The 144,179-nt window shown below is 28.8% G+C and overlaps 4 protein-coding genes across 4 annotated transcripts; 1 reads left to right on the forward strand and 3 right to left on the reverse strand.

Moving 5' to 3' along the window:
- Window positions 1-1,283: 1,283 nt before the first annotated feature.
- On the reverse strand, window positions 1,284-8,606 carry LOC132935387 (transcriptional regulator ATRX homolog). Its single transcript, XM_061001930.1, is given in 3 exon segments — window positions 1,284-1,665; window positions 1,668-5,055; window positions 8,268-8,606. Coding segments are annotated over 2 exon segments (3,462 nt in total). The 5' UTR covers window positions 5,041-5,055; window positions 8,268-8,606; the 3' UTR covers window positions 1,284-1,576.
- A 1,731-nt stretch (window positions 8,607-10,337) lies between these two features.
- Window positions 10,338-19,263, forward strand: LOC132935729 (uncharacterized). Its single transcript, XM_061002344.1, has 12 exons — window positions 10,338-10,772; window positions 13,090-13,180; window positions 13,319-13,452; window positions 13,516-13,769; window positions 13,839-14,050; window positions 14,138-14,401; window positions 14,463-14,800; window positions 14,860-15,485; window positions 15,542-15,807; window positions 15,941-16,174; window positions 16,291-16,522; window positions 18,757-19,263. Exons 1-12 carry the CDS (start codon window positions 10,705-10,707, stop codon window positions 19,137-19,139), a joined length of 3,102 nt encoding a protein of 1,033 aa, XP_060858327.1. The 5' UTR covers window positions 10,338-10,704; the 3' UTR covers window positions 19,140-19,263.
- A 7,293-nt stretch (window positions 19,264-26,556) lies between these two features.
- Window positions 26,557-35,063, reverse strand: LOC132953624 (cilia- and flagella-associated protein 44-like). Its single transcript, XM_061026000.1, is given in 11 exon segments — window positions 26,557-26,718; window positions 27,092-27,229; window positions 27,307-27,720; window positions 29,408-29,718; window positions 29,812-30,001; window positions 30,079-30,474; window positions 32,383-32,565; window positions 32,630-32,993; window positions 33,089-33,123; window positions 34,433-34,538; window positions 34,615-35,063. Coding segments are annotated over 11 exon segments (2,748 nt in total).
- A 4,554-nt stretch (window positions 35,064-39,617) lies between these two features.
- Window positions 39,618-78,112, reverse strand: LOC132932508 (uncharacterized). The gene is made up of 8 exons (XM_060998897.1): window positions 77,950-78,112; window positions 69,632-69,752; window positions 62,238-62,345; window positions 54,192-54,767; window positions 51,551-51,662; window positions 48,961-49,121; window positions 43,572-43,772; window positions 39,618-42,743 (listed from the first exon to the last, which is right to left on the reverse strand). The coding sequence occupies exons 2-8, from the start codon at window positions 69,737-69,739 to the stop codon at window positions 42,678-42,680; spliced, it is 1,332 nt and encodes a 443-aa protein (XP_060854880.1). The 5' UTR covers window positions 69,740-69,752; window positions 77,950-78,112; the 3' UTR covers window positions 39,618-42,677.
- Between the last annotated feature and the right edge of the window lie 66,067 nt (window positions 78,113-144,179).

Raw genomic sequence — 144,179 nt, forward strand, 5'->3', positions numbered from 1 at the left:
GACACCAAAAATGAATGTAACAATTGGATACATCATATTTTTATAATAATACCACATTTGAGCACCAATACATTTAGATGCACCGTATACATTATTTTCTATTTTATTTTTTAGAGTCTATTAGCGTTACCCAGGAGACACCACGGAGAGGTTGGCTCATAACCATTTCCCCAATTTTATTTTTTTTTAGAACTAATTTAAAAATATTTTTTTGTATTACATAATATTATATTAAATCATAAGTTTATTACAAAAATACTAAATCTACTAAATTCAAAAATTGTATTTGATTTTATTTACTGATATCTTATTATTTATTATAAAATTTTATTTTTTACTGATATAACCTGGACCCCAATGTCATAAATATTTCCTAAAATTACTGTCAAGTTTAAATTCATTATTTTTTTATTTAAATATGTTCATGTTATGTTACAGTTACGTTCAATTGGTACAACAAAAAATGTTGCGCTTGTCTTTGTTTATTCTAAATTCACTACATTCATAATTACCGTTTATAATGCACTTTTAACCATGACGGGTTTCAAAAACTTCAGTAATATTCAAATTCATGATTCTTACTGTTCAGTTAGGAAAAACGAATCAAACTGAGATACTGAGTCTGAGTGATTGAATGAATAAAGAAATCTGCTAATAATGATATATTATCTAATATTGTACATTTATTATGTTTACCCAAACGTTCTCTGAGAAGACTGATTTACCAGGTAAAATTATAAAATACCTTTTATTCTATGTTCAAATGTTGTGTCTATGTGTATCCAAACGACCATCACTCAAAATAATACGGTTAATAGGGTGGTATGGTCCATTGCCCCCCCCCCCCTTCTTGCCTACGCCACTGATCGGTTCTATCTATGCATAAGCTTTGTACATGGGTAATATTCTGTTTAACAGACTCATTTTATACTCTTAAAATTGAATAAGTAATTTTAATAAAATATAATGATAGTTTAATTAAAAATATAACTAAGAGTTTGATGAATAACTGTATCTACAAAATTATAAGTTTTATTAGATTTGATTTGTAGGAACAACAAACTAATCTTCTTCTACAACTAATGCATTACGCATAATTTCTCTCTTTGTGTTTTTGTCTGATGATAGATCTTTTCTGAAACCAGTGTCCTTGAAAAATATTATTACTTATAAATACAATACAATTTAGAACGAAAATTCAAAACAATTAAATTCATTTATTCATTAATAATGTATTAACATATAATTTCAGTTCACATTTATGATTTATGTAGTATGTACAAACAAAAAATACATTTTAATAAAATATAATTTAGTAATTATTTATTATTTGAAATAAATAATAGAAATGTTCATACAATTATAAAGATGGTAAAACAAGTACAAATTAATAATTTAAATTTTAACTTGGGAAAACACTTCAAATCTAAAAATAATAAATACTTAATATAAAAAATGTTTCTAGTATTTGTATACAAAACTTATCATCATAAATTGTATTGGTATTACATTTTTACTACATAATTACTTTTATAGAATAATAATCTAATTAATCCAAAGAAATTATTAGACTTATTTATCTCGATATACCAGATCGGTTAAAAATATTATTTTTAGTTGAAGTTTGATTATTAGGATACCCTGTTTGGTTTATACTGTATGGATATTATTTGATTGGTTTTTGAAGTTTGGATTACGTTGATGTCTGATATTTGGTAATTTAGTTGCATAACGAGGTGATGCCAGATACCTCTTATGGTGATAAAAAGTTTTATGTTGAAAACTTCTGAACTGATTTTGTATGGGTTCAACCTGTCCAGAAAAGTCAGATTTTTCAAACAATTTTGGAATTTTAAATTGAGAGTTTGAATGTGTTGGATTGTTTACGGTATCTGTAGTAATTGTTAATGTTGAATGTTTTCTTTTAGATATGGATGTTTTTGATTGCTCGGTACTGTTGAAATGTGTATGCATTCTAGAACCATGACTTTCATCAGAATGTATTACAACTTGTGGCTCTTTGAGTTGGATGTTTTTTGTAGAACCAGAAGACTCACTTGTTTTTTTATTTGTTTTATATTTTGCTATAAGCTCATCAGTATTTAGTAACTTAATAAGTGGTTTTGGTTTAATCAAACTTTTAGTTGGCAGTTGGTTGTTCTTAAATGATAACCAAAGAGCTTCACGTTCTTCAATGGTTAATTGTTCTTCCATGGACTCAACAAGCATCGAATCATGTTCTTTAAAATCACTAATTAATTCCAAATTGTATCTGATTAGTTGGTTAAGTACAGGATCATTTGTATTAGGAAGTAGTTTATTAAAATGTTTTGTCCAATCAAATGAAAATAAGTCGTTAGCTTGATCAAATGATACTTTTCGACTCATATGTTGTGAATCCACAACACTGCTAGCCATTCCTAATTTAGAAATTTGTCGATAATATGCTTTTGGTTCTACAGTTCCTTTAGCTAACAATCTGTTAACATAAACTGTTTTTTTCTGACCAAATCGTACACATCTATAAATGGCTTGTAAATCATTACTTGGATTCCACGATGTATTGAGTAACAATACTCTATTAGCACCAACCATATTATATCCAAGAACACCAGTACCCATGGATAAAAGAAAAACTTTAGCAGTATTTTCAGGGTTATTAAAAGCTTCACACATTTTATTTCTTATAGATAATGGTGTTTTACCATCCATTCTAAGATAATCTTCTCCTAAAATCCATTTTTTCTCTTGTAAAAAATATTCTAAGGCATCCAAAGATAATGTTGATTTTAAAAAACAAAGTACCTTTTCATTTCTTTTGGAACATTCGTGAATTGTATTTATAACATATGTGATTTTTTTGCTTTGTTTAGCTTCAAAAAATCTTGGATCTTCTCCATAACTATCAATCCATGATAAGTCCTTTGATAATTTTTCATCAACTGCAGTCCCTAATTCACGCTGTTTGCTATTTCTAAAATGTTTCAGTTTGTATAATGTTAATGGATGTAATGTTATTAATGTTAACACATGTAAGCATAAAAATACATTATAACCATCTTTAGATATATTATGCTTTATGCTATGTAAGAACTTCTCATATAATTCACATTGGAACTTGGTTAAATTAACCTCTATTGTGTATTCTATTTTGTTTGTAAATAAAGGTTTTAGATTTTTATCATCAATGCGATGGACAGTATTTTGTAAGAGTTTATGTAAAATGAATGTACGTTGTTTCATTATCTTAACATCTTCATCGTGTGAGTCTATAAATTGGCCAGCATTAATTGGTTTGATAAATGTTGTAACAAAATCTGTAAAATTTCCCAGTATGTTAGGTTTGACAAACTCTACCAATGTATGATATTCTTTAAGAGAATTTTGCATAGGAGTTCCTGTTAATACTATTCTTCTTTTTGTCCTGATTTGTGTTAAACTTTTTAATAGTTTAGACTGGACGTTTTTAATATAGTGCCCTTCATCCAGAATAACAACATCTGGCCCTGGATCAACTAAAGTATGATAGAATGCTTCTCGTAAATCACTTTGTTTACAATTAACCAAACTCTTAAAGTTCTCATAACTAAGAATAAGAATACCTCCTTTAGATTTCCATGTCGCTATGTTTGTTATATTATATAGTTTCTGAGTCTTAGGCAAATCATAAACTTTGACAACTCCATCTATGTCAACATCTTTTAACCATTTATATATTTCATCCATCCAATTATAAACCAATCCAGGTGGACATATGATTAAAAATGTTTTTATATTAATTTGGGTATGGCACAATATAGTGTACATTAGTGTTATAATTTGCAATGTTTTACCAATGCCCATTTGATGGGCTAAAACACATCCTGTCCCTTCAGTGGTATTTGTTCTTTCTACAGTTTCAAAAACTGTATTCCATAAAAAATAAATACCTTCCACCTGATGTATTTTTAAGACTTTAGCTAATTCTTCAGAAATTTTTACTATTGGTATTTTTTCAACAGTATCAAATTCTAACACTATATCCTGTGGCTTTAAATGTAATTCTTTAACTATACTTGACATTTGATTATTTCGATCAATCTGTCGTTTTCTTAAATCAAAGTCAGCTTTTCTTGCTTCATCTATAGTTTCATTAGATACCTTTGGCTTAACCTTCCTAATTGTTGGTACATGTATTTTATGTTGTGATTTAGATATTGGATTAATAATATCTTGACTTTGTCTAGATGGTGAAATTACATCATGGCTAGAACTATCATAGCTAGAACTATCATGGTCAAACATACTTTCAATGTCTGATCCTATTACATAACTTACCAAGTCTTCAGTTTTGATAGGTTTACTTTTTGTTAAATTTTGTTTCTTGCAGCCATTATTGTCATTGAATTCTTCATACTCATCATCTGATGACAGTACTATAGTGTATTGTTCATCAAATATGTTTGTAATGAGTTGGTCACTTATATTTTCAGTTTTTATTTTTTGATTTAAATAATTATTAATACATGATTGTGAACTTGAAACCATAGGGTCTTCTGATACTATAGGCACACTAGCACAACTAGATACCAGACTATCTGTAACTTCTTGAATATCAGTGTCAGTTGTCAGTGGTATAAAATTGCGTGCAAAATTTAAAAATGTAGATTCATTTACATCTAATTGATTTACAACATGAGATAAATTAATTGCAGTACTTTGGATTAAACCTTTAATTTTATTATTTAGATTAATATTTTCGAAAATATTTTTATGGTCAACATCAAGTTTTTGCAATTCTTCCAACTTGGAAAGTAGCATTTTTATAATATTAAAAACATCAGTTAATGTATGTTTATACTTGTTAGAATATAAAATATATTCAAATGTTTGGTTTAGCTCAGTATATTTTGTCATCAACTCAAGTATATTATTATTTGCTTCACTATTATTACCAACTTGTTTTTTAATTAATTCTGGTTTATTCTTTGACATACTTGTACAGTTCGTTTTTGGTGTTTTTGCTTTGTCTTTGATTGTGCTTCTGCCAGTTTTTGCCATATTTGAACTCAGGATCTACATTAAAAAAAAATTCTCTTATAATAATTACTTATCAGTGAATAAATTATAGGTATATACTAATTTTATTTAAATTGTTTAAACGTGTCTTTTTACTGAAAGAACTTTATGAATTAAAATTACTAATTAATCAACTCTAAATAAATAGCTTATTTAAAAAAAATAAACAAAATACTTTTAATATTAAATTGAGCACGCTATAATACCAAATGTATGTACAGCAGTTTATATTTAGTTTCACTAATGTTAAATGTAAATACTAGTCAATTGACCTATTATACAATTCAAAGGTAACTCAATTATCTATGTTAAAGGATTTTTCAATATTTTTACATACAAATTAGTTATGTTAGCAAAATATAAGAAAAAAATAGTAAAAATAACTTATGTATAATATATTTATTTAACCTTACTTTTCTTTGTGTATGGAAAATAAATTTTATTTAACATTAGCTGTTCTCTTAGAGATGTCACTGGCCTTTGATTGGATGTATTACAAGGAAATTTTATTCAAGTTGAAAAAAAATTGTCCTCCTCCATTAAATCCGACTTAGAAAACCGTGTATTTAAGATTAGAATAATTAACTCCATTGAGATACCCTCCCTACACTTGTCTGGAATTTTTAAGGTAGTAACATTGCACTTTTTCTATATTCAATTTTTTCCCACGATATCCCTAAATCGCATTTTATATCCATTGGTACATATTATAACCAATGATACAATAATAATAGTTTATAAGACCTATAATATTTGTCTTTAAATGTATTTAAATTTAACCCTTGGAAGATATAAATTAATAGAATTAAGTCTTCATTTATTACCTTCTCTTTATGCAAAAGGGTATGTCTTAATCTAACCAGTCAAATTAAACAATAACATAATATTTACCATTTCCTATATAGAATACCCAGTGTTGATTTTTGATCAAGTCTCTAACTTGGGTTTCTCACTTTAAATCTACACAAAAATCAGCTCATTCCAGACTTTACCAACTTGAGTTGTTGTTTTATCCAATCAAAATTATCAACTACCCTCAAACTCATCTACAAAACCACAATAATACCAGTATGGTGATATGGAATTCAAGTATTGGGTTCAGCTAAACTTTCAAATCTTAGAATGCTTCAAGTGTTTAGTCTATTTTTTTCGCTCCATGGTATGTAACAAATAATTATCTCCATAAGTATCTCAAAATACAAACACTTAATCAGCTAGCAATCAGCCACTATATCTCACTATGTCAAAATCCACTAATTAAACTTTTTTCCCAAGTTGACCTAGGGATATCCAGTAGTCTTACTCAATTGACCTGTCGGGTGGCATTACTGGGTGCATACCTACCTTTTATTCAGCTATTGTAAACTCTGTCACAAATATTACTTATTGTTGATAAACTTGTATAGATTGTAATTTATTTTAAATTCAAAATAAAAAATGTAATAATGTAATAATAACTTAATATGAAATAACAATGTATTGTGTATCTCAAAATTTGATATTTTGAATTTAAAAACACCAAAAGTAAGCACCAGATAAATATAAATTAACATCATTACCAATATTAATATTTTATAGTAAAAATAGTATGTACCTAAATATTTTATAGTACAAATATGAGGTACCTAAGTATATTAAATTATTAAAGTATCATACCTAAATAAAAAAAATCATATATCAATTTTCATAAAATTATATTATGTCATATAGGTGTGTTACATTATTTTTTATAATTTATTACAAAGAGGTATAAATTGCAAATAATTAATAATAAGTAAAATTAGAAGTAATAATATCAACTTGTATTCACATAATGAACTTAATTATATTAAATATATTTAAAGATTTTAGACTGTAATATTGAATATAATACGAAACTTTTAAACCATGATTTTAGATTCTGAGCGGACCGAGGAATCTATTGGTTTTACAATGGTGTTTATTATTATTTTTTTTTTATCATGTATACAAAATTTCTACCAGAAGGCGTGCTTTGATTTCATCATATAGTATTTTATTTTTTTCGATTTTCTCAATAGTTATTTAATCCCACGGGAAAAACCATCGATAAATTACAAAAAACCGTTAAAAATGGGATTTTAATTTCTAACGCTTTGATTATTACCATAGAAACAAATAAAAATAACGATTTTGTTTATTTTGTTGTAATTTATAATATTAACTCAACATACAGGCCTATAATAAAATATCCAGACTGACAAACCATCTCCTCTTAGAATCGTTTTTTGTATACAATGATATGATATCATTGAATTCAAATTTGTATACGATTCATTTTACAGTGACTCATTTGTAACCTAATGTACAGCAGAGCGACATCCAATTACCCGCTTTTTTTAATATTAATTTCTTTCTTATCATGTTTTGGTGCTTTTAGACTACAAAAATAAATATTTTTTGCGATGGTAACAACAAACAAACTAATAACATATAAACTCCTACTGATGAAGTATATTGTCTAATACTCAAAAAAACAAACATTTTATATGAAATATAAATAATTAAAAGTACTTACACATTAATTTATATTTTATATTTTACAATATTTTATACCTAGAAATAAATATAAACTAATGTAAAATATAAAAACAAAAAAAATGTTAGAATGGTAAGCCCCATTGTCAGACATGGTTTTTAGGTAGGTAAGGTATTTTGAAGTTTGAAGATTTATAAAATTGTGACAACTTATACATTATACCACTGTGGCACTGTAAACACAACATTGTGATGTTGCTTAAATGCTTCATACTGCCTATGCATACATTTGCCAATCACCACAATCCATATATCCATGTCAAACAGAAAACAAATTGTAAAACCAATCAGCTTAGTTTAAAATCTAAAATTTATATAGGAAATAAGATAGATGAAGCTAAGCAAAAAATGATTCAATTAAAAACCAATTTTACTTTGTCATTAAATAAAATTAGGGATACAAATTATATTTTTTTAAATGGATTGCAGTTATTAAATATTGTAGCAATTATCATTATTACTATATTAGTATTTGCATCATATTTTGCTCAAAATTTAAATAAATTATACTAATAGGCATAACTTAGGTATTGTAGAATATATTACATTTCTACCTAATTTTAACATTGCATTATTTAGGTAAATCAAAATGGAAATAATAGTTTTTTCTAACATGATTTAAATATATTACTAATACCTATGATATTACATACCAATTATCCAACATAGTAATGAGCGGTGGAACCTTGGAAATATCAATGTTTGCGATACGATCAGCAAATTTAACTGAAAAGACTTCAACAAGTGACACAGTTTCCTAGCGTTTAAGTAAATCTTTGTCCAAAGTAGTACTTTTTCTTATAATACTACCAAGCCACTTGACGACTCCTTTTGTACAGTGGCACAGTTGATTTTCCGGAGCGTTGTTGATAATATTTTGGACATGATTTAATTACTACTTGTGTAATAAGCGACCATGGGCGATGGGTTACGAACCATTTTACAAATACACGCAAGACAAAATAATTTTTTACGGAATTTAATTATACGGAATTGAGGAATATTATAAATTATAATCAGTTACAAATTACAAATTACAATACAACGCGCAGCTCGGTTGTACCTAACCTAAATTCATTCCTTCATGGTGACCACTGACCAGGCGAGTATATTATGACCACTATGGTCAAAATTGAGTAAATTACCTGCCTGAACATTGAAGCGCAAGTACTGTAAAAATTACAGGTTAACCATTTACATAAAATAAAATGTGTGGCCTGGCGCGACGCTAGACAAAAGCGACTAACAGTTGTAAATATCGCAACTTAAAACGTCCGTAAACAGCTCAAAATGAGTCAAAATATCTTCAAAATGTTATGGTGTAAAGAAAATGAGAATATGAACATTCAATCAAATTTCCATGTATTTACAGTTATTCGTTTTTGAATAACAACAAAATAAGAAAATCTCTACATGAGAAATCGAGTGAATATCCAATGTTGAAAAATTTGAACTTCAAACGTTCATAACAATTTAATTTGGATTTCTGGTAGATTTTTTATTATATAAAATTAGGCAAACTTATGAGGAATCTTGTATTATATTTTTAAATCTTAGATTATAAAAGTAAAATTGTTGAGAATTTCTAACACAAAATAATTTGCACATTTTCGTGAATTTTACGTATTTTATCAATATCTAAACTTTAAATGCTTATAAAATAAAATCGTGACAGTGTATTTTTAATATTTTTCAACTAATATTGTAACAATATATCAGGAGCCTTGTATTAAAATTTCAAGTTTATTTACCCAACGAATACAATTTTATTGACATTTATAGAAAAAAAAACTAAAAAAATTGGAAACTGAAAAAGTCCATTAATAGTGCAAAACAAATCAAAATATTTTGAAAATTTGATCGTATATAGAAAATGCTAATATAAATAACCAGTACAAATTTCATGTTTCTGCGGTCATTTGTTTTAAAGTTACACCAAAAACCAAAATCGATTTTATCGAGGTTAGTATAAATTCTATTCGGGTCGATAGGACTAATGCCACACCGTCATTCATAACACAATGATCATTGAACATATTGCGCCATCGGACTTATAAACAATTTGACGCACGCCATATTTATTATTAATAATAAATATTATATTATTATTAATAAGCCTCTGTGTGAAACGCGCCATTTACGCATGACGCACGTGTGAGTATAATCGTCCCGTTGCTTACGCAGTCTACAGAGTACATTTTAGTACAGACTACGGCATTAGATTTAATATCTATATGCCAATGAATATAATAATATTCTATACCAGTCAGTGGTCTACACGACTACCACAACTACACTCTACATTTTATCACAGTATAAAGAGTAATAACTAATATTAATCTTTATACTGTGACTTTATTACTGTGTGGACTGTGACCTAAGTACGTGTCGATAGTATGTCGTACTCGCACGTCAGTACGTCACGCTTGTAACTTCTCGAATGCTCTTGATTTTGAACCGATATGCATCGACACCATCAAATTTTTACATTGAACTTTATTGTTTTGTACGTTAGCATGATATAAAACCCGGTCTAGTAATATTAAAAATAATTATCGGTTCCAGGTTTATCGGTATTCATGGACATTATAATATTAAATATACTTTAATACCTTAATAATAGGTACCTTAATACCTTTATAATTATATTATAATTACCTACATTGCAGTTCGTATCACCCGACTACCACCGCCTATGCTACACGTCGTCGTACAACTGCTGCAGCTGTGGTATCGCTCGCCGGACGACATTACTGTTTCTTATCAACCGAAACGTATTCCGAGATTTAACACGACGATAAGAACGATTTCGGTTTTCAAACGCTACATTACGTTTTATTTTTTAATTTATTCATCATCCTTTTGCGGTGGCAAACGGTGTTTTATTCCTATTGTTTCAACAGTTCGTTTCCGCAATCTGCTCTCTGTCGACAACTGCTATGCGGTTCCTGGATTCGTTCGTACAACCTTGCCAGCTGACCAGATCAAAAAATCGGGACGTCGGACGACGTCGGCGCCTGGAATTCTGCTGAAACCGTTTGTCGTTTTCGCCTGCTGTCCGGCTTCCGACATCAGAAATTACGAAACACTATGCGCTTCGACCGCGTTCGCTTCGATATTAGACGCTCATGTCTGTTAATCGTCATCAGTGTTTTAATGTGAGTCCAAATAAATACTAATAAATTGTATCGTCGTGCCACACTGAACAACACAATGTTCATCAATAACTTTTCTGTTGATGCGTGTGTCGTGAGAGTTAGATTTTATAAAGGCAGAATAGTCAAAACTCAGTAGGAAGTTGGACTAGAGACTTATTATGTATTTATATATATACGTCACACCCATTTAGCGTAAGCCGAACTTAGGTTCATGTACCTAATAGACAAAAGTTTAATCCATTTCATGAATTAGCAACCATAATTTTACATCTTGTTTAATATATTAAATCTACCTATTATCATATCGATAACTTTTTGTAAAATCTAAATAACTACATCATATTATCTTATCATACAAGTTTTTTTAAATATATTAATATTATATTATTATGGGTGCGTTCGACATGAGCGCTTATTTACTTTTAGTGCTTACGCTTATCGTATACACTTTGAACCGTTCATTTAGACATGAGCGCTCACAGGCAGGCCTCTAATATTATATTGTTGGACTATTATTATTTAAATGAATAGCATTATGGCAATGACTGTTACCTACATTAAACAGAAGCATTTTAACATGTTAAATGTTCTGATTCACATTGTTCACACTTCTCTGTCGCTGGTTTCGTAATGTTGGATTTTGACCAGCTAACATAGGTACTTAATTTGACGGTTACACTATGTCTTGTTTTGATGTGAAAATCCTTAATAATTTTACTACAGGATATTGTAATAATTATAAAATGTAGTACTAGGTACTGTAATACAATTATTATAATAGCATATCAATTATCGTGAAAAAATAAATTTGCACCACATATCTACCTAGTTCAATAAAATTATAGGTATACCTATAAAAAAAAATCTTTTATAATAAGATAAGATCATGTTATTATTTAGATTTCATGAATATTTATCCATTTGATGTAATAAATTAAAAATATTAAATAGGTAGGTTACAAGTGTAAATAAGTGGTTCCATTTCATGAAAAATACTATTTCACTGAATGCCATAGATAACCTCAGTGGTCTTATTATTCTTATTAATTACTTCATTATGATAATTGTAAAAAAATTGTAAACTATTACCTATTTTCCTACTAATGTTTTTAGCAATAATATACCCTTGTGAATAGCATATGAATAGATAATTGTCTATGAGTCTCAATTTTTTAAACTTAAATTACTAACCAAACATAATATACTTACATCAAAAGTTTGTGAAATAAATATTTTTTTAATCATACAATAATAGGTACTATCTTCAGAAAAAATTATAATTTTAAAACTCAAAGTTAAAATAGATGAAGATAATATTTATCTATACTTACTGTAATTAATACATTATTAATGTAAGTATGCAATTAAATTGCATACTTACTATAAAAAAATATTGTAAAAAAAACCTTATGTTGTAGGTATTGTATAATCATTGAAAAATGTATAACAATAAACTAATATAATAAATCATATAAACATAGTTTGCTTATTACTTGTGGGCTAAACCAGGATATATAATTTTTAACTAATGTGAAAGACAAATAATAAGTTACAAACATATTTTGTTTCAAATAAATGATTTAGAAAATAATAGGTTCCTACTATTAATTCTAATATAATTGTATGTTGTCTGCTCACACAATATCACCGTGATGAAATTATCCATGGTTACACCAAAGTCTCATCATTCGTGATTTGTGAAGATAAGAAAATAACCAAATTAAAATTAAATTGAAAAATCTCAGGAGATCCTAAAAATTGCAATCGTTTTTAAAAAAATTATACGTAAAATATAATTTTAATGTCCGATATTGATATAGTATTGTATATTATTAATTACTATAGTAACAAAAATGGAACACTCACTAAATTATACAATATCCTTATTTTTTCTTTCATTACTTTTAGAAAATTCAGGGGCATTTGGTTGCCCTAAAGTTTTAGTGGTGCGTCATAGTACCAGGTTTCATTAGTAATCCATTTCTATTTTTACAAAATGTACAGAAAATGTGAAAAAAATAATATCTTGCTGACATATTCCTATACCCTTTCCGAAATAAGAATGGTAGTCACCGGCCGACTTGTGCACAATGATGTGGCATTACTACTCAGATATTCAACTCGTTGGAGGTGATAAACGGGTGCTGTCTGGCTATACTTCCCTATAAGAACTGGTGGTACCAACTTGTTTGAGATAGGGTATTGTTATTTCTATCATGCAAATAAATAATAAATCAAAAAATATAACTACATTAATTTATGAAAAATCGACTTATTATTAAATTTTAACTAATTAAATTTTTTTAAATATTTTCAGGCCAACCATAATTGCTGAAAATGGAAATATTTCTGAAAGTGACTATAATTCATTGGGCTATGATAATACTTCAACCATATTTATACACAAAGTAAGAAATTTCAAATATGTTTAGTTTATTTATCAAAAGACTACATTTTAATTTATTGCTTTATTAGTTTAGACAAGAATTAGCTTAACCAAATTCATATTTATTAAAATAAAATAAAATATGTATATTTTTGTTTAGAATACTGACAAAAATGCTGCTCAAAAGACATTCAATTATAAGTATAGGTGGAAAAGTATTTTAAATGTTTTGGATACATGTAATAAAGATATTATATTTACTGAAATACAACCAAATCTTGACACTGATAAAAGGTGATTACATTTTTAATTATTTTTATTTTTATTTTGTTAAAACTGTTATATAATTTTTTACAGAATAGTTTCCGAAATAGAAGATAATCTAATGACAAATAATTTTAACTCAAGTTCAGAATTTATAACCAAAGATAATTTGGCCGAAGATTATATTACCATTAAAACTCATATGATAGATGATGATGAATTCAAAGAAAGTAAATTTCAGTCTGTTGATGTAAGTACATCAGTCCGCAATGCTACCATAAATGAAGATATTCCGTCTTTTAGAGAGTGGACTAAAAAACAATTAGAAGAAGCTGAAAAACAACCTGGTATGAAAAAATAAATAATTTGTATGGCATCTATCGAACTTAATCATCATTATTAATTATTATTTACAGCTACTAACGAAACTAAATATAACCACAATAAGAAAATATTAAAAAAAAATTATGCATCACCCGAATGTGGTGCCAAAGTCGTGTCTACAAATCCTGAAGCAAAATATCCACACTTATTATTAACAAAACCTTCTGATGAATATTTATTAAATTTATGTAAAAGTACTACTTGGTTTGTTGTTGAATTATGTGAAGCAATTCAAGTGAAAAAAGTATGTAAAAATGATTGTGTCCACAAATTATAATATCATTATTATCATTGTGTCTTGTATAAATTATAATATTATTTTATCTTTAAGATTGAAATAGCAAACTTTGAACTGTTTTCGTCTACGCCAAAAGAGTTTTCAGTGTATGTTGCTTCTCGACTGAATGCACGAGTGTGGACGCCAATTGCTAATTTAGTGGCAGAAGATGTGCGAATATTGCAAGGTTTTATTTTAAATACAACAGATGAAAATGAATTTAACAAATACATTAAAGTTGAGATAAATTCACACTACGGAAAAGAACATTATTGTCCAATATCAGTATTCAATGCATATGGATTATCAGAAATTGAAGTATAATAATTAGAAGTTTTTAAAAATGTAATAAATAATACATTTGTAATTTTAATTTTAGGTGTTAGAAAGATCAGATGAAAATGGATTGGAAATTAACATTGCAGAAAACGAAGATAATGATGATTTTGATGCGTTGAATGAGGAAATCCAAAATAACCGAAATAAATCAATGGATAGTAAAAATACATTGCTCGACAGTGCCCGTGTTGCAGTGATGTCAATTGTTAAAATAGCTGCAGATGTTTTAGATATTAGGCAAAAAAATACCAACCATTTTTCTAATTATACATTAAATGATAACATTGATAATATAACAGCAGAAGTTCAGTTATCAAAATGTATTACTCCGGGATACATTATGGTCTGCCACAGTTGTAATGACACATTTTATAAACAGTAAGTTTTACATTTTCAATTTTATTTATGAGAGTTTAAATCATTTTATTTTTTAATAGGATGTTTGACACTATTAGTTGCGAAGCAGATCATTTAACCGAGATGTATAAAAATAGGTACATCCACAATACAATAATGAATAGTGATGCGTGTGTAGAATATGGATTAGATTTTTTAACAATAAAAAAAAAATCTCAACGGAAAATCTCTTTGATCAGTGATCGAAGAAAAAATTTTATCCTTTCACTTTTCCCACGTGTTAGAATAGCTGCTCTGTGTAATACTTTGGCAATTGTGCACAAAAAGATTGTATTAAATAAGGCAAAACGTGTTTACATTAGTGACAACTTGATAATAAATCTACAAGCATCGATTCCAGATGAAAATGAATCAACTTCTAACAATAGTACTACAAAACCTCAGCAATCAAAAAATGATACATCCTATTCTGATACAACTGATGATAATAAATCGTCAGTGTATTTGTCTAGTTATATTGAACCTATAATTTCTCAAATATTACCAACCAAAACATTTTTAAGTTCAGATGAAGATCCAGGATCATCAAACAAATATTATGTTAAAGAATCTGCGACAGTTATTAATGAAAATGCAACATTATCTTCATCTTCAAATACAGAGTTGAATTCAACAAATGAAGTTCCTATTCCAAGTTCCACTCAATGTATATTTTATCTGCTTTTAATATAATTCTCACCTAATTATTTCATAATTTTTCAGTTGAAACTAGTTATATTGTGGAAAAACCCATAGATTCTGAACTCCAGAATAATATTGAAACAAACATTACAAATGAGGGAACAATAGTTGAACCACCCTCAGACACATTTGATAGTTTTTTCAAAGATTTTGAAGTTGAAGAACAGGATAATGACAAATGTAACCCTACAGCAGCAGAGTCATTAGTACATCATACTGTACAACCTTCAGTTCAATCACAAAACACCAAGCAATCTTTATTCATTCGCCTAGCAAATCGTATTAAAGTAATATATAATATAATCAATTTAATAAGCATTTATAGTTAATAATATAGTTAATTCATAAATAGTTTAAAAACTAAAACTAAATAAAATATTTATGAATCAAAATTATTTAAATGTTCTTTTTTGTTTATAGGATTTAGAACGAAATATGTCTCTCAGTGGTGAATATTTACAAGAGCTTAGTACTCGTTATAAGAAACAAGTTGATGATATGCAACGTACTATTTTGGAGTTAACTGAAGAAAACAGAATGAAAAGGGAACAGGATTTAAAGATTTATGGTGAAATAAAATTTCTTAGTGATCAAGTGGCTTCACTTCAAAATTCGCTCCACTGTCTAAAAACTGAAACAGAAAATTTAAATTTGGTGATTAATTATATTTATTTTAATCTCAATTTTAGTTTATTATACTATTCAATATTTGTTGTTGTATGTTTATAATTGCGACAAATTCTTATGTTAAAATGTATTTTTGTTTGCAGTTTTCAGTTATTGTTCCTGAAAGCAATCCCCTCAAAATTGGAATAATTTGTTTATTAATATCAACATATATACTTCTCAGAATAACAGGTATTATAGGAAAGAAAAATCAAGAATTAGAATGGAAGAATTCTAATACAGGATTGGGCGCACGTAGGCAGTCTACTAATGATATTTCATCAAATATTAAAGAGAAACATCGACGTCCTAGTGAAGAAGCGTTATTTTCATCTGGTAAGAACATATTTACTGTTGTGACTTAAATATTATAAATTATAATAGTATAATAATTTATAATGAACATGAGTTTCAAACCCTATTTTTTTTAATGCATTTTTAAAGAGAAAAATTATTTTAAGATTGTAAATTGGAAACTTTGTTACTTTACGTATTTTATTTAACTTATGTAGTTAGGTAAATGAAAGACGATAGTGAAGTCAGAATTTGGCAGTCAAACTTGGTTTCAAAGTTATGGCCTAATGAAGTTTGTTATTTTTAGATTTTTACGCATTCACACGTCATTCTAGTTTACCGCTTATAACCAGAGGCGGATTTACCCATAGGCCAACTAGGCACGTGCCTAGGGCGCAAAATTTTTTGGGGTGCAATTTTTTAGTTAATTCTTACTTTTTAGTTTTTCATAATTTCATAATTATATTTACCTAAATTTATATTTTATATAAATTTTTTTTTATCTACAACTTGCATGAAACTGGAGAATAGCTCACATAGTCATGTTGCAGTAACGTTTTAATTTATAAGCTATAATAACCTTGCTGTTTAAGTTTAATCTTGTGACTGGTGCGCACCGTGCCGCCACCGCCTATAACTGGGATGGCAAATAGGATTTAGTCAAAGTACCAATTTATGACACACTTAAAAAAAATTTCAGCCGTGCCACTAATTAATTTTGTTAACATTGAGATTTTTACCATATATAAATGAAAAATTAATGACAATAATGTAAAAAAAATTATTAAAAAAATCAATTTTTATTGATTGTTAGAAACATTTTACTTCATATTGCTTCAAAGACTTTTTATGTCTGGTTAATATGCCGTTGCTTGCAAGGTTTATAATTATGTATAGAAACATGGAAGTCTCTCGGGTGCCATCGAAAATTTCTCCCGTGCCACTTATTTGCCATACCTGGCCTATAACAAATATTGATTTTTACTAATGTGGATGCGACTTAAGGGGACGTTATACGGACATATTTTGTTATCTACGTCTTACAAGTGCGTAACTAACAAATTTCAAGCTCAGGAGATCACGTTTAGCTCTGTTAATTTAAAAAATTAGAATGTATTGACCTCTTATAAAACTTAAAGGTAAGATTTTTATCTAGGGCATCTCCTAGGTTTTTTATTATATTTTAATTTTACAGCAAGTTATGAGTATTTTAAGATGTACAAACAATTTACAATTTTAAAATACTTATTTTATAAGTCAATTCATTCTAATTTTTAAAAAACGGATCTAAACTTGATCTGCTGAGTGTAAAATTTGCCATTTTATGTATTTGTAAAATCGAGATAAAATATATCCGTGTACGTCCTCTTAAGATATAATACCTATTTTGCAATTGTTTTTGGATAGGCAACAGGTCTGGTCCTAAGGACCTCTCGTTGGATGGTTTTTTTTATTCAGACTTATTACACAAATATCAATAAATAAAAAAATAAATATTTTTAAAATTTTTTCAGTTTTGTTGGTACAATATAAAAGTAAGTACATAGTGGCCAAAATCTAATTCCTCCATAAAATAAAGAGTAAAAACCGTTTTATAAAAAAAAAAAAAATTATGAATGGTGTGGTAAAATTGCGTTTGTGCAAAATAACAAAATAGCAAAATTGAAAACTTCAAAACTAAGTCTGACCACCAAATTCTACCTTGATCCCCTTTTTCAGTATACTTGTCTACATAAGTTTAAAAAAAAATTTCAAATAAAGAGTGTCTGTTAAAGTAACAAAATACTGTAAAATCTCTATTTTATGTGTGTAGTTGTGTAGAGTATAATATTATTTAGTGAGTAGTAATATTTTATACATTACTTTGGTTAGAAGATTTATTTTAATATTTAGATTTACATATTTATTTTAACAGTAAACCCAAAATAAACAAAATCATTAAAATTTCAAGAAGGAAATTAGTCATTAAATATGACTTAATTCTCTGAAATTGTTATTCAATATTATCATTTATTCTTAAAAATAATTAACAATTTTCAAATTTGTAAAATTTTTATTTATTTTGTAAAATATGCCTAATCTAATTAAAAAATGTCCTTTTATGTTAAAAATTTGAAGACATTCTTATTATAGCAATTAGAATATCTCATTTTTTTTTAACGATTACTCTTAAAGAAATGTTTTTTGGTATTTTAATTTTTATATAAAAACTACATTAATTTTATTATGACAAAACAAATATTAACTAAACTGTAAATTTTTTATATTTTCATTAGGAACCACTCATCAAGATTTATTAATTCGAAACAACAACGGAGAAAATATAAAAATTGAAAAAAAACGTAAAAAAAAGAGAAAAGAGCTTATTTTGAAATCAAAGTCAAATGCAATTAACCTAGAAGCAGGTGGTATTGATAGTAACATCAAACTAAAATCTATCTCTAGCCTTTCCCAATCAAATCGAAGAGCTTCCTCATCTGATCTTACTACATGCAATGGTTCAACACATGATTTCATAAAAACGGCACTGTCAGTTAGAAATAAACGAAGTTCAGGACCGTTACAACATACCTTAAGTGTCCTTGATTCCAATATAAACAAAAATGTAACTGAAACAAAGTCTAAAAGTATTAAAACTTTTTTCAAAAAAATATTTTAAATCCTTAAATTAACCTATAATTTAAATTTTGTTGATTATATTTGTTAACTATTTTTATGTTTTGTCCTTTGGTATTGTGGAACTGATGTTATCTATTTGTCAATATATTGTACCTATATTTTTATTTTTTTTGTCTATATAATTTATGGCTTTATGCAATATATGGTTCATTACAAACACATTTTTATCAATGACTGACAAAATCACATAGTTTGATCAACTTCATGTTTATTTAATTAAAAATGTAAGGTATTTCACAATAAAAGCACAAATATAAAGTAATATAATCCATATTTATGCATATTAATTAATATTATTGTATTTTATCTATTTTTATACACTGTATTAAAATGTTATAAAGTATTACATATAGGTACTTAAGTTTATTAGGAAATTGATAATAATTATGTATTTTTATAGAATGTATGCAATAACAATGTTATGTATGAACAATCTTAGTAGCAATACACAATTTAATGTATTGAATGAGAATATTCTAATTTAGTTATAAACTAATTGAATTTCAGTCATCATAGCCATTTTAATTAATATATTCTAAATAAAATTGATTGATTTATTGTGAATTTCCTCTGTACATTATAATAATCTTGTACACATGTTTTTATGATAGATTTTAATTAAAATCGCTGAGTATAGATGTGTAAACTTGCATAATTTTATTTAAATATGGAATACTGTTTTTTTTTTATCAGTTTGAGTTATTACACAAGAAATTATTATACCAACTCAAACGGTAAATTTAAGAAAGTTGCTATACAATATTTTTACACTTGTACTAGATATGAATTATGAATGCATTGAATGGCATTTTTATAATATCAACCTTTTTAGAGGCTAGTGCCAAATTTTGTAATCTAAGTTTTACAACAATGTTACTGTAAAGTAATATAATGTTTAGGGTTACTTCTGCATTTTATCTCGGTATGATCTTGGTTTTAAAATAATATTCATTAAAATTTTTTTAACATCGGGTGTATATTTTGTTAGTTTTAAATATTATAATGTAACACTAGAGCATTAGCTTCATCCATAAATGTATCATTCTCTGCTCAAATTCATTGTGGAAAATAAACAAAATATTATATCGGGAAGTAAGCTCCTAACTTTCAACATTATATAATCAGTAACTATATTATTTAGAAATTATTTTTACTATTTTTTTTTTTTAAATGTAAATTGAAATAAAAATGTTTTGGGTTGCCGTTAAAACTACTTGAGATTTATTTTTATGGTTTTTATTCACTGACTAGTAACTTGTATAAATTCATTGATTTAGTAGGTATAAATGCATTGATTTAGTAGGTATAAGTTAATAATAAATAAAAAGAATATTAATACCTAATCAATAATATAACATATAATATCATGCACGATTTTGTTTAAAATTTGTTCCACCTACCATATTAGTTTATTACTATAATATAGTAATAAAATTATTTTTTTGGCATAAATTAGTTAAACACACCATGAGTAATTAAGAATAAAAAAAATTAAGCTAACCTAACCTACTCATGTAAGATATATTGTAAATAAAATATAAAACAATAGTAAAAATTACTTTAAATTAACAAAATAAAATTCAAAAAGCACTCAAATTTTTGTCTGAGGTTCAGTAATACACATGATCATGATCTCACTGTTTCAATATTTCCATTTCTATTTAAAATAAATCAATAATAAACAAAATTATTTTATTCCAACTAAAAAGATTTATATTTTCATTACAACTTTGATAATGCATATCTAACTGGATTTTCATCATCTTCATCTAAAATAAAACAGATATTTAATGCATACATACCTAATGTTTTTAACCATTAATACATTTTCAATTTACCACAAAAAATATGTTTTTGGCATGATTTAAAACGTTTGTTAATATTTACGTATCAATATTAAATATTTAAATAAAATTTACGACTGCAGATGTATGAGTTATATTAGATATATTAGATATATTATAAGGACTCTATGACCTAAACAGGCCTTATTTTTTTATATCAATTAGCTATATTAGCTATATTAGCTTATTAGGTCTTAATATAATATTAAGCCTATCTAATCTACCAACTAAAAATATATCTATCTACAAAATTATTTTACCAAGAAAAGTAACAGAAACGTTTGTACTATTTTAATATAATTCTATAAATGCCAATAACATTTTATTCGTTGAGTCAAAAAGCACGAAAATTTAATACAAGGTTCCTTATAATTTGTAATAATAAAAGTTGAGGAATAAAAAAGATCCATATGGAAGGTTTTTTTTTATAAGCATTTCAATTTCAAATATTGAACATTTATCAAACTAAAAATTTACAAATTATTTAGTATTGTAAAATGAGGTTACTTTGATAATTTTTTACTGTTTTATGACAATTTTACTTTTTATTTTATGGATAACTCCTGTGGTTATGTGGTATTAACGGTAAAACTCTCAAAATTAAATCTTAGTTGCAACTAGTTGTGCTCAATTTTTCTAAGTTTTAAATTTTAAATTTCTGATATTATCTTCAGAAATATCAATCTTTTTAATATGCTATCAAAGTTACACAATGTCGTGATACCTATATTTCTTAATGTGATTTCAAAGTAACCCCATTTTATGAAAAAAAAATTATATCATCATGATACTCTTGTGAATAAAAATATACCCAAGTGTATCAAAGTAGCCAGACGAAATCAAAGTAACCCAGGTTATGCCCATTCTACGGAAAGTTAAAAGTATAAATTATAATTTCCAACTTTTATTACTAGTTATTTTTTACAGACATTATGTAAGTTCAAATTAGAACAAAATTAGATATACCTAATATATACCCTATATTAAAACCAAGAATATCTATTACCTATAGTAAAGTATTTTCGTTTTCAGTGAAAAATATTATTCGAGGGTAAATGAAAATGTTAGAGTATACCTATTATTCTATTATAGGTATACATACAATTACAATTTCAAATGTAATTGTTATACTATCTACTTTTGTACTAATGCTTAAAAGTAAAATAAATTACTTTAATCACAATAATATCATCAAATACACACTCATATACAATTATTTTATATAATTTAATTCAAATTTAACACCATCCATTACAATGTTACACTGTACACTAGAGTTTCATAATTTTTGTTATTGGCATTCTCTTAAATTATATATGTAATTTAATAGTTTTACCGATTCATTTGGTTAAATTAATAAATAAAACTACCTACTTATACTATTTTATAGATAGATAGTAGCTACTACTTAGGTATAGTGAATAATAATTAAAAAACACATATATAAGCACCAAACAAAGTTTAAACCTACCTAACTGTAGGAAAATCTACATATTTAGTTTATAATTCTTAATAAAATAACTAATAAACTAATAAATTGTGTTGTAAAGATATTTTATAAATTATTATTTAACTACCTATATACTCCACTTAGGTAACTCATTCTAAAATTCATAATATTTTATTTAATCACAATATGTAGTACTGTATTGTGGTTAGGAGTCAAATAGATGCCTATTATAAAAAATTAAAATTAGTACATCTAGCAGCAATTATAACTATGCTAAATAACTAGTATTTGATTATAATAGGAAAAAATAATAAAATAGGTACATTTCAAAGTTTAAAATATTTATTTGGTTAAAATTAAAACAGTCTTATGTTTTATCACTCTTTTTAGTCTTAAGATTTTCTCAAATTTAATAGTTAACAATTAAATTATTTAAGTTTCATACTTAACAAAATTTAATAATATTAACAATATAGAACTTAATAAACTAAAAACAATTACATGATTTAATTTGCATAACAAAATTTAAAAATAATTGAGAACTCAATAAACTAAAAAAAACATAGAACCTTGTTATAACAATAAATATTAAATAAGTAGGTAGTTGGTACATGTAAAAAAATCTTAATATGTTAAATTAAAAATATAAACCACATTGGTGTGCTGGTTAAATTTTTTGGCAGGAGTTACATATAAATAAAATTGATTCCCCTGATCCAGTTGGATCACTCAATATATCATATAAACCTTCTTCTTTTAAATACTGTTTAATACCTTCAAACCATTTTTTTATATCCTGTTCACTAATACAGGCACTTGCAGCTGTCACATGTTCACTTGTCCTGACAGATATATTTGGATGACGCTTCATGAAAGATTTTTACCATTCAATATAATAGCTATAAAAAGAATAATAAATTGTTATAATAATATAAAAATGTACTTCACATAACAAAATTACCAGGATAATTATTTTCAAAAATAGTAGTTCGCTCGTTTTTGTCTAGATATTGTTTCACACTAACTAAAAGATCATCTTTTCTTTGAGGAAATCCTTTCCAACTACTTTCCAGTATCCATTTTTCTAGTGTTTTTTCTTCTTCCTCAGATAATACTGGAGCTGGTCCACATGATACTTTTTTGTCAGGATTTTTAAGTCTGTGTTGTAATGTAGATCTCGATACAGAAAACTTTTTGGCTGCGGACTTTTTTGACATGCCTTCATTGACTACTGCTTCAACAGCAGCAGTCAAATTTGACTGAGAAAATTTTTCCCTTTTTTTTGGCATTTATATTAATAACAATAATTATTATTTCAGAATAAGTAATATTTAATGACTAGTCAAGTTAAATTTTACTCAGGTTCTATACTTTTTAAAGTAAGTGCCAATAACAAAAAATTCAAATATGTACATATTAGTTATTGGCATACCAATTTTTCTCAAAAATAATAAAAATTAAATTATTGAATATTATATTGATTGATGAAAAATGTTCTTAAGAACTAAAATAAACATTATGCTAGTACTTAGAGTAGTTACAACTAAATTAAAAGCTTATTTCCTAAGTATAGTCTACTAATAATAACAGTAAATTCTTACCAAATATTCGAGATCTCTGAGACGACTGAAAACTTTGATAATAACTAAATTAATGATAAATTATTATCATCGGGAACACTTGATTACACGACATGATCAGTTTAGCCAGATATATATAAAAAAAATCATTAAGAGTCAAAATGCTCACTAATTAAAAATAAAACACTTTCATAGTGCCTATTGTTTTATGGTAGTGCCAATAACTATACCAGTGCCAATAACTGTACACTTGTCAATTTTTCAATTTTTCATTCTTTATCACTTTTTTTGATATTTTTCAAAAACTAAATTTTTTAGGATATATGTAGGTTGCATCATAACGTAAAATTGTTTAGATTTAAAATGCATTAAACGAGATTTTTTACTGCATTATATTCATAGCCATAATTATAATAATTTAAAAATCAAATAAAGTTTTTTTTTCAAAGTTAAATAATATGTACAGTGAAACATCCATATTACAAAGTCTTATGGACTCATATGAGCATTGAGCAGCAAAAAAAGGTGAGCAGTGGGCGTCTCTCTTCTGTACAGAAGGTTACAAGTGGGTCACTGTAATAGATGGAATATTTTTCGTTTAATGATATTCTATTAATAATAAATTACGTTTTGCGTTATGTTTTGTTTAATGCTATACATATAATATATTTTTTTACCTAATCGTCCTAATCGTTATATTGTTTTGTTTTGCGGTATTCAATTATTTTTGATTAGGTATCGCTTTCCGTTATAATTAGGTTTATAAATTTCAATCGTTTTTTTATCAAATTGAAACTCAAGAAGAAATATTGTTGAAAATAGCTACGATAGAACAGGGTCAAGTTACTAAGAATAATAATAATATGTCTATGCCCTATGGTTATAGTTTAAGTAGATTTGGGAGCTAATGATTTGAAAATGTTAGTATAATTACTACTGATCTATTAATATAAATAATTTGTAAAAATGATTTAATAGTATGATGAATACTATATTTAATATTACATAGGTATAGTTTATATTTTGTAAAACAATATTTAAAGATTATTATTATTCTTAGTATGAACATTTTAATAACTCAGAAACTACTTATTAGAATTTTTATTTAGGTATATCAATTATTTTAATGAGAATCACCTACTAAATATGGGGATTTTCATTTGAAAAATTGAAGTTTGTATCGCCACAAGGCACTCCTTGAGTAGTACATAATTAACAGAAATTTGAAAATAATATGGTCTTCGCAGGTATACCTACTTAAAAATTCTAAAAATCAGAATAAATGAAGGTGAGCATGTTTAAAAAATTATTCTGTATTATATTACATATTTTTTATAAGTTCTACATATTATTTTACATGTTTTATTCATATTATATATTACATATTATTATGTGCCCATATATATATATATACAGTTATAATTATTAGTTTATGACTTTTTTCAAGAATATTTGTTTTAGGTATAGGTATATTACTGAATCATTCAATAGCCAAATAAATTATATCGCAACGTTGCACGTATATTCATTCTCAATCGCATTTTCCTATGGGTTTTTTTTTGGGTCAGCCATATTATGTTCTTTGTTAATTTTAAGTGTTCTTAATCGTTCAGCCAAAAAGGCATAACGTTCTAAATCGGCGGATAGCCGAAAGACAAATCAATTTTTTATGATCGTTTGAAATTTGATTTTTTTTTTGGTATTGAATATTCACCCTTTAACTATAACGATTACCTACTCATGAGTCATGGAATGATTTTCTTATTTTGTTGTAATTCAAAAACGAATAACTGCAAACATCACAATATTCGTATAGGTACAGCATTGTATGATATAATTGATAGTTACCTATTCAAATACGAACAGCGGTCCACCGGGAATTTTCTCGGCTTCCCGGCGTCCAGTCCGCCACTGTACCTACCTACCATCAAGGCTGGGTATTAACGAATTAAAAAGTTAATTTTATTTCAAATGTTTAACTTAACTAGTTAACTAGTGTTATAAACACTAAAGTCTATAATTTAGTTTTGAAAAAAAATAAAGTACCTATGCTAGCGTTGTATAAACAAATTAACTTTATTTTAACTTCATAAAAAATTAACAAAAAGTGTGTATCTATTAACTTTTGACTTAACCGAGTTAAAAAAAATCATTAACTTCCCCAGCCTTGCCTACCATATTATTTTTTTATTTATCTACATAGTGGACGAGATCACTATTAATATAATGACATTGTTAGTTAGCGCATGTACATTTTATATATGTATAGGTACCTATTATTTTGAAGTTTCCATGTTCTAATAATATAAATATTTAAATTTGTAAATTGTATTATTCTGTAACTACCTACCTATGAGTTTTTAAGTCAAATACTTACAAAGATGTATTTAATTATTAAATACTAAATAGTTATTAAAAAAAAGCTTTTTTTCATAGTATTTAAATCAAGTTCTTCGCTTTCCTCTTGTATAGCAGGTATAGATGATCGTAAATTGTCTGACTTTGTATCGCATTTGGGCTATATTATTGCATTATAGGAGTTGTGAACGTTTTGCATTTTAATTTATGCATATCTAATTGTTCACAAAGGGATTGTTTCATCTTTAATAATCCATCATATATGCAGTTCATAGTAGCTATTTCAGAAGTAATTGTTGATTCCATTGATAAATTTTGAAAATTTTTCTATAGATTAGAAATTAAATATTTTCTATGAAATTATTATTATTATTATTTATTATTGTTGGTTCTTAAATTATGTTTTGTATATTGGTACATAATGGGATAACATTTTAGTTAATTAAAAATCTGGATACTAAATATGTGAGCTACATCGGGGTATACCTAATGTGGAGGGGGGGGGGGCTATGGAGAATTTCGTTTACCCCACCAACAGTAAATTATTTTTTAGTTACATTTTTAGAAAATATTTTGTGTACACGAAACATTATAGGCTATAGCCCGGAGTCTCCCCCCCACCCACTTAAAAATTTATCACGTTACGAGTATAGTGAGCTAAATTGATGAAGGTATTTATTAGAAACAATATTATAAATACCGTAATTCTTTCTTGGTCCATATCCAAATACCGTCGTATTTTATTAATGTTTTCAAGAACATTTGTTAATAATTTATTTCGACGAGTATTTGATTTTAATAAGTCAGTTACTGACTTTCGTTGTGAACTAATTTTGTTCTGAAACAAAACAATTTCTAAAATAGTACCTACTTAAAATGTATCTTAAACGGCTATTCCTTAATATTATATAATACTTCTAATATTTTTAACTCTCGAATAAAACGTTCCTTTGAATCTTTTGCTTCAGACTTCGATTTAATAATCATGTAATCGATGATGGTCATTTCCATTTGGTCTAAAAAACTCCAATTTATTACAGTTTTAAATTTCTTTATCATTTCATCTTTAATGGCTATTTTAATATTTCTCAAATCATTCTCCATTTTGGCTATTTCAATGCGATCCTTTTTTGCACATAACTTTTCTTTTTTTAAAATGTTTATTATCTCTTTTTCCTCTTTTTTTAATTCCGCTGCTCTATTTGATAGATCTTGTATAACATTTCCATATAATAAGATACTATTTTTCAATGATTTAGCTTTAGTAATTTGAGATTTATATAGTACAATTGTGGTATGAACATCATTTAGTTTCATTTGTTTTTTTATCTATAATTTAAATAATCATGAAAATCTATAAGTCCACCATTATAAGTAGTTAAATAAAATTATATTTTTAATAATCATCAAAAATATAATATGTATACTAACATAGGTACATAGGTACTTGAGTATACTACAAGTATACTCATGTACCTACTTACCTACAGTGTACACATCAAAGACCTGAATGCTGAAGATTTGGGAACATTGACACAACTTAACAAATAGGTACATTTTTTTAGTTATTAGTTTATTACTAGTTTAAACTGATGGGATTACTTTCTGTATATGAAAATTATTGTATAGGTATTTTTATATATTTTTTATTGAAAGTTGTATACCTAATATAATCCCAAATTGTTCTGCATAAATAAAAATAAAACCATTTTCTACGCGAGAATCAGAGTAGGTAACACTTCTCATTTCTAAGATGATTCTTGTCGGAATCTTATGTTGGACCATTAATAATATTGGAATGTACTAAAAAAAAAAATGTGTATTTATATAATTTATAATATTATATCTGATACAATAATTAATGTCAAATAGATAATGATTTGATAATTATCACAAAGAGACTCGTACAATCTTACATACCAAATGCGCAAACAGGGAGGATTTAGCCTACAACTTAACAGCCCTCCAAACCTTTTTCTTTTTTTAAGCTTATTCAAATAATAGTAGGGTTTCAGGCTTCAGCCTCCCCAAATCTCAAATAATATTTAACCTATGGTACCCAAACATAATATTTCTTAAGATTTTAAGATATATTTTTTATGTTATCCAAATATTATTTTTTCCGACAATTGTACATACATATAGTAATACAAATGCGAAATGTGCTCAAATATGCTAAAAATCACTTGAATATGCACTTTTCCTAAAATATGACGAAATTATGTAAAAATATGCAAATTATTCAAACTTTGTATTTAATTTCACCATTTTATAAAACCAATTTAGAACTTACCTAAAATAATCTACGACCACTACAAAAAAACATGCATATGCAGGAAGTCCCGAACCCTAGTGATGACCCTGAGTATGACGTATCATGTCGTGTAGTTTTTACTATAATATATAGTACATAGAAGTTGTCAAAAAACTAAACACAAAAATAGTCTCCACCTAGAAGAATAGACTCATGATTTTATTTTTGTAACATTAATGTATAAATGGCGATAGCGGCTAAAGAATAACGATGAACGGACGACGATAATGTGACAATTCTCAAATAATGTGATCTTAGAAAATTTTAATGTGCCCAATCATAAAGTGTGTGACAAAAAATTGCTTACTATTCATTATATTAGTAGCTGTATTAAAAGGAAAGCTGTTGTTCTTTTATCGTTCATAAACAGTGTATCGGTAGTGTGATGAACCTATCCTAAAAAGTATAGTTACACATTTAGGCGTCTACTCGGCCAACCTCCAAATGGTGTCTCCTGGATCAGGGCGAAAGCACTCAACTCAAAGAATTAAAGAATACTTGTTTGATTCAATTCCGACGGTCAAAAAGTTTTCATAGGACTCCATTCAGTATTAGGGACTCAATTCAATATTATCGAGTAGTTGTCACATTTACTAGGTAGGTATAGGTACCTATTCTTTCAGGTGTGAATATACAGATAATGCGTGGACTTAAAATAGCTTATATATGTGGTAATTATAATTATTAAAGTATAATTCTAACCTGACATGCTTCTAGTTCATTTTGAATTTGTTTTAATTCATCTTCAATAAAATCAAGTTCTACGTAAATTGAAGTCAGATGTGTACTACTCGCGTCCAATTTTCTTTTATTATCCTCTATGGTTTGTTCAATTTCATATTTTTTAGATCTCAACTCTAATGTTGTATTAAATAATTTTGGATCACAGCCTATCGGTAATACTTTCTCATCAAACACTGGTACTCGACTCATTGCCGTTATGGATTCTCCACTTTCGTTATTAAATTCTGGTTCAGATTCTTCACTTTCGCTAGATGAAGACGATGAAATATCTATAACAAAAGTGTATGCGCATGAAAAATCGATAACAATGGGCTAGGTATTAAAAATATAAAAATAAATAATGAATTAATGTATTATGTTACCATCATCATCATATGATTTAATTTTGGGTATTTTCAATTTCTTATTGAATATTTTTTTAAGATGTTTAGCAAAACCGCTATTCTCCAATTTTAGACACATATCAAAAGTATGTTGATTGTCTATTAGCATATTTGTTTGTTTTATGTTAATATCATTAAAATATTTGATATCTTCTTGAATTCTTTGTATCTATAAGTAGGTATTACCTTTTATATTTAATCAATACTTAATTAATAGGTAGGTAGCCATTTATTACAAAATATTACTTGTTGAGCTTTATCATTTTGTTCTCCTGTTTTAATATGTACATTGTACGAAAGATCATCTTCAAGTAAATCAAAATCGTACAAAACTAGCATTTCTTCTTCTAACGTCGTAGCCCATAAATCAAGAAATATAATCTCAAGTTTAACGTCTATTCGCATTTTATTCAATTTAAATAGATTGTCATCAAACATTTTGATTTTATTTAACATTGTTTCATGCAAATGCATATGTCTGTATTTTAGTTTATCAATTCTCATTTGTTGCATAATGATTTCTTCACGAGTAGGCTCTTCATAAAAATATGCATTTTTATACAAAGGGCTTAATTCGGGATTAAAAATCAAATCCATCGGATCACAGTGATAAATCGGTTCAAACGAATCAATTAAGCTAGGCTGAAATAAAATTATAAAAATTATAAGCAATTATATATAGATATGTACGTATTTACTATTTCCTGTAGGTATCTGAGTACCTACCTACCTATGTATGTGCTACAAATACAATATTATATAGTAATAAAGTATAGTATTATATTATTATTATTATTATTATATTGTTGTAACTTATAATTTATAACTATGTTATATTTAAGCTACTCATAGCCAGAATTTACCTCAACTAAATTAGTATACTAATTAGCTGTAAACGAGTTGTGTCCTAAACACGCCAAATTGTGTCCTTCATCTTTTTCCTAGTTACACGAGTTATGTCCAGATGAAAAAAGGTACGTTTTTGTAAATTTGTGTAAGTTGTGTATCGATAAATTCAAATTAATACATTTGTCTATAGTAATGGACATATATATTTTACTCAAGAATAAACTGACTAGACGTTTGAGAATAAACATAAGTCCGGCGTGAACACTGAACACATAATATAGTAAAACTTCGATTTAAGAACATTTTATGTTTAAAAAAATATTTTGAGAAACAAACTAAATTTATTTAATTCTTTTTTTTTGTGTGGTCTATGTCACTTTGTAATATGGAAGTTTCAGCTACGAATTTACACCCCGGAAAATCGTGAATTGTAGAACCGACACTCCTTAAAATTTACCATCTCACCGAATATTTTCCGCTGGAACTCCCGGTTTCACCGCTATATATCAGTGGTAGCATAAAAACGATTTTTTTTTATAGCTTGTTAATTTATAATTAATATCAATTAAAACTAAAAAAAATAATTTCGTAGGTATTGGCCAAAAATGTAAATGAAACTACAGTTGCTTCATCTATATAACGACACTGGTTGTTATGACATATTGGGTAAAACGTCAATAATTTCAAGGTATTAGCGAAATTCCCTATATTTTTTACATATTTACGTAACAATAATATCAGCTAATAAGTAATAATATGGCATAAAAATTAGCGCTTATAATATAGCATTTGAACAGTATATAACGACCGAATAATAATAAATATTGTTATCACATGTTTTCATCAAATATCTTATCGGTGCAATTTATTACATACAGGACCGGCTCAAGCAAAAACAGTGAACTAGGCAAAATCAAATTTTGTCGCCCCTAACAATATAATATTATCAATATTTTGAAAATGCCGCCCTCTTACTAAGGTACTGCTTAAGTGCCGCCCTAGGTGTGGGCCTATGTCACCTACCCCTTGAGCCGGGCCTGATTACATACCTATTTGCACACGTCTTTAAATTAGTATGAATATTTACATCATGGAAATATGTGGGAATATCTGTAATAATATTTTAGTATTTTCAGTGAGTATTTTTGGGTAATACTGTATTACAAAGTGACCATAACAGTTTTTACTCAAAGCGGGACACCTATACATTTTAATATGAAAACCATAGATTTGTCCGTAAAATGACAACTCTAGAAACATAGTAAATCACAGTGCGTTTTTATAGAAGAAAAAAAACATTAATTTTTTATTGGTAGAAATCTGTCGATTGACGCGATTTCGGTTGACGCGATAACGACTTTAATCAGGTACTTATTTTTGTATCATTTTTATCTATGAAGTATGGTAGTATGGCTAATGGGGGTTTACTGTATAAAATGTATATCAGTGTACAGTATCTACCTATAGACGCCTCTTTTATTATAGGACACAACTATTTGACTATGTACTGATGATAAACAGTATTAAAAACATAAATAAATGTTGATACTTAAGATGGATAGTAACTATAGAATTTATACTTTAGAAGTTTATAACCTAACCGTGGTTATAGCTAAGATGACTTTAAAAATTAAAAATTAATAATGCAAAAATTGTATAATAATAATATTTTACTACAGCTTTATGGAGTATATTTCTTACATCAATAGATTCATCCATTAGGACTTCAGGGAAATCTGATGGCGTTATTATTTCTGGATCATTTAACTCCTTTTGTATCATACTAATATCAAACTTGAATTGTTTGTATTCCTGTATTAATCTTATTTTTTGTGTTCTGAGATCAAACACTTTTTCATTAAAAGTTTTTTTCATAATGTGTATCTATAATAGAAAATATAAATTATCAAAATCTATTTATAAATATTTTAAATAATGAAAAATTAACCTTATCTTTAACTTCCATGTAATTTTCAAACGTATCTTCCATTTTAATTATTGAATTTTCAGTCACTTTAAAATGTGATCCCGATTTCAAGTTTAAAAAACCAATAGAATCCAGAGTACTTTCTAGTAATGCCTCTTCTTCGATATTATTATCTTCACCTGGCTTATTTTTATACATGTCTTGAATATTAAGAATTTGCCGATTTTCAAAATCTTTTCTTGCAGCAAACTTATCTATGGCAAACTGAATTTTCTTTGGTAAAGACGAATACTTTTCTCGTACATTTCGAAGAAATATATCTGTTTCAGAAACCCCAAGTATGAGATTGGGAGCAGGTTTGCTTAAAACTGTCATTTCACGTCTTCTACATAAACATAATAATAGGTAGTACTAATTAATTTAAATATAATTTAAATTATTTGTTATTTTTACTGACACAGTTAACTAAAAATTGTAAACCTTGCAAAGTCTGGGACTATTATTTTCTCTATAGACTTAGCTGCAGCGTATACATTTATTAGTTGGTCAAGCAAATACTATTTTGTGTTTGATTATTAAAAAGAAAATGATGATCACATATTTAAGCCAATTAAAAGTTAAATGTGTACTACGGATAAAAATATATTACAACTTCTAAATTCTTTGGAGGTCATAAAAAAAAAAATTTAAAAAAATGGCTGCATCCGAATTGCATGCCAAAAAAAATTTCCGAATTGCATGCCATTTCTTAGAGGGGTCTGTCCAAATTGCATGCCATCTCTTAGGACTTAGAGGGTCTGTCCGAATTGCCCACCGTAAACCACTTATGTTTACAACTTAAACTTTTTTTGCACTTTCCTAATTTTTTTTTAAAGATGCATGTATGAAAATTTAATGCTCTTATATGCATGGTTGTTACAAAGGATATTATTATTGTTTTTAAATTTATTATTATTATTATTATATTGTAACGTAATTTTTCATTGTAATTTAGGCCCCTGAATAATTTTAAGCTATTCCCACCTTAGTAATAACTGTTTTACAAAATGCTATTACTATTTTAGTATTCCATAAAATATGTTTCTGGTATTAGAATTACTATTATACAATATATATTTGCCATATTAACATATTTTATTATTATGAACTATTATTATATTATTATTATTTATTATATATAATATATTTTTTAAATTTTTTTTGGGGGGTTTGAGGCTTCTACAACTGAGGTCATTAGCCTGTGGAACTGTGTGGGAGAGTTACTGTAAGATTTGAACACGTGTGTGTTTGTTTTGGCAGAATTTTTAATTGGGCACCAGTAGGTATCTGTCATGCCCGGGTGAGGGATAGCGGCCTCTCTCTCTGGACACCGTGACTGCCTGCAGAAAAATGCCGACCGTGGCCGAGTTCGAACGGCGATGGTGCGCGTCGCAATCGACGTCTTAGTTCGCTCGGCCACTCCGTCTCCCATATAATATATTTTTTATTTGAAATACTATGTAAAAATGTAAAATACATTCACTTGATTACCCTAAACTACAATAGTCGTATTTCATATTTATTATTCACATTTCACAGTGTCACCTTCTACAATATTTATATATTTTATTGTAATGTAACAAAAGCCCGTTCCTTCTGTGGAATTGTATGTTATTTGGTTATTTTATTCGGACATACCCCTCTAAGATATGGCATGCAATTCGGATAGATCTATCCAAGAGACGGCATGCAATATGGACGTTACAATTTTTATTTATTTTTTTGGCATACAATTTGGATGCACCGAAAAAAAAAAATAACAATACAATATTGTTAACTACATACTTACCGTCGTTTCGGGTGTTTCTTAGATATAAACTCATTTATTAAACTAATAAATATATTATTAGGTTGTAATTCATGATATATTGTTTTGACTCCTACATCTGCCCTGTAAATATCAAATTTAAAACATAGGTATAGAAAATAATAAAATATAAAAAAATCTGTTAGCTGAAATTCCATACAAAATTGCTTTTACTTCAAAGTTATTGGTTAAAATGTTAGCGACGAAATAATTTTTGACTTTTTTAAGACCTATTAAGCTCTTTTCATAATCGAATGCTAGTGATAACTGTAATTTATCCATTTTCGATTGCTCTTCTTTAATAATTGAATTATGAATTCGTTCATCTAATTGAAAATAGTCATCAGAAAATTGCAATGGTTCTGGTAGTAACTTGTTGCTGGCTAAAACTTGTTCCAACTCTTCTCTTAACCCTCTTAATAAACATCTAGTTTTTTCTTTTTCGATATTAGCTAAGGTTAATGTTTTTCGGTTTTTCTCCCGTATCATTTTGTCTTCCAAACATGTTTTTGGGTCTTCCATTTTATCTGATGAAATACTTTGAAGTTGTAATTCATTTTCATCCATCAACCTTTCACTTTTAATTAGTTCAGGAAGGTGGTCATTCATTTTATTACGATAAGAGATTTTGGTAAATTCAAGATTTACAACTTTTATATTAAATATATCAATACGGTTATACTTAGGCCGAGAAAAGAATAGAATTCTAAATATTAACAATGCTGTTCTGTTGCTTAGCGAATAGAGTCATAGGCCGTATAAAATACGCCGAATATGTACATCGACTACTTCCGATTATTAGTTTTAATTTATAGCATTTCATACATATTTAATAGAAAAACATATGGTTACTCATTGGAACATATTTTAGCACCCATTGAAATATTAATACGTTAAAATATACCATTAATAATAATTAGGTAAAATGATTAATATTGATAATAGGTAATACAAATTGTCTTGTATAATATTATGAAATTATGATCACACGGCGTCCTAGATAGGCAATTAAGGCACACCGAAGTCGTAATGGCTCTATCTATCTGGTACGATCATAATATTATCTATATATATAAAAATAAGTGTACATTTTGAATAAATTTGATAACTCAAGATCCACCAAACCGATTTCGATAAAAATTTCAGAACATATAAAAATTGATATGTAGATGGTTTCTGTGAAGTTTGTACGCTGTGGGATAAGTGGTTCCGGAGTTATGGTCTCTTAAGTGCTCACCTGGCGACATGGCTAAAAACAACAACAACGTCTATACAATTATCTATATATTATATTAAAAAACAAAAATTTTGATTGTAACCACTTCCCTTTTTAAATTAGCCTATGACACTCACAAAGAATGTGGCTTTGTATTGGTGAAAGAATTTTCGAAATCGGTTCAGTAGTTTCAGAGTTTATCCCGAACATACAAACAAACGCTATCATTTTATATATTAGTATAGATAAAAATGAATGTTTGTGTGTAGATTAGGCTTCTGCGAAGAAGATAGGCTAATTTAAAAAGTTTTTTATTCATCGGATTTTAGTACGGTTGCGTTAGGCTTTTGTATTAATTGATTATATTAATCCTCCGTAGGGGGAATTAAGTAAAAATGACAAATTTGGTACAATTTTGATACTTTAGAGTTAAATCATACACTTACGTACAAACAGCACGGGGTCCGCGATCTACCGCAGGTAGATTGCCTACCTGATAATATACTGCTGTGAATCAGAATTTTTATTCCGGACAACAGGAAAGGTAAGATACATTTTGAACACCATACACCATACACCAAATATTAAATAACGAATTGAACAAAGTTTGAGTCATATAGAATTGGTACATTTAACGGGCAACGAAGTGCCAGCGGGATCAGCTAGTTATTAATATAATGAAATTGTGTGTATGATATAAACCGATATTTCTATTACGTTTTTATTACTAGCTGGTCCTACACGGCGTTTCTCGTGACAAATGAAATAATGCTAGTGGATTTAGTATTTACTCCGTTAAATGTAAACTACACGTCATAATATATTTAACACAGTCATTTGGGTGATATCGACTAAATATAAAATATACAGGTCAACAATTATATCCAATTATAATAAATATTTCATTTTCTGTGACCATTGACAAACTATACAGAAAATAAAATATTCAAGTTTCATGAGTTTACAAATCCATTAGAATTAAAAATTAAAAAAATTGGTTTTGAGATTCACACCCTCGGGTATTGGATAACCTAGGTATCAAATTTCAGAAACATTTTAAGTGGTTACACACTCTTATATACACGGACTCTTTGGCTCTTACAAATACAGATTACTATGTTTTGGCTCAGCAATCTAAAAGCAATTGTTTTCTTTGAGTAAATTAATTTTTAAACACATATTTTTCAGTGTATAGGCCAAGTACCCAAACCGTCACTTCCGATGTATGTATAAAATGTGGTACCTATCTATATCAGTAAATTTGAGTGTAATCATTTATCAGTTACCAGCAGCTGCTTCAAACCGTATCAATGCATTTTCTTCAAAGATTCTTGCCGTGGTGTCTATAAAAAATATTGTCAGACCAGGCTGCTTGACGCAGCAGAAAAAAACGTACCTTAACGCGTATATATATATATATAGATATATAGAATGTACCCATATATATTTTTTTTATATTAATAAAGAAATATTCAACATTATTTCACTTCACTTATTGCATGTTTGTATTATTAATGTCTAAATACAATTAATATAATTTAATTAAGCCACCAAATCATACATATAATGCCCGTTATAAGCATACTCGGGAGTCGGGACCATATTATTTTATGTACCTACCTATTCGTACATTTCTATATTCAATTTTAAACTAATCATTATCATTTTTATTATATTATCAATAATTTAAAATAAATTGTTTCTGCCATTATTATTATAGTTACCTAATGTAATTTAGGATAACACTTGTCAGGTATATTATGCATTATTGTTTACACATTATGATTTAATAACTAATAGTTTACAAATTCTGCGATTACTATAAGTTTTATATCACGTATATAACACCTTAAAAACACCGTTAATTCACCTTTCACAATATTGTCATAAGTCATAACTAATACCTATTATTATATATTTGTTATTAATAACTATATAGTTTGTTTTTGTATAAATACTTAATTTACACATTTATAGCTTACAATATTATATTGACCTATTTTTTAATATTGAATTTTCACTTCCACACAGTCATTACCTTTGAGGTGACTTTTTGATGGCTACTGTTTTAACAATTATTATTGTAATTGTACTGTAAGTCTGTAATATAAATTGTCGATAGTTGGAAATAAATAAATAATATTATTATTAATAAAAAAACGATATTTGTGTGTATGTAAGTGATCTACAGCCAAGTCTATGACACTACACTCACGGCTGTGAATTTAGGTTCATAGGAAATTCTATAGGTACCTGAGGACCAGGGGATATGTACCTTGAAAACAATTTTTAAATTTTTTATTATAAAAAGGGGCTCACGAGGATTTGTTGGCTCATGTAAATCAATTTTTTGTTTATTTGCATAGGGTTGCCACTGGTTATAGCAAATAATAAAGTTATTTTGATTGGATATAATTTCAGACCTCCTTTTTATACATGGTCAAAATCACCAAAATTATTGTATTAAAAATACTTGAAGTTAACATTTAACAGAGTCTAAAACAAGGTAACTCTGGTTTTCGGTAGATTTCCACTGGCATTGTTTAATTTTTCACTGGTAACGTCATACAGAATCAACTATATAATAATTAATAAATATTTTATTACTTACTTTTTACGTTTCAACACACAACTATTAAATATAGGTTGACTCACGAACCACAATTATTTTTTTTATTGTATATATTTGTCATAGGTTATATAAAATAAAATAGTTATTAATTATTATCATATAGGATATCATTTTATAGGTACTTATATTTTATATTTAGTCAAAACAACCTAAATAACTATTTACTGTGTTAAAAATCTTTGCAGTTTACAACTTACTGTCAACAAAATGTATTTATTGAATGTAAAAATAATACACAAGTTGTTTAATGTGTATAAGTTAAATAATATTTGTAAATAAAATATTCATAAAATAATATGGTATGTATCAAATATTCAAATGTCAAAATATACTGAATTAATTGTAATAAGTAATAATAATATAATATTGATATTACTAAAATGTATGATATACTTATTTATATAACTTCTATTATCTTAGTCTATGCTTATAAAATATACTAAAAATATATACCCTAAAGATCCGATATTTGCGTCATACATTATACATACATATCTAAGTTGGTAGTTTAAATTTCATAATTTACTTCAGGGCTTACATTATTATATGTCCAAATTAATGATTTACCTTCTTATTGATTGACACAATATAGTACCTTTATAATATTTTCATTAAATATCTGGTAGTCATTTCTAATATTATTTATTTTTAAAATATTCATAAAATCAATACCAATGATTTTTGTTTGAAATCATTTTAATCTTTTAATTATTCTTGGAAAGGGAAAATAAATCAATGGAGATACAATTAGCTATATGTAGCAGTATAAGTTCTGTTTTAAAATAAATAGTACAACAAAAAATCAAATCGTTTACTAAATTATTTACTAAACTTTAAAATCTCTATTTATACCCATTATATTTTTCAAAACTTGGCGCCTATGTGATTCGTAATGTTTCTTACACATGTTTATTTGAAAAAAATATCAACAATTGGAGACCACAACAAATAAACAAATAAATGATAATTTTACCAGTATATATTTTTAACTAGGTAATTTATAAGATTATATTATGTCATAATTAATCCATGAATACTTTTTTTTTTTGTTCAGGGGTGGAGGTTGTTAAGCCCTCTTGACCTCCCCCTACAACCACACCACTGCAGGTATAATAGATACTGGATAAATGAACTAGTATAATATAATAAACAACTGTTTTTGAATATTGTAATACAATATATTTAATTTAAAATCACTATATATTTCAATCTTGTCTACATTATCATTAACACTATACAAAAGAAATTAATATCATATCATCATTATTATTAACTTAACAACTAACGACTTTACACAATTAATACACACATAAAATAATAATAATAATAATAATAATATAATGATCATGATTTAATAACATACAGATTTATAGCTTAATTAAGTGAAATACAATAATATATCTACATAATATTATAATATCCGGAAATTTAAATACGACTGAACCAGCAGTATTATAATATTATATAATACATACGCACACAAAATGCATTATAATTGTGTCTAAGTAGGTAAGATGTCATTATGTATCCGTCTCATTATTATAATATAATATCCGAGGATCAAACGCAAATAAAAATAAGAATTTTAGGTATAATTTCATGGCACGGAGCTAAATCGATGGAAATGAACATGTTATCAACCGGGATATATTAATGACAATACATTTTAAAAATCAAAACAATATTATATTGTACTGCAGGAAATGGACATGGCAGGTGAAGACTACTTTATATGAAACTTATTTTAAACTGAATACCTGGTGATGTATGAATAATGAATATGCGTGTTAGAGCTGTGAAGATGTTTAAAAAACAAACTCAACGAGGAGCAGTAGTCTGAACCCCCTAAACCACCACCCGTGGACCATACGTCACTGGTCACCTGCACGTCCACGAAAACAAAAGTCCATCGTCCTTATACGCGGACGTCCGATAATTATTTTGATTTTAACGCAATAGACGGGTATAATAAAGTTAGTAGGTACTCGTCTTCAGTTCGTTATGTGTCTGATGTTTTAATCGATTGTCGTCTGATCGATCAACGATTGAAATAATGTTTATATTATTGTTATTGTTATTAATAATATCCCCTGCTTCAACATTTATAATATAGATTCTAGACGAACCAAGAGTCGGAGACGTGTCATTTTATATTATTGTTTTACCGGAAGATACCCGTTTCTGCCAAAAATATTTTGAAAACCATTTTTATGTAGGTCATAATATATGTCAAGTACAATACTTAAAATTCAATTTAAAATACAAGAGTCAAATGAAACTAGTATAGGTACACCTTTGGTAAAACAATTTCTTTTAATAATGTGATTTTTAAAGAAATATGATAATTTACTAGTATAATTTATATTTTTGTGAAATGTTACTATATATTGAACATTTGAATCTATCTAATATGTAAGTACTTACCTACTTTACTATAATATTTTAAGTTTTATTTTAATAATTATATGCAATCAATTTTCTACTGTTAAATTTTTGCACTTATATCTACATGGTTATTAAACAATATTAGCAGAAATGTATTTACAAAAATTGATATTTTGGCAGAAACGGGAATCGAACCTCAATCGCTTTTGGTGGAAACATCCCATAATGCGTAAATCTGGGAGCTGTTTATTTTGGTATAACCTAACATACTATTATTACTACCGATAGCTAGACAGCTGATGATAATAATAGTATGCAATATTATGTTATTGTTTTTATTATTGTTATTATTATTATTATTATTACTATTATTGATGATATTGTTATATTGTACCAATGGTTCAACAATAGGCGGATAATTTCATATACGCATGATACCTATTACCTGGTATAATATATGGTAGGTAGGTATAATAATTATTAACCGCATAGCTATGATTACGTACTGTGACATGTTTTAAGCATGGTTACGATATTTTTGAAAAAAAAAGATAATAATAAAAAAATTATGAAAATAAATAAATGAAAGAAGGAATTACCTATGTACGTTTATAAAAGAGCTTCGATGCTTTACGTTTTTCGTTCTTAGATCTGACATGAGCACGTTAGGTACTTTTTATTATTGTGACATAGGTCCTGAGTGTACTGCATTAAATATTACAGGTATTGGGCAACTAACTATACACCATGCGATTATATATAATATTAAATGTTAGGTATAAGTATAATAATGTATAGTCTACAATATGGCGCAGTAGACTTTATAATACGATATTACTTATGTAGGAGAACAACCCACGAAGACATATTTTTATGAAGAGAATCGAAGGACATAATATATTATTTAGTATACAATATTATAATATGAGTAATGAGTATATGGGTAAATTATATTAACATGGATGATATGTGTTTATAATTAAAATAAGATGATACCCTTACGTATTATTATAACATATTATGCGTTATGTAATATATTATACATAAACAAAATTGTTGAGCAATTATTTATTTTGTTTGTAACTTACAAATACAAGAAAAAAACTACCTAAACCCTATATAATATGTAAAAAAAAAATGATACCAATATTATTTTATACAGTGGACAAGTTTTCACATAGGTATTTCATGGGTCTAATAAATAAAAATAATATACTACATGGAAAATAAGTATTTATATGATAATTTTTTTACAGTTTTTACCTACTACTAATTATAATTATAAATGGAGTACCTACATAATTTTGATTATAATTTTTAATTGATTAATTAAATTACTACAATAGTCTGAATTCAGTGTTTTAATGTCGATAACCACCAGCAGTAGGTACACTGTATATCTAATAATAATATATAACATGCCGATTAAATCATTAAGAACACGAATATTGATATTAGTACACGACGTAGGTATACTTAATTAAAAATTGGTGATCGCGGGTGATGACGTATCGTAATGGTCTGATGATTTTAAAATTATATTTTGTATTTTGGCACGTATTTTGCAAAAGTTAGAATATTAAAATCAGTTATGGATTGTACAGGGGTATGGACATCGTTATCGACATAATATAATGTTTAAATCGTGTTGACAGAACGCTTACGAAAAAATAAAATAAAAATAAAATCTGCTGGCTATTTTAGTAAATTTTGATTTGGTTGTAAAATATTTGAATGTGTATTTGTATATGAGTGTGTATGCGTGAGTGTGCGCATCACGACGTGATTGATGCATAAAACACAAATTGGGAATAATTATACACGTAGTTCAAAAAAATCGTGTCAATTATAAAAAAAAACTCGACGTAGGTTTATCGTTTATGGTTGTGCAAACAAACGTTAAGTTAAGATTTAATCTTATAAGTCATGACTAAAATACGCCGCTTGCAGGTAATAAATAACATTTTACTACACAAACTTGAATATTTGCTTAGATGAGGGATGTAATTAATCTGGCTTTGAAGTTCACTATCCGTTCGGTGGTCTGGGCCAATCTCTGAAAAGGAAAAAAACACACAACGACGGTTGTTAATAGATATTTATGTAATGCGGTCACATAATAATAAACATATTACCTCGTCGCCTGTTTTGTGGGCGGACATTTTTTATAAATATTATTTTTACTATTATTCGAGTTTCGTCATAATATTTCGACTGCGTCGGCTTTTCGTAAGATATACTTTTAAGTACTTTCGAATATAATATAATAAAATATGTTCGGCAAGCTGCACGCGTCTCATCGTTAGTATAATATATTATATTATGCGCACCGAACATATAATTAATATTGTCGAAATTTTATATTCTAGAGGTAAATGTGATGTAGAATTATACGTTTTGTAAAAATTCGAATTTGACTAGTTTTCATATTGTCTTACAGTTTCGTATCCTTTTGAGAATTTTGATGCATAATAATCAAATACCGCTCGAGTCCTAGATTATTTATGAGTTTTATAAGTGTTTACATTTTAGATGAGAGGACTGTGAAGTATAGCGTATAGCACAGTTACACACGGATATGACTGGCACTAACATGTTCCGCTCATCCAAACTTTAAATACTTAAAAGTAAGACAAATTAACTACGGGGATAAAATTTGATGATCCTGGCATTCTATTTTCTAGTAAATCAAAATTTCCGGAGAATTATTCTGCTTCAGAATGTATGAAATAAAAGCTTATTACGTTAAAAAAATAGCCAAAAATTCCATTTTTTTTTAAATGTCATGTTATAACAAAGAATCACATTGTATGTAATTCGTATAATATTATCACACGAATTCGCGGATGAGGCTTTTCAATAAACGCTGAACTTTATAACTCACCAGTATCAAGTCTTGGACCAAATTGGCCACTCCCCTGTTGGCGATTACGAATATTCTCGTCAGTGGTCCGGGTACGCCGACACTATATCCGTCTTCCTTGGCATTCACGTCCGCGTGCACCTCTTGGGCTTCGCCTGCTTCAGCCGGTACCGAGTCGGCCGACTCGTCTCTGTCTTGGTTTGCCCCACTTCCAGCCACCAACTGTCGTGGGACCAAAACACACAGAAAAAAGGATCATAGTTGGCATTTCTCGGTGATTATATAATAATATACATTGCTATGTACAATAATAATTATTAATATAGCGTAGGTACAATTTGTTTTGGTTATTGTGTTTTGTTTTTGTTTTTTTCTATGAAATTATTTTTTGTCTGTGTTGATGATTTTGGTCGAGATTGGTGTTGGTACACTATACGGTAGGGTAGAGCACGTTGTGTGTTGTAATCAATTAAAAATATCGAAAATTCAGTATTATAATATAGGTCTCTATATTATTGGCTGATAGACCACCCTCAACTCTTACAGATCTATAATAATAATATATTTCATATTTACATGATATTAACTGTGTAATATATTTGAATAAATTGTACACAGCGTGTGTAGTAATATTATTATAACATTAAAGAAAAACTCGGAATGGTACGATTGTTATTTATTATTATCAATAATGAACAAGACGTGAGACGCGATAAGTATGAATGTACAACACATGTATTATAGTCATTGATTAATTTTAATAATCAATGATAATTAAGCCATCTCGTTCAAGTTTAATATCAAACAAAAAACAAATTGAGCCACATTCATGACTTTATAATATGTTGTTTATAATTGCATCATGTTAGACGAATATGGTTTTAAAATCATATATTATAAACAGGCTTAAATTATTTAATAAACTGAGTATAATATAATATTTATTTTTGGTATAAATATGTATGGAATTTAATTACATACATGTAAATTATAAATTATTAATTGTGTGTATAATATATATTACAATCCAGGCAAATCAGAGTTGAGAGCGTTCGTTCGATGGCTAGTAGGTACATTGTTAATTTTTAATATTATGTCAAAATAATTTTCTGATAACATTTTAATTCAATATAGTTCTAAATGCTATTATTATAACACGTTGTATAATTTTTAATGTTTACACAACTTACGATATAAATGTGTATGTACCCACTAGATATTTTTTATATGATATGTATGTATGTGATATATTGCTCAAGTACATTATACAGATTTAAATGTTTATTTATTTGTATAGTTGCAGAGAAATTAAATATTATATTATGGTAAGTATATTGATTTTATCTGATATTAAGGGGGAATAGTCCACTCCGTTTTACTGGACAATGAATTTGAAAAACTAATTACTTTTTTCCTGTCGAAATTATTGTTATGTATATATTTTACATCCACTTTTAAAAATAAAAACCAGTTATGTGCATTGATATTGTCATTCATAAAAATAGAAGGCGTCATACTGCAGTTTCGTAAAATTGATATCAATTGTGTTACAAGTAGTACATATTGTTTAATTGTTGTTTAACATAATCCAGATGTAGCCGATGTAGGTGATGCATTATAATAATATTATACATAAATATGAGTTTTGATATTGGCAAATGCTTGTTTTTAGACGCACTAACGAACGATGACAGTTTATGTCACGAATTGCACTGGGTTATTACATAATAGTGGTTAGTGAAAGTAGAATTGATCACTTGACTTCCATCATACACCCAACGAGTTTATATTTTTCAACAAAACGATAATTTATAATGTTTAAATGATTATTTATGGTATTATAACAAGTGTTGTACCTAATCAATTTTTAGTGTGATAAATCGTGTTTTATTACCTACATTGTACATTATTATTGGGAAGGAGTGATAGTGCGCACAATATAGTGGCATCCTTGATTTTTAAGATGAATTTTTTTTTAATTTCGGGAGCTACATATTAAAAAAATCTAAAAAAAAAATGTTTGACTAGGAATTAAGTTATTTACCGATGGATATTGAAGAGGCTGTGCGAGTGTTAATGTGTTTGGGTCGGTGCCTGCGACCACTCTGTAGAAACCACCGGCAGCCCTAGCTGCTCTGTCCGCTCCCCTCTATTGAAAACCAAAAAATCTTTTTTTGCCTCAAACCATATTTTTTTAAGACCTTTTCTTTTTTCTTAAGAAAAAACCCTTTGTTGACCGCGTTGTATAAGAATTCATTTTTAAACATTATATGTAAACCACTTGTTAAAGCAAACTATTCAATTATGGGTTGGTACTTGAAAAAAAAAACAAGCGCATTGACTTGTTTTTTTTCTCATTAAACGTGTGACACGATTTACTAAATACGATTAGTTCAATTTAGATCAGCGACAGGCAAACAACTTTTGTTAAATTATGTGAGCACATAAAATACGCTAATTAATTTAATAGGTAACAAGGTCGACAAAGGGTTAGGATAACATTTCATTCGACGAGAGCAAACTAAATCATTATGGTACAAAAAACTATATTACATAATTATGTACACCTCCCCCAGGTGGCTGACCACGATGACCAGAACGATAAATTTATTATATCTCGCGGTCGTACTACATTAATATGGGTACCTATACTGGTGCTATAATATGTGGTGATTCAGAATGACCGTTTACTTATACATCGTATTTTAGTATTTATCAACTCCGATGACTGCACTCATTATTTGTGCAATATAGGTCAACATTTGTTGAGTCTTATCATTTAATTGGTTTTACATTTTTAATAATTTATTTTACGCCTTTCACTAATACACGAGAAAAATATATTGAATTACTGCACTTTCGTCATTTTATGATATTGCACTGTTACTTTGGCACTACAATATTTTATGTTCAAATGAAAACATGTTTGAAATTTTATTAAATTCGTTTTGAAAGATCCTCAGAATAATGAACGTGATCGCATCAGTTTGACATGCATGACAATTTATCATAAGTTCAGATTTCTAAATGTTTGATCTCTGCTCACGTCATTAAAATACATAATTTGTGTATTGAAACTGTTTTTTGAAAGTATTATTAAAATACTACTATTATAAAATTATTAATAGTAGGTACATACTGTAAATAGATAGAATTCAATTGGATTGATAGTAATAATAATTTTTAAAAAAACAATTATATTAATCTAAATACTTCTATTGTTTTCTCTTTAATCTTGGATGAACAATTTATGATTATTAATATAATTCTATACAAAAATATTATAATATATTATATACAAAAAAAAATGCATGAAAAGTTGTATAAAGATAGTAAACTGTGTTATAATGGTTCAACATTTCATAATCTAATATTTAGGTGCTATATAATTTATGTCAGTGCATAGAACTATAGTCGAAGATTATAATTTTTAAATTGTTTTATGGTGTTTGGAATTCTTAATTTTCCAATTTATCATATATCTTTTCCATGTCTCCGTAATCAATAAAAAGCGTATGGTTATTCCATTACCTATAGTTTCTCAGTTGGATAATCAAATCTAAACAATTTGATTCATTAGGTAGAAACACCTAACACTTGCATTTTTTATCCAAATTCGCTCTACATTTTATTAGTTTTCGTACTGCAGCTGCGACTTACTTAATGTGGTTAACGCCTTAGAAACGCCAACAAAACGTACCTATAGTTCATTGTATAACTCGACCGTAAAACCGTTTCAAGTTTATATATTGTAGGTAATGCAATTGACAGGTTTCAAGTAAAAGTTGTCCTATAGGTAGGTTTTTTTTAACAAATGAAACACGATATCCTATTATTACAAAGTGGGCGTTCGGTTTTCTTAAGAATTCGTTGGAATATTGGCCTTGTTAGATGGCCGGTGAATGTTCTTCGTTCATATGATAATTATTGATAATACATGGTAATACTGAGCGGGCACTTATTTCATTAGCGGTTGACCCACCGTCATTTTTATCACTGTGATCAATTGGAAATATTACACTATCTATTTATAATTGTTACCCGCACAATCAACATGTGGAATCTACAGAATTGTACCTCGTAAAACTACCGTAGATGCATTAGACAATATTATAAAGCTTACAGCGAAACGTTACCGAAACCGCGGCCTCGGAGATTCAGTGATAATATTAATGAATGAGGCTAATATTGCGTTATTGTTAATTTTCGTTCGGAAAAATTTTACTTTACATTAGTGGTGCGTTCATAGTAAATAAATATTATTATAAAGTGTGATATAGTTAACTAATCGGCACGTCGTTTTGTATGACGTTTAGTAGGTAGTACCTATGGCATCGGACGAGTTGTAAGCTTGTAAAAAAGGTACGGTAATCGTAAGCGTATCATTGTACATTTGATATTGCAGTTTTGGTGTTTTAGGACCGCACAAGATTCTACATTCGTGCGTATTCTTATAATATATAATATTATACAAGTGTGCGGATGAATTATAATTATGTGATTTTAGGACGTTATTGCAGAGATCGTGGTGTCGAGTGTTTAAAAGCTTAAAATAGTGTGTTGTACAGTATTATATTATTATATTAGACTGAGTGCCTGAGTGTTTCTACTGCGTCCCAAAAACATATTGATAAAAATCCACAATATTGCGACAGGTGGGCGGAGCTCCTCTACTTTTTTATGAAATATAAGACGTAATGTATAAATTAATATACATTTAATTAATTGAACAGTTATTTTTATTTGAAAAAAAATGTTTATATTGTTAATAATATATTTATAATAATAACAAATAATAATATTTCACTTATAAGGAGTCGTTAATGGCATAGGTACCTCTATGGGTACTCTTAAATTTTAGTTTTTTATTTGAGGATTGATGGTTTGTGAGATGGGTATCCAAAAAGTAGGTTGAGTTCCATTATTTCAAGGGACGCTAATTTTTTTCAAGTCCGAGAGTCTTATCTGTTATTATTTTTTGAACGTTTAGTGCGTTCAATTTAATTAAGACTTATTAACTTGTTAATGCCCATTACCCTTACAATAAACAAGGAACAAAAAAAAAATCAATATTATGATCTATCTGGACGCAATTTTATCGTGTTTGAAATAAACATGTAGGTGGTCGTCAAGTTCCATCTGGATACTGATCAGACACAATAGTTATCTGCTCTTATCAATTCGGGACGCAAGTAGTAGGTATGTGAATACAGCGTCATATTATACATAAATAGGTAATAAGCATTTTTTCGTTTTAGATCATATATTAGATGATATTATGATATATAACAGTTGGTCGTGTTTTTGCAGTTCCGTAACAAAATCGGAAAAGAGAAAAAGTAGGCAACGTACACACGTCATATAATGAAAAAATAACGGCGTGTATATGTATATATATAATTACACTCACTCGGATCAAGTCGAATAAAAAGTTGCCGGATCCACCGCCGGCTCCTCCTCGCAGGTTGAATAAGAACCGTTTGTTCCTGGGGTCTTCTTCCGCGACCGTCTCGGCTTGGGCGTCGTCGCCGGCGTTCGACGACAAAGCGTTATCAGATGACACGTCGTTATCTAAAACACAACACCATACCAGCCCGTTATATTATTATTTTTCTTTCTGCGGACACAGAAGGGATACAGAAATATCCAGTGTGACCGTCAATAATCGAGATCACGCACCTTTAAGCACACATATTATTATACCATATATTATTATACCATATTACATATATAATATATATATATATATATATGTAATAAATATATTACATATATCGACACAGACCATTTCAATACGCCACCGCCGCCGTACCTTTGGTAATTTTTTTGTTTTACTCTTTTTACGAAAGTATTCCTAGGACAATCGGCGCGGGCAGTTAATGGAATTACTGTGGTTCCAATGAAGTGTTTGTGTGGGTGGGTGTAAAGATACGATACGGACAATATTATATGTATATAATATATATAGACATATAGTATCCACTAGGTGATGATAATAATAATAATAATAAGCGTGCTATACATATAATACTCACAACGTGAGCGTGTTTCGTGTGCAACCGTGGTTGATGTTTTAAGTACGGTACTTATGGTCTTCGGTGTCGGTATTGTAAACCAACACTGTGCAGCCTTACATGTATTGTGCGCACAGATCATATACAGAGCGACGATACAATATTATATCAATGTATTAATTATTAATTATAATAATATATCGATGTTGCCAAGGGCGCCTGAAGTTAATGTAGTGGGAGGGGGATGATCTACCAGCCCGGCAGCCCACCGTATTTTGGGCGATGATGGCAAACCGCGTTTCTATCGAATAAATTGGTCCGACCACTTGCTGCACTTGTGACTTACGCGCGCAGGCACCCTTGGACATCATAATATTATCATAATCAGTTCGATTGAACGACACGACGAAGCAGCTGACGGTCGTGGTTTCATACAGCCGACTATCGGTAAATCGAACGAAGATAATAATATTATTGGAATAATAACGATATTGATAATCCCATTAAAACTGTCGTGTACGACGTTTATGTGCCATTCCCCTTGGACTGTTCGAGTTACCGACGGTCGATTGTATCATACAGACACCGCGTGTTATTGCACATTATTCTGATACAGAGATATTATTATTTCAGGAACTTTATACATAGGTACTATTATTATTACAATGTATAATATTATTAATATTCAAGCATTTTTTTCTAGTTAGAAGATTAAAATATAACAAATAATATGTAAAATAAACAGTATAATGTACCTAAATCTATTTAATATATAGTCTGAAATTACATAGATACAACGATTATACAATACTCGTGTTATATTATATACAAATCGTTTTCGACCTAATGATAATCACAAATGTAAGTTTTTGGTTTACTAATATTATACTAATATATTATAGTATTATGTGACTTTGTGTGGGAGTACAATAATAGACGTTTTTTCTTTCATTAAATTATTTAAAACGGCAGCCAGCACCAACCACAACATTGGATCTTTAATTAAATTCGATTTTCCTGCAGTTATATAGCGTGGACACTTTGTATTCGATATACTATTGACGCTTTGAATAACGTCCGGCTAATTACAGCAGTCGGTGTCACTAAATTTGCAAGAAAATCGAACTTAATATCATGCTCGCAGTTACTCTCGAACACGATATAATATAATTTCTAATATTACTATATGTACATCTAAGATCGACGTTAAGCTATATGGCTACACATCGGTTCACCAACTGACTAAAGGTCGTTGGCAGATCAAAATGAATGTGGGCCGAAGAGTTTTCAATCGGACCGAATTCAATTTGGCCATCGAAATAACAGTGCCGTTCAAGCGATTTGATTTCAACGGTTTAACTCTAATCCGTGTCGTCTCATATTATTATCATTATTATTATTATTATTATTATTATTATACCTAATAATACAAGCTGCAGCTACTGCAGCATGACTATTATAGTATTTGGTTATTAATGAAGACGATACGAATAGAAAATATTTTAATCTTCGTTCTAGGTTTAGGTATCTAAACAGAGATTTCAATTTATTGTAAATTTAAAAATAAAACGTTTGATATGAATAATAATAATAATAATAACAACAACAACAATATAAAGGTACATATCCCGAAGAAGAACAATAAATTGTATAAATGTTATCGGTCTCTTCAGTATACATTTAATTATAATATTACAGTGAAGTATTAGAATATGCGGTACAGAGTATTACCAAACTAACGAGAATATAGCCCTTATTCCACGTGCAATTTAAAAAATAAATGAAAGAAAAAAAAGGATATCATACATAAATTAACTTTATTACAATATTAATGTTCACACATAAAAATAAATAGTCAAAAAATAATATACTAATTACCATTCACCTAATTAATTATTGAAATAAATAATAAAAAAAAATAAATTATCAACATTATAATATAATATTTTAGGTTGTAATATTATACTTATTTCCGTCATATTTTACCAGTGTCTGTGAGCGGTGACCGTTTTTTCGTTGAGCTTGGTTCGTTTGTTGAAACTTCCCTTGCTGTCCTCTTTACAATGCCGGTGCCCACTGTGTTGTCTGAGTCCAATGGCTATAACAATATAACAGCAATAATGAAAACGTCATTGAAAATCTCGCCACATTACGAATGATTGTCGCATGCAAAGTTATATAATATTACTGTACATTAATATCACTCAATAAACCAAAAATCATGCATTAGTATACGAGAAGTTCTGTGCCAACCATGTAGTCGGTGACACACTGACACTATTTAACGCGAGTAGAGATTTGTGTTTAAGCTAAGACGATCTTATGCGTATTCTACATTGATAACCTCTATTATAAAAGTCAAACGAAATACGAAAAAATATATACATAAACAATAAGGTGAATCATTTATTTAGGTTAACAATAAACACTCATTTTCTCAGTATTGAAATAACGTAAAAAAACCTGTAATTAAACCGTAAATGATGTGCAACTCCGTAATCGTTTTTCCGAAAATACAATTAACTCTCTACAAAAGTGTTATCCTTAAAATTATAATAATATAATTACCTATTAAAAGCGAATGGCCGTGTTACACTTAGTTACACACAGTATAAAATAAAACAGTGTTGAGTTTAATTATATACCTATGATACATACAATATAATAATATTACTATGATAAATAATAATAGTATAATACATTAATGTATATAATACACGCTCAAACAAATCATTTCTAAAAGGTTATGAAATCGATCTCCAGAGCCGTAACGTGTTATGCCTTGCAACACTAAGCTCTACGGCAATATCGTTTACCGACCAGTAGCTTGTCAGTTAAGATTATCTTCCCTTGTTGATCGAAAGCATAATGCAATATTAAAATTTATCATTAGACTTCTTAGGTAATGGATCTATTGACTCTCCAAACCTATTATCACGAATTAATTTTAAAGTACCCAATCGTTCATCTCGCTCATATATACCCTATCTTCAATCCGACATTCTTACACAACTATAGTATTAATGTATTATTGAACCTTTACGTCGTTTAATGCATCTCTAACTAACGTGGATCCTTCTTTCTCATTTTAAATATATAGGTACCTATGAGGTATCTTTACACACAACTTGTTTATCTTTATTTAATTACCTATGTGATTATTAGTAAATAAGATATATTATAATACCATAGTATGTTATCCAAAGGGATTGCTCATAAATACAATAAATAAATATATAAATAATATATACCGCATGCACACATACACAATGTACTATAACAGGTATCAGTATAATACACTAATACACTATATTAGGCTTATATACCTACGTTTCAATGCGGCGGAGATGCGATCGCCAGTGTTAATAATAATAATATTGTTAATCGTTTCAGTATAATATTACTGATTTTAATGATATTACTTAACGGCATTTATTACACTATCAAAAAAGCAAATCTTCGCAAGCCATATTATAATTTATAACTACTGCCGCGGGATCAAAAACAATGCAACACATTATATTATTATACAAAAAGCAAATTAAAATAACAACAACAACAACAATAATGACGTCGCGTTTATATCGCGAGTATACTTAATATCAATTACCGGATATATAATACGAATACCGATCACGTCAGCGTGACGAAAGGTGGATTAATAATAGGTAAGTACAGTTTGGTCGATATGTCAAATTTATAGAAAACGGACGATTTGAAATACATAGTTGTGTTTTCTACGCTACGATGATAAAATTACATAATGATATATGATAAAGATCGTAGGTAGAGTTCTATCGCAATCGGTACTACAATCGGTTAATCGTTTTCCCGTCGCCATCGCACACCGCTTTTTGACACTATTGTAGGTAGACATACATTGAGGTAAACCACGATGGTCATTATTATTATACTTAGGTACTGTGAGAATAAATTGTCCGTGACGACATTACCCGTTAATTATCCCGAAAAGTTTTTTCCGGAAAAATAAAAATCATTAAAACACGAACCGTCAGGATCTCAGGATTCAGGATTCGTTAATAAGCTCTGCAATTATGTGGTTTGAATACTTATCAGCACACATGTGATTTCTTTTTTATAGCAGTCATAATATTATTATGGTCAACAATTTCAAACTTGTCCTCGTCGAATATTAAAATTAAAAATCGGTTAAAAATATTGCAGCTCCATCCAAATACAGTGTAGGTATTCTTATGCTTGCATATCGATAGTGTTAAAAATGGAATTTGTTTTCAAGACTTGTACAGGCATGTATATTATAACGTCCTCGGCCTCGTAAAAATGAAAACTCCGATCGCAATATTATCGTATTAAATCATTCGACACATGCATCTAGCAGTACCTTTAAACATTCGGATTTCGGACGCGCACGAACTTAACACTAATCACTAATCAGGTATCATAATTTTATTATAAATTATGGTATACGCATACCCTTAATACGCCTGTATTGTTGTTGTCTTAACTAGCATAACATATTATATTATGGATATTATTACGTCTAAAAATATTACTATAATGACGTTCTTAAAATAATAATAATAATAATAATATATTGTACTGCAGTTTATAACATGCACCGACATGGGCCGTCCTCGGGATTTACCATTTGAGTGGTTGGCGAGCTGATTGCGTTGGCGGTGGCAGTTGCAGCGGCGGCAGCAGCGGCGGCGACGGTGGTGGTGGATACTGATCCGGCGGCCGGAGCGGCGTTGGTTACTGGGGCGGCTTCGGCGGCGGTGGTGGTGACCGTTGCGGCGGTGGTGACCGGGGCAGAGATAGCCGCTGGTTCGGCGGTAGTGACCGTAACTTCAGAGGCTGAATCAGCCGCTACGGCTGAGTCAGCAGCCGCGGCTGGCGCAGAATCAGTGGCGGTCGCCTCAGATGAAGCCGGCTCCTGTACTCTCGATGCAGCCGGGTCAGAGTCTGATGACGGCGAGGACGACGTGTCAGCCGTCGGCAGGACCGTCGCTGTATCTTCGTCCTCGTCGTCCGTGGACGGTGGGAACGTGGGTAACGTGATCGATATCCGCCGGCCACCATTGCTACCGGATTCACCACCGGTACCGCCAGTGGTGGCGGTGCCACCCGCACCGGCACCAGCTCCGCCGCCCCGGAGCACCAACCTGCCGATCACGCGGAATACGAATCGCGTGATTTGTTGGATCTTTCGGTCAACTATCTAGAAAAACAGGTGACACCCCAAACACACATATACACTAGGGTGATCCTTAGGTCATGGATGTAGAAAGTAACTAATATAGGTACTATGTACACTAAGGTGTTTCGTCATTAGTTTTGTTGGTCTGTCGGTCTGTCGGTATGTCGATATTTTTTTTGTTTGTTTTTCAATGTGAATGTTGTGTATGATGATGCCTAACCTCCCTACCTCTGATTTTGATAACTATATTAGTAGCGCCGTATAATATGTACAATGTGTTACCCATGTATAGGCACAAATCCTCTGCACCAAAATTAAAATATGTGCTTAAGTGCGCCGAGAAAAATGCACTACAGCGAGGTTAAGCTAACCAAGCCACGGGTCGGTATGCAAGGTATACATAGAATTCAGGGTGGGGAGCTTATGTTTAGCACCCACCCTATTTCGGTCGTTTTCACATCGCGTGACTTCATAACAAGAGCAGTGAGTTTTAGTGTTCTAAACGTTCTATGACATGAAAAACGTTCTTCGTGACATGGACGGATGCTACTAAATAACACCAATTACACATTATACCTAATATATTATGGTATAATATCTAGAGATCAAAACGTTTTACTACGAAACTATTGGTGTACAGGGTATAACAGAAAGAACTGACCAAAAAAAAAAAAATTATAAAGTATTTAGAATTAAAAAATAAAAATAATTTTTTTTTTATTACACGTGTAGCGCAAGTGGCTATAAATTATATATAAACAAAAAAATTTAAAAATATTGATTAGAACAAAAGTTATTCCAAAAGTCAGTTCTTTCTGTTACTCTGTATACTGCTACTGCTAAAATCTATAACTACAGGCTTGGGCTGATAATGATTTAAAAATGGCCTGCAACCCCATTTGGCACCAACGACTGAATGACTGCAATGACGCGCCTGAACTAAAGCATTTAGTGTTGTGATGATTCAACGTGTGACCATCATTTTCTCAGCCGAGTTTATTTTAAAACGATCATTGGTTACCAAATTTATCCGACAGTATATGAAAATATGGAGTTGAAAAAAATATCAACAGAAAATTAGGGAATATTTTGATATATCCCCCATCAAGCATAGGATGGACTTTTAATACCTAGTTATACAATCATTCTTTAGACAATTAGTTATAATATTGTGTATGAAAATCCAGCGAAATCGTCTGAGAAATGGAATGCTTGCAGTACGTTAAAAACCCCACCCTGTATAATATTATGCTGCAGCTATTATTGCTCAGTCGCCACACTCAAGTGTTATGTGTACAATAATATTATGACAATATATTATAATATATCGAGTAGGTACACAATCGTTAAAGTCGAGATTTAAGTGGACGTGCCCAACAATGCCTATTATTCTTTGCAACCTTTGTCCGACACGCGCGTAACACGGCAAGATAATAATATAACAATAAATTATATTTCATATTATATACTTGTTAACAGCTATTACCATTTATTCAACATGATACATATACGAATAATCAATGCTTTTACTCGGTCATATTATCATAGACCTTCTATAGTCGGTCGCGTGGGTGAAACACCGGCGAATATTTAAATTGCTTCGTATAAAGTACTTCGCGCTGTACAAGATTTTCCACATAAGTTTTGCTACTGTCACTTCGACGACTATAATATAATCGGCTTCTTGCCAAATCTCATTATAGGTAAAATGAAATTGTTGGTAAATGCATTTGCAGGCGTTTTAAATAATCGAAAAGTTTCTCTAGGATTTTGTTTATATTTTTTCCTATGATACAAAAGCATATTATAATTTTTACTGTTTTATATCACATAAACCTATCACGCTAATAAATCACATTAACTGATTAATGAATTCTTACATCTTACAATAAAACAAATACAATAATAATGAATATCGAAAAAGCTAAAAAAAAAAATAGTTTATAGAGATTTTGATGTTTAGTGACTCTATACTAATAATAGAGCTTACATTTTACACTGAATAGAGATTAAAAAAAAAATTTAAATGTTGCTGTTAATGAGTTTTGGCAGTAAGCTAACTATATTATATCATATAACACTATAATAGCAAATAGGTTATACAAGCAATAACACTAAAATGACCAAAATATTCGATACATTTGAAATTTGTCCGTATGTTTAAAGAATAGAGATAAACCATTTGTTTAGATATGCATATAGGTGCAAGAGTAAAAGGGTGGATCTAGAAATAAAAAACTAAAAAAAGTTGGGCTAAACTCAAGAAATATACACCTGTATACATAATTCAAACGGGTCTAGATTAAATGTATACAATTAAACTTTTAAGAACTTTTACTTTTTGGTAAATTTAAAATGTTGTCACTTTAAGTACATAAATAGAAGTCGATCAGTGTCCAATACAATATTTTAGTTCGAAACCCCTAATGAATATCTCAGATAAAAATAGTAGTTACTATTTATATTCATCAAAATTAATAAAATTATAAATAAAACAAACCCAGAACCGTTTTAAAAAGTATAAGTATTTTTATTACTTTTTTAAACCTTAGTCTATAAATAATAATTCCTCTTTTGAACTACTTAACTAATATGAACAAGAATGAATTGTTGTAATAAAATCCATGGTGTGTGTTTGTTGATGGTGGGGGAGTAAGGTTTAAGCTCTCATTGTGACTACTGCACAGTAAAAAAAATAGTATTTAAAAAAGTGGTAACATTTTTCAAAAATGCTTAACAATTGGAGGTCATTAGGTCATCATTATATAGGTACCTAGCCAAGTTTGCGTGACAATAAAAATTTGGATGTATAGTTTACCGATACACCATCAAGTTTATTAAACGAAAACATCGACTGCAGTCTGGGCAGTGCCAAGCCGGCGTTGAGTGTTTGTATTTTGACGCATATACTGACTAGTTTACTACTTAAGTGACAGTTAAAAATTATAATATTGTTCATATTTTCAAATGAGTATGTTATATAATAATATACCAATTACTTAATATACTGGTATAGTCGTGTACAAATTAAAATACCGGAGAAGAAGAAACCACCACGCTGGGTATCACGACAGTCGTCGACGTGTTTCTCTTTTATAGGTATACACATGACACATTCGATAATAAGTTTATTTGTTCCAATTAATAACTGTATAATATAATATAGGTTTCCCATACATTATTATTATTAATTATTACCATGTTACGCGCAAGAGACAATGAATTACGTGAGCGCTGTTGCACCATCTCAATCCTTATGCGAGTACAGTAATAATAATTATTATTTTAATAATTCTTCAACTATGAAAGTATAAATATTTTAAAAAGTTGGCATCGGCACTTCATCGTTGAATAATTATTAATTGTGTGCATCGTGTATATGATATGAACGAAACTTGTTTCAGACAGACAAAATCAAAGTCATATCGATGTTATTTAGGGCATAGCCAATATTATTATTTATTATTAATGAACTAGGTTCAAATTTCCTATGGGAACGTATTACAAAGTTGCAAACAAGTAAATAGTATAATATTAAACGGTTATTCTCTTATATCACTCTATCAAAGTTATTTTCTCGGTTAATGTAGGTATGTGTTTATATTTTACATAATTTTAAATCAATATATTATTTACAATGATAAAAATATTTAAAAAAAAAAAAATGTTTAAATTTCATACTTTTTTTAACCGATGACATAGATTTTTATTTTATATGCAAATATTATAACTGAATAATGATTAAAAAATCATTTTGCCACATTAGACGTATAAAACTTTAAAGGAAAAATATAGGTAGGCACTTCTCGGTTTCTGCAGTATAGGATAGTACTATAGTCAAGCCTGGGTAAGTTAATGATTATTTTTAATTGAGTTAAGTTAAGTTGATAGACAACATTTTAAAAAGTTTAAAGTTAATGGTTTTCTTTTTTTTTTAACTCAAGTTATTTAGAACTTACAATTAAGTTATTAATTTAATTTAAGTTTTTTTTTTAAATTTATAAATAGCCAGTAATATTTGTTTTAAAATAACAAAAATTAATGTTTATGCAATATGCATCATTAATAATAATTTTACTATTTAATTATATTTATAAATTAATGTAACTTGGATTCGTTCTAAAATAACTTTTTGTTTATTAAAGTTTATATTAATAAAAATCAGTCAAGTTAAAAATAAGTTCATTCAAATTAAATTTAAAAATGTTAAGTTAAAAAGTTAAAATTAACTTAACTTTAAATTTTTAACTGGTTTATGCCCAGGATATACTACGTATATAGAAAGTCGACGTCTAGTCAGAGTAGAGTATCATTCGCGATGATTGTTGGTTAATCATTTTTATTTTATAACATAATAATATATTATACTATTATAGACGTGTTAGAACAATTTTCTCCAACACCGTCGTCACCAGACTACTAATATAGCGATGTTGTCTGTGGTGTCTTCGGCAAGAACGAGTTGTATAAGACGTATAGTAGTCGTTGGGCAAGTATATTATTTCGCTTATTTGCCAAGTACATTATTGTTTGTTTTGCCCACTTTGTGTAATAGGTACTTTTATATACATTCGTAGTTAATACGTCCAATGAAACAGCTGAATTATATTGTGTCATCATTGTCGTTAGTAAAAAAAATAATAATGAGTTTCAAATCGCAAGTCACCCAACTAATATTGTGTGTATTACAGTTATAAAATATTTCCATATTTATTCATTTATTTATTGTTGTGATCGTAGCCGTTGAAATGTTGTATTTGATTAGGTAATACATTTGCCATTATACTTTCTAAGCTTTTTATGACTCGGACTAACAAAACCACTAACAACAAACGCAATACTAAAACACATTTTATATCTGCGTCTCAAAAAAAAGAAAGAATAATTTTGTGTTATATTTAGTTTCATATACTTATCGAACTTTTCTTTAAATTAATTCAATTGATAAGTACACCAGCTGGGAATTCAAGTAGTTCAAATAGGTAGGTACTGTTGTTGTTATTATTTTTAAAATCAAATCGTTAGATGATAAGGTTAGAAAACAAATTATCGAGTGTCAATTGAAAAATCTTAAAGTACCTATAACGAAATATTACAAACCGATATTAAACGATACAATTCTTCGTTGATTTGATCTCTTTCGTTTTTAATTTGAAATAGGTTAAGAAACAGTAGACATTTATTTTTATTTTTATTAAACGAATCGCTCAACAACAGTAGTCTGTTGGACGCTAAATAATATAATATACTGATTCTAATCACATTTGCCTTTTATGATTATAAGAGGTAAGTAGCAAACTTTTTTAATGTCATGGCTGTTCTTTAGAAATTACACAGTACCCATATGTACTATTACTATTATTATAATGCTCCATAGACAGTTACATAAACTAAACTGGCTTCTGGTCATGTTCTTTTTAACAGATTTCAAAACGAAGTATTATTTGTCCTTGTTGTTGTTGTTATTACCGATATCTTAATATTGAATCAGAATTGCTGATCATATACAAAGACAAATAGTTATTATAACGGTTTAAAGTGCTATTGACTAATACGACACTTTGATCAATGATCATTATTCATTACGATGCTTCGTGGTTAGCCGGTATACCAAATACGATGTAAAACAAAAGAACGTTTTTTTTATAATAAACGAGACTTTGTTGTATTTCTATTTTTTTTAATGGCGGAGAAAATATGTCTAGACGAAATAGTTAGTTAATGTTAGCTTTAAAATAAATATGGCAGAAATTGTGCATGTTTTTGTGTGAATATTATTATTGTGTCGTAAAAATTGCATTTATAAGTTTTCAAAGCGTAAAGCAGATAGGTTTCTTGTTGTATTTGATAAGTTACCAAGTTTGATGCGTATTGCGTGTTATATACGGTATAGTACCTATGATAATATGTTTATTTTATGTGCTTAACGAACTGACTCGTAAGCCTTGTGTATTTTTTGTCAAACGATACAGTCACGTAATAATAACTACAAGTAGGTACCAACCCATACCTAAGAGAACAAGGTAAAGAGTTAGGTAAATGGAGTCTGTGAGATTTGAGAACATCAACATACTTCAGGGTTATTGCTCGGGGGAACGTGAAATATTCATCAAACGATCGTATTGTTATTATTTTAAAGTTTAAACCGTTATTAAACTGTGTATATAAACCACGCGTGTAGGTGGTAGTCATTGCCCATTAGGTATAAGTAGGTACTTATGTAGGAACCTACCATTAAAAACAGCAATCCGCGAGTTTGAATTAATTTCTATGTTCGAATCGCTTAACAAAATGTTGTATGTTTGTACAGTAGATTTACGTGGCTGCATAATATAATATGTATTATAACCATTTACATAACCACTATAAGCGTATGTCGTAAGAGTTTTAAAAATCGCATGTCCAGGTGTACGCCATATACTGGTTTTGGCATAAAATGTGGTTGTCCTTTAACCAGAACACTCGAATATCCGTCGAACGATATAACCCACGAAAATGTTTTCATGTCTATGGTTCGAATGTAACAGACGAAACGGTAATATTCAAATTTATAGTAATAATTATACTCGATGTGCTGCAACACTCGTTCGGTCGTTTGTAATCGGTCAATAATGTTTCATCCATAACCTTACGAGCGGCGCTTTATTAATTTCACCGAATAAAGGTATCACCGAGTATATGACCTATGATGTGTACACATTTCTCAAAACACGTTCAGCGCTATCGACAAAAATTTGGATACAACTCAATCTTAGCCAGAAACAAATATGTTATATTACGGCTGATGCGTTTGAAGACGGGTGTATATTATATTATGATGAAATACTTGAAACGAAATATTGAATGCAGCCCGTTAATGTGAATCATCCATAATACATTTTATATGAATAATATGTAGATAACAAATATAATGATTTTGTTTTTTAAACAAAAAACTGAAAAACGTAAATTTTCAACACAGCTCTGAATATATAGGTCATGACGTGCCGTGATATAACATCTATGTTTAATATTTTAATTTAATGATCGCAACGTTTGGAACTGCGTTACTAATTAATTTGTTCAAACATTAATAACCTACATTTTCTACAACGAAATTACATCATATAGAGTGCCTGTAGTATACCACGCTAGCACTCGTAAATCCGGTATCGTATAACGCAAAAGATACACGAATGACCGATACGCTCTAGAGAATTTGTCAGCATTTCACATCGAGATAATAATACAATAATAACATTTCACAAAATTATCCGTTAACTGTCTACGCATTGATTGAAACGCCGAGTTACTAATTGTTCGTTAAAATGTGGGATATTTTCGAAAACTCACTTTTGGTAGGTAGGTACCTATTGTTTTTTATTTAACGTTGATTGACTGTACGATAGTTATCAGAACGATTAATAGTGCTTTGGAGAGTGAATGTTATTAAGTTTGTTATATGTTGGTCTATCGTCTATGTATTAACATTTAAAGAGTGTTGAATTTTACCTGAGATAGATTTGGAAACAGCTGCCTTAAGAAGCCGATCGTCCGTTTGTCTCTGACATTTTTATGACTAGAGTCTTCTGCTTCAACAGATAAAAATGCTTCCGATTCCTGTATGGGAAACACAATTTTCATAAGATAACAAATGAGTACTTTTCATAAAAAATCGTTTTAAAATACAGCTTTAATATTATTATTATTATTATTATTACTACACACTGCAGTAATTATAGGTAATATAATATATAACATAATATAGTGTATGTTGCAGTTTATATTTTTCTTGCCTACCATAAGTTTAATACAATAATAATACATGACTGGTATTATGACACGGGTAAGTTTAATGTCTTGTCAATGATGTAGGTATACGATATTATATTATATAGATCATAACTCATAAGGCACTACATTATGTTATTATAATTTTATATTAGATATATAATATTATGACGTTATATTGTATGCCTACAGGCTGTACACCCGGACACATGGCCACAGAATATTATGAGATGGATTATACTGTAATTATTAAGAGGTGTATATCTATTATGAAATACAAATGCTATATCGATCAACCGTCGCGGGTAATTAAAATCAAATTGGCCTTAATCATCCGTACACTCAAATCTCAATTAAGCGTTAGCCGAAAACATTATAATACGATATTATTTATGAACGGGCGTGTTAAAAAATTATCGTGAGCAACCGATGTATATTTTTTTTTTTACAACATGCCAATTTCGGGTAAGCTGCTGTAGACAGCAACAATTTTGTTATCTATACAGCATTTTATCGCTTGGTTTTAAACATCAATGAAAACATGTCTGTTTGACGATATTCTTTCGCGTATACGAAACAATATTATTATTATATTATACACACATTAATCATAGTTAGTACCTACCTGCCACCTTTTCGTAACGGGACTCTGAAATGAAAGTGCACATAAAATATTTTGTAATTTAGTTCCTAGTTCTTAATGTTCAGATTGCTCTAGCTAAACGTCCTTTTATAAATCATAATTACTTAATACTTTCTGTTTACTGTTAATAGAATATTATTGTACAAGTGTACAACACTTACGCTTATAAGTAATATTTAAGTGATTATCTAAGACAGTTTACGATGATTATTTCTATACCTATCTATGCTATTCTGCTTATGAACATTTAGAGTTTAGACATTTCAATTATTTTTCAATGTTATAATTTATATTATGTATACAATTAATTAATACTTAATTACTTTAATAATAGAATGTATTCATTAAAATCGTACGTGTAAATTTGAATTGTTTTGAATATGTATTTTTAAGTACCTAGGTACTTTGCTGAGAATCATTGTAACAATTTTTTTCTCATTAGATATAAGTATCACCATTACCACAAGAGTTTTATCCATTACAGAACTTATTACATAATTGAACTTTTTATTTAAAGATTTACGTATATTAAATGGAATGCTTGATTTAAACTGTGTCTACCTATGTGTTTAATTTGTGTATGAAATAATTATATTAATTATAGTAGAACAAATTAAAATTAAAATTAAAAATATGAAGCTATAAATATATTATAAAATCAGTTTCTAATTTCAAAATTTTGTATAATTTTACAATTATTACGATTGTTGTAACAGATTTTATTCTTCTAGAAGCAAGTATAATTTTTAAATGCTTTTGTATATCTAATCAAGTTTTATTTTTATAATATATTTTGTGAGTAACAAAAGAAATTCATATTTTGTAGCTGTTGTAGTGAAAATATACAAATAGGTATACTGTATAGGTAGCGTTTATTAATAATATTTAAACACAACCTAACAATAAAAAACCAGGTTTATTCTTATACTTTAAAGTTGAATTTATATTTTATGCTAACCTACCTATGAGTATATTGACTATTAAATGGACTAACTATAAAATGTAATGGTCTTAAATTTTATTTTTATGTATACTTATAAATTATTTTACAGCTGTTTACCTTTAGTTTTTAACTGTATTATATTTCTATGTACTAAACTGTTAACTGACATTTGGAGTTTTTATTTCAATAAATAAAATAATAAACGTTTATGATATGATATTTTGTAAAATTTATGACAGACGAAGCTTAGTAAAATGTTGTCATTTTAAATCTTATTTACATGTGACTATCATTTGTCATCCAGTACAAAATGTGCTTTTAGTTAAGGTACGTTTTTGTCTGAATGTCTAGACTATGCTGATCAAGTATAGACCAGCAATTGCATATACTTGCGTCTGGAGAAAACATACCTTTATGAAAATGAAAATTAATGTTTGATTTCCATTATTCAATGGCATTTTGATTGTTGATTGGAAATGTAATTTTAATGTATAAAGTACCTACAGATTACTATCTTTACCTAAAAAGTACTATAACTTACGTTCTATATAATATACCTACACATTATAATATTTTTTCAATTGCACATTCATACTATTACATAATATCATCATTACACTATATCAATATAACATTAATATTTTTTTAAATGCATTTTGGTTTTGTTATAAATCAAATCAAGAAAGGTTTTTTTTATAACACAACATTTAAAAAAATACCATTTTTGGGCGAACAAAATTATAAATAATTTAGCGTACTGTATCTTGTAAAAATGTACAAGTTTTATTTTAAATACAAGTAATACAAGCAGTACACCACTAAACAGTAAGTATTATAATATTATACATGCACGCTCGATACGTCGTGTACTTACATAAATATTTTTGAATATTAAAAATATAACATACGAAATCAACGTGAAATAATAATGCTCAAGACATGTCATTCGAAAGTTGAATTAAAATTCTACCGAGGGTATCATAATGGTCCTTGAGACTCTCGTTACATTTAAATTCAACCATGACGTTAGAATAAATATTTTATTTTGTGATCTAACCGTGTGTGGCACTTCACCATTATTGCCACTTCGCGTTTCGTATTATACGTTTTATTGTCGTGTGCATCAATTGATCAGTGATGAGTATTTAGTGATTTTTTTTTTACCCAATAGGATGTATTAATCACGGATGGGTATTAGTTGCATGTACTTACGTGTTTCGTTTACGAAACAATCATTGGTCTTTGTTTACGTATACCTAGGTATACCTTTTATATTCATTATTAAATATATTTAACCGTGAAAAATATTATAAAATTATAAACAGGTACGTCCATTGTTCTAAGACACGAAATTCATTACAGTGGACGTACGTAACACACGTAATCTAATATTAACAATAATACTATTATGTTGGGTTAATGTCAAAAAATTAAAAATTTTAAATTACAAATGTTAGTTACACACTTACACCGTACAATAATATACAAAAGGACGATGTGCAAACGATAAGTTATGGCGTTAAGGTTTATTTGTTATTCTTGTTTCTGGTTTTAAAATCATTGTGTTTCACTCCTCTCACCTATGCAACCTAGTGTTGTACGTATCTATTTTATTAACTATATAATATTATATTTAGAATATGTAAGTATTTTTATATTGTTGCGATCACACTTTTTCTGGTATTTAGGTTGATACCGAGTAAGGCGTATCATCTAGTAGGATCCTATCTATATACTTGAAATTCGAACAGACTTGTTTAATACACTACTACATTATTATCGTTAATATGACCATACGACGACAACTATTTCATCACAATAATTATTAACGTATAAAGTCGCTAAAATTCTTTTCGCTTGGCGATATCGTTTGATGTATATATACGGCATGGGTAGGTATACCGTATATTACAACGATATTATGGAGTTATGCGCTCTGCAATTGCTGAGCATGCCACGTAGATCCCATGACCTAATATTATAATATTGGCGTGTCGGACGAACACCCGTCATCGGAAATTATTTCAGAACCCACTTATATAAAAATAATAATAATAATACATCGGTCGTTATATTATACCTGCCATGGTATTGCGACTCGTGACTTATGATGATGATCGCCGGACGCGGGACGAAAGCGATTTCGACCGGACGATAGGTAGGTGGGTACGTAACCTACGATAATATTATGTTTTATTGTGTGGCATAATGCGTTATATCAACGTGTTAGTTTCGTATACAAGAGGACATTAAAAATTAAAATACGGAAACGACAACGCGCACAAATAAGCACCGATACATGAGCGATGAATTATTCGGTAGAAAACGTACCTACGTCATAACACACGCGGAAGTACGATGCAGTTGCGGATAGTTGGTACGCGACATTACGAGACCGGTGAGCCCGATTTAAAACGTTCTAGGCCTTTTAGATGAAAGAAAACCTTTAGGTACTGCCAACATAATATTATTTTTATGGCCGAATAGTAAATTGTTGGCGGTTAAATTGAGATAACATCCGTTTCTTAGAACATATTATTATACTGCGGTCGAGGATGGAAGCTGGTTAAGACGTACCTACCCTGCACCTATATACCTACCTATACGGAATATTGTAATAATTATATTGATAATAAATCGCGTGGCAGACCGAACTTTCGTCACGATCATCGACGACCACAGCGGTTCGGGTATACAGTGTGAAAAAAATTAAATACCGACGACACTGCTTTCACTCTCGTTGAGGTCCGCCACTAACCACGGTCGTGTATAGGTATACCAGATACCTTTTATCTACCTACCTATAATTACCGCCGCGGTATAATATTATCTACCCGATGATAATAAGTAATAACGGTTATGTAATAAAAGTCCAGCTCGACATTTCGTTGTGTTCCACCCCGCCGTTCGAAAACTCGCGAGTATCGCATGCCAATATTAAAAAAAAAACGACCGTTGTCGCGAGGGCGGAAACGTGCTTACGGTTGCCAACGCGCGTGCACTACATCATATATTTCGATAAACGCCGAGAGCGTGGGCTGGCGTATGAATTACATATTAATATAATAATAATAAGAATATGTAATATTAATACGAGAAAAAGAAAAAAACGACACGAGCCAACAACTAGTAAATGCATGATAATATTATAATATTATGCAGTGCGCGGTGCACTGTACCCATATATCATGTTCTGCAACGTCGCTGGCGGACTCGGTGTAAAGCAGGTACGTGAAGTGTAATTTTACATACATTTTACAATATTATATTATTATTATTATCATTATCATTATTATGTAACCCAGTGCGCGTGTGCGTAGGTATACACGTGACAGTGTGTTCGTGTGTCGTGTGATATAGTTAATAATATATGATAATTTTATACGTATTACTACTATAATAATGGTTGTGTAGTTAGTAGGTAAACGACGGTTCGCCGAGACGCGAAAACGAATTCGAGAGACGCGAACTCGCTGTGTCGTAACACAACAATATAGAAAGGGTGCAATACAATACGTACATAATAGTATAATATGGTATACGAGTATATACCTACCTATTTTAAGCACGGTTGAAAAACTTAAGCAAATTGCAAATAACGAATTTTAATTGGAGATTTGTTTGTATTACCTGTTTGACTGTTTACAGTTACGGTAATAGAAGTTAATTTTTACTGGCTAATTTAACGACACACACACATAGACCAGCTGTGCATTGGAAATCGTTTACGCGTGTTCGTGCGATACCCACCATAATAATAAATAATAATATGTAATAATAATAATACCACGATAATACCTACAATAATGGGATATTCGCGATGCCTATAGCAATACACTCATCAATCGGAAAATTAATTAAAAAAATATCATTAAATGTAAAAACATTTCAGATTACATGTCTGTATTGTAACCGTACCTACCTATGGGACACAGGTACAATAGCTTATATGTGGTAAATGAAAAAGTAATAACATGGTGACGATGATGATGATGATGATAACATACTTTCAAAGTATAAAATATATGTCAACGAAATGCGATTGGGCGTTGGTTAATAAGAAAAGTAACTGTGATGAATATAAAAACCTATGGCTGCGCGTTTTGATATAATATTATAAAATTGGACGTCGCGAACACGCGTGTTATACTTAGAAGTTAGATCTGCCGTGGTACAGTGTTGTACTGATGTCTATATCACCTATGTGTAGAATTTTGAAGATGGAAAGTAAATAAGAGCAGCGAATAGATACTAGGTACGAAAATAACTAAACCAATTTACCTATTAATAAAATTATATCTGTTTTTTTCTGCTTTTTGTGACCGGTTTTAATTACTCCAAACCGATCGTGACTCTTAAAATATCGCCTCTAGGAGATCAAAACCTAACAAATGGTCATGTATATATATCATTAGTTTTAAAAGTTACTACATAGCTGCCCATAGGTATAGGGTACACATTCATAAATCCGGTTTTGTACATGCAACCCGCGTTGCAGAGAAATAGCTGTCCAACGTTCGTTAAATCATATCGGGTATGGTTAGGTTAGGTATTATTACAAATTACCCACATTTGTATGTGTGTGTGTGTTATACATTTTATGGTCTGAATATAATATAGGTATAATAACCAATAGGTACATAACAGGTATATATTGTTTTTTGCGAATCATATTATACTATTATACAGTTATAGGTAGGTATATCGAGTATACGGCAATGACGTGTTAAAATATAAATTTTCATAAAATTACTGTTTATCATCATAATCATCATCATCATTACGAAACGTATTGGATGAGGCACGCATAATATATTATACTATCATAATATTATAATACTTCGTGTCTTACTTATTGCCGTCCGAGCTGTGCGCAGTGGCACTGCAAGAATTATAATAACATAATAATATTATAATCATGTCTGGCTACAGTAATAGTTACAATAATTATCCACTATAATAATAATATTATGTATACCTACGTATTCTAGGTACCTAACTGTCATGATAATAATAATTAAAACACACGCCATTGTATATATACATTGTGTTATTCTATGTAAGTATAACACTTAAGTCATTATTTTATTGTGGATGAGATAACACTGTATAGATGTAAAATATATATAATATATAATATATAAATATAATGAAAGTAGCTGTAGTTTAAATAGGTTTCGAAAAATGTAATGGCTAGATTGCCTTGAATTGTGCGGTAATCCATCGGACTAGCATACGGTATAGTTTGTCCTCGGTGCGGGGCCAATAAAATATGTTCATACATGTATATATAGTTAATATTATATTATTATACATTCAATTGAATATCAAACGTTAATCATAATCCCCGATGAGTATAATATGATGTTATAAACATGTGTTTATAGCACACAGCAGTGCCAAATATCGTACAACAGACGCGAAATGCGTCTAAAATAAGATATATAATACTTCTTACGATATTATACCTAGGTATATTGCAAGAGTGATTATTGTTGTTATTATTTTTTTTTGGTTGCCAAATTTTACCTTTTCAATCATGGAATCCATCGCCTTGACGTTGGAGCTTGCAGGGTGGCATTCAGCTAACTGATACCACGTTATGAACAAAACCAAACACATGTATTTAAACATCATTTTGAATACCGGTCTAAAAAAATAAATGACAAAAATATATAAATTAAAATTGCTTACGGAAACAGACGGGTAATTATTTAATTTGCATCCCATTTCGTCGGCGTTTTTATTGTTTGTGTTTTTATTTCTACTATAATAAGCCGCACTTGTATACATATTATTACGTTTATATGTCACAACTGAGGCATCATTTCCATTCCCATTAAGAAATCAAGGACTTCGCTGTCGTATTAAAGTAAAAAAGTATGCACATAACAATTACAGTTAAAAAAAATAATAAAGAACGTTTAATATATTCTGTGAAAGTAATATTGCAAGTTAAGAGCACTCGTATATATTATAGTATTTGCCGTAGCGAGTCATGAAGTTAAATGTTGATTTCGTGTATACACTTTTAGGAAGTATCTATATCCGAGAGTGCCTCATTACCTATATTATAATATTTTAAAAGGTGTATTAAAACTAAAAAAATCAAATGATTAGACAATAAGATATATAACATATTGTAATAAATAATTGTTACATAAAAGAGCATATTTTGCTATGCACAACACAACAACACATACATTGTATAAGTAGTGGAACCATATTTTGCAAGGCATACCGGTATATACCATGGGTCTATACCATAGGTACGTCGTATATAGTTGGGTGCTGAATATTCAAAATTACTTGAACATAAAGAAGAATGTAGTTTGAAATTCAAATCACACAACAGTCGTAGTTGATGAGGATTATAAATTATAATTCAGAATATTTACTCGATTAATATTATCGTATTAAAATATAAAACTTCTTCACGATACGTGTAGGGTTTAGCGCGTGAATACCGCATTATCCGTCGGACCGAGCATATCCGAGTTGGTTATAACTTATAACGCACGACATATAGATTTTATTGAAAAACAATTCTTTTAGGTAATTTGTTAATAACTTTTCCCGTTAGAAATTATAATGATATATATACAACGCATTTTTGATTTGAAAAAAAATGTTACGTTCATAGAAATAATTTCTGTATACCTACATATTGCATAGTCCATACCTAGGTACAACACAAAAACTCGTAAGCTTAATTGTTTGCTGGAGTTTTGTATGATTTGTATTTATTATTTATATTTATTTTTTTCGTTAGCAATAATTAACGCAGTATTTAAGTCTTAAGACCTCGTATCCTTCAATAAAATCAGTAAATTCCGTGTATGAAAGTAGACACGATAACATGACCTACCTATTATAGGGTTCTAAAGGAATAATAATAATAATAAATATTAAGTAAGTAGGTAGGAACATGATTTTTTTTTGTTCACAGAAAATGTCGAAAAACCGGTAGAATCCGTGTTTTTAAAGTCGTCGAAGAATTTTACGAAACGATTTCTTCATGACGACAATATTATTATGTATTAAGTAAATACGACGAGGTCGAGCACTATCTAAAACGAACGATGTTAGGTATTATAGAGGTATATACCTAATAATAATAATAATAATATAAAAATATACTAGATAGGTATACGCTATTACGATTCTATACACGATAATTATTATAAGTAGGTAGGTACCTACCTATACATCTAAGAATCAACACTTCAATAGTTTGATGCGAATGTGGTTATCGAGATGAATCGGCACGGGTGCACATCACTTATATAACGTGTTAGCTCGACTAACACTTGAACTACCTCCACGGTCCACAGCAGCACGTTATAGAAGGGAGGGGATCATTTTCGGTAATTTACTCGTATCACGATAAATTTGAAGGTTTGGGAGGCATAATGAATATTTTATCAACTCTTCAAAAGTGTATTATATTTATTACTGTGGTTTGATCGAATTTCGTGAAAACCAAAAAAAAATGCCTGTACTTTTTTATTTTTTATTTGACGTGCCTGGACTTGGAAAAGGCCTAATATTGTAATATTGAGTACCTATAAAAATAACACGTAGGTGTAGCTAATAATAAATCATAATTTATTACGTGAGTCCACGGGGAGCTTATAATAATATGACTGTCCGAACTCGACGACGGCAATAATAATATGACGTGTGTATATTATAATTGCGCACGATTAGTAGCCGGTCAACACCCGTAGTGAAGCACGCAAGGTATGCGCAGAGGCCCAGTGAAGATTTCACGTGATTTAATTATACAATTAGCTGTTAGGTAGATATGACTATTTGATTTCTTAGAACTTAAACACCTCTTAATGGCGATGATAATAATAATATATTATAATTTATAGCATATAACGTCGTCGCGTGATTTCGTAACATTTGCGGTGTGGGAGTGTATAATATGCGCGCGTGTACCGAACGTATACACTGCACGGTCTAATCGAAAGCGAGAGTATAATATTAAACTGGCGCGGGTGGATACCTTGGTAAATCTAATATATTGGAAACGCACGGTGGTTACGATGCCGATGAAATACGAAATATTCGCCCAACGATGGTTTTCATCGTTGTGCAGTGTACCGGAGACTTTAACGAACCAAAAACAAAAAAAAAAAAAATCGATGGACCGATCAAAATACCATAATCAGCAGTTTTTTCCCTACCACTGTTTCATTAATCAATAATTTCAAAAGATTGTATATATCAACAAAAAAACCTTCGTAGGTATAATATGGTGGTGAATACCGCAAGACTAAACACGAATAATTAATTAATATAGGTACTTAACATGCTAATTATAAATATTTTAAACTAATTAATTAATAATGAAAGAAAATCTTGGATGCACGTAAATACGAGTATAGGTACCTACCTCTAAAATATTGTACAAAAGACGCAAAACGCGTCGAAAACAATATATATAATACTCTATAGTTCTTACGATATTATACCTAAACCGCGAGAGACATTATTGTGTTAGTTTTATATATTGTTATTATACATTTTTTATTTACCTATATACTAATATCTATCATTGGTACTAACGGGTTTTGTTTTTGAAAACGCGGTTCCAAACGATGAGGTTACAACGAGAAAAAAATGTTAAAAATCACCATCGTCAATTTTTATGCCCCCCGAAAAAAATCGTTTTATCACATACACATTTATTATGTCGCATGGTATATATTCTAATTGTCGTTGAATGCCGGTAAAGTGTGCGCGGGTTGTTTTGTGTAGCAAACAGAGACTTACACAATAGCGTATATATAATACTATTTAGCATAGTATATTATATAGGTACCTACGAACAGCTTGTACGAATTGTACGAAAATAATATGACGAGAGCGTAAATCGCAATTTTCCGGGGCGTGTAATAATTGTGCAGTTGTGTTATTATAATATAGTTTAGATATATAATTCTATAGGTACTAGAAATGATAATGATATAGTCCCCGGACTTGACGTGTTTGTGGGGCAACGATATACAATGTACGCCTCTATATACATGTATATAGGTATACGTAGCTGTAGTAGATCCGTGGGCGGCAACTGTTCGTATAGAAATCGTAGACGCGTTTGCTTTGGGTTTTTTTTTGTCACACCGATTAAATGCGCACATGTACAAAGCGAATAAAATAATTTTTGTATTATGATATACATATATCTACTTATATAGGCTCAGCCGTGGGAAACTATGATGTGGTACACCCACAACTAACACATGGTGACAAAAATATCGGCGTACCCATACAAAACAATAATATCATATTATTACGTCCGACCGCGTACAATATAATATAGTTATAGGCACTTAACAGGTTTTATAGATTATTGGTTCGTTGAGCACAATGTCATCCAAGTACCGGTGATAATATTATTATTTGATTTAATTTTTGAACGACTGTAGGTACATAACAACGACAACATAAAAACCATATGCGCATCTCGTTGCGAGACCAAAAAGATTTGAATCTTATAGTTATGCCTTATGCATCCTTCCATGCTCAGTTGCATAATTTTGGTTTTTTTTTGTTTGTTTTGTTTACTGCACATTCATATAGGTAGGTACTTTACAATTCCATTCAAAACATGGTATAATATTATAATAATTTTGGTATAATATTATTAAGAAATTACATTCGTTTCGAAACTGATATTTTTTAAAATTACCTGCTTGTTAACTAGGTTCTCGGAACGTCATCTGAATGTGAATATTTTTACTCTAGCAGCTATAGGAAGGGGTCACGGTTATAGGTTGGGTACACTTGTTATTTCGTTATATTTTTAAAAAAAAGCTTTCGACATGATGATAATATGATGCGTGTTATTTAGAGCGGAAAAAATTTGTTGTTCATATGTGATCGATTTGAATATTATAATAATATAGTAATATTATGTACGTCGAGCTTTCGATCCATTGGGCAATGTCGGTGGCTGCGCGAGCAAGTAAATGAAAGAAAAAAAATGAAAACAAGTTTTGAATTTCAAATAATAATAGTTAGATAGATATCGCGAGTGTATAATACTGAACATAAATTAGACACACATTAAATTCTATACAGTACTTGTTGCCCGGACAAACTTTAGTTGTAAAAATATATATCTTAACTTGAATAAGTACGTCATGACACCTTTAATCGCGCATGGTTTCCGCAGGTGATTGTTTGTAAAACATATCAAAAAGCAAATCCTTACAAACAGGAAATCATCCGTACCTCGCACAGGACCATATTATACTACATTATTGAGACTGCAGTGTCTTAATGAATATTATAATTTAATTATATATAACTGGACATCCATATACAAACAGTAACGTTAGTACACAATATTACTCATTAGACCATTTGTACGGCTTTTCTTCTCGAAAATCGGAGAGAAAACCTACGACAATATATTAAGTTCAGGATATGACGTGGACGGCAAAAATTGAATGAAATACGAATCCAATATTAGACACTGACAGGACATCTCAGATCCGAAACGTCAATACGACATAACGATTAATACACAATATTGTATACATATATATAATATTATATATAGTGGCTGGACGATACGATGGGACGAATAATCAATAGAAAGTAAAATGCAGCATACACATAAGAGAAGGTTCAGACTGGCCACCGACCTACAGTGTTTATGATATAACAGTTATTTCAGTTTCAATCCACTTTCCTTTTTACACATATTAAAACGTGTACCTTGAGTAACTCGTCCTCCTTATGGCGCGTGTGCCTATCTACCTTAAACTGACCCTATGGATAATGATAATAACATATTTATATTTACACCTAAACCAAATTAGACTATATGTATGCGATCGATCATTTAATCACAAGTAGTTTATTATTATTATTATTTGCTTCGATTGGGAAATATGAAGAAAAAAAAACAATTGTTGCCTAGGTTTATAATAGTGATCAGCTGATTTGACAGATAGTGCATACGACTGCAGCTACGAGAAACTCGGTGAAACCGGGACGATGCGTTTTTAAAATATAATTTATACAAAATATGATCCATTCACATTATAATAATAGTGTCTTATCGATTTATTATAGTCGTGTTCATAGCATATTACGCTCATCACAACGTAGATTATAGTATTAAAATATAATCTGATAATCTGATATGTTTGACGTATTACTCGAAAGACTAATACCTACTAGTTTATAGGGTAATACATATTTGCTTACAAAATGTATAAAATATGATAATAATTAAAACATAGCCTCTTTCACTTTACAGTTTGCTATAGCCGCTATAGGTCCCTAAAAAAATACGTTTATATAAGTAACGAAAAACGTGTTATTAAATTATTATGAAATATAAGTTATCGGTGGGTAGCTCTACCGCATGCCTACATGGAATTTTGTATTAGAAATGTTTGTACGTACTTATATTATATTATATAGGTGCCTAACCAGTTATTATTTCATATTTTGTATTTAAATTTAATTTTCATCTCATTAAATCGGTTGTACTAAACAAACAGTTTCGTGTAATAACAAAAAAAAAATTATAATTATATTAAAAAATCAACTTTTCATTAAAATTATATCATAAAAAGTAACATATAATAATATAACGGTAAACACAAAGCAGACATGGGTTATTTAAAACACGTTTTGATTATTGCGAGCAGATTATCGGTATTCGATAATGCATAATAATATATTCTTGTTATGTAAAAATTGAGTATTACTCAGTCGGTTCACTTATTACTTATTCACGTCATTAGCACTTCCCTCCGCCACGCGCTTCACGTTATTTTGCTTTCCCTTTCAAAATCGTTTAATATTTCCTCCTGGTTCGGGTCCGACGACGTCGATCTATCGGAATGATGTTATTAATTTTTGTTTATGATTTGTTAATATTATATTCGGGTGTAAGCGTCCTATATACAACGATGCGTACAATATATTATAATATATAATATACATACATATATATTACTATTATTATGTATACCATAGTTTGTGTTAATATCGTTAATGTGGTAAATAACCATGGGAAAATAGTAAATACCCATGAACGCTTTAAGAAAATATGCCCTTGAATACCACAACTCTCGAGTATTTTAATCGTTCGCGATGAATGAAGAATAATATAATTTTTCGTGTGTGTGTGACGTGCTAACTATTCGTTCCTAATTAAACAGTGTAGTCGGTAAGTGCTTTTTATTCAATGCCGTGAACTTGAAATAAAATTATGGCTAAGTACTTAAGATTTTAAGAATATGGTTGAACACTGTAATTAATCAAACCTATTGTAATAGTAGCACCTATGATAGGTAGGTACGTATACCGAGACATGTACCTACCGTCTACCTCTATAGGTATAGGTACTGAAATCGAAATTTCGATGATCTGTCGAATAACATAATAAGTAAAAAATTAAAAAAGAAATCAAACAAGTAAAAAAATACATGCACCATATCCAACCATTTTTTTGTTTGCATTATATTATTTTTCATATAAAAATTATGAAATTAATTTGTTTTCCTTAGTTATTTTATGTTGAAATAAATTGAATTTAGATTACTAAAAATATGAACTTTTACGTAATCGATACATAACCTACATACCTATATACATCGGTAATAGTATGTAGGTAGGTAAATGCTATAGGTACATAATAATATATTATTTAAACGTTGTAATTTGTAGGTATATTATTTATAAAGTATGCAATGATTATACTTTATGCGTGGTTGTAATTTATGCCAGTCTTAAAATTAAAACTTTTATAGAAACATTAGAAATTATAGACTGTATTATAGACTGATATTATTAACTGTATCAGTTATAAAATTAATCATCCTTTCGCTTGAAAACATTTTTCTAAATGTAAAGTGTCCCAATTGATGAAAAATATTTATAAACAGTAGTTAAGTAAGTCAACAAATTATATGGATAAAAACAAAATATCATTTAAATAATAGGATAAAAGTATCGTTCCAATGGTAAAAATGTATACCTACCAATGGTAGTTAATCTAGCAGTCTATCCAGGGTGCGTAAACACACAATTTGTGTTAAATTTCGACCACAATATGAACCATTGATTTGAATCAACAGGTACATTAAATTATAATAAATAAAATCAATATTAAAATTATTGTAGCTGTAACAAGTAGTAACGAGTTAGACATATTAAACGAGTTTTAAATAAAACATTATAGCGTAGTAAAAAAAATGTCTTATTATGTAAATCAATTTGCATAATAACTACAGCTTTTATGTAATCAAAACAAACAAGAATAAAGTAACACAATTTGATAAATCTTGTAATGGCATAATATCAAACCTTTTTCAGGGGTTTGCATAAAAATAGATTTATTTTTATTCGTACGTTCTACTGGAATTCAACCAACGTAAACGTATTATGCATAGTGTTAAAATACGAAAACGTAAATATGTAAATTATTATTTAATTCATATTTAATCCAATGACTCGTATACACGCGACATGCATCGAAGAATTATTTAATCAGAAGTTGCAATGGTACTTGAATAAAAATGTGTTACATGCTCCTTTGACGTAATGACTGTCGAGAAATAGGTAGGTTACTTGTAAAATATGCAGTTCGTCTCACCGTTGACTTACAGGTAAAGTAGAAGTCAGATAATATGTTATCATGCGATTGAAATTTTTTTTCAAGTAAGTACTTCAAAATAAAATAAAAACGCCGTCGTTGGTAAATACAAAAGGCTTGTTATTATTGTAACGATTTTCTCGTACCCAATTACTACATATGTACGGGCGTGCGAAAAAAATTAAAAAATAAAATATATCACGGTGTTACTTACTTCTTTTGACGGTGTTTACACGGAAACGCGGTTTTCAGTTGCAGTGTCGATGTTATTAACGTCAACGCGCACTCGCAGCACTAGCACATTTCAAGCACGAGGACCGACGATGACTTAACAACGTATCACCTTGTTCCTAATGTGCGAGTTTAAAGCCACAGTGGATCTTTGGTACCGTAGAAGGGTCGGCGCGTGCCGGACTGGAGGGGAAACTGACCAATATGTAATAATAACACTATACGTATGTACGTACCTACCTACGTATGATACGCGCGGTGAAAGTAAATAATACATAATATAACACTGCTAGACGGGTATGAGAAAAAACCTAGTGTGCCCCATTAGCCAGCGATCGTATAGGTACGGAATATTGTACCCACATAACATACATAATATTGTGTATCGTACCTATATGCTGACGTATTTTAGATTAATTATTATTATGATGTGGGTAGGGGTAGGTCTATGAGTGCATTTTCAAATCGGTCGTTGTCCCGCTACCACGGCCGCCGCCACGCCGGTTCGACCCAATAATTTGTTTTTTTTTCCAATACTTTTACCGCTTCCGAAGGTCCTACACGACGCCGCGTATCAGCTGAAGCAAGTAGGCACCTACGTAAAAAGATATTATAATATTTTGGATTTTACACTACATTTCAGAGAGAGGGGGTGGGGGCATTTTTATCGTTTTACTCCGACAACGGACTTTACTATTCTTTCCACTCTCACACTGCACAGCACACGCACTAATAGGTGCCACCAGTATTGTACGTATTTTATTGCCAAACGTGTCACAAAACTCTCGAACGTGTATTAGCTCTTTGATCTGATTATATTGCTTAATCGTAACATAAAAAATGTTTAGTTAAATGTGTTTTGCCTGTTTTCTGTCTTGAGGGCAGTATCCGACGCAGCTGTAACGCGTGCCACCGATTTAATATGTAACATGACCGCGATGGTTGGTTTATTTATTTATTTATTCTACGACCAGTAGAAGACGTTATAAGTGCCAAAACGAGATATTCCAAAAATAAATCGTATCCTAAGAAAGCGTAAAAATACGATACCAAACACAGATACCTGTGTGACAAATGTATTGTCTGATTAGGATAGACCGTCAGAGTTTTTGAGTTATAATAATTTATAATATTGTCAAATTTGGGTAATTTGAACTTTTTTAACTCGAAATCGTTGATACCTTGAACTTTTTCCCGGGTATCTAGAATTTTTTTATAATTGTATTATCCTTGGACAATTCGAATTCTTGAATAACTCAAACTTTCTGGCCGGTCAAATCAACTTTGAGCTAACCACGTTCGACATGCGTGTATAAAAACAATGTAAGAAATACTAGCATGGCGAATTAAGTCGAATGGAATTTATGAAAAATGAGGGATTTAAAAATTTACCTGTTTAAAATCTTAAAATAAACAATTTTTATTACAAACATTATTATTATATTCCTTTCTTTGTATTTGTATTATGATTTTACTTAATAATTATTATAAATTTTAATGTTTAATCAGTAGGTTTTTCGAGTTTCAATTATGTAGTTATTACATTGATGATTGAATGTCTAATATATTTGTTGAAAGTTATTCCTGCGTCAGTTTGTCACAAGTTAGTAATTTGTACCATTTAGGCTTGTATAATAGAGAGTGTCTTATTATATCCCAAAGATTTGATAATCTTTAATCAATACTTTATAGAAATATTATTTCCAATCATCGGTTAACGCACTATATTATATTAATATAACTGATGATACATTAATACATTGTTCCCATAAATTCTGTCGTAATTGATAAATAAATATTAAATAAATGATTAACATTTTTTAAGTAAAACAAAGTTTTTGTTTAAATCAATACCCTTTTATTTTCAGATTGAACCGTAAACAGAGGAGGAGTAGTTTTTCCACGTTATATCGAGGTCAATAACCTATAAAATAAACTATAAATCTATTCACAATTGGAAAATAATATGATACACTTTGCAAAATAAACATTTGATATTTTTTAAGTAGACTTTTTGCGAAGAGTTTTTAATTCTATCAAAGCAAATATGACTTTTTACAAATGACATGCAAAATCATAAACATAAAATGATAATAATAATATTATATTGAATAGAAAACACAAAGTGGTTGGTTTGAGCAAGGAAATATGTCCACGGCGATTGCTAATCGTATAATCCTTGTCCGAGGTAGAAAATTCTTAATAGGTAATCAATAATTGCGCTTCGCTTGACCACGACATAATTACTATTATATATTATATAGGTATTTATAAAACTAAACAAATATTGTTTCTTCGTGTGATAATAATATAACATTATATAATATATATAATTAATATTGACCTGTTCCACAATGTTTAAATAGATAGGTCGCCTGAAGTTTCAGTATAGTCAAGTGCAACATAAGTCGATTGATATTTGTATTATTCTGTTTCAAATTCGTTTTGGAAGATCATTGGCCAAAGATTATAACCATACTATACCTAAGTGCACGTTTAATGAACGTTTATGGTACGTCATACGTCGTACATATATAGGGACATAGGCACATACGACTCTAATATTATGAGTACCTATTGGTATTTATTAGTTTTTATTATTATAAATCTTACTAGTTTTAAATGCTCCAACCCGGATACATTTTGACACTACTATATTATAATACTAAAACGATATAAGTCACCTCTACATTTAGTGTTATACTTCATAGTTCACATATGTAAGTCAATCATCATGTCTGTAATAAGCTTCGAGTAATGTAAGCAGTCTTTTATCGAAATATATAATTATATATTGACCTGTAACCCGTTTCGCGATGTTTAAATAGATCGGTCGCTGCAGTTGTGGTAGTCAAGTGCAACAATGAATTGATTTTTATATTCTTTTTTGAATTCGTTTCGGTAGACCATTGGCCACAGTCCCACAGATTATACTCATAGTATGCCTACGCGTTTAAGGTAGGTCGTAGGTATATATAGTCACATAAAACAACTCTAATATTAATTGGTTTTTATTATTATAAAACTTAGCAGTTTGGAACATTGACAATTGCCATTACACTACTGTATAATACTAAAAATGTATAGTTACCTATTTATTTTGTGTTATACTTCGTATACATCAATCGTCCTGTCCGGAGTAAACCTCAAGTAATATAGGTATTTTTGTAATCTTGTATTGAAAATTTAAATAGTTAATTTAATTTGTATCGTTTTTGTTACGGCATATTATATTCAATTTTGGTATTACGAAATTAATTGGATTAGGTACCTACTGCGTTAGCGTGAATATTTTGCCCTTTCGAGGGTGTCAAATATTATTTACCTAGGTAGGTATAAAAATAAACAAATATAAATAATTTTTTACAAAATATACTTTTGTAAGTAACTAGATGGATAGCAATAATAACAATTAGTATTACAGCCTACAGGTATAATAATAAGCCAATAAGGATAAACGATATTAATTTGTATTTGAAAATCAAACACGTACAAGTACCTATATATACATACAAACACAACGTGATATACATTTGAAAAATATTATTTCACTTCATATTTTTCACTTTTAATGTGCCTAGCTATATCACGAAAATGAACGTCGAGGTTACGTTTTATAAGTTTAATATACACGCTTTGGCTTACGTAGCCTTCCCCGGAGTTCCGTGTCTTTTAGATTAATAATATTATAACATATTGCAAGACTTCATTGCGGGATCTACAAGCTGAGGGAAACGAATAAAAAATTAAACAAATTTCTTGTGGTGAAACGGTTTTTTTATACTATTATAGCTAGTTTTTTTTTGTTTTACATCACTTACTAAATTTTATAAAAATCGTTTTAATTGAACAAGTTTTAAAACAAAAATTACTTGTCCAGCCTTGAATAAATGATAATTTATATTTATTAAGACTAGCCACGGCTGTTAGGATGGTACTATATTAAATGAGGTATACTTAATAAAATGGTTACACACTTACACATATAAATTTAAACATAAATTATTCAAGATTAAATCCATGTGAATTACTGAATAAGGTACACTGCAGTATACCTATAATAATACATTAATACACGTTTAAAATATTAAATTTTATTATACAGATATACAGTTTAGTTTTAAGAATATAAAATAAATTATCAATTATATATTTTCTAGGATTACCTTACCTTTCTTTAAATATACCTACTTCATGTATGTGTGAACAGTTTTTGAAAATAATTTTGTATTAGCATTTTAATTCTTAAGTAAAATAATAGATTTACATACCTTTATGAGAATGTATATTTTTTATTTCAGAAAAGTATCTACTATTAGATTTTTACATTTATATAAATTAGAAAGATAATGCGGCGGAAATAAATGTTATTATATAAACACTTACGACTTACCTACCTACCTATAATTATAAATTTATAATTTTGTAAATTACACAAAAACTAAACTTCAAAAAATGCTTTAAAAAAAAAAAATCATTTTATTTTAACTTAAAACGCTAATAAAAAAGTATTATGAATTATTACGGCTTGCAAACGTTATTAAATGTTCTATTTGACAAAAAAGGTTGACATTTTTAAACGTAATTATAACGAAATATGATAAACAAATATAATTAAATACCACATAACAAAACATAACGAATAATAATATATATTATATTATACCATTAAACAAAACATAAAGCAAAACGTAATCTATAGAATATCATCAAACGAAAAATAATGCAAAATGAAATAATTTTTAAGTTATAATATTGGTTTCAAAGAAATATTAAATATTTAATGTGATTTGTTTTTGTCTTAGCAAAAAACCTAAGAATTTATAAAATATTCCATATCCGGGACATTCCCCGCATTAGCATTAAATGTTGGGTAAAAAAACGTTTCAATTTTAAATAACGGTAAACACAAAATGTTTACTTTAAACGTATTAATTCTAAATAACAATAAACGCAAAAACTGTGTAACGTTTTAACCATAAATTAAATAAAACAATTTTTTTTAAATACTAGCGCAGATTGACGCTTAATTTGTTTAATAATTCTAGAAATAACAACTTCATGGAACCTTTTATTAAATTGGTGAGCTTGACAAACCAAAAATTTTTATTGAGAAAAATTGAATATAGAAAATTTTACATGTCTATAAATAATATATAGTTCCAAAATCATTTTTGGAGTAATTCTTACGAAATTGGTATACCCCTATGCTGCGGTTATGCAAAACAAAAAAGTTCCAAAATAATTAAAATATTTTGAATTATACTATATTTTTATTATATTATGTTATATATGTTTAAATAGAAAATACTAATGTAAATATTTTTTGAAAACTTCAAGTATCTATTGTTATTCATTTTTAAGTTACCTACAAATGGCTACAACAAAATAAAAATGATTTTTTTTATGATTATTCGTAAAAATTCCAATTTTTATCTAATTTTTTTTTCTCAATTATTAAAATAAGTAGGTACTTACTAAGAATTTACTACTTTTGATTCCTTAAAATACCAATTAGATTCTCTTTTTTACCTGGAAAGTGAAAATTTATTGATGTTGGAAATATAAATATTTTAAATTTTTACTTCTCCAATATGCGATGACAGCCCACATAGCAAAAAAACATATCGGTCCAAACATACTAGAATATAAGATAGTAAAGATATTATATTTTTTCTTATGATTTTAAAAAAAATGTTTCATAAACGTATTTTTCAAGAATATAATTGCTTAAAATTTAAAGAAACAACAAATAAGGTATCTCGATGTCTAGATATGTCGAAAAATAATTGTATCTAAAGATAATATGTAAAACGTCCGAATAGTATGATGTTTGTACCTGTAAAATTGTTTGATTTCTAGCAATAAGCTTTTTTAAATTTAATATTATCATCATGACCTATGAACTATGATACATTTAGGTATATGAATATATCTTAGTTCGTAATTATTATAATATATCGACCAATTTTGTTTTGATAATATAATATACATTTATAGGTAGGTACTATACCTACCTATACCTACTCTACTATTCGAATGTTTAAATAATAGAGTAACAACCGGTAATAATTTACACCATAAAATGAGGGACGGTGGGGTGCAGTGTATAGTATAATATGTGATAGGTACCCATCATCATCTCACAATCGAAAAGAGGTACCTACATATATAAGTATAGTTGTAAAAAGCGTTTAAATCATTAGAAGCGTGAATTTCCGGGTACAGTCTAACTCTATGGAACTAAGATGATGATTTGTTATAGTTATATTGTTATGTCAGAGAAATACGCTAGAAAATAATAATCATTCGACTAAACAGTCTGTGGGCAATCAACTGACGAACTGGTGAAATTTTTCCTAGATGATTCGTTTATAGTACCTACATATATACATAATAAGGTATATTATGCTAAATTATAGCCGTTATTATATATATATATTTTATACAGCTTGTGTAGAGATATTAGGCATCGTTTAAAAAGAAAATAAAACGCTTAAATTTCCGTTGTAACTTGTAATTAATTGAATGTAATGTATGCTTGAAAGTTATATACCTGCCACTTTACCCTCTTAACTATTTTGATTAAAATTGACCGATACGTCTTATAAACGCATATGGTATAGGTAGCTTCTTTCGGTGATATCCTTATCGATTAACGACTTAGTTTTTTAAACTTTTTTTCTGTATGCGATGGTTTTTTTCAATAAGAGCGTTACTCAGTTCCACCGAAAGTATACCTTTTTCCCACTAATACTTGTTGCTATAAAATTCTCATTGATATACCAAAACATTTTCTATTGGATTAAAGAAATAACTATACATATACTGTGTACTGTACGTATATATTTTAATTATTTAAATTTCTAAGACAACAATATTTATGAGGGATCTTTTATTACATTTTAAACTTTTTAGTCGAGCCTAAAATTGTTTATCAACACTTAAAAACAACTTTCTTATCATAAAATATATTGAAGCATTTTAACTAATCCAAAAGAGCATGACAAACACACCAATGTATGATCAATAGTTAAAAAATTGGATGGTTTTTAACAGAAATGGCTTAAGTCCAAAAATGATACTTTTCAGGAGACACAAAAAACATTATAACTTTGTAAATTTTAATGTTTTTAAATTTTGTATTCATAATCATGTTTAATATATAGGTGTATAATATATATATATAAGCGTTTTGTTATTTTACTATTAAATATATTTTAGTATTTATTTATTTTCTTCAAATTCTAATGACTTATGACCTATTGCATATTATACCTGTTTGACTTGAGCCCTTTCGCATCATGACTTAAGACCTATTGCAAGTAATTTTATAAGACTTATGCCCTTTCTCATTAAAATAAGTTATAATTAGTGACTTAGGCCTTTTCTCATAAAAAAAAATGCTGTATTATGACGTATTACCATACGCATTATATTTTATCTCGTTAATCAAATCTCACATGGCATCTACAGTGGTACCATTCAGCGCGGCTTGAAATTTCACACAGAATTAATGTATAAACTGAAAATGTCCAAAAATGACTTAAGCCCTTTCTCTTAAGAACCGTTCAATTTTGTTTTACAGGATTATGTGCTATGTGCTGGACAAAATAGTGGAATTTATGTCAATTTTAAAAATCCGTAATCACTAATATTAATGCAGCGTAATATACGTATTATTTTATATTTATTAGAATATTTAACAACTTTTGTGGGCGCTAATGCCTTACTTTACTTCCAACTATTTTGAAAAAATGATCTGTTAAAATTAAAATTGGAAGCACTCATTTGATGAAAATAAGTTTGTATCGCTATATGACACTCATTAAATGGCATAAAATAAATAAGAGTTTTAGTAGGTTTAGGTTTTTTTTTAAGTATTGTGGTATTGTATTTCATAAATTATGTTTTTTTAAGACAATCGTATGGCGTAGTTTTGTAATTCTTATATATATTCATACATTTTATAAAAATACGCCAATAACTTTGAGAATTACTTTAACTATAACAAAATAACTAATTTAAGTTAAAATTATTTATAATCAGAAGTAAGTACCAAATTAAGTTGTTTTTTTAAAGATTTTATACTATAATTTATTTTTGTAACTTATTTTTTATTTAACTATTGAATCGATAACTTATAAATTATATTTAAACTTTTTAACTACTCATGGTGTAGTACCTCCGCTGGGAGGTACTAATCTGCGTTTTATTTTTATTTTAACATATATTTACCATCAATTATTCTTATTGTTCTCTTTTTTGTAATAGATTAAATGAAAGCTTATGAACCAAAAAAAACTTTTTAAATAAGTACCTAGCTTTGGACTTTTATGCAATCCAAGCAAAATATGTACAATATAACAATTAACTATACTTGGCATGAAGATTTTCAACAACAAACTGAAGGATGTTGTCGGTTTTTAGATGATCGTAAGTACGAGTTCCAAATATAGGAAACGTAACAGTTTAATTATATGTTTATATCTAACAACAAATAAAAAATATATATTTCCGACAACTTCTCGTTGCACAATTGTTTTTAAAACGTTGAAATACATATGGGTTTCGAAAGTTGTTGGTGAGTGGTAAATAAGTGCATTTGTTATAAATACGCGACTTGTTACACCGACGACTCTTTTATACCGCCCCTTTTTTTTTTTCGAAACAAAAGCAGTACTAGCTATCTAACAATTGTATGACCTTTGTTGTGTTATTTTCAATGCTTTCAATGTTGCTATAGGTAATATCTAATCAGTTGACAAAGAAAAACTCATCGAAAAATAGATTCATTTTGTAAAATATATATCAATAATATAATAATTTAATTTACGAGCGCTTATTGTATAATATAGGTAACAATATAATAATATATATTATCCTGTAGATACGGACTGTGGTCATTGGATAGTCAATGGTTATTGTTCTATTTTGTTAACACGCCTATAGTACCTACATAATTTATGTTTCTCTTTCTTGTCTCCACTTATTTTATAACATTTAACTAACCTGTATCTTTGAAAAACCAGTATTTTATATTGCAATATATAATATGTGTAATGATTGAAATGTAATAATAATAATAATTTATGTTTCTTAATCTCGATAGAAAAAATAAATAAATTCCTTATCAAATTATTGAAACTTACATTAACTCCTCCCACACAAATGCCTCTCTCTGGAATTCGTTAAAACTACCACTGTGTATCTCGTCATGCTTGTGTAAAAATTGCACAATAACTTGCTTCTATAATAATTAGTAAGTACCTAATACATTTTAATCGATTTTTAATTATGTGTTTGTTCTACATTTAACAGGTTTATTAAAACAAACAATGTCGTATTTATATTGATCTAATTACTTATAACTTTTCATATTGAATTACAATGAATTCATTTTTAATTTTGGTAGTTTTGAAATTTTAGGCAAATACTTATTTTATTTAAATTAAAAAATATGATGTATAAAATGATTAGAATAATATATTCAATTAAAATAGTCTTAAAAAAATGTAAAGCTTTTTTAATTGATGATCGCACCAAAATGATTATAATGATCCAACAAAAATAAATTAGTTATTATAATTATATAATATAAGCGTATTAAATATAAATTATTTTCATAATTAGTATAATCAGAATTATGCAGCTTAAATATAACCAGTATTTACTTAATATTAGTTATTATACATTTATTAAGTACTGTCGTATATTGCAGACAGTCGTCAAAATAATATTATTTTATATATATGTAATATAGGTGGGAATATTTCAAATTGTAAATTATTGACATAGGTCAGGCCAGTGAAGCAATAATGTGCTGAGGCGACAATAATATTTTCTATATAACACCGCCGTACGTGCAGGCACGGCCCCCCCGTTGTCGCTGAGTGATTCGGCGAGGACGTAGCTACGACGTGCGTGTGAAACGCCGATCGTAGTACGGGCTAGGCGATCTGAATTTGCTAAGTGTTTTATTTATGTTTGTTTTAAATACAATAAAAGTGTTTCCGACCTGAAAACCCGAGTTAAACATTATTTTAGTCATTCTTACGTTCTTACCTTTTATAGGAACAGCGCCGGGATATACGTACTATGTGTCAATGAAGTTTTATTAAACTGAATAGTGCCAAGGTATATGTAATCTTTGAGTCATTTCAACTAGATAGGAACGAACTAAGAATTGACAAGCGCCTACCATCGTACCTCAACGAGTTAACAGTGCCATTCTAATTAACTTTAGAGAGTGTCATTAACTAGAGAATACGAGGGTAAGGCGATAGTTGGTTTACCGCGTATTGGCTAATACGGGTGATACCACAGAGTGGCGCCCAACGGGGTTCTTATTCACGGGCGGAGACATTTTTTTTTTGTGCGTGTGCCCTGGTACCTCAACCTTGGCACGTTTAATTTTTCGAAGTGTTTATGTACGAGAAGTACAACAGTTTTTACGTGTGGTCTGGGAAAAATTCCCTTGGCACACCAATTTTTTGTACAAGTGAAGTACGACAATTGTGTACGTTTTGGGTAGTAAAACCCGGAGCAAGTTTAGTGTTTTTACCTGTTAAAGTAAAATATACTTTTTGTGTGTGTTTTGGGGTGCAGTAGTAACCCAGAACGCAATTTTGTGCGTGTGTATACCGAGTGAGTAACACATACGCGTTCGATAAATTTTTCTTACGGAAAAAGCAACGCTTGTACCTCGTGAGTACACCAATATATAATTTTTTGTTTTTTTTTTGTACAAGTGAAGTGCGACTAATTGTATATTTCTGGTAGTGTAACCGGGAGCAAATTTTTAGTGCTTTACAAGTTAAAATAACAGTTATAAGAGTTTTGGGTACAGTAGAAACCCAGAACGCAATTGTGTGCGTGTATACCGATTAACTAACAAATACGCGTTCGATTTTTGTCTTACCGACAAGACAACGTTTGTGCCGCGTGAGTACAATTTTGCTAACCGTGCGTCTACACATATACGCCAAGGTGAGCAATGTTTTGTAATATACTTAAATATTAATATTAGGATTGTAGATTAGTTTTTTTAATAATTTAAATAATTTTTATTTTAATTTTCGTTCGCCCTTTAAAATTGTATTTAGTTTATTTCAAAAAAAATATATTTTAATTTTAATTCTTAAATTATTCAAAAATTAAGTAGTTATTGTTAAGTATAAATATATTAATAAAAATCAACTTCTTTCATTACAAAATTTTTCTTTAATTCAATTAAATCTTAATATGATATGAATGACGAAGAGCTTATAGCCTTAGGTTCGAAAATTACTAAATTAACAGATATTTATTCACACAAAAAATCAGAACTTATTGAACTATGCAAATCTAAACAATTAAAAAGCGTAGGAACCGTAGATAATCTAAGGGCTAGATTATCAAAATATTATAAAGGGATCACAGAATTAGACGACATTGAAGAAACCTTAAGCGAATTACAAAAACACGAAGTTCAAGAAAATTCAATAAAAGATAAAATCGACATTAAAGATTTACTCATACAAAGTAACTTAAGTGATTCAAGTCCGGAAACAAGTAATAGTACAAAAAATAAATCAATTACTAACGACATTAAAAATATAGCTAACGATTTAGAAATTAACGCAAATAAATTAATAATTCAGGCAGACAAAATTTTAGACACTAGTAATACTTTATATCAAAATAATTTAGAGCAAACCTCTGACAATAATTATAATAATTTAATAAACTTAAATCCTAACGAACCATCAAAAAAAGAACACATATACGAAGATATCGAAAGTCCAATTAAAACTGAATCGAACTTAAATACCACCTTCTTTAGCAACTCACAATTTGTAATAGAAAACACACCTGAAAAACAAAATAATTTAAAAAATAAAAATCCAAAACACAAAATGGAAAAAATGATAATTAAACCAGATAGTTTTTCCGGACAAGGAGACATCAAAACATTTCTTAGACAGTACGAAAAAGCAGCACAAATAAACAATTGGGACGACAGTGAAAAAATGAAATTCTTATCAATATTTCTGAAAGATACTGCCAACAAATTTTTACAAAACTTGGAAAACAAAGGAAGAAACTGGTCATGGGAAAATCTAAAAAGTGAGTTCATAAACGAATTTCAACCAATAGGATACTCTATAATACTGAAAGACAAATTAGAAAATAGGAAACAAAACGACTTAGAGTCAATTTCTAGTTTTGTTACAGAAATAGAATATTTATGTAGTCAAGTAGACAAGGATATGAAAGAGGAAGATATTTGTGTTTACATACTAAAAGGTATAAGGGAACCTATATTACACGCAATTTCACTTCACGACAACAGTAACTTAAAAAAGTTAAAAGAAAATTTAAAAAAATATGAACTAATGCAATTTAGAATCAATTCAAGAAGCTCAGGACTTAGCGAATACACAGAAATTTTGAACAAACAAGTAATGCAATTAAATACCGAAACAAAAGACAGCAACCAAGAAATTAAACGTTTAAATACAAAATTAGAAGGAATAGACAGTTATTACAAAAACAAAATTGATCAACTATGTACCGAAATGAACAATTTAAAAAAATACGACAAGACAGTAAATTTTGAAGATAGATCACGCAACAGAGACAAAAGTCCATATCCACACAAATCAGATTACAAAGGCAGGAACAATTATAGGGAAAAAGGTCCTTATCCCGATAGGTACAACGACTATAAGTTCAGAGAAAATAGTAAAGATAGATATAATAACCATAAATACAGAGATAACAGCAGAGAAATTAGCAATAATAGAGATAGGTCTTATTCAAGGGATAGGGAAAACTCCTACGACAGGTCCAGAGATACAAGCAGAAATAGATATAACAACAGAAATCGTGGAGATGACGCAAATAGGAAACAGCACAGTAGGGACAACAGCAGAGAAAGATACTCAACACCGGAAAAATTTAATGGAAGAGAAAACATAATATGCTACAAATGCAATGAAAAAGGACATTATGCAAACGATTGCAATTTTTCAAAAAACGAATAGCACCCGAGTTAAGAGAAAAATCGGAATATCTACCTCGGGGAACAAATAATATTAATTTAAAAATCGACACCTCTAAATTTAACAGAGAAAAAAAAATTGAAAAAAATAATTATATTCATTTTGTAGAAAATTGGTACAAATCAAAAAATTCAAATAAACTAATAACTAATGAAGTAAACGACGATGACGAAAAAGCTGTAGAAAACATCGTAACAATAAGTAGTTTAAACCCACTAAACGAATTTCAAAAATTCCTACTCAGCAATAACGATAGAACCGACTTCCTATGCGATTACAGTGAACAGACGGTAAATATTTTATCATTACGAAATGATATCGCAATCGGCCATTGCACAAGTCAATGCTTTACTATGTCGAAGGGGATCGCATTACAATTTAGAAATAAATTTAACAACGTTCAAAATTTAATAGACCAAAGAAAAAAAATAACCGAAATTGCTTATTTGAAAAACGGAAGACAATGGGTTCTATATCTAATAACAAAAAATGAATATTACGACAAACCAGCGTACACTAACATTTTTAGAACACTAGCTAACACTAGGAAATTTTGTATTGAGAATAATATTACTACTTTAGCTTTACCCAAAATCTGCACTGGACGAGACAAAAAGGATTGGAAAGTTATTTCTACTATGATTAAGTTTATTTTTCAAGACACGCAAATAAAAATTTTAATATGCCTACTACCAAACAATGACGATGAAAAACAAAATAAATATTTTAAAAACAATGGTTCACAAACTAGTAATATAATCACGTTAGGGAAAAATTTCAATAACACAATCAACGATAAATTAAAAAATGAAATCTCACAAATCGCGGGTTCATTCATAAAAACGGAAAATGTACCCGGAGACGGTGACTGTGGTGCCCACGCACTACGAATATGTCTTAAACAACATGGTATATATAGAAAGACAGTAGAATTATTAAATATGCTCGGCATTCCTAATTGCAAATCTGGCTACTATCTTAAAGATGACGATCTAGCGTTTATCTGTGACCAATTCAATTTCAACTTATATTTAATACACGAAAATTCCGAATATACAAATGCCATAATTTACTGGAAATTAAATAGGAAAAATATAGGGATATTCAATAAAAATTGCCATTGGACACCAGGAATCATAACAGAAACATATAACCCTCGTCAATTCAATAACATAACAATAAACACAGTTTTTCCCAACTTTAATACTATAGAAGAAAATGTAGACCATTTCTTACACGAATGTTTCGATCGCTTAAAATTATCCCAACAAAACACTATAGAGAAAAATAAAACCAACAATAATTTTAAAACAGACAAATCCACAATATGGTACTCAAAATTTTGTCAAGACTGCGAATATTTGTCCACATCCAAGGACATACTAGACGACCAAGATGACAGAGAACAGTATTGGAGCGAGGGGGGAAACGTTATGTTTTGCGAAATATGCGGAAACTACATAAGGGAATATCGGAACCGGCCTATACAAGAAGACGAGAAAGCCATAGAAACCAAAAACCAGCTTATTCAACACAAAAATGAAATCAAAATCAACAATCAAAATATAAGCGTAGATTCAGATACTGAACGAAAACAAAGAGTGCTATCCATAAAAATAAAATTAGACGGTAACGAACAAAATGCAATTATAGACACAGGCTCAAATATATCATGTATAGATTATTCCCTAGTAAAAAATAAACAAGTCACAAAACCCAAAGAACAAATGACTATAACAGGCGCTGGCAACAACGAACTGATACAAATAGGAACAACAGAATTAATAATTACAGTCAACACACGCCAATATCAAATCAAAGTATACGTCGTTGAAGGACTAAATTGTAAATTACTATTAGGAAACGATTTTAATATTAGATACAACCTAATAGTCGATTTTAAAAATAAAAACATACAAATCGATAATAATTCTATAAAAATGGACGAAATATGGTACGAACATAATGTAAATCACAACTTAAACATTTATACAACTGAAAGCATCACAAGTGCAACCAACATTAATAAAAATAAAATTAAAATTATATCTAACGAAAATATTACCATAGCTCCAAAGACTAGGTCAAAATTAAAAGTGTCCACAAAAATGCAAGACAAGCAAATACAATATATAATAAAACCAACTGAGCGCCTACAAAATAATAAAAAAATAACTTTAGAAACTACATTATTAAATAATGATGACGAAGTCATATTATACAATTTCTCCAATACCTATAGTAATATACCAAGAAACATGGTTATAGCAATTGCCACTGAATTAAATACGATTAAACGCGATAAATACGAAATAAAAAATATTAATTCAGACAATAAAATTATTAATAAAGAAAAAATAATAGTAACAAAAATAACAGAAGTAACGGATAAACAAGGTACAATAATACAAATACCTAACGAACTTAGCTATGAACAACGTATAAAGACACAAACACTAATAAACAAATTCAAGCGTTTATTCACCTCAGACCCTTTAGACTTAGGATGCGCACAAGTAGAACCATGTGAAATTAAATTTAAAACAGACAAATCGACATTTCAACCACCGTAATTAATTAAAGAAATCCGGGAAGGTTTCGAAAATCTTATAAATTTTATCAAGTCCCTTGAATAATTTTTCTGAATATTACTTTAAACAAAAACACAAGATTTAATATAACTGTACAAATGTAACTTTCCTCAATATTTTATAACATGTAATACCTTTTACCTACCACTCAACAAGCCACCGTCGGAGACCAGCAGACCGCTCCGGCCGCCAACGTTCTTTCATTCAATTTCTACGGATTCATCATCAACCATCATTCTCCATTACGTTCCGGACATGCAAATTGCAACACTGTCCACGACGAAAAATTTTCACGCAACCACACTAACCTCGTGTTTGGTATCATCTTTTAACCGTTTTCACGACACTGGATTTTCATTTCGGTTGTTGTGTACGACTATATGATGAGGACACCGCCATGGGCCACCGATGGCCGAAAGGCCAATCCACTGTACACAGTGTACACTACCACTTTAAGTCAACTTCTCGAGCCGGCTGTCACCCACGTTAAGGTTATATAATATATATATATATGTTTGCATTATATAATGATTTTAAATCAACGAACAAATTTAATTTAACTACCTTAAAAATTTAATATTTCTACCTTTAATATTCCTCCAGAATTTTATATATAATACCCCTTTTAAGAACAAATATGTAATTTAGCACCAGATTAGTAAAATCAATAGCAAGACATTAGCAGATTTTATACTAACTAAACTATTGTAATATTATAATAAAACAAATTACATTTAAGGAAAAATAATAAAATATTAAAAACCTGTTACAAAAGTAAAAAAAAAACAAAAAAATAGAATGTATTTTCAGCATAATCAAAAATTCACGAGTCAACGAGTAGCAAAAATCTTCTGAGACAAAGGGAGAATATAATATTTTCAAAGTAGACAATAAGCATTAAACCAAAAATTATAGAAACAACAGCAAATAAAATTGTTCCATACGAAGACACGAAAAAGACACAGTCCAAACAGAAATTTGAAAAGCAGAAATATAGATATAAGAATAAAAATTACAAATCAAATTCGACAAAACGAAAATAAGCAAGATAATATTCAAATACTTACCTTATGAAATACAAGAAGAGAAGAAGAATTAACTACCACAGAATCAAAGAATGAAATACCATAGAAAAACAACGAAAATTTATTGCTATTTGTCGAAATAAAAATATTATACTTCAAACTGTGAACAATCTCTAAGAAAACATTTTTCCACAAAAGGACCAATCAATACATTTTTATAATCTTATATTCATATATTTATTTTTTTTTTTTTTTTAGGCACGCATTATATAATTAATTATTAAATAGTAAGATTAAATTAACATTTAAGCATAATTTTATAGTCAACGACGCGAATAGGCTGAGACAGTAACCTAGTAATTATATAAGTTTAGTATTTAATTTTGTAATAAGACATTTTTATGTAGCAATAGCATTAAAAAAATGAGGGCATTTTTTCCAAAAAACAACGGGGACTGTCGTATATTGCAGACAGTCGTCAAAATAATATTATTTTATATATATGTAATATAGGTGGGAATATTTCAAATTGTAAATTATTGACATAGGTCAGGCCAGTGAAGCAATAATGTGCTGAGGCGACAATAATATTTTCTATATAACACCGCCGTACGTGCAGGCACGGCCCCCCCGTTGTCGCTGAGTGATTCGGCGAGGACGTAGCTACGACGTGCGTGTGAAACGCCGATCGTAGTACGGGCTAGGCGATCTGAATTTGCTAAGTGTTTTATTTATGTTTGTTTTAAATACAATAAAAGTGTTTCCGACCTGAAAACCCGAGTTAAACATTATTTTAGTCATTCTTACGTTCTTACCTTTTATAGGAACAGCGCCGGGATATACGTACTATGTGTCAATGAAGTTTTATTAAACTGAATAGTGCCAAGGTATATGTAATCTTTGAGTCATTTCAACTAGATAGGAACGAACTAAGAATTGACAAGCGCCTACCATCGTACCTCAACGAGTTAACAGTGCCATTCTAATTAACTTTAGAGAGTGTCATTAACTAGAGAATACGAGGGTAAGGCGATAGTTGGTTTACCGCGTATTGGCTAATACGGGTGATACCACAGTACTAATGATTATAAATACTTTTATTAAATGTAGTATTTGCAATAAATAATAATACTATCACGATAGTTATACAATTTATTCTTATATTTATTTTGTGATAGGTATAGGTCTGTAATAGGTACCTAGCGGCTAGCAAACTCAGGTTCTGAACAGATGAATAACTTAGTTTTACTTTTACTGTATAAAATGAACATTTAATCAGACCTGCAGTTTTACAAAACATTTATATTAACAATTGTCAATTTCTATACAACATAAAACATCAACATATGCCTAATAATATCTAAATATTTGACTCTTTTAGCTGTTTATAGATATTTTAAATGTTGGACATTTTTTTATTTATGTTGATAAATTGTTTGTTTCTAGTTCAAAAAACTTGATCAATTGATACAAGGCTCCTAATAAGTTGATTATATTGTAAATAAAAAACATTGAAAACACATACTCATTTTTTTTTTTATATAGGCATTTGAAGTTAAGGTTCTTACAAAATTGGATATTTATATGAAAAATAACAATTTTTACGCTGACGATTTTAGTTATTTAGTTGTAATTCAAATAATAGGCCATTACGTAAATTATTACTTATTGCAGGTATACACAATGGAATTATCAAAATACTTGTACTAATTTTAAGCCATAAACCACAAATGGCACTAACCTATTCACATTGTTATACGGTACGTCAGTAATCAATATTGGCTTATAATAATAGTTGATAACAATAATATATGATATAATGTTATAATAAATAATAATGTAATATTGCGATGTTTTTGACAAAAATTTGTTTCACCTACTGTAGCTCTACGGTACGTATACAATTATTAACGGTAATATTTATATGTATTATATAATATCCTTAGAAATAGAGACTGATACCGTTTCGGCTCAGAATAGTTTTTTGTATAAGTAGGTACAAACTACAATGTTATACTATTATCGTTGAATTTAAATACAACATATCAATGACTAAGTACACTTGAAACCTAGCAGAGATTACTTATACTGGAAAGCTGGTTCCCTGTTTTTTTTTATATACCTACCTATGTAAATGCCAATGTAAAATTTGTAGATCCAATTTCATAGTTATAAACTGTTAAAAAATATATAAATAATTATTTATTAATCGTCGTACGAATACCACTGCAACACTTTTCAGGAACTATATTTGTAGGTCAATGATTATAATATGTATTGCTCATTGTTGTACCTACGTATAGCCATGCCACTAAAATATTTTATGTATTATTTCTACAGCATATTGTATTTACGTATTAAATCACATAATATATATGTATATAATTGTTGTGCATTAGCAGCCAATCCGTTTATATTATATTACATATACGCATAAGTTACCATTTAGGCATACATTTTTAGTGATAACTCATAAACCAATTTAGCATAACATAAAACTAAATAGAAATATTTGATATTTTTGCGAAGTATTAGCGACGAGGGTAGCTGGCAATATTGACGGGATCAAAGACTCGGGATCTTTTTTACATACCTAATAACACTATACAGTAACTTGTTAACTTACAACGTTTTCAATTTCTTGCTGGACTCCATGTAGGATAATATTATTATGATACTGCGATCAGCAATGCTGTCAGCGTGGTGTGGATTGATTTGTTTAACATTTATTACTATCATATTATATTTTAACGATCGCGGCGCGTTAGCTGTAGGTACCTAACTGGAAAACCGCTCAGACACAAAACAATATTACCTCATGTAATGGCTGCACAAGCGTCTTAACCGGAGTGTCGAATTCAACTTTACTATTATATCGTAGTTGTTTCAGTATTAATGTTAATGGCATATTGGATCACGGCCACGCGATATAGTTTAAAACCGTATATACTTAATATTTTAAATACCAAGTGAACCTCCAAAAACAATTAATATAGAACTGTAATGTCGGTTTAAACATATTAACAGAATTGTATACTGCACAGTGCATAGTACCTATGTAGGTTAACCGCCACGATATCTATATAATAACGTACCTATAATATTGTATATTATTGACACAGCCGTTTTCGATGAAAATGTAGTCAAATGACCGTTGGGACTTACTTGCATCAATCCGCTTTCTCATCATGACTGTTTGACATTGTTCGCCTACATTACACTGCCTATGGATTAGATGTACTAATCAGTATCCAACCAAGGCTTTGTCTCTGACCAAATCAAAACAATCACGCGTGGCACAAACAACAATATACCTACTCGTAATAATAATTATTATTACAGGCAATTCGAAAGTATGGGTCGTTTATTAGAACGTTTGACTAAATAATAACGTTTCGTCTAACACTGCAGTCGTATAATAATATAATATAGAGTTCTTGTGACATAACACATGATGCTTATGTGCGCGGGCGCGTGTGTGTATGTCGTGTATTTACGTAGGTATATAATATATTATTTCACATTGAACAGAACCGGAACAACGCGTGACGGTTATTTTTGCAACTGGTCTGCAGCGAAACCACTGCTAGAGGTACCTACAAGTATTGATTTTCGGGGGAGATTGTAAGTTGTGTCCCGATAAAAGGCATGCCGTCATGATGTTAGTTATTGCGGCTCGCGTCCTTAACGTGTACAGATGTACGTAAATATTGCGCCCGACGGAAAATCCAAACGACAAAGTTTTATGTCTTTTTAATGTTTACCCGTTTCGTTATAAGTCTATCACGTAACAGAATACCGTAATAGTATGAAATTATTTAACAATATTGACTTAATATACCTACTATTGTTTTGAGTTTTTTAATTTAAGCTTAAAACAACGAAAAAAACAATGATTTTAACCTTACCAATATTATAAATATAATAATATTAAAAGTCCTAAAAAATATGAGAGAGAAAAATAGTTATTATAGTATATAGTTAAAATATTTTTTGAAAACTAACAATTTTATTACATTTTATGGATGAAATGTACTTATAAAACAAAATACTTCATTACTATATCTGATTAGTACATTTACTATCTCCCAACAAAATATTACTTACTCGGTAAGCTGTTTATATAATATAAATTATACCTAACCAATAATATTATAATATACGGGACGTACGTCAAAAACGTATATTATCAACCAGCGTAACCATTTTCCTCCAAAATGATCCTCGTTCGTTATAACCATATAATATGGATTCCGCAAAAGGTTATATTTCGATTTCCGACAAAAAATATTAATAACAAATAAAAATTATTTTTTTAGACCCCTTAATATCAGTTATTATCCCGCGTTATTTGTATTATTATATTATAAATAATTTAAGACAAATAAGAAATGAAGAATTCCTACATTCAAAAACACACTCATGGGTATTTAGCTAGGTTCGAGTTTGTTAAGCAAATATCTTTTTCATATGGTAAATATTTAATGTGTTAAACTATGTTAAAATTGTTCTACTTTTTACGTAGTTTTAATTTTTATAATTCAACGTATTATTTGGACGAGAAACTTGTGATTTTTCTAATTATTAATATTTCTAATTAAACTGTTTATACCTACTACCTATTCGTTTAATTTTATATGTATTTAATATTTTAATATGATCAATATCTGTCGTCAGTGATACAAGGGATGAGGCACGGAAAGTGTTCAGTTATTTTTAAAATTTGTGGCCCTTTATCAGAGGTTTAGTTCATCGTTCAAGAGAGAATCTAACATAAACACTTTTAAAAGATCACTGCGTTTCCGCCGGTCACCCATCGTTAACAAGTATACAGACCACTCCCTGAAATAAGTCAACCACTCTATTTGTCTTTCACGTCCTATCTTCAAATACTTTGACGACTCAATTAATTCTTGAAGACTTGGACTCTAGGGACCCCGGTGCAAAAAAACATTTTGAGAACTCTTTAAAAGAAACTCTATTACGGTACTTGGTAGTGATGGATCAAACCCTGATTTTTTAAATCAAATCGAACTATAAATTATTTTTTCAAACCCAAGCCGAATCAAACCGAACCTAGAATCATTTTACGTCTAGCTCAACATTTTTCATCATGTGCAAATCAAAATGTTTAATGTTTATGCCATATAACTATTTTTGACACTTCGATATCCATTATATCGAAGGCCCCAACTATATTTCAAAGTGAAAGTGTATGCACCGCTTGCTCCGGTCGTTAATCCGGCACCGGACTTACCGGTACTGCCGGCAAATCAACTCTTTTATAAACCTTTTTTTCTTCAGTTTTCCAGTGTGTGCGTTTTGGTCGTATTGCCTGCAAGCCGTCCTTGGACGCACATTTCGTTGCTGGCTTAAATTTGGGTGCCACCATCGACCTCACTAATTGCCAACTGCAATATTTGCCGACTCTGATTGTCATTTGTCAAATTCTAATAAATTTGTAAAGAGTGTTTCATAATGCGGCGGCGAACAGCTGTATCCCGGTGGACTGTGGAGTATAATATGTAAGTATTATTATCAATATATATCACTACTATCTATTATATTATATTATTTGTATAATCCATGTTATCACATCACAACTATTATTATTGTTTTACTACCTCTTATTATTAATTATCATTATTTTAACCATAATATAATCCATGATATGTCTCCATATTTTACTAATGACTTTCCTGGCCGCACGCAGACATTTTTCTAGGGTGGTGGGTGGGCCCTAAAGATAATTTATTAAATGACGACTTTTTTTATAAAGAAAGTTCTCAGCTTAAATATATATTATAATATCATATTTAGGCCTAAAATGTACAAATTGTACAGTATAACATAAAATTATTTTGTTAATATAAATGTTTGGGCAATCAGAACTACAAATTTATAGAGGGGGGATTGCTTTGTTTTTCCCCTCCTCTGAACCCCACGGGACACCCACGATGACCTTTTATAGTGTGCACTATTTAATCGTGTTAAACTTCTGATTTAACATTTCTATCCCACATACATATTAAATCCCCGAGTCACCGTGGCTTACTGCTGCTTGACCAATCCTCGTATACCTTTTCATGCCCAGACTTTATTGCGAATGTACGTAAAACAAGTAGTTAAGGTTATTTTCCTTTTAAAATCGCAAAAGTTCGTAACTAATCTGTAATTACAGATGTTTTTCCTTATATTTCTTTAATATCTTTAGTTATGTAGAGTGCAGACGTAAACTTTCCGTGCGGGGGACCTTAAAAACATGCTGGGGGGAAATTAAGCCCCTTCAAGACCCCTCCAATATCCACCTATAAGTTTGATTTTCGAAGCATAGTTGTATAGCCTCAAGCCTGACAATGTATACAAAATATGTCAAATATTCTAAATGGAAATTTACCAGGTGAAACAAAACGATTTGCCTAGATGACCATCTTCATGAAATACTTAGACCACAGCCATAACTTTAGATTATAAAATTACTATTTAATTTAAAGCAAACAAAATTGTTATTCATATACTATATATAACACGAAATACATTATACCCACATTTTAAAATAATACGATAAAAAAAAAATAATAAAATATAAATGTTAATAAAAATAACGAAAACAACACTTAAAATTACATTTAACATTTGAATTTCTACCTAATTATTCAATGAAAATAGGATGAATAATTTGTAACAAAAAATATATACATATATTATACAAATTTCTTGATTTTATGCCTTTGCCAAATATGTATAATAATTAAAATTAAATCAAATAAATTACATTCTGATTTCTGGTTTACAATATTGTTAGCTGAATATTCGGTTTCCTATAAAAACTAACCTAATAATAATATTTATATATAAATAAATTAGTAATACACAGGTAAATTTACCGACACTTATTTAATCTGTAAGGACGACAGCAAGAGTCTCAAAATCTTACTTTAACAGTAAACACGTTTAGCGAGAACCTATCGTAATAATTTTCGCAATCTTACTGGTCAAAAGGCGAATCCAGAATCAAATGACGAATATTGACAATAATAAAAATAATAAAACCATATACTTAAATACAGCTCGTTTATATGATAGGTACCTAATTTGAGGGTACTCAATGCAAATGGTCCTTATGCATACCCGCCTATTTTAGCATTCAGCACTGATGGTTGGAGAATTAAACATAATATTTTTTGAATGAGATTATAAACTTAAGCATAACTGAGAATTTTTTTCTTTAACCGTTAAAACTGTACCTATGTATTATTTGTTTTTGGTTTTTATTTTCTTCAACTTTCTTATAAAGTGGATTTAAATGAATCCCTTTTACATATATTTTTGCTTAAAAAAAGATAATCTTTTTTGAAAAAAAAATATTAGATTCTACAGCCATATGGCTGCTATAATAACCGTACCAATATAATAATGATATTGTAGGAAATACGAAAGTGTATTTTTGAATACATTTTTTGGTTACGAAATCATTAAGAATGTAAAAACGATATCTAAATTTAATATCACGGAACCACTTGTAAATTTATGTCAAAATTAATTATTGAAACGTATCGAATCTTAGTTAATAAAAAATTAAGTTGCCTATATTAAGCCCCTTAAAAACAATTTATGTGGTGCTCAAATTAATTTTGACCAGTGGCACCTGCCAGACCAAGTTATTTTTGCATTTTTATTTTTATTTTTTTATATTTTATTATTTTTTTTTCATTGAATATTATAATGACTAGGGCTCGGAAGTTGATGACCTTAAAAACAATAAAAAATGACCATAAAAATGACCATAAAAATAGCAAAAAATGTCCTAAAAAAATGACCTAAAAAAATTACATATATCAGTTTTATATTAATAAAAATACATTTTTTTAAATATTTTACTCTATTTTACTATAAAATTCAAAATATGACATAAAAATGACAAAAATGTCCTTAAAATAGGAAAATTAAAAAATTAAAAATATTTGTTTTATAAATTTATCAATGCTTACAAATTATTTAAAAATCAAAATCATTGCATTGTACAATTAGAGAGTATTTTATATTATCGAAAGTAAATGAACGACGATTATCTGTTAATAAATTCACTTTTACACGACAACGACGCGACGACTGTAATCGGCGAGATAAAATCGGATACTAATCGAATATTAGGAAAAAATAATAAAATGTAGGTATAATATTATTCACTACAATACAACGACAAAATGTAATCGGCGAGATAAAATCGAACAGGTACTAATCTTAGTCCGTGGTAATTCCAAGTTTTAAGTTATCGGCATAGACAAGAAACGATAAGAAGTGAATACTAGTGTGAAATCAGTAAAAATGACTAAAAATGTCGAAAAATGAGCTAAAATTGTCGAAAAATGACTTAAAAGTAAAGAAAGCCAAAAAATGCATAAAAATGCAAAATAAAATTTAGTTTTTCAGTTTCACATGTTAATAAAACACATTTGTAGCCAGGAGAGCATCGTCTAAAGAGTTCCAAAAAAAAATGCAAAATGCCTCAACTTCCGAGCCCTAATAATGACTAAAAAAAAAAAAAAAATGTTAGGACTTAAGTTTCCAAAGTTATTGTACTTTTAGAATTAAGCGTACAGTGGTTTCTAAAATGTTAATGAATGCAATGGTTAGCGGTGTTAACGATTGAGTATTTGCTTAAGGTAACACAACTTTTATTTTTTATGCAGTACATAATAATAATAGTAATATTATAAAAATAAAAGTAAAGTAAATAAATAATTTGTATAATATACAAATATACAAATTATTTTAACGTTCTTATGAAAAATTGATAAGCAGCACATTTTGGTTATCACTGAAAAGACAAAATAATTAATTCACTTATAACTTCATTGATATTTATCCGATATTTTTTTATTGAACTTCTTTGGATTCGTCTTTGAATTTGCAATCTATTGGTATACATTAAAGTATTGATAACGGCAGTAAATGATTTTAACAAGTAAAGATGCATATGCGTCTATGGCACTTGACGGTTGTTGTATGGTGGACGCATATATGCGTCTATGGCACTCAAAGGGTTAAATCATTTCCCAGACTTATATGACTTATAAACTGGACGAAATAATTATTGTAGACACTAGACACTGAAGACAAAACTATAAGGCTAGAAACTATATAAATATAAACTCTATACATATAAAAGACAGAAAATGTTTGTACCGATGTCCAAACAAATTTGGCACATAGATAGATTAGAACTCGGGGAAGAAAATAGGCTACATTTTGTCGCAAATAAAGGTAAATAAGAGGTCCGACCCGGGAAGGTTCTTAAACAAGGGATTTAAACAGGGATCTCGAATTCGAACCACGGTTTCGGTGGGCAAATTTTATTTAATGTTATTTGTTTTGACATTTTTGTTTATAAATGGTTGCTATCGGTTTTAACAATAATAATTATTATTAATAATTGTATTGTTTTTACTTTTTTTTCGTCTATATCTGTAGGTACATATGAATGTTTAGTAAAATTATTAATAGGATTTTAGTATGGATAGGATAGGTTAGGATTTTGTATTAATTGATTGTATAACTTTGATACTTTGGAGTTAAATTATACACCTACGTACGCACCACGTGAGGTCCACGATCTACCGTAGGTAGATTGCCTACCCGACAACATTGTACTGCTCGCATAATCACAAACGAATCTCACCGCGGACAACGCCGGTAGGGATGTCTATAAATTAAAATATAATATAATTTACACTTAAAAATTACATTGCTTAGAATTGTAAGACATTGCTTAAAATTGTAAGAAATTACAAGAAATTGTACATTTGTATTTTTAAAATTTTAATATTTCTTAAAGAACATGCAATTTCTGGAGGAAATGTATTATATTTTTAAGTTTTTTACTTACCGCTAAACATTTTATATTTTTATCATACATGAATTAAAGAATTAAACTATAAAAAGTTAAAAATGTTGTAAATTATATAATGTGTAATATGTTCTAAAATAAATATTTGGTTTTTCTCTTCAGTTTTTCTATTATTAGTTACCGACCAAAAAAATTCTACTTTTCACTATATTTTATGTTTATTGAATTTTTTTTATTTATTTTTACCTTCTTCCTTCTCAGGTATTAACTATATCTAATTTTTTACCAGAAACCACCCTCAAAGTTGTATACTGTAGTATTTTGACTTCTAGGTTACGTTAGACATGAAAAACACACACACGCACATCATTGTAATACTATAATACATTCAAGACTGTAGATAATAAACATTTAAATACAAAAAAATTATTAAAAATATACTCAAAATTGTATTTAGAATGATAAAATAAATAAATAAATCGTAGTACACCTCGTAGTATCCTACCTATTTCGATTAATTACTTTTGATAAAACAACATACAAAAGCAATGCCGGGAAGTTAAAATTGTTACCTACTGGTGATATTTTAGAAGCGGTAACACATCATATTATCTAAAACGGTGTATTATAATATTATCTTAGAAATAAAATAATGCATTTAATTTTGTGAAAATATGTTACAATATAGCATATTATAGACTTTACATTTACCACAAAACATGTTTATAATTTATAATGCACACGTAATACTTAAAATATGCAAAGATATGCAAAATAAAATATAGATAACTTAGACTTCCAAATTTGTTAAAGGACGCAGCACAAATGAAAATAAATTATACTAATGCATATGGACTCGGAAGTTGATGACCTATATAATATAATATTATATCTTAATTAATATACAAATATGGCCTTAAAATGTTTTACAAATATATAAATACCAAAAATCAAAAAGACTTTTTCTAAATAATTTTAATGCATTTTATTTTATTAGTCAATTTTTGTTATAAAATAATAATTCACAATGAAATGAATAGTATAATTATATTTGTATTAAACAGTGTCTTAATATATTTTATTTGTTGTTTATTATATTATAGGGTAAAAATGACCTTAAAATATTGTTACTGTTTTATTTAATTAAAATGTCTTTAACTTTAGATATATATATTCATATGTTTAGTATAAAACATGTTTTTAACTAGAAAAGTATCGTTTAAAAATGCTCCAAAAAAAAAAAAAATTAATATTAATTAGCTGTTCTATATTATAACTGTTCGTATATTATTATTTGTTTTATTTTTATTATTTATACGGTGTCGCCATACCGACCTGGCATTTCCCGGATCAATTTCGTACATCTTGCTTCCATCGTCTACGCGTTTTTAAGGTGTTGCTTGGGCAACATGTTGATTATAGGATACACACCACTGAGTCTTACGAATTATAATTCATGTAGGTACACTGTACACTGTACCTATACAAATATTATTACACATCGTTATGTTTTATGACTCAATATGCAGTACGAGTGTAACTTTCGATTCTAATCGTAATTTATTTAATACATATTTATACATATATATTATATGTTATTTATATACTCAAACACGATATTTTGGATTTTCATACACATTTTGTAAAAAAATATACAAATTAATTTGCACAGAGTAACAGGGTGATATTTTAGAAGTAGGCACTCAAATATTTTCAAAAAGTACAAACGTTTTATGGTACATTTTTTTTACATAAGAATTTAAAGTTTAGTTGAGCGGAGTGTAGTGGCATAGGACTAACCAGAAAAGTGTTGGTCCACTGCTCGTTAAAACTTTAAATACTGATAAGTTATGACTAATTAATTACTCGTTCAAAGTATAACTTTCAGTATGTTGCTCAATTGGAAAGTCAGTGGCCCTAGATTATGATGTAGTGTAAATATTTTATGGTGAAGTTTTTCTTAATGTAATAAATCATGGTAAAATGGAGGCCGTTAGTTATACCTAAAATATTACATTGAAAAAATAAACACATCTGAAACTTGGGTTAATAGCTTTTAAATAAATGTGCAAGCAATATAATATAAAATTGAAATTCTCAGAAAACACGCACTATAGTAAACATTTTATGGTAACTGAAAAAAACATCAGGGTAATTATTAAGATATATCGATAATCCCGAGATGTAATTTTATGACGTAGGTATTGCAATAAATGTTTTATATAATATAAATTATTATTTACAAGAGAAGTATTTTACCAGCTGTCACCGACACACTCGACTACCGCTCAGTCGTATATTGGCAGCATTAATATTCGTTACGGGTTTGACTTACATTCGAATCATCCCCAAAGCCTTAGAACGTAAACGACTCGTTAGTTGAATACAACCGATAAATCGTATAACATAAATTATTATGATTTTGGGTAGATTCTTTGGTTGGTGCCAAATAACGTGACAGTGAAACGCGCAAGATCATTATATTATCATATTTTAATCATAATTTGACTATCATGTAGCCCGTACGCAATAATTCACACAATAAATAAAATATCCAACGAAATCCAGCACGTTTTTGCGTTTATAATTCAAACGACGAACACGCGCGCAGTTTTCTGCACTGCTTTGAATAATATTATATACTTTTCCAAAACATTAACAAGACACTAACAGTACAAGATCGATTGTCAGTATCAAAACCATCGATGATTAAAATGTATATTGATAGTCATTCCAGAAGTAATAATATACAATAGTTATTGATGCAACATCGTCTTATATTCAATCGATTTTTCGCATACATACTCTAGGTATAGACAATATAATAAATTGATATAAATTCAAAACGTATACAAGTTTGTTTGTGTTTATAAATTAATCATCTTACTAAAAGTAAGATACTATTGTCCAAAGATTTTTAGAAATACATTTTCAATACTGATAGAGCTGAATGCTGACCAAAAATTAAAATTTGTTTTAACAAGCTTAGGAATATTTGCAATTAAGTAGTGTCTAGATTAGTATGTCTAAAAAGCTCTTTATCTGCAGCTACTCAAATATGTAGACAACTTACTATCAATAAGTATTTATAATTTTAAAAATGTTTGTATATTTTAATAATTCCTCAAAACTTTAAATTTCACGAGTCACGACTATAGATTTATTATAAGAACGATAAAAAATGTAAAAATGTTGATTCTATTCTTTGATAAAATTATTCATATAGATTTAGTAGTTTTGTAATTATATTGTTTATTTTATTTTAATCTTCATATTGTACTGAACTCAAACTTATATACCCCTCTCAAAAACAAGATTTATGCTTAAAGGGGAGTTTCAAACATGTATCTTGTACATTTTTATTTGTTAGTTATTATTATTATTATTATTATTATTAAGTGGCATAATACGAGGGGATCAATGAAGCTGGATAAACTAATTTTCTGTTGTGTTTTTTGTGATTTTGAAATAAAATGAGGGTAGCCTAAATATTTTTTTTACTAAATTATTTAAAGGTAATTTTTTATCTCAATAATTTCTCATTATCTTTAAGAATAAAGACATTTTAAATCTCATGGTCAGAAACAGCATATTTTTCTTAAAATGTTTGTATATAAACATCAATTAGTGTTGAACAAATAGTATTTTTGTTTTGTTAATATAAGCATTTAAAGTTTAGATGTAAAGTGTAATTTATTAGTTATTACTTATTACTTATTACTAATAAGTAATAACATATTACCTGGACATAACTCATAGTTTATTGGTATATATAATAATAAATAATTAATAGTACGACGTCATTATATAGCTACTACATAACTGTCGCAATTACAATATTTCGAGAAAGTTACGACATCTTTTTGGTCTGATTCACAATGTCATCGTCAAGGCGCTATAGGTAGGTAGGTACCTCATCATGCTGATGCACTAAAAATTAGGAATCTGCATTACGTTATTTTTAGGAAATCTTTGACTAAACTGTCTATCCAAGAACAAAATGTACAGAGTACAGTACCTACTGCCTACTAAATAGTAAATAGTAAATACATATAACATTAAAATATATTAATATAATATGTCGTCAAACTTCCGTCCAGTCATTATGTTGTTCTTTAATAATTATTACTTTCTACACTTTACATTAATTTATTGTAATATAGTATTTAGTGATTTACGTATATTGTCTTATTTTAATCGAAATAAAAACGTATTTTATTCTGATGTATTGTTTAATTGAAATAGCATTAATTCTAAATACTTGATTTATTTATCAATAATTATAGTTAGGTATTAAAATATTTTATAGGTTATAGGTAGGTACATATTATTATTTATTATCGTGAAATAATTTTAAAAGGTTGCCCAAATTTTGGATTAAATTTTTAAAATTGAATATCTTTTTTTCATTAGTTTTTGTATACATTGGATCTAAAATGTTCCAAAACGTGTCCCAAATCGATGTACTCGATGTAGGTACCTAAATAGTATGTATTATTTAACAAAATATCTTTACTTCTATCACTTAGTAACTATTACACGTATTATACGAGTACAATTTATTAGAACAGCCGCGAAACGGTCGTATTACGTCGGGATAATACTGGCCTGGGTACCTGGGTACCTACCTATTGTTCGATTATTATAGACTCAAAAGAAATTGAATTTCGTTTTAAAAATAATAATAGTTTTGTACACGACGCGTAAGTAATCGACCAATACGTATGACATGCTCGTATCTCAGAACTTGGTTTTATCTCACTTGTACTGTATACGTCATTGTCAATGACTCATTGATATGGGCGACCTGTGAATTTGTTATCCAACCCGTTTACCGTCCATATGCGCCCACCGAACACCACGCTGTATAATATTTTCTAATATTATATTATATTCACCGACATCAGCTGCATGTCATACAACGATCGTAATTATAATAATATATAATAATAACTATTAATTATACGTCTGATTATGTTTTAGGATAGAAATAAATGACTATTATATATCGATAGGTAACATTATTATGTTCGATTCAAAACTAGGTACGCCGTACCTACATAATACTATTAGGTGTATGTTATACGATTTAATTGATGTTTGACACGACAGAATAATATATTATCGAGCGATTGATCTATATATACCTACTTATCCGTGTACACCTGCAGTTAAAATATTATGCGATCTTGTACAACTCCAAACTTTTACTGTATCATATAGTCCGTCAAAGCTTCGTATACGAGTTAAAATGACTATACTCTGCACGACTGATATACGAATAACGAATACAAATAACCGGAGAACTCGATCTGCTGTATAGTTTCGAGTATACCTATAGTACTTATACCTATCGTCATTGAGTAAGTCATTTCAATAAAGGTTATCAAGTTTAAATACTTAAATCAATGATCAACTTATAAATGCATCTGAATGGAAACAATGTGTAAACCACTTTTTTTAAGGATATTTTATTCTTTATTATTATTACTATTAGGAATTATTTATTTTATTAGCAGTAGTCGGTATATATTTTGAAGCCATTCTTGCAAAAAACATTGCATTTATTTCATTGATAACTATTTCAATATCATATACATATTATTATTGTTATAAACTTATTATTTAATACCTACATATTACGTACTTTAAAATGACGTAAATACTTTGAACTTTTGAACGACGGAATGAATCAGTGATATAAATAACTTACAATTATGTCTTAATATTTTTAAAATAACCTATTATACATATACTTTAATTGTGTATAGAAAATAATAATATAGTCGTACGTAGAGGCCAAAAGTTTAAAGTCCCTAAGATTAAAGTCCCAAAAATTAATATTTTGAAATTACAACATAATAACTAAAGTACATAAAAGAAAAATAGTTATTTTTGTTACCATATCAAAATTCGATAAAAATAGAACATTCAGTTTCAAAAAAAAAAAATTGAGATTTTTAGTTATTCTGAAACATAAACAAACATTTTGTCATTATAAATCGAAAAAAAAACATCAAAAAGTCAAAAATGTTAAATGTCTGTCGAGTTAAAAAACCCAAAAAAAGGAAAATTATACTATTATTCACCGTATAGTGTACACAAATATTTAGTGAAAACGTAAGTCACATCGATGGGAAAGTGAAAATAGTTGGTGAATTGGAGAGGTCAAAATCGCATATTGGCCAAATTCCTATCAGTGTTCAAAATTACGCAAAATCGGTTTTTGACAAAATCAAAATTGGTTTTTGGTGTAACTCTAAAAACAAACTACAAACTACATAATAATTATTAAATATTGAATTTGATAAATTTTGTCAAAATTTGAACTTAAAATGCTTATAAAAAAAATGTGTGCCCATGTATTATGCATTTCTCTATTGTAACAATATATCAGGAGCCTTGCATTAAATGTTCACGCTTTTTTACCCAACAAATAAAATTTTATTGATATTTATAGAAAAAAAAACTAAAAAAATTAAATACTGACAATGTCCATAAACAGCTCAAAACGAATCAAATTATTTTCAAAATTATATCGTGTATAGAAAATGCTAATATAAACATTCAGTGAAATTTTCAAGTATTTACAGTCATACGTTTTTTAATTAGAATAAAATAAGAAAATCGTTACATGAGAAATCGAGGGAATATCAAATGTTGTAAAAATATGAATTTCAAACGCTCATAAAAATTTAATTTGCCTTTCTTGTAGACATTTTTTTTTTTTTGATAAAGGTAGACAAACTTATAGATAATCTTGTATTCCATTTTCAAACCTTAGATTTAAAAAGAAACATTTTTATGAATTCTCAACTTTGAATACAAATTACGTGTGAGATACGCTTTAGCTGGTATAGGTGTTGAAAAATTAAGGGGTGGAAATCCAAAAAAAAAACTATGGACAAAATTGACAAAATCGAATTGTATAGAAAAACATCGATAAAAATCGATTGGCGTCGTCAGAATATATCAAAAGTACTATTTCCTAGTCAAATCTGCGATTCAAAATCTCTGGTTATTTATCTAAAATGAACCATTTTCATACAATAAGTTATATTTAGAAAATCAAAACATTCTTTTTCCAGGTTTACATCAAAACGTACCTACTATTGTTCATCTTAAAAGAATACATCACCAATCATTGACTATACCAAAACGAACTATGTATTTCCAAAACGTACTTTTTTATTTTATGCTAAAACGAACCATTACCTTTGTTTTAGGTATACCTTTATACAAGGAAGAAAATATGTAATCCAAAATGTACTAAAATTTAATTTTAAAAATTTTCATTAAGTTCGAAATTAAATTAAAAATGTAATTTTAGAATATTCAACACATTTGAATCGTTTTAAATATAAATAATATAATATTATTAAATAATTAAAAAAAACCTTTGCTTCAAAATGATTTGTCTATTTATAGACATTTTGTTTGTTTTTATTGGAAATGTTGAGATACAGTAAATCGCTTCTCTTGAATAATCTGTATTTTGTCAACCGTACGTTTAGGATTTTCACCCTTCATTAGGCTAGAAAGTTATTAACCCACCAAGGTTCATCAAGTAATCTATTGATATAACTTTTAGGTAGTAATAAAATCAGTTAAGTAGTTTTTGAGTACCTATATAATAGATACAAATATAAATTCAACTCTCATATTGGTTTTAAGATATAATTTCTTTATTCGAAACCACAAACGTGACGTTTTGATGAATGCTTTTACCTCGTCTGCCCGAGTAACTAATGCAACCATTTATAAACAAAAATTGCCATTTTAAATCTCAAAATTCCTGTTTGAGCTTCTTCCCGGGTTGGGCATACCGGGTCCAATTGTGAATCTAAACCATTCAAGGACTTAGGACACACTTAATCACACACAAAAAACGTTATCAACATCAGTGCAGCTGTTTTAGAGTTTGAATACTTACTCACGGACAGAAGAAATATATGGGAAATATATTAAGACTAGTTATAAGATAAGTAGGTCGAATCAATTTTTGCCAACATAATAATGAGAGGTATAATTTAAATTAGGTATTAGATACATTTAAATGTTGTTCAATGAAAATTAAAAATTGAAAATGAATAGCACACTTAAGTACTATTAAGTGTCATGTAGTATATTGTATGTATTAGGATGTACATTTTTATTTTAATATAAATATATAACAGTATAATGATTATAAAGCTTATAATGATGAACAACTATATAATTTTAAAAAATATAATCATATAGGTAGTGATAACATTACAATTTTAAATAAATTTAAGAGGCAGGTAACATTAAAATTGTATTTCACAATAATTTGGTTGATACTGAGTTTTAAAATATGCATACGATGTCACACAATTTTGTTCGGCCACGGAAAAATTAATATATAATTATTAAATTCACGTTTGAAAGTACAATGTTATTATTTATTTATTTTATTTCATTTATATAGAAAATGGGTTTTTTAAAAAATATTTTGAAGCAACTAGTTTTGTGTAAATAGTGAACATAATTATTTCAAAACTGCTCAAAAGTCGGAGTTACGGTCTTCATTGGGTACACACATCAAATGACTCTGGGGAGAATCAAAAAAAGAAAAAATGTCTTGTTAAGTTTTAGCATACCACATTGATGCAAATCACCCGGTGTATGTTAATTTTTTGATTCGATTGTTCTTTCTTGAAGAATACATTTTGCAATTTATTAAAATCATGATTAAAATATACATAATTTAAAAATAACTTAATCCAGTTCAACAAGACGCTTGTCACAACAAATTAGGTGTGAAAACTTTGTCCGATTTTACAAGACTACTTTTGTTGTAGATATATTTGATAAATATTTGTTTTTTTACAATTATAATATTGTATGTGGAGGTATAGACAATCAGATTTCAACACGATGTAAACTAGCCATGTGTACGTGCCAGTAATCAGTATCCACCATGAATTTGCGTGTAAGACAAAACAATTTCAATGAACTAGAATTCTAGACGCAGTACCTAATGCAACTGTATTGGAAAAATATACTACAGACTAGGCAACATACATAGTATATTCTAATATATTAGTAATAAAAGTTTTTCAATGGCTTAAGGTTGTGGTTACGCAGTGGCGACGAAATATTCACGTTTAATAGGTTCAATAATATTATTATGTTATGTCATCGTTAATTTTTCTTTCGAATTTTATCTAGTAGAAAAAGTGATTCAAAAGTTTCGAGTTGACCTACCTATAAACTGGAAATGTGGTCTAATATTTTTCGGTCTATTATTTTTTTTTGATTTTATCAGAATATAATACCTTATGGGCTATGCCGAATAATGTTGCGAAAGAAAATTGTGAAATGACTGGTGGCCAGTTTTTTAATTCAATTGATTTTAGATCGAAATCAATTATTTTGTGTTTAAAAACAATCCAATGCACGTTCAATATCAATTAAAATAAAATAAATATTTCTATTTGAATTCATAAAAAATTGTATCTTATTTTAACGGAAAAAAGTACATAATAGGTACATAAAATAAACTTATTCAGATACTATCAAAGGTTGCAAAAATAATAAAAGAAGTTGGTTGAGCTATTTCAAATGAATTTCAATAAAGACCTCGCGTGGTTATAATATATAGTTGATAAAAATAAAAATTTAATACGTTCGTTTAGAGTTTTGCAATTTTATTTCTAAAAATGAATTTATTATAGCAGATACTTTCTACCTTTTTCTTTAAAATTAAATATTTATGATTGTGTATGGTTAGATACTAGGATATTATATTACTTTATTATTACTATCGTAATTATTGCTTATTTTATACGGTTTATACATCGTAAATCAATTAAAAAGATTTAACGTCAACCGTTCTTTATAAGCTATATAATGTGTTTTGTATTACCATTTACCAGATTGTACACCATATGGCGTATACCAGTAGTTCTCAACCTTTTTATATTCTAGTACCACATACAAATGTTGAATAATATTTTTTTTTATCACTACGTTAAATATTAATAATAATTTAAATTTAAACTTTGATGAGATAATGTTATTGACCATTGAGTATAAATTATAATATCAGTAGACACTAGTATAACCAGTTCGTTTGTGCATGGTGAGTGGTGACTAACTATTTATGAATCATTACTCCTTATGAGTACAATTGGTTTTTTGTGTGTGTGATATATGTTCAAATCTAAAATATGAAAGTAAAACTGTGCTGTGTACATATTTAAATTTTTTTGGTAATCAGAGCATATTTACGCATTACCTGTATAGATTGGCTTTTTAGTGCATTTTCTTTATAACTATTCTGAAAAACAGAAAAAAAATTTGCATATTAAAATGCCTTCAATTATGTACCTGCAAGTTGCAACAATGTGTAAATATTCGAAATATTGTGTATTTTCTACGTGGTAAGTTTTGTATACTGATATCCATCGATGACGATCTTTATAATATAATATTGACTTATGATATTGTTTTTAGGATCAGGTGACATAAAAATATCGATATAAATATCAATATAAACATTGATATGGAAGTAACAAAATTATGTATAAAAAAAAATTATAAAATAAATAAATTGAAAATAAAAAAAGGTGGGTAAGTGGATGTCGCTTTGCTGTACAGTAAGTTACAAGCGGGTCACTGTAATGGATGGTGTTAAATTTGAATTCAATGATATAATATCATATTGTATAAGAAAAACGATTCTGAACGAAAACGGTCAGTCAGCCTATGATATTACCAAATATAGTTGATGATATGATTGTGAATAAATAATTTATATATAACCTATTTACGTGGAGCTTTGTTTTAAATTTTCAATCCTTAGCTATAAAAGTTGAACATTTTATACATTTTTAAATACAAAATAATTATTAAATATTGAATTTGATACATTTTGTCAAAATTCGAACTTTAAATGCTTATAAAAAAAAATTGTGCCTATGTATTTTTAATATTTTTCAACTGCTATTGTAACAATATATCAGGAGCCTCGCATTAAATTTTCACGCTTTTTTACTCAACAAATAACATTTTATTGATATTTATAGAAAAAAAAACTAAAATAATTGAAAACTGACAATGTCCGTAAACAGTTCAAAAAGAGTAAAAATATTTTCGAAATTGTATGATGTATAGAAAATGAAAATATAAACATTCAGTAAAATTTTCATGTATCTACAGTTATTCGTTTTTGAATAACAACAAAATAGCAAAATCGTTACATGAGGAATCGAGGGAATATCAAATGTTGTAAAAATATGAATTTCAAACGCTCATAAAAATTTAATTTGACTTTCTTGTAGACATTTTGTTTCCTATCAAAAAAGTTACTGTTGAAGAAAATCCAAGCATTTTTACTATCCTAAAAGGTGATGACAGACACAAAAAAAAACACACATCATTATAAAATCAGTACATTCATCGCTTCGCTCAGAATCTAAAATATCAATAATTCAGAAAAAATGTTTTTGTTTTAGCAGATATTTAGTCATTTTTTGGTGCAAATTATATTTTTGTATATTATTTAGAGTTACAACTCCTTAAACCTATAGAATTATCACTTAGATATTAGTCATTCATATTTAGTAATAACTTGTTGCTAATAGTGAGCGGGATATTATGAAACAGAAAACTGACTTTGTAATCAAATGTTAAATAGGAAATTTCAATTTATAACAATAATCATTAAAAAACCATCAAGAATCCAAAGCTCTATAAATTAACAAAAAGTCTATCGTGATTAAGGTCGATATTTTTTTGAGATCTTGTAAATCAGAAACTGTATATAATATTATTGGACTACGATACAGAACATGGAACATATCAAACTGGAATATTCCTTTAGTAGAAGGTGTAAATTAAGTAGGTATTTAAATACATTCCCAAACTGTGGTAATAGTATTTGTGTTCAAATTAGATTGTTTAAATTAAACATGTAAATGGCGTATACTTTCAAGATTTTGTTTTGAAGTGTAAAATTTCCATATATGGATTTTTGTTTTATAATTAATCAGTTTATAACATTTTAACCAGTTCTCCTACTAATTTGCTCCAGATACACAAAATATTATAGTAGCATATAACATAATACTGACCACAGGTACTGGTTGTCGTTGACTCACAAACAAGGTCACACATAACGAAATTATTATAATGCTTCTATGGTAACTTTTTTTCATGTCTTAATCAATTCTCAATATAACATCTGTTTGATATTATATGTTGAGAACCCTGTAAATTATTTACCTATTCGCGCAGACAAACCATAGCGAATAAAATAGGTAGAATGATGTTATGAGATAGAATTTAAGCATACTTTTTCTATGTTACCTATCTATAATGTAATACGTTATTATTAAATTATAACACTATCATTACATTTTACTATAAATATAGAGGATCCAGTTTCAAACTTTTACTAGTAATTGTTACTAACCATTTAAATTTATAATTATCATTGTAATTATTATGTGTCTTAATCACTTATCATATACTCGTATAGGCTAATCCATATGAATATAAGCACATATTATTGAACTGTATAGGTACCTATGTAATTACTTGACTGCTTATTGATATTAAATGTACAAACGATTATAATACTAATTAGCAATGAATACTTTTGTGAATACTTTTTAACCAGACATCGTATTATAGACTTATCCATAACGTAATAATTATAATAATGAATACGTGAATCAAACATTTTATTTGAAGAAAAACGCTTATTATTCAAAGTTCAAACTACAAACTACAACCATATTCCAATCTAATATACCTATATGTCAAATTTCAATAACCGGTTTAAATGGTTATAACTCAAATATGATATTAATTGTTCAATAAACGAAAAAATTGAATTTTTTTATTTATTAAATGACGTCCCCCGGATTATGGATTTTCTTTTCTGCCAAAAATTCAGTTTCGTGAATGGCGTTTGGCAACCAATAATTGTTCATATTATACATTCATCAATAACATTATTATAAGCGTTTTATTATTTTATCAGGTATTATAGACATTTATAATAAATGTTATAATTAACATAAAAATAATTTTTTATACCTCGACAATTAAGTTAATTTAGACATTCAGTGTTTATGTTAGTATATACTTAGGGGTGTGGTAGTTATATTATGTATGTTTATATTATAAATTATCATTTATATTTAAAGGCGGGAAAATACCTGCCGGAGGTGCAAAATATCTGAATCCGGCCTTGCATTATCAGCTATGTAAGCTATGATAATATGATGTTATACTTAAAATCTATGTTTTAAATAAAAAGTACCAGAGTCCAATTAATTGTATGTTTCGTCAAATTCTTGCTATAATATTATTTAATTACCATGCACAGTTATAACTTATAATATAGATGGTCGTAATACTGTTGCGGGTTTTTGACTTTAATTTTTATGAAATTTTGTAATGTTTTAGAATAAAATATCTTATGTTATAATCTGAAAAAGTTGTACCTATTATGCAACTGTACTTGCAGCTTACGACAATATTAATATACACAATGCCACACGCTATAGCTGTATAGTTTCACTCGTTGTAGTTTTCAGTTTTATTATATATTATACCAATTTGCAAATTTATTTGTGTCCGTTGTGTTGCAAACGATATGAGCAAAAATAATAAACCAACACTTTTACAAGGCACTTATTATTATTGTGTAATACGCTAATACCTACTGCACGCGTGTTTCAACTATCTATTACTTGTGATATAACGAGAAATATTATATTTTAAGTTTTGTGATGATTTTTGTAACCTTGAACAGTATTACTGGCTATAGGGATAGCACTCTAAAGTTAAGTAAAATTATGATAGTTTCACGTGTTATACCCATGTGTGATACCTACCTATAAGTACTAATGTCTGGAACAAATCAACAGAGTGTAGCACAAACGGAATTTACATGCACAATTTATTAGGTTTGTAATATAAAATGACAACTTCAAAAAAAAAAAAACACCAGATCTGTGATATTTTAAAAGTTACCTATTATCCTATCCTAACTGAACGTGTGGTCTGCTTAGATTTTCTGCAACAGTGTCAATTCTGATAGGAAAGTGAATATAATTGTTACTTTGGGGGGTCACAAGTAAAAATTTCCCAGTAATTTTCAAAAGCACTAGGAAATACAAAAAAAAAAAAAAAATTAAGAAAAAACGTAAATTTTTACATATAATCAGTTTTTGACAAAATTGATTTTGTGTTTTGGTGTAACCCTAAAACAAATTACAGTAGATACATGAAATTTTCACTGAATGTTTAAAATAGCATTTTCTATACACCACAAAAATATTTTGACTTGTTTTAAGCTGTTTACTGACATTTTAAGTTTCCAATTTTTTTATTTTATTTTTTTTTTAATATCAATAAAGTTTAGGTATTTGTTGGTCTAAATCAATGGCAGTTGAAAAATATTAGAAATACATAGTTGTAATTTTTTTTGAAAGCATTTTAATTTCATATTTTGATAATTTATCATTGTATTAAAATTTAGCACCGTCCATTACAGTGACCCACTTGTAACCTACTGTACAGCAGAGCGACACCTATACTTGCCCACTTTTTTTTTCTTATTTTTACTTTTTTTATTTTTCTTCTTTATTTTTCTTCATCTATACATATGCGAATGTTTGGTTTTTTTTTATTAATGTTTTTTGGATTGTTGTTAGGTCAGGTTAGGTTAGGATTTTGTATTAATTGATTGTATTAATCCGCCGTATGTTGAATTAAGTAAAAACTCGGTAGGGATTTCTATACATTAAAATATAATATAATTTACACTTAAAAATACATTGCTTACACAGCGTGTTACACCCAAAAGAAGTGTTAAAATTTGTTTTGCAAACATTAAAAATAGATAAGCTATTATTCAGTTTTGGTTAGGTTACAACTGGCTTTTTTTTAGAGATGATCAGTCAAAGTGGGCGTGTTACCAGAACTTATTGGCCTTCTTAAATAAAAATAACGTATAACGTCCATAAAAATGATTTTCTTACTTGCGCAATATATTCGCTAATATTTGTTAACTATTTGCTAAATGTTGGTATCGGTTTGGAGCCTATATTATAAAGTGGTTAGGTCAAGTTCATGAACGTATTAAACGTAAGATGAAATTGAATTTGGAGTGTTTTTGAGGATTGTATGAAATTATACCGTAACGTTAACGTTAATATTATTAGGAAATCAAGTTTAATTTCTATTTTATGAACCCTTCCATAGACCATAGGTTACATCCCAAAATAGATAATGGCATAGTTTTATGTCTTCTTCCGTGTGATATCATTTGACAATATTATAAAACTAGAATAATTGTACAAGCAACTGGTGTCTGACCAATGAGAGAAAATACGTGGTTATGGTAGAAAACGTGCTTGGAGGCTTCAAATCATAGTACATATACTATTAAGAAAGTAATCAATTAATTCGAAGTAATGTAACAAAAATTAAACTCGTAAATAGTAATTTTTTTTATTTTACTTAAAATACTGTTCAATATTGTAATGATGAAATCCTTTACACTCATATTATAATGCTCTCGCTGGAGAGGGTGACTGCCATTCGGTTTGTCTCAAGGTAGACACGTTTATAACATGTTTTATATTGCTTAAAACAATTAAAAGTGTATTTTTTGTTTGTGAGAATTGAAAGAAAACATTTAAAAAAATAATAACACGAATTACGACAAATTTTGCAGGTTTAGCTCCCTCCTGAATATCACTCAATTATCATTTTAATAATAATATTTTTACGTTATTAGTATTTTAACTGTATTACCTATGCATGAACACCAAACAATATTATGGAAACTTGAATTACCTAATAGTTTAGGTATGATATTATATTGTTATTATTTATATGAATAAATATCTATAGTTATAATATAATATAAATTGTGGGGGATGGAGTGGATCAAGGCGTCGGTTGCGACGCACACCGGTGCCAGTTCGATGCCGGCCGCGGGTGGCATTTTTCTTCGGGCAAGTCACGGTGTCCGAAGAGAAGTGCCACCATCCCCCACCCGGGCATGGCAGATACCTATGGGTGCCCACTAAAAAATCTGCCAAACCAAAACACACCTGTTTAAACTTACAGTAGCCTCTTCCACAGTAAAAGCCACTCAATGGCCTAAGTTGTTACGGGTTAATAAATAAAAAAAAATATTTATATATATGTATTATGGTGTTAATAATATACATATTTTCAAGTGCCGCCATCCCCCCACCCCGGGGCACGGCAGAAACCTACGGGTGCCCCATTAGAAATTCTGCCAAACACAACACACACGTGTACCAACCTACCCAATATAAAACCTACCAAACCTACCCAATATAAAAAAAAAAAAAAAAAAAACCTACAGTGCCCTCCCCACACCCAATGGCCTATGTTGCCGCGGGTTACCCAATAAAAAAAAAAAAAAAAAAAAAAAAAAATATACATATTTTATTTTAAAATAAAATGATATATTTATATACCTTACATTTTAGCTACATATTAAATAATCAGTCTATTCAGCAATATTATTGTTAATTTATTGTTAGGTTGGACACACATTTGTCTTATATATAACATTTACTGGACATTATGTTTACGAAAAGTTCAATACAGTACCTAACCTATCTGCTGTAATACTGTGGTCTGTCGTAACCCAGTAATTGTAACATTATTAATAAATAATTGATAGATAGAGAAATGCAATATCTATTAGTAATTTAGGTACTGAAGGCATGAGATTATTTTTCAATTATAGCTATTTCATATTTAATTAAATAATATCTTGAACGGATGTAAATGTTTAAACTATTTCTAAATAAAACAGTTGCAATATTTGGGAATGCCCATGACGATATAATACACCATATTCAATTGTATTTTAATAAAGGTATTACAAAAAAGGTGTACTCGTTTTTGTTACATAATTATATAGGTGCTTATTTGTACTTGTTAAAAACAACATACAATTTAACACTATTTTACAAATTAATATATTATAGTATCCGTGTTTTAGATTTGGGTTAGTAACTTAAAAGATATTATGATAATATTGTTTTAAGATTGAACATGACGACACATTATATCTGCTTCTACTCAAAACGGTGACCTATATACCAAACAAGGAATAATAAACGTCCACTTTCCTAATTTTTTTCAATATTTTAATTTTATAACGTTATATTTAAATTAGAAAAGCAATTTACATAATATACGTACATGTGTAAAATATGTATAACTATAAACTAAATAAAGTTGAATACAAATAAAAATTAAATTTCGTTGAATTTTTAATCAATACAAGTGCTATTTATTAGTGCTTTTTAGGTTATACCCACAAAACCATAAAAGGGATGACCAAATAGTTAAGCATACCTACAAAACTTGGGTAAGTATAAAATATAAACTAAAACACATAAAAGCGAATGTTAAAACAGCTAAAATGTATTATAATATAATAATAATAATAATATGGTATTAGTTAAAAACACAAACGAACAAATGTGTGTTTATTTGTAAAAACACGTTTTTTGCAAGTCTATTACAATTTATAAATGCAAACATTTTTTGCTATTGAAATAATTGTTTTAAGAAATTTAAAAAAGAATAATCATTGACAAATAATCGATAATCACTTTAATTCAATATTTTAAACAATATGTATGTATGTATGTTTTTTTTGTTTTGTTTTGTTTTTTTTTTTAGTTTTATTATAAATATCGATAAAAAATTTTTTTATTAGACAAAAAGCTTGAAAATGTAGGTTTCTAATAAGTTTTTATTATGGCTATATAAATATATGAAAGACGCATACTCAAAATTACGACAAGATTCATCAAAACTATGATAATTCTCAAGTTATTTTGTACTAAAAAATTTATACAACGTTAAATTTTAATAGCTAAGACTTGAAAATTCAATCAAGGTTCATAATAAATGGTTTATACTGAAACAAAAAATTTAAAATTTACAAGGACATTTTTTTTATAGACATATTATTTTGAAGTTAAAATCTTAACGAAATTGAATAATGATCAAACGAAGAACAACAATTTTAATTAATTTGTTGAAAGTAATTCAAAAATATATTAATTTTATAAGATTATAACTATAGTAAGTGTACCTACTATAGATTCTCTGCATATCGCGTATAATAATAACATTTTAGCCGTTTTGACAATCACTATTTTGTGTTGCAGATATTTTGTGCTGAGCTGCAGTTTTTGTGGTCACTGTTTTCACGTTCACTATTTTAGTCTCGTGGTTCTGACGTGTTACCACTGTAAACCATTTGCACTGAGCAAAACGCAACGATTTAAAGCAAATTTCAAAGTGCGTTTTATATATGTACCTATAGTTTATAACATCAAACATCTACTACTGTTAACATCGGATTTTTTTTTGAGTTGATCTAAATTTACCGAAGGTTATATAATGATATACAATTATTATTAATAGGTGCCTCCTACATGAAAAGATTTACTTTTTTAGATTGTAGAAAACAGTATATAGTGTCGACTCGTAAACCGTGTAATACCTATAAGTAAGGAGGGGTTCATCAATCGTCACGACTTAAACGTTCTCTCCCTCCGGCTCTGACCCGAACGTTATTATGATAATATAAAGTCCATAATAATATTTCCATGCGATTTTAATGCTATATTTTATTTGAAGTCGGCATACTAAACAACGAACTTTTCCCTGAAACACACTCGACAAATGACCGTTATTACGATTTAATTGTAAGACAATAATATGTTATTTATGAATAGATAAATAGCTGAATGGCTGCAGGTAGCAACGTGTAGGTACTTATCATAATATAAATATTAAATATGAATTATTATTATTATTATTATTACAGTCAGCGAGAAAATAACTATAGGTACCTACCTATTGTTTTTGTACGGCACGTACGTCAATAAAAATTTATTAAATTTCACATTAGCTGACAACTTTACCAACATTCGTTACGCAAAGCAATTATGTTTTAATTAAATGTTATTATCTAATAGTTTTAACGACTATAATATAATATACAGTATCTAGTTGGAACGAAATTATCGTATTATGAGACTTGTGTACCTAATTTATTGTGACTATATAATAATATCATATGATGAATTCATAAAATGCAGTTATGATGTCACACTTGAAAATTGAGATAATTTTACTATTTAAAAATAACAAATATGAAATATAATCCTACCTACAAGATAATAATATTGTAACTAACGCAGTAATGCATTGGTCTTATAAAAATTCATTTTACCAGAAAATTTGAATTAGGTGTTATTTATTTATATTCACGCTTTGCTGTAAGTAGGTACTAGGTAATAGGTACGCATTGTGAAATGTCGATATTTTAAACAAATTTAGTTTTATGTCAAGTGTATTTATAAGGAAATCAATATTTGCATAAAAATTCGCGGGTCTATAATACCGATACTATGTTTACGATATATTATATTTTGTTATTGCATAATTTGTTTTAGAGGGTACTTTTTGTAGGTACTAGATTTAAATTTAATTTTAAAATTCATACAATTTCATAACAAGTTAGACTGAGGGGAAGACTTAAGAATTAAGCTCAACTTACTAAAGATGGTTAAGATTTTGTAAAAGGCACTACAGTCTAATTGCTAGGGGCTGCATCCCTCCTAAAATTGTTAGAACATTTTAAAACGCTTACGCATTACATTCGTCGAAGTCATGTATTTTGTATTTTGTATAAAGGTTGTTTCAAAAGTCTAAAATGTTATATAAAATATTATATACTATATAGGCCTGGTATCAGCATATTAAACTTATGAAGGATCCTAGTTAAGCCTATATAATATATAACAAATTATCTGCCCCCCACCACAGACTAAAATGACAAAATCCTTGCTACATCACGAGTTGTCTAATATTATATTCACGTGGTGTAAATTATAAAGAGGAAGCTGGAAGCGTGAGGAAACCTGGAGCCGAGCACTCGTCTTGCATTGCTCGATTTGGTGGATGACAATGGGATGTTCAAAAGTGATAATGCTGTTAAAAAATACTTCAGAGAAACTGGAAAACAACTTCTTCAAAGGTCGATATCCTTCGAAAGATTTCCAATCGATATGCAGGTATGTACCTATCTGCCTATAAAGAGGTTCCTACCTACTGATATACTTAATATTGAATCGAAACCTTTAGAACGAAAAATAGGTTTGAACAATTTTTTATTTTCGACCGTTTTTCTAGGTTTTGTGAGAAATTGTATTCGATTTCATTCAAAGGCCACAAAGAGCATAACAATAGATCACGCCAATAGCACAACTGAAGGCGTTTGCAGATCCATTTTGTTAGCGTCATGCATTTTGTACACTAAGCAATACGTACCATTATATAATTTTCTAAAATTATGTCATTGAGTCGTTTTGTTTTTGCGACGGTTACTCATTTCGGGGCCGACGGACATCCTGAAACTCGGTCGTAGCTACTAGTTTGTAGTATTGTCACGTAACACCGATGTATGGGCAATATTATGATAATAATACAACGACCGGCAGAGTAAAAGTGGAAACCCCCAGCAGGAAATTGTGACGAACGCGATCACCGGAATACAGCATGGTAGCGATTGTACATACTCACTCATTAAAAATACATTCAAAAGGATTTTGAAGTACCTTTAAAAATATTTCAAATGCTTTTAAATATCTACTCACTTGTAGTATAGGGCTCTTCGGGTCCGGGATTCGTCTAAGTAAGTCATAGAAATTCATACATAAATATTTTTTTATAATATGATATAAGAAACTATAAAGTTAATGGAAAAATACTTTGACTTTTTTATGTTTTGTATTTTAGATTCTGGGTGGAGTGATAAATGTATTGATTTTACAAAGATGTGTGGGATACTCGGATGTAAAGTTATAATTTTAAAACTATGTCCAAAAAATTTAAAAAAACATACATATAAAATACAACAATTAACACCAGTAAAGGCACCTATGCGTTCAGTTTATTTGCAGTTAACTTATTTAAGTTAATTATATAACTTTTTCTAGTCATTTACGATGCAGCTATACTGTCCAAACTATTTTAAATTTAATCGTGCAGAGTTAAAATATAATATAATACTATATACCCAAGAACCATATTATAAATACTTAAAGTAAATATTTTAGATTTCTTGTGTGGTGATGGATAATAATATATTGATAATTTTACAATGATATGTTTTTTTGTCAATTTTTAAGCAGTAATAATACTTAAATTTTCATCTTAAGTATTATCTTTTCTGGTTTGAATGTGAATCTAGTTTGTGTTTTATTTGTTTTTTGAGCGTTTATCCATAACAATGTTTTAGGATCGTTTGAAGTAAAAATTTCGTGAACATCGTGAAAATGTACAAATTGTTTTGTAGTTAAGTTCCCAAAATGTTTAATATTCATACTTAAGATTAGACAATTTAATAAAAGGTTCCTTATAAGATTCCTCATCAATCATAAATCATAACTGTGTTCTATTACAAACATTAATGGGACTGCCGATTTAATCTCATTACCTAAACTAAAATGTTCAAATTGCTCTAAGGTTTAAAACATATTATGTTCAAATATTGCATTAGGTAAAATAAAAAAATGAAGTTAAAACCAGAACTTGCAAACATTATAATAACGTTATATTTGACTAAAAACTATTGAAATTTACGTAATTATAATAGAAAGCGATGATCAAAACATAATTTATAGAATATCATTGAACGAAAAATAACGTTAAACGAAATAATTTAAAATTTATATTGGTTTTGTAAAAATATTTATTTCATGCACATGAACATTAGAACTAATTATATTATATTCCGTATCTGGCCTAAAATAAATTTAATAATTCTGAATAACGATAAACGCAACACTTGTATAACGTTTTAGTTCTTAATAACGATAAACGCAACAATTGTGTAACCTTTTAAATTGTAAATAACATAAAACGGAATTATTTTTCAAATGCAAGCCCTGGTTCAAACAGCATTCGTTTCGCTTATTCCTTACAATTTATAAATATACATTTTAGTTTACAAATTACAATATGTATATACGTCGATCAATTTAGTAATTTAGTATTATAATGACGCTATTACGTGACGTAACTAATTAATTTATAACAAATCGTAAATATATATTTTCAATTTATTGTCTTTAAACTAAAGCAATATAATATTATTAATTATAATAACAAAATATAAATAACTTTGTATGTAAAAATATAAATTATTTTCCAATCATCGACTGATATTCGTTGATAAATAATTGTATGCAATGATCATAACGTTTGCAATTCAAACATTATCTGTTTTTAAATCAAGAGCAACATTCGAACTTTAACTGTTTTGAATCCGAGTGCAATTTGTTCATTATCTTATCTCTACAGAGTGCAATTCCACATAAACAAGTTTCTATTCCGCCTTACCCTAAATCCTAACTGACGTAGAACATCATGTTTACCATTTTAAAACTTGTATGTAATAGATTCTAAAATATATAAACTTTGAGACCCTCCGCTACTCTAGAAATGTATCAAACTTAATGTCAATAATTTATTTTGATCTACTGGTTAATTTTTTTTGTTATCGTCTAATGATCAAAACTGGTTTTCAAAAATGCTTTTTTTAAATTTTCACAGTTATGAGGTGTATCGTATATAGTATTTACTATATATATAGCCGTATAGGTAATATATATAGTTACCTCAAATAATTGTGAATTAGTGTATGTGTACGTGTAAGTCAAAAGAATTTAAAAACCGTTTATTTTTTTAATTGGGAATAGATTTTAATTATAAGACTAGGTTTGAAAATATAAGGTACTTAACCGATTTATTGTACCAATGCAAATAGGTAGGATAATTTATTCATTGCCTTGGTGGTAACATGCAATAACCGCTTCCATCTTCAAAAAATAAAAATAAAATCGGCCATCAGTAATGTGGTCGGTTCTCAATTTATCGGGATTTATACTTCTTACAGATATTTATTAGGTACTAACCGGTTACCTCATTTTTAAGTCCATCATTTTTTTTCCAAACGTAGGTTATTCATGTGTAGTTGAAATACAAAAAAAAAGTGTTTGGATTGTTTGTACATTTAAATACGCTGAACCGTACCGGATCAGTTGCAATAATCGTGGTTATTGGTATACTCGAGGATTTGTAGAAAGATACAGTCCGAAGGCTGAATATGAAACGGGGGGGCTGGCCGGCTGGAGAGACGGAGAGAGTCGACTAGGTTTACTAAAAAGATGAGAAACGGTGATGGATGCATTATAATATTATTACATATATAATACATTGTTGAATAATAATTTATTTTTCATCCATAATTAGGTAAAAAATCACATACGATTTTTTTTTCGCAGCGTATAGAAAGTGGCCGATAGTTATAATATATATTATTTGAAACAGGTATTTCACACATAATCGCGTTACGAAATACGAACGATTTTTGCTAAAAATAATACCGGCTGACATTAAAATGAATGGACGGGGTACACTTACGACATTATCATTACCCGTGCGTCGTGTGTATAATCTAGTATTTTATTAATTGTATTGTTATTAGTTAATCATTATAAATGTATTACTATGACAATATTATTATTGTGATATTATTATGTTTATTCTGCACTGTAAAGACTTGCACGCAATGAAATGACAAAAATGTGTCTGCGAGAGTAAAATTATGGGACTCATTAAGTAGTATATTTAAATCTTCAACTCAACGTAAATAGGTAAATAGGTAGGTATTTTATAATATCGTAATAGATTGGAATTTCACTATTTTATAGTTTTCATTATAAATTTCGTTTATGGCTAAATTATACATTAGCATTACGGTTTTTATAGGTATTTTGAAATTTAAATCTTTACCGAAGTCTTATATAATATGTGTAATATAATGGTATGATTCATGAACGTATCATAACAAAATATAATATTATTATGTAGGTATCTGCTAACCAGTCATGTGTGCTTCTTTTATTTGTTTGTTTACCAGACATCGTATAAAATTGAAAATATGTAGAACCACATAACATTAGGTACGTTAACTGTAGGTACTTCAGTGTTAAATAGTTGGATATAATTCCCGAAAAAAAACATATTTTGATCCGGTTCATAATTAACTTGTAAGTACGAATAATCAAAAACAACATAATGTTATAAAACAGTCCAAAGAAATCAATTTTTGAACATCAGCGGTGTTTTTTTGTTCGTTTGGTTCAGCTAAAAATAAATGTTAATACTTTTGTGACGTAATTTTTTTATATGTTTATATTTGATTTATTTGGTACGGTTAAAAATCCACGTTAATTAAATTTAATATTATTGAAAAGTTCGTTTTTTATATATTATTATTTATTATGAAACCAGTTGAAAAAATAACGATTCTTGAATATAAATAATCGTTACGTTCTTACCTATATAGCAAGTTAAGCTGTATTTGTATTGCATAAGTTGGCAAATAAATGATATTATTATGTACGCACGATCAGTATCCCACTGTTTTAGTGCAGGTAATACTTTTAAGAATTACTTGAATAAATAATCAAATATAAATGTAGGTACTCTTAATTCTTATAACAACATACCATCATTAATATGAGCTAGGTACCACTATTTGAATAATAACTAGGTAGGTACTCAAATCTTATGAAACTTTATTTGAAATACTTGCCTGCTTTTTGAATAAACGCATTCGGTATACCTACTAAAGTAGAATTATAGCCGACGAAGCAGCGTTTATTTTTAAAATGTATATCTAAGTAAAACGAAAAAATCATGATGTATTAAATAATAATATCGATTTAAGATAATAATATGTACCTACCTACACGATAACTCGAAAATTTGTATTGAATTTGAAATGGCACCTATTGGAAGTACTTATAATATGTCAGCTTATTATATATATTTAATATTTCTTATTGGTACCTACTCAAATTCTTTACATTTTACAGTGATTCAACAGTGCACCTAAGGGGATTGTAAGTCATTATTACAACATAAAAAATTGTGTGACGCACTGCACATGATATAACAGCTGGTGCTGGGTGTATTATTATATTATTATTATAGTGGTGTTTAATATTATACATTTTAGACTATGAGTGAAGCATGAAATGTGTCACAATTATGTTGGTTTTTGGGGTTTTACATTTGAAATGTTTATGATATTAACAATTTGAGTGCCACGGGTACCATATCTGGAACTTACGTGGTATTGTGATACCCATGCAAGGTTTAAATATGTTAACCTCGTGTCCTCGTTCATTTTACATGATTTGACTCTCAGGATTTAAGAGACGATTTCGGTAAATAGGTACTCATTTTTTTTTTTTGTTATTTACGTCACTGGTGAGCATCATCATCTAGTACTCAATCTAATATGACAAAATTAGACAAAATAAAAGAAATACCGACAAAAAGAAGAAACCCCGCGGCCTGCGTGTTCACCGTCCAAAATTATGATGTCGCATATTATTACGAAACCCGTCAGCATAGGTACCTATTCTGGCGTCTGTAAACGTTTCTAAAGAAATACCGCGGCAGTTTACTTGTTAAAAAATTAAAATATTGGCGGTATGTAGTGTATTTAGATATTTAGATGGTAATAAATATAGTAAAATTGGCAGTAGGTATATCATATTATTATAATGTATAATACTACGAAGAGGTATTTTTTACATTTTTTTTGAGTACTTGATATGTGTATAAAAATGATACACCGGTTGAAGTGAACAAAAAAACATTGAAGAAATCTCACAACCAGCGAGTGCGATTGTAATTGAGCTCCGTCCAAACCCGCTTTTCGAACGACGTGATTAGTGTGCGACGTAAAATTCAGAAATTTCCAAAATCAGATCGTTGAAATTTAAAACCTAAAAATGAAAACTTTTGAAACGAATTTCACACGATAAACTAAGCTATATAATATTTTTGCACAAACCGCAAGATTATACGATTACCGAGCAAACGGCGTTTCAACGATACGAAATGCTTTTCTCCACGCGAGTACTAGTATAGCAAAGCGAGATGAGTGCCCACCACCGGTTGCATAAATTAATATTTATCTCGCCATGGTTTCTTTCTGTTCACAGTTTTTACTTTGAACAGTGGAATAGGTAGTAAAATATACGAAAAACGTTATCGGTATACGAAATAGATACCTAGGTAGTTATCGGTATAGAGGGTCTGAAAATAAACACCTATAATATAACTATCCTTTACATTAATATTAAACTTGGGTACTGTTCTTAATATTGTTAATAATTATATTGTATAGAAGTATCGATCCGACGAATCAGGTTTGTGGATTTCCATTAGCTGTTGCGACAGTTTAACGACACGTGTATGGTCATGGGTTTTCTAAGTATACACAAGTAGGTACCGGCCGTCCCAATTATGTGGTTTACAAAAGTGATATGTGCATGATCATCATGATTGTACTTTTTAGTTTTATGATTTATGCGGACACGTGATCTATAATATTAACACTTTAATTTATTTTAGTTTTAATTTAATGGTCAAAGTGCCCAATATCTTTATTGAACACTGCTTGTACCACCTGTACCACTAAGTACCAGCTATATATTATGTCACTTATGGCCGGGACCATATTACACCGTGTCGTACGTCATCAGTCTAAAAGCCGAGTAGATTAAACTTGCTATATACACAACACGTGTATTGTAAACTAGGTTCATTAGATGTATAATAAGCGTTTAAAAATATGTTCTGTACCTACTTTTGAACAAATGTCATTCGTCTGTATACCGTCCATGATAATTTCCATCATTTATGGTTTCTTAATAATTAATATCATGGTCATACCACCGATGTCAATAATTAAATTAAAATTGTTTAATTTCGTCATGACGATGCCTATACTGTTACGTGGCTACATATGACCTATATCCATTATATATATTATTATTACTTATGCGCTACCAATAGTCATGTTTATTATGTAGTAGGTATAAGTTACATACGAACCTAATGTTTTAATACAAATAGAAATCAATTAAATTTGAATTACAAATAATTATACGGTTAAATATAGTGTCCGATTTGTCATCCGTACAAAAGTGGGGAACTCGATTAAAACTACCTATGTGTCTTAGTAATTGGTATAATATACAATTTATAATACAAAATAATAATAATTATTTAGAGGTCCAAAATATGATTTTGAATTTTGTTTGTTTCGTAGATCAGGTCATAAAAATCTTCTCCATCTGCAGTAATAAATCATCTGGGAGGTGGTACCTCAAAAAAGTGCCACTATAAATATTTTGTAATGTAATGCTTATAATTTTTTTTTGAAACTCATTCTTAGTTTTTTTAGTCGTTGAAATGATTATTTCAATCTGTATTTAAAACTAACCGGTAGTGGCCATTAGATGGGTAAGTAGGTACTATTATAGGTATAGTCGTTACTTCCTGCATACTTTCTCACTGTTTCTCTCCAATTAAGCTGTACAATAATCTCCATTACAACCCCGGCCACTTACTTCAGCAGTTGTACATGCCACCTTGTAATAAGTGTTTAATATTTATAGGATCCTACCTATTTTATTAAAATAATATTCCATGATTAGTCATTATAGAGTTAGTCGTTACGATGTCATAATGACTTTTACTTAATTTTTTTATGTTCACGATCACTGGAGATCAAATTATTATAAATCTATTTGTTATGACGTAGAATCGGTTATATTAATTAATGTTGTATAATTTAGCATTTTTTAAGAGTTTTTAGAATTAAACGAATGTACTTTTTTTATATTACCTAAATATTATTCTTTTTTGTATATTTTAGTTTTCAAATGAAACATTTAAAAATATTTCATAAAGAATATTATCAGATTTATTGATTACAGGTGTTTTTTTAATGCAAATCATGAAATAGAGTAGAATACACTAGTACCCTAAGTTTTATTGTTTCCATCACAACTCAGGTAAACGAGAATACCTATGAAACGTGTAGTTTCTATTAATTATATTGTATTCAATCGTTTATTATAATATTTTTAATGAATAAAATAGGCGCAGTGAATAATATAATTTGTAATTATTTTAAAATAATATTATATTTTACTGTTATAATCATTAAAATTGCAGTTAAAATACTTAAAATAGGTACTTTGAATGTGCATATTTGTTTGCATTTTTCTTTTAGTTCTCAATGATACATTTCATGGCGCTATCTTGTGATTAATTTGCATTATAATTATAGGCGCCTGATATATGTTGAAATGCAACCGAGCACACTAGGTTTCTAATTACTAGTCGTACGAAGAACAGTCACCTAGGTAGGTTTTGATTACCCAAAAACCCAACGATACACCCGTCTTAAAAATGTTGCAGTGGTCCGAAAATAATATTGGCGTAGTAAGTATTTGCATTTGATTTTGTCAGTAAGTACAGCGGTTGTTGCTCATATTTGGAATTCTTCAGTAGGTATAGGCATACATTAAATATTTTGATGCATTTTTTTTAAATGTTGTTGAGAGCCTTATTTGTAAAAAAAAAATATGATACTGTACTGAGTACGGTTAAGATATTTGAATTCAAGTAAAAAACTGCAGAGAAATGTATCGTTTAAAACAATTTTAAGTAAGTAGGTAGTAAGTTATGATTTATTTTTCAAGTACATACGTATCTACTAATTAATAAGTAATAATTATAATAGTTGTTATAATAATATATGCAATGAACCACTCAAAAAAAATGTAATTTAAAAACAATATTTTGTATTTTAATTGAAAGTTTATAATGTTATACGTTTGAAAGGAAAAATTATGTTCTAACATATTTAATTCTAAAGCGAGGAGGTCAATCTCGATAATGGTACAGGTGCCTTTTGCACCAATAATCTTTAAACAATCTTAGAAATATGCGAATAATTGGAATGATATTAATCCGATCCGCCGATTAATATATTTCATTTTTTTGTCAAGGGACTATTACTTCAATACAATAAGTAATAGCTTTCTAGTGGACGCTGCGCTGTAAAGTAAGAACTAGAACCTAGCCGTAAAATTATTTGAGGCTTGGCAGCTTGGGCATGGCATAAACTTCTTAGAAGGCTTTACTATAAATCCTTGTCACTATAAAATGACCAACAAGAAAAGATAAATTTAATTTAAATAATAATTAAGGTATGGAATTTAATAAAATATCCGACAATATTCTTTGTTAAAATTACAGTAGGTACACTTCACTTATAGTTTTGGATCATTATAGAAAAACCAAATATGTTACTGGTAATCTATTACATGCAATCCTAATTTGTATTATACAAATGAAAAACAGTTATTAATGTAAGGATATTATTCAATAATAATAATAAATAATATTAAAATTATTAGGTACTCATATAAATTTATTAGTTAATAGGTAGTTAAACTTTTTTTTAAGGTTACAGCCTTGAGTACTTATTTATAAAAATAAAAATGGTAATTGGTAACAACTAGTTTTAGACACAGTCCACCGACAATCATTACACTACATCGCTAAATACTTCTCTAAAATTAATAATTAAACATACAATTAAATATAAAAATTATGAATGCATAGAGTTTTAACATACAAAATTTAAATAATTAACATATAATCAAATACAAAAACTCGATACAAGGTTGTAACCTTAAAATATTATTTAGTTATACTGCTTACAAATAAAAATAATATTTATAACTAATGAAATACAATTTTTACTGAGAATATTTGTTTGTATGATAATATTATGCATTATATGAAATCCAGCCACGTGCTTATGATTAAAACAAGTTAATATCCTAATTTTTTTAAATAGGGATTCAATCATAGTTAAATTATTTTTATATTATTATAGATTATATTCATTGTTTCCAATTATTTTTTTTTTCTTTGATCTAGACGAATCTCAAATAACACATGAAGCACGGAGAAATCAGTAGTCAAAGAAATTGAAATTGATTTATTTTTTATTAACATACAGAAAGAATATTATTTTATTTTACCAAAAATAATTTAATATTTCATTGATAAAATAATTTTCTGAAAATAACTAATACGTAAATTATTACATACCTAACTTTAACTCTTTAGCAAGCAGATATCTATCTAACCGGTTTTATATTCCTTTTATACTCCTATATTCCTCTATTTGGATTGCATCAATATCTAGCAATATTTCATTTATTTCTAAAAAAACTGATGAAAGTTGTAGGTATGTTTCTGAGGAAATACATATCAATTATATTTTTGTGAGCATAAAATGTTTACATTTTTAATCTTGGAAATAATTGTTCACATTTCATATAGATTCATGTCATTTAAAATAGATATTTTTTAATGTGTTGTAAACCGTAAATGTGGAAATTGAAAAAAAATTGTTTTATAATTTTTATCCATCTACAAGTCTCTACGTCGTTAGTGTTCTATCAGAAAGATTAAATTAATTTTATTTTTATAGAAAATTATAGTTCTTTAAAACTACAAAATTTTATTGTAGGTAGGTACTATAATTTATAATATTGGTTTTAATAATGAAATTATAAGTGTTTGTAATCCTTTATTCATTAAATTTTTTTTTAGTATATATTTTTAGTTCAGCCTTTGGCGTTTATAAAGTAAAATAATATTTTATACGATTAAAATAATATATTTTAGTATGAAATTTATTGTTTGTCCAATCATTTATATAGTAATATAGTCTTTAATATATAATATTTTTTACATCAAATTTTAATAAAAGAAACTTAGAGATGCTAGTCCAAAATAAATTTACTTTCCATCTGGAATTTTTGGAAAAGTTTTATTCAATATGGTTATTCCTTCTGGTAATTTAATTACTATATTTTGTATAACATACAGTAGTGTAAAAATTGCCTACACAAAACGCCTTTACTACCAATTAACATGGATTGATCGTAAACCACACGACGTACCTAAATAATTACTTATTAGCCTTCTGATAATTTAATATTATTTCATTTTCTGAATAATTTTTTTAAGTGTTTTGTCTTATTCGATGTTGTTTTGATTTGCGCCGACGATCGTGATTAATACCTACACGTACTTATACTAATTAATAATAATAATATGACTTGGAGTGATATATTATAATATATTAGGTATAAATAATTCCCGCTAAATGATTTTTTTTCTCTCATATTGATCGGCGACGTTTAATGTGAATGTATCAATTATTTTACATTTATGGCACTCTAACCTACTAACCTCCCAACGGAGATGGTGCTTATAACTATTTATTTTTATAGCCACATAAGTAACAAATTATAGTGTACTATACTATAATATTATAGTAGTATTATAGTAGTACTCGTATAGTCGTGTGTACCTAATCTATATGAGGTACACAATAATATTATTATTGCGATGGATGTTTTTATGAGTATTTCTGCCTCGTGCGTACAATACATATTTTATACTTATGTACACCCATTATACTATATGATGGGTGATCGTAATTAATACGACTCGTAAAAACCTACGTATGTATAGGAATGTGGTGTACTGGTGTGTGTGTGTGTATGTGTGTGTGTGTATGTGTGTGTGTGTGTGTGTGTGTTTATGTGTGTGTGTGTGTGTGTGTGTGTTTATGTGTGTGTGTGTGTGTGTGTGTGTGTGTGTGTGTGTGTGTGTGTGTGTACCCACAATATCCAGCGGCGCAGGTGGGTTATAGCCATGTTAAACATCCGAGATTATTGAGAACGGTATTATATCATCGGGTAACAAGTATGCCATTATTGAAGTAGGCATGTTGAATGTCATAATATTTTGTACATGTCTTGTACGGCGTACAGGGATTGGCAAGACGCTTGCAAAAAATAGTTATCTAGATTTTAAAATACTAAGTATAACATATAACAATAATGTTTACCCAGGCACCTCAATATAAGCACCGGTATACATTCATCATTTTTTTAAAAAAAAAATCAATAGACATCGTCTAGATCCTAGTTTTTTTTACTTTTGGATACAATACATCAAATACTAGACACTAAGATACATATTTAAAATAATTATTTTAGTAAGTACCTAAGTAAAATTGATAAAATGGGTAGCTGGTACTTAATTCAATTATATTTATTGAACTTAGAATACGAGTAGTTTATAATAAAATTATTCAGGTATGTTACGTATACTTAACGCATACGAATTGCGTACCAAGTCATGTAAATGTACCTTTTGGAATGAATTGCGTCCGGGACGCAGTTCATGTTAGTTGTTACTATTATACCTGCAGTTAAATTGTTGTTTAATTACTACTATCAATTATTTTATAATCAACTAACTAAACGGGTTTCGCAGTGTACTGCAGTTTTGAATGTAATAATATTGTAGTAATTGTATGGTTTGATTGCACAATTTGTACCTACAGTATTGCCATATGGGCGTATTTAAGTAGGTATACACAAAAAAATACTTATTATTTTATTATCCTTTTGTTAGTTGTGTCTTCAATCTCTGAAATAATAAATAAAACAATATACAAACACGTACATTTGCCTGCCATATATTGGACTACCTCCAAAGAAAAGGATATCATGCATAATATCATAAGAAAAACAAAAAAGCAAATTTTAGACATCAGCGCAATTTTTTTAAAACAGAATCTGATTCCCTCTTACATAAAAAAAAACACTGTCAAAAGTAATTTTTAATTCAAAGAAAGAAAAAAAAACAGTGCCTTATGAATTTGTCCAATTATTGCAATCATCCTCTTTATTCAGTCATCGTGGAAGTGATGACATAATATACAACGGATATTCTAAAAGCGATTTTACTAACAAAAAGTAAACCCACCGTTAATAAAATGTGTGCCTGAACTCAAATCAGTAGGCAACTGTAATGGATATGTTTTAATCTTAAATTAATTCAATGCTAAATCATTGCCTGAGAGAACCGAGTATGAGAGGAGATTGTATATTGGCTTTATAGTATATTAAGTACCTACTACCTATCTAAGTATGATAATAATATTATTACTAATGCGGTGGTTTAATTAATTTATAACATAGCATTTGTCATATTTTTAACTATATTATGATAGTACCTATGTATTTATATAATACAAGCCTATAATAACCCGTTGCTCGGAAAAAAATGTTGATTAATTAACTCCTTTTAGGTGTAATTTGCTGTGGCCGCTATACATATCGAAGCAAAACCATATTATATTTTAGTTTTTAGCCCGTGAGTCTCGCTTATGGTTATGCGAACAGTATATTATTAGGTAAGCAATCTACCTGCTTTAGATTACAGACACAGTGAAGTTTTTTCAATTTTTTACATGTTTACCCCTTTTAACTCCCGTAAGGTTGAATTTTGAAAAATCATTTCTTAAGGGATTTTTGCATCATAAAATGAAACTACTGACTAAATTTCATACTCAGTGGTTCCGGCTAGGTGATTATTTTTATTTTTACCACTTTTAACCATTTTGACCACTGTAGGGGCTGAATTTTGAAAAAAATCCTTTCTTAGAGGTTTTTCGCATCACAAAACGAAACTACCAACAACATTTAATACTCATAGCTTCAGCGGTTTCGGCTAGGTGATTTTTTTTGTTTTTATCTTTTCAACCTCTTTTAACCCCTGTAGGGATTGAATTTTTTATGTAATATATTATTGTTAGTTGTTACTAACATTGAATAAAAGAACTGGGTGAATAGGTTCTTGATAATAATAGACAGTAAATATTAAAATAAATCTAAATATTTTAAAATATCATTATGTATGTATAGTAAAATCAGATAATATACGTAAAAGTCCTCACGAGAATTTTTTAATTACAATAAATTTACACTAAAAACATAACATTTTTTTCAAATTTAAACTTTAAATGTCAACAAAAAAAAATGTTGATTTCGTGTTTTTAGTTTTTTGGTTTCACTTTGAAATATTTATGAAGGACCTTGTATTAAATGCAGATCTTGCATTTGAAAAAAAAAAATCTGTATTATGTTACTTACAATTAAATCGTTACACAGTTTTTTCGTTTAATATTATTTACAATTAAAACGTTATCCAACTTTTGCGTTTATCGTTATTTAAAATAGTGTCAATACCTATTAAAAATAAAAATAATAACTAATGCGGGTACTACCCGCCGCCGGGTAGGCAATGGCCCGGATACGGAATATAAATAATATAATATTATAATTAATTCTTAGATTGTTTGCATGAAATAAAATATGTTTCTACGAAACCATTAGACCTTTTAAATAAATACATTTTAAAATATTTCATTTTTTGTTATTTTTCGTTGAATGATATTCCATAAATTACGTTTTGCGTTATTTTTCGTTTAATGATATTTTATAAATTACGTTTTGCGTTGTGTTTTGTTTTTCGGTATTTAATTATTTTTGATAATCGATTTCCGTTATAATAACGTTTACAAATTTCAATCTTTTTTGTCAAATATAACGTTATAGTCATAACGTTAAAATCATAACGTTATTATACTATTACGTATAGAAAATGCCATTATAAGTATTTGGTGAAAATTTCAATTTTATAAGATTATTCACTTCTGAAATACAACCAAATAAGAAAATACTAATTGTTTGATCAGAAGTCATTATTTTACGTGTAAATGTGTGAATATCCAATTTCATCAAACTTTAAAATTTAAACGCTCATAAAAAATATCTGTAGTAGTTCTTAATTTTTTTTTTGATTACAGTATAAACAACTTGTGAGGAACCTTGTAATATATTTTTAAGGTTGTTGACCAAGAGAAACAAACAAAATTTAATATAAATTAAAAACAACTACTCTCCTTTGGCTTAACAATCATTTTCGCAGACCATTATAGTCGTCAGTCGTAGCCAGCGAGTGCGATTACTTGTGTTACTGGCAATGTCACAAGAGGTCTGTAGGACCTCGAGTTCGCCATCGGAACCGGCAGGCGAAGTCAGTGACTTGGTACTTGTCATACTTAAGTGTCAATGTTATACACGTTAGCTATCTTTATCAGAGTAAAAATACATGACAGACGATGTAGCAGTGCAAGGTTTATAGATAATACTACTCGAATGTGTTACTATTAGTACATTAAATTATATAGTTATATTATCTATAGACCTTGGTAGCTGTGAACCCGGCGCATAGAGTAATACTTGGTACTAGTAAAATATTTATTATTAGTCTATGACCCACAGGCGGCGGGCTTCATACTATCGACCGTGTTATCACTTATCTGTACGTTCTATACGCACCGACAAGACCTAATTACCTTGATGAATGATAAACTTTCAAACGCCATAATTTCAAAACCAAATCTGACCGCCAAATTCTGACTTAACGAATGATTGACGTACACCCATGCAGGTGTACGTAAGAAATGTGACGTCCTCGTCGCACAATGTCCTATAACGAGTAGGTAGGTACTATATATAGGTACACTGCTGTAACAGACATTAACACAGTCAATCCTGATCTTTATCGATTGGGATGATCTGATTACCAAGGGTAAGGGTTAAACAATACTGAACCTACCACACATTTGTTGATGTCTCTTCGACATTTTTCAACTTTCTCCCATATTTTTTTTTTTTAATTTTATACTTATATTATTCTGCTATCAATTATCACACACAACTAAAACAAAAATTCAAAATTATTTTTATTCAATTAACGTAAAAAACGCCTGTCAACAATTAGCATTTTGGAAAGTACTAAAAATGTTAAATATGTAGTAAATCCAATGTTAATGTCTATAATTTACTGAACATCCTACTTTTGTTGGATTTTTCTTTCTTTTTCTTTCTTTTCTTTAAATGTGCATTTTCCATGTTGAAAACGATCGTGAAATCAGAATTTAACGCTCAGTTTTATTTTTGGAGTTAAAGCAATTTATAGATATAAAATCTGAATTTTATATATATTTTCCATAGATCTATCCAGAGAAATATTTGGCATATTAATTCCTTACTATTAAACACTATATTATACTATACCTATACTAGGTCAGGTTTTCAGCCCTACGCTGAACGTTCAGCCTGGAGGATCAAGTCATCCCATTCAAGGAAGGTCTGCAGGATTTATTTTAATGGCTACTGCAGTACCCGTTATATAGAACACTGGGCAATGTGGACGCCACTTTTCCTACGTTGAAAGATTATCAATTAACTTTTTATAATTTTATAAAACACAATATAGTTTGAAGATAATATTAATATAAAAATTATTTAACTGTCAACTATAAAAAAAAACCTATTAGATTCTGAGCGGAACGAGGGAATTTAATTTTGAACTATAAGTACCGGAAATATGTAGAAAATTAAATTTTGAGGAATTAAATACAATGTATATTATATTATAAATGTATTATACCTATTTCTATTACGATACTACGCATATGGCATTTTTGTTGGCACATAACGTATTTTTCGTAACCTTCTAGTTGACAGTAAGTTGTTAAATACCTAAACAATATTATCAGTTGGACTTAATATATACAACGGTGTAAGATCGTTATATTAATATTTTATCTTAATATTTGTACAAATACATGTACTTATGTACAAAGGTGGGCAAGTTATTTAAAAATAATTGTGGCAAGTTAAGTTAATTCAATTAAATTACCTTCAATTTAGTTAAAAGTCAACAAAAAAAAAATTAACTAGATAAGTTTAAAGTTAAGATATAAAAGAAAATTAACTTAACTCAGTTAAAAAAAACTTTTTTTCAAGTTACAATATTTTTAAGTCAAATACTGCACCAGTATTTTGTTATACATAAACATTTACCAAAACGTTTAACACTGTGTAAAAAAATTGTTTATTATAATACATAAGTAAGACAGAGTAGGAATTGTTAAATTTAACAGTGAAATATCGGTCTTCAAGATAGGATTTTAGGATGAGGAAATACGGAGCAGGTAGAAACGATTTTAATTTGAACAATAATTCGTCGTGCCAGACGCGATCAAATGCTTGCGCGATATCAAGGAATACACCGGGGCAGTGTTCTATTTTTTCGAATGACGATGATATTTTGTCGGTAATTCTATGTATTTGGTGGACTGTCGAATGATATGATCGAAATCCAAATTGAGTATTTGGGATGATGTTTTTTTCTTTGATAATAGGGGTTATTCTTTTAAGAAGTAATTTTTCGAAAAGTTTCCCTAACGTCGGTAGTAAACTTATCGGGTGGTATGAGGTTACCAAATGCTTTGGTTTTTCTGGCTTAGCAATTAATATTATTGTTGAAAATTTCCATATTGGGGGAATGTATAACCTGAGCATTGTGTTGTATATGTGAGTCAAAAGAAGGATGGTTTTATTTGTTAATTTTTTGAGTATTTTGTTATTGATTAGATCAATCCCCTGGGGATTTATTGTTGTGTAGTTTAGTAATATAATATTTTATTTCTTGTGGTGTAATTGGCTTAGCTGGTAGCGACATAGGTAGTGGACTGTTAAGAAAAGTTTGGACATTTTCTATGTGTGTTGTTATATTGTGATTTGTATCCGAGTGGGGTTGGAAAATTTCTGATAGGTGATTGCCGAATAAATTTGCTTTTTCACTGTTGGTTATGGCTAGAGTGTTGTTAGGATTTGTTAAGGGGGGGACTACGTCTTTTCTTTTGGTTTTATTTTTTATTGATTTCCATAAGGAACCATTGACTGGTGTAAGTGATGATAAAAATGAGTGGAATTGATTGGCTTTAAAGGTTTGCCGATTTTTTTTCAGTTTATTTGTTAATTTGTTTAATTCATGTTTGTGGGTTTGGTGCCAAATTTTTCTAGATTGGTGTTTTTTTAAATTAATTCTTTTAATTTCTGTGGTAAATAAGTATATTGGTGTGGTTTTATTGGTAAATTCGTATTTGATGGGGAAGAGTTTGAGTCTGTTATTGCTTGTTGGATAGTTGAAATGAGGAATTGTGAAGCGCTGTCTATGTCATCGCGAGTTTTTAGTCGGATATTTAATGAAATGTATTCGTCTAATTTTTTTTTGGAATAAATTGAAATTAATTTGTCCAGAGTGTAAAATGTTGTTTACGTTTTCAGGTTTACCACCTAGGTGGAGTAGAACTGGGGAGTGGTCACTGGACAGTTCTTCAATGTTTTTATATTATTATTTAAGTGGTTTGGTAGCGAGGTTATGAAAAAATCTAGTATGTCTGGGTGACGATTTGTGTGGGATGGCCAGTAGGTATGGGCACTAGGCGAAATGAAGGATAGGTGATTATTTAAAATTGTATTGTAAAAAGTTTGGCCTCTAGGGTTAGTTGATCTAGATCCAAATACGGTATGCTTTGCATTAAAGTCACTGCCAATAATGAATGAATTTATAAGTGTTCTTAGGAATGTTTGGAGTCGAGGTAGTGTTATTTTTTGACTAGGAGGGCAGTACACTGATGATATTGTAATGGGGATATGGTTAAGTACTATTTGGATATTTGTAGCTTGTATATAGGTCTTTTGATATGTCGGTAATGCGTAGTGAAATAGCGTAGTGGATATTAAGATCGCGGTAACTGCGTGTGCAGTAACACCGGGGTTATCTGGTCGGTGTGTTGTATAACCTGGTATGTTGAAATGTTTCGTTGGTGTTAGGTGTGTTTCTGTAATTAGGACGATATTTATTTTTTTGTTTTAGAGTAAGTGTTGTAGTTCATTTTTAATGTGGGTTAATCCATTTGCGTTCCAGAGTAATATTGATAAAGGAGGAGTTTGATTATTATCAGTTAACATTTTTCATTAATAATTTGTCGATGACTGTTGTTACTTGTTAGAAGTGAGATAAGTGGATTAATGAGGGATTCGAATTCGTTTAAAAAGGAGGTCAATCGGGTAGTCATGTTTACGTTTTGTGGGTTTTGGTGTTCGTTATTTGTGTGTAACGGATTTTTATTTTGTAGGGTGGCCTGAGAGTAGGTTTGGCTGTTATTTGAATTATTTGGGTGTGAGGTACTGTTGAGAGATGGGTTGTACAAGGTGTGGTTTTTGCGATTTGTGTTTTCTTCGGTTTTGTCAGTGTTGCTTTTGCTTAGTGATTGTTTTTTTCGAAGTTGCTGTAGGTTTTTGAATACAAGAAATCCGTGATAAATTGCTGGGTGATCTCCGTTACATAACGCACATTTGGCAGAGAGGACTCGACTTTTGGTGCATGTATCAGTTCTGTGGTTTTCACCACAACGGACACATCTCGGATGGTTGTTGCAGTAAGTTCTGGTGTGGCCGTAGTTTTGGCTATTTAAGCATTGGGGTGTTAGTTTATTGATACGAGGTGCTTCGATTTTGACTTTGGTGTAGCATATAGTTTTGAGCTTGAATATGTTTTTATTGTGAAGCGCTGGTTCTAGGTCTACGAAAAAAAGTGGTAGTTTTATTTTTGAGACTCTATGCAGAGCGTTTGTGACGTTTCTCGCTTGAAATCCTTCTTTTTCGAGTTCTTCTTTTATTTAATCGGGTGAAGTGTTAGGATGTAAATTTCTAATGACGATACGGTATGGTTTGTTTTCTTTTAATTGATATGTAAAAATTCAGATTTTGCATCTTTTAGATATTTAATTATGGATCTGTATGCATTTGAAGAGGTAGTGTTTATTTTAATTGATTCAGTAGAGCTTTTGCAGGTAAAATCGTCGGTCGGTTCTATAATATCTTTTATTTTCTCGCAAAATT

This window comes from Metopolophium dirhodum, chromosome 1, assembly GCF_019925205.1.
Source record: "Metopolophium dirhodum isolate CAU chromosome 1, ASM1992520v1, whole genome shotgun sequence".
NCBI classification, from domain to species: Eukaryota; Metazoa; Arthropoda; class Insecta; order Hemiptera; family Aphididae; genus Metopolophium; species Metopolophium dirhodum.

Bases quoted from the DNA above. Each gene is read 5' to 3' on its own strand.
- LOC132935729 (XM_061002344.1), top strand. From the start codon at position 10,705: ATGCGCTTCGACCGCGTTCGCTTCGATATTAGACGCTCATGTCTGTTA. The intron at 10,773-13,089 runs GTGAGTCCAAAT...AAATATTTTCAG, and splicing joins ATCGTCATCAGTGTTTTAAT to GCCAACCATAATTGCTGAAA. The intron at 15,486-15,541 runs GTATATTTTATC...ATAATTTTTCAG, and splicing joins TATTCCAAGTTCCACTCAAT to TTGAAACTAGTTATATTGTG.
- LOC132932508 (XM_060998897.1), bottom strand. From the start codon at position 69,739: ATGATGTTTAAATACATGTGTTTGGTTTTGTTCATAACGTGGTATCAG. The intron at 62,346-69,631 runs GTAAAATTTGGC...TTTCCCATACAG, and splicing joins TGGATTCCATGATTGAAAAG to GAATCGGAAGCATTTTTATC. The intron at 54,768-62,237 runs GTAAAATTCAAC...CTGTTTTTCTAG, and splicing joins TGTTTCCAAATCTATCTCAG to ATAGTTGACCGAAAGATCCA.